The 125118-nt window shown below is 42.1% G+C and overlaps 5 protein-coding genes and 1 long non-coding RNA gene across 9 annotated transcripts in view; 5 read left to right on the forward strand and 1 right to left on the reverse strand.

Annotated features, from left to right (window-relative positions):
- LOC118359771 (von Willebrand factor A domain-containing protein 1-like) overlaps positions 1–6347 on the forward strand; it is a 10605-nt gene extending 4258 nt beyond the window's left edge. Inside the window, exons 3-6 of the mRNA XM_035738490.2 lie at positions 417–749; positions 2806–3081; positions 3251–3532; positions 3994–6347. Coding sequence (XP_035594383.1) covers positions 417–749; positions 2806–3081; positions 3251–3532; positions 3994–4022 — 920 coding nt within the window. The 3' untranslated portion in view covers positions 4023–6347. The remainder of the gene's footprint in view (positions 1–416; positions 750–2805; positions 3082–3250; positions 3533–3993) is intronic.
- A 10688-nt stretch (positions 6348–17035) lies between these two features.
- Positions 17036–18154, forward strand: LOC118359774 (uncharacterized). Its single transcript, XR_004820745.2, has 3 exons — positions 17036–17133; positions 17385–17493; positions 17600–18154. It is a non-coding gene; the product is annotated as an uncharacterized LOC118359774 (long non-coding RNA).
- Positions 18155–18283: 129 nt separating this feature from the next.
- LOC118359773 (OTU domain-containing protein 3-like) lies at positions 18284–24675 on the reverse strand. The gene is made up of 8 exons (XM_035738491.2): positions 24523–24675; positions 23559–23868; positions 20823–20971; positions 20572–20684; positions 20042–20164; positions 19795–19924; positions 19295–19485; positions 18284–19059 (listed from the first exon to the last, which is right to left on the reverse strand). Exons 2-8 carry the CDS (start codon positions 23765–23767, stop codon positions 18895–18897), a joined length of 1080 nt encoding a protein of 359 aa, XP_035594384.1. The 5' UTR covers positions 23768–23868; positions 24523–24675; the 3' UTR covers positions 18284–18894.
- An 18412-nt stretch (positions 24676–43087) lies between these two features.
- Positions 43088–59530, forward strand: tmem240a (transmembrane protein 240a). The gene is made up of 4 exons (XM_035737967.2): positions 43088–43621; positions 44035–44141; positions 49104–49312; positions 58950–59530. Exons 1-4 carry the CDS (start codon positions 43565–43567, stop codon positions 59102–59104), a joined length of 528 nt encoding a protein of 175 aa, XP_035593860.1. The 5' UTR covers positions 43088–43564; the 3' UTR covers positions 59105–59530.
- Positions 59531–66032: 6502 nt separating this feature from the next.
- Positions 66033–81906, forward strand: LOC118359776 (succinate dehydrogenase [ubiquinone] iron-sulfur subunit, mitochondrial). 2 transcript variants are annotated; one of them, XM_035738496.2, is made up of 8 exons: positions 66033–66175; positions 79041–79174; positions 79298–79383; positions 79580–79716; positions 79891–80007; positions 80375–80476; positions 80709–80831; positions 81056–81906. In XM_035738496.2, exons 2-8 carry the CDS (start codon positions 79041–79043, stop codon positions 81140–81142), a joined length of 786 nt encoding a protein of 261 aa, XP_035594389.1. In that variant the 5' UTR covers positions 66033–66175; the 3' UTR covers positions 81143–81906. The 2 variants fall into 2 exon arrangements, with proteins under 2 accessions (XP_035594389.1, XP_035594388.1); XM_035738495.2 differs by lacking the exon at positions 66033–66175 and adding an exon at positions 77751–77912.
- Positions 81907–82379: 473 nt separating this feature from the next.
- Positions 82380–117545, forward strand: atp13a2 (ATPase cation transporting 13A2). 3 transcript variants are annotated; one of them, XM_035738492.2, is made up of 29 exons: positions 82380–82535; positions 88286–88368; positions 88513–88680; positions 88767–88825; positions 89094–89166; positions 89291–89370; positions 89617–89694; positions 89869–89938; positions 90220–90354; positions 90580–90646; positions 90845–90976; positions 91208–91369; positions 93036–93146; positions 93315–93361; positions 93517–93705; positions 93959–94165; positions 94281–94391; positions 95066–95222; positions 95404–95515; positions 95668–95792; positions 98225–98409; positions 101068–101160; positions 101303–101382; positions 101656–101808; positions 101939–102035; positions 103903–104126; positions 111990–112141; positions 112481–112653; positions 116659–117545. In XM_035738492.2, exons 1-29 carry the CDS (start codon positions 82508–82510, stop codon positions 116824–116826), a joined length of 3519 nt encoding a protein of 1172 aa, XP_035594385.1. In that variant the 5' UTR covers positions 82380–82507; the 3' UTR covers positions 116827–117545. The 3 variants fall into 3 exon arrangements, with proteins under 3 accessions (XP_035594385.1, XP_052338106.1, XP_035594386.1); XM_035738493.2 differs by lacking the exon at positions 82380–82535 and adding an exon at positions 87098–87238; XM_052482146.1 differs by lacking the exons at positions 111990–112141; positions 112481–112653; positions 116659–117545 and adding an exon at positions 105751–105790.
- The last annotated feature ends 7573 nt before the right edge of the window (positions 117546–125118 follow it).

Genomic DNA, 125118 nt, shown 5'->3' on the forward strand with positions numbered 1-125118 from the left:
AATACTGGTTTGCTATTTGTTACAGTGGTATCCTCCAGAACTGGTTTGTCTATTTCGAGGGTTTTTATGGTACAAGTTGTGAATGCATTGGAGAACCCACAGTTTGTCTGTCTGAGCTCCTCTCTTACTGGCGTGTCCTCCACAACTCATCCCTTTCCTCCCTCTCTTTTTTGCCATCCTGTTCTGGTTATCCAAGTATGAATGTTTGCCAGTGAGAGAAGGGAATCTGCACACTGTGTTAATATGTTATGGTACCGCCATCGTTTCAATATAAATTTCCATTAATTCCATTCCAGCCATTACAATGAGCACGTCCTCCGATTTAAAGTGATTTAAAGTGAAACGAGTCTCCACTGGAGGTGTATATTGCACCAGTGGTTCAGTCCTTCGGTCTCAGTCTGTTTCTTCACTAACAGAGATTCTCCGGGCTGAACGGCTCCAGGTGCGAGACGTGTCCACAGACAGTGCCATGCTGCAGTGGCGACCGGTTCTGGCCGGTTTGACCGGTTACTATGAGATCCGGTTTGGACCGGCTCCCAGTCTAGGAGTGAGCGAAAGAGAAGCAAGGGGGCCTGGGACCAGCCCCAGTACCAGTGGTAGTCATTACCAACGACTGACCCGGCCAGGGGACTCCAACATGGCAAGGCTGATGGACCTGAAACCAGACACCACATACATGGCCACACTGACTCCCAAGTCCAACCTACAGGTGCTCAACCCCCTCTCTGTCACCTTCACCACTAAGCCAGGTAAGAGGAGGTGGCACGTTTACATTGGACATTTACATTGTTACAATTAACAATGTTGACATGGAGTGTGATGTCTTTAGGGTTGTGTCCAGCATGGGCATCACACTGTATATCGAAAATTCTTGAAGATGGAATCCGCAGTAGGGGAAACAGCACCACTGTCCAATGCACGGCCGTTGTTATTCTTTTTGTTTTGTTGACAAGGTAGAGCTAGGGAAGATTGTGCCTCGTTGTAAAATTAGTACATGTGCTGCTGTTCTATTGCACTTGCAATGATGTCAGATGGGAAAAAACTGTGTTGGTTGTTTGTAGTATCTTCTTTGTTGTAATATCAGAAACGGATGTGGCAGTTCCCCCATTAAGGATTCCAGCTTTCACTTCCACTTTAGAATAAAATCACCTGGTAAATCATCATATTACATATATTTTATTATTACATACAGTTGAAGTCGGAAGTTTACATACACTAAGGTTGGAGTCATTAAAACTCGTTTTTCAAACACTCCACAAAATTCTTGTCAACAAACTATAGTTTTGGCAAGTCAGTTAGGACATCTACTTTGTGCGTGACACAATTAAGTTTTCCAACAATTGTTTACAGACAGATTATTTCACTTATAATTCACTGTATCACAAGTTTACACACACTAAGTTGACTGCCTTTAAACAACTTGGAAAATTCCAGAAAATTATGTCATGGCTTTAGAAGCTTCTGATAGACTAATTGAGTCAATTGGAGGTATACCTGTGGATGTATTTCAAGGCCTACCTTCAAACTTAGTGCCTCTTTGCTTGACATCATGAGAAAATCAAATGGAATCAGCCAAAACCTCAGAAAAACAATTGTAGACCTCCACAAGTCTGGTTCATCCTGGGAGCAATTTCCAAACGCCTGAAGGTACCACGTTCATCTGTTCAAACAATGATACGCTAATATAAACACTATGGGACCATGCAGCTGTCATACCGCTCAGGAAGCAAACACATTCTGTCTCCTCGAGATGAATGTACTTTGGTGCGAAAAGTGCAAATCAATTCCAGAACAAGAGCAAAGGACCTTGTGAAGATGCTGTAGGAAACGGGTACAAAAGTATCTATATCCACAGTAAAAACAAGTCATATATCGACAACCTGAAAGGCTGCTCAGCAAGGAAGAAGCCACTGCTCCAAAGCCACCATAAAAAAAAGCCAGACTACGATTTGCAACTGCACATGGGGACAAAGATCATACTTTTTGGAGAAATGTCCTCTGGTCTGATGAAACAACTGTTTCATAATGACTGTTTGGCCATAATGACCATCATTATGTTTGGAGGATAAATGGGGATGCTTGCAAGCTGAAGATCACCATCCCAACCGTGAAGCACGGGGGTTGTATCATCATGTTGTGGGGAGCTTTGCTGCAGGAGGGACTGGTGCACCTCACAAAATAGATGGCATCAGAGGAAGGAAAATTATGTGGATATATTGAAGCAACACTTCAAGATATCAGTCAGGAATTTAAAGCTTGGTCTCAAATGGGTCTTCCAAATGGACAATGACCCCAAGCATACTTCCAAAGTTGTGTCAAAATGGCTTAAGGACAATAAAGTCAAGGTATTGGAGTGGCCATCACAAAGCCCTGACCTCAATCCCATACAAAATGTGTGGGCAGAACTGAAAAGGCGTGTGTGCAAGGAGGCCGACATACCTGACTCAGTTAAACCAGCTCTGTCAGGAGGAATGGCCCAAAATTCCCCCAACTTATTGTGGGAAGCTTGTGGAAGGCTACCCTAAACGTTTGACCCAAGTTAAACAATTTGAAGGCAATGCTACCAAATACTAATTGAGTGTATGTAAACTTCTGACCCACTGGGAATGTGATGAATGAAATAAAAGCTGAAATAAATCATTCTCTCTCCTATTATTCTGACATTTCACATGATTAAAATAAAGTGGTGATCCTAACTGACCTTTACTAGGATTAAATGTCAGGAATTTAGAAACTGAGTTTAAATGTAGTTGGCTAAGGTGTATATAAACTTCTGACTTCAACTGTATCACTTTGTCTCCTCAGAGGTGTTGAGCCCGACTATGGTGACGGTATCTGACTCCGGGGCCAATGGTGTGAGGGTGAGCTGGGGTCCTCTGCAGCCGGAGTCTGTCCAGAGCTTCCAGGTGGAGTACATGGCCCTGCCGGGGGGGAAGCTCCACATGACTACTGTGGGCCAAGGGCAGAACTCCACCCTGCTGACTAACCTCCAGCCAGACACCCAGTACCTGGTCACCGTGAGCGCACGGCACTCCTCCGGCCGGGAGAGGGCCATGTCTGTCAAAGTGTGCACTGAGGAGGGTAAGGAGCATTGAGCATTGAGGATATATTCTTAGGTATGAATGGTATTAGCCTTAAAGCTTAAACTGAAGTATTAAAAGGGGGAAATGCAAAATTGACTATTATACTTCACATAGAACTGTATAAATACAGCACATAGGCCTTATTCCCCCCCTCCCTCCCTTCTCAGTGAGACCGGCTCTTGCAGACCTGCAGCTGACCACGGTGGGCAGTGACTCTGTGCAGGTGGACTGGAAAGCCAGCGTGGACGGCCTCAGGGGCTACTGGCTCACCTGGGAGGGTCAGGGCATCCACGGCTCTACCCCCGCCCCGCGCTCCTCCCTCTACTTGCCTTCCAACTCACTGTCCACGCGCCTCACACACCTGCCCCCCGCCACCCGAGTGTGTGTGTCACCCGTCTACCGGACGGCACGCGGGGAGGGCCTCTGCTGCATGGCCCAGTTTCATTCAGGTGAGAGGACAGCATGCTGCCATTTTGAATAAGGAAGTGAACCCTTTCAGCACTGCTGGTTGGGGTCAGTTAATTTCAGTTGTTGAGTTGGTCAATTGGAGCGGGCATGGAATTTTTTGGGGAATTTCTAATTGGATCCTAGAATTTGCACTTTTAAATGCACCCAAGCCATCTCTCTGTTTGGATAAGGATGAGTTTTGAATAGCATTTTGAATCTGAAGAGGAGCAGTAGGCTATTTTTTGCCTACATTTCAACAATGATCCACTTATATAGTGTGTCACCAAAACTTCTGATAATTTTTGGGAAACAACTGTCTGACCCCAAAGTAACCACACCAAAAATGTGTGGTTGTGGTTGTGCCAACTGGGGTTTCCATAACAACTAGCTAACACTCTTGGCTTGCTACTGGGAATGTCTGGTATGAGATTTTCATGTGTGTCTGTTTCCTTCTTCCTTTCAGATGCATCGGTTTGGGGCCACAGATCATAACATTGCTGAGCTCAACAGGCACTATGCCAAGGATGGAGGGATGAAGGAGAAGAAGAGATAGAAGAACAATGCATCTGAACTTGCATCCCTCCTTCAGTTCATTTTCTCCTTTCTGGACAAGACATAAGGCCTTTGGCTTACAAAGCACAGTCTAATAGATACTGATACGATAGATAGATTGATAGATAGATAGGCTTGCTGTACTATAAAGATCTTGCTCTATTAGTAAGCACCCTAACTGAGTTGGGTTGCTATCTCCAGCGATATAGACATCTTGATTTTCACATTTACTTTACATTGCCTAAAACCTGTAATCACACTGTAAACATGTTTGTTTTAGATATAAGATGTAGAGAGTGGCCAAGCATATCAGTGTAGATCAAGGTCATTCTGCTTGATGGTATTTTGCATAATGTAGTTTTAATCAACAAGACCCACTGGGCACAGACATGGTGATTTACTAACTTGAATTCAACAGAAAATGTCACCAAGTTGTTGGATTTAGGTTAAAAGTTGGGTGGGGAAAAACATGAAATTCCCTTACATTGATAACTTTTAGCAAATCCAATCAGTTTTCCACGTTGATTCAATATCATCTCATACATTTTTGATGTTGTTGAAATGACATGGAAACAACATTGATTCAACCAGTTTTTACCCAGTGGGGAGGAATGTATTTTAACAAAATTGTCTGGCTTCTACAATACACAAGGAGCAACCATGTTTGCAAAATAATCTGAATATTTCCCAAAGCACCCACTCGTAATATTTTAGTAACACTTTTTACATGTGTGTGCCAACTCACTTTAATTGAAGGGCAAATGGACACAGAATCCTTAATAACAGAGGAACCCATCTAAACCAATGAAATCTGATTCTCTACATGGCTGCACTGATAAAACCACAGACAAGATGTTCTACCAGTGAGATGTTGCAGATGATTTTTCGATAAAGGATCAATCTGATATTTTCCAGGATTGTTTTGACACATCACTACCAAGACTTATACATGCAGGACTTACATTGGATGATGTTGTATATTCAGTGATACAGGTTGGCCATTTACCAACGGTGCATAGATCTGCAGAGGAAATAGAAGAATTCTTCTACCAAATTCCTTGGACCGTATTCATACTGTAGGTGTAATGTTTCGACATCATTTCAACTTCAAAAAAGCTAAGCGATGTCGTTCAATCAATGTGGAAAACTGATTGGATTTGCAAAAAGTCATCAACGTAAGGAAATTCTGTCTCTTTTTCACCCAACTTTTAACTTAAATCCAATTGACATGGTGACATTTTATGTTGATTTCACATTGACTTCATGTTAGATGACAACTCAACCAAATGTAAATCAAAAATAGACGTTGAACTGACGTCTGTGCAGTGCGGTGGGTCTGTTATCAGCTGGTTTCTGCTGCCTCCCTGTGGAAGTTGTACTGATGCGTTTTAGATCCTTTTTAGATGGTTTCAGTGTTGGTTTGTTCATATTCATTACATTGAGAGTTGTTCATCACTATATTAAATGACCTAGTTTTACAACATAGCAGATTTTCTTTGAGAATTATCATGCATATCCAAAGTGATTACAGGTGTAATACAATGTATTTGTTTGGTCATTTTTATTTTCACTCCTAACTAACTGCATCACATTTTTTTGCATTAACATTAACTGCATTAACTTCCAGAACTGTCTCATAGTGCCTAGTATTGATGGATGCTGTTGGGTTGTTGCAGTCACCTCTCACAGTGGTACATCAGTTAAAGCACAGGGACTGAATGACTGACCATTTATTGAGGATCAGGATGCTAATTAGAGGAATTAATTGAGGAAGGGTTGATATCAAAATGGATTTTAGAAATGATGATGAATATGAAACATTCATATCTGATTTGTGAGGAAAAGCTGGAAATAGAGGTTGTCAAAGGGTGAGTCTTATTTCATGGCCTTCCCCTGTAAGACATTCTATGCATCTCTAACTCTCATTCTAATTTTCTCATCTCCTCACTCTTCTTTGCCATTTTTATCTCTGGCCTTAGTTATCTTTGTTTTCGTTATTATTTTGGTTAGGTCAGGGTGTGACATGGGGGATTTATGTGTTTTTCCGTTCTAGGTAGTTTTGTATGTCTATGGTTGCCTAGATTGGTTCTCAATTAGAGGCAGCTGTCTGTCGTTGTCTCTGATTGGGAACCATATTTAGGCAGCCATGTTCTTTGGGTATTTTGTGGGTGATTGTCTTCTGTCTTTGTGTCATTGCACCAGATAGGACTGTTTCGGTTTTCACATTTGTTGTTTTCGGTCTAAATTAAACATGTTGAACACTAACCACGCTGCATTTTGGTCCTCCTCTCCTTCAACGGAAGAAAGCCGTTACAATCATGCTCATTTTCTTTTAATTGTCGCCTCCTCTGCCTTCTCATCCTCGTCGTTCAATTGTTTTTTTCTCCTCCTCAGCTCTATTTTTTAGCATTTTGCATCTCTTTTTCTCCCTCTTCTCCTGCTTATTTTTCCCTTTCCCCTCTGTCCTTTCATTCTCTTCCATTTTCTAAAACTATCGTTCATTCTCTGTAGCTCCCAATGCTTTTTCTCCCAATTCTTTCTTTTGCCTTTTCTCCTCTGCCTCCTGTTCTGCTTTTGCCATCCTGCTGCAATTTCTTGAAGATCTGCTATTTGTTCTTTAACTCCTGTTCTATGAGTTGTCTTTGTTGTTTAACAGTCTATCCTCCTGTGGGTTGGCAGTTCCTCACTTCTCCTCATCACGATCACTCTCAGGTCTCCTCTTTTTCGCACATTCTTTTAGGTACTCCTTTCCCTTCCTTCTCCCCTCACTCTCAGAGACGGCAACTAGGCTATTACATTCCACTCCTGTCATTTGCTAAAGAGGTCCAGAGCAGGACCAGCCATTGGTGAAAACAGCGGGAGGGGCTTGGTGTGTGTGTGGTACTGGAGGAGGGCAATGAGGGCTTGGGGGTGTCCATTGCAGCGGAGAGCTCCCCGGTCTGTCCAGGGGGAGGTGCAGATGCATGTGGCAAGGGGGACAGTGGGGCATGCGGGGGGCTTGGTGCAGGCTCTGGCTGGGTGTTGGTGGTCTGGTCGGGCCTGAGTGGAAAATACCAGCTCTGCCATGAGGAAGGATCGGCAGAGTTGGTGAGACGGGGCATGATGGAGGATGCTGACCACTGCTTCACCACGCCTCTCTGCGTGGAGACAGATGGACGGACGGACGAAAAGACAGTTCGGAAAGAGGCCAGAGGCCAAAGCTGGTTAAAGATTACATTAGGGGTGATGGTCTGGCCTTACCTCCTCCAATATGCCTCTTAGAGTCTTCAGCTCCTCCCAGATCACATCATCAGAGGCTGACTGGAACAAGAATTCAGCACTGGCAGTTTATCCACACCAGCCCATATCACTCCGGAAACCACCAATACCAACTTTCTTTTTCAATAGAGATGAGTTACATACATCTTTATGTGCACTAACTACTATCATAGGCTAATTCATTTGGGGTTCAACACCTGAGGAAGTGGAAACTCAAAACACAAACTTTGTAGATCTCTAACTAAATATGCCACTGCTAGTAGCCATGTATTCATCCAACAGTAAATTGAATATTGCAGTTGTAGGCTACTACCCATGAGATCTTTAGGCCAATACCCTGGCAATGGCCAGGGCACATTTAACATGTTGCTCCATATCACAAAGCCATATCAAATATCTTGGTTGTAAAATGTTATACGATCAGAACGTATTTCTCTCAAGCGCATGGGGGAGATAGGACTGGCTCACTCATCACAGCAGCAGGCCCCATCGAGGGCAAAGGCACAGGGGCTGATACTTTCATTACAGGCATCATGTTTGACCAAATCATGGTTTTAGTCGTCTAAAAAACAGGACCTTTTGAATGAGGTGACAATGTAGAATATGCTCTTTTTACGTTTACAGGCACCCTTTCCGTTTTTTACGATCCATGATCTTGGCTGTCTAGGAGCAGGTCTCTTTGCTGCTGCCGTGTTAGACTTTGCATGTGAGTTTGTGTGACCCCAGCCCACCCAACGAAAAAAACATTCCAGCCCATCTGGCATTTGCTAGAACTGCCAGATGGCCAATAGGCCATCAGTCCTCCTCCCTCTTCCTGAATAGTGTTCACTCTCTCACACATGTCTTCTGCAGTGGCCATTCCACAGTCCCCTTCCATTTACAGATACTGGATATAACAGAATACATTGTTCTCCCTTTGGCTCTCCTCCTGAATCACGATCACACCATCCTACACCTCCGCCATGTATTTCTTCACAGCCTGGTCTCAGACTAGACGTAACACATGAAATGTAAATCCGGGACACTCAAATTAGTATGATATGGTTACATAAGACAGAAGGTTACTGAATGCAAAAATGAATGTAGGGTTGTTGGTCGGGGTGGATAGACGGACGTATGAAGCGAACATCTAGCAACCCAAAGGTTGCGTGTTCAAATCTCATCTCGCAAATTAGCAACTACTTAGCATGTTAGTTAACCCTTCCCCTAACCTTAACCCCTAACCCTAAACACTAGCCTAGCTGGCATTAGCCATCTAGCTAACATTAACCACAACAAACTGAAATTCGTAACATATCATACACTTTGCAAATTCGTAACAAATTGTATGAATTGCAATTTGGAACATATCATGCAAATTGTACTTTGTAATATATCATATGAAATGGATGATGGACATACAGAAATGAATACATACCATACGAAATGTAACATATCATACTCATTTGAGTGTACCAGATTTACATTTACAATGCTATGTTTACCCCTGAGACCAGGTTGTGCTGCATCTCTGTCTGAAAGACTTGGAAGACACATTTCAGTTGAATGCATTCAGTTGAACAACTGACATGATATGCCCCTTTCTGTCTCCATCTGCAAGGCTTTCACTTTGGTTGTTGTTGTGACTCCATGCTGGAGTCCTGATCATCGCTGTCCATCATCCCCAGACTTTGCCTCAGCTACACCATGTCCCAGGGGACCCTAGCGATCTGGTTGAGCTCTGCCATCTTCTGGTCAAACTCAGAAAGCTTCTGGTTCCTCTCCTGAGCAGGAGAAACCTGTTTCAAGATTCCAGAGGTGAATTTAGACAGATGTTGCAATATAGCTTTGCTGCGTAGCCTTGACATGTCCTCTCTAAAAAGGAAAACTATGCTTTTAGCTTGTGACCAGACTGCTTTGTCAATCAATCAATAAAATGTATTTATAAAGCCCTTCTTACATGAGCTGATGTCACAAAGTACTGTACAGAAACTCAGCCTAAAACCCCAAACAGCAAGCAATGCAGGTGTAGAAGCATGGTGGCTAGGAAAAACTCCCTAGAAAGGCCAGAACCTAGGAAGAAACCTAGAGAAACCAGGCTATGAGGGGAGGTCAGTCCTCTTCTGGCTGTGCCGGTTGGAGAATATAACAGAATATGGCCAAGATGTTCAAATGTTCATAGATGACCAGCGGGGTCAGATGATAATAATCACAGTGGTTTTAGAGGGTGCAACAGGTCAGCAACTCAGGAGTAAATGTCAGTTGGCTTTTCATTGCCGATAATACAGAGTATCTCTACCGGACCTGCTGTCTCTAGGCAGTTGAAAACAGCAGGTCTGGGACAAGGTAGCATGTCCGATGAACAGGTCAGGGTTCCATAGCCGCAGGCAGAACAATTGAAACTGGAGCAGCAGCACGACCAGGTGGACTGGGGACAGCAAGGAGTCATCAGGCCAGGTAGTCCTGAGGCATGGTCCTAGGGCTCAGGTCCTCTGAGTGAGTGAGTAAGTGAGAGAGAATACTTAAATTCACACAGGACACCGGATAAGACAGGAGAAATACTCCAGATAAAACAGACTGACCCTAGCCCCCTGACACAAACTACTGCAGCATAAATACTGGAGGCTGAGACATGAGGGGGTTGGGAGGCCCTGTGGCCCCGTTTGACGATACCCCCGGGCAGGGCCAAACAGGCGGTATTATCTGCCATGACTACAAGATCCGATAGGAATTCTGGGAACTCAGTGAGGAACGCTGTATACGGCCCAGGAGGCCTGTAAAAAGTAGCTATAAAAAGTGATTGAGTAGGCTGCATAGATTTCATGACTAGAAGCTCAAAAGATGAAAACGCAGTCATTTTTTTTTTTTGTAAATTGAAATTTGCTATCATAAATGTTAGCAACACCTCCGCCTCTGCTCCGGGGATATGGTCACTAGTGTAACCAGGAGGAGATTTCTCATTTAACACAGTAAATTCATCAGGTTTAAGCCATGTTTCAGTCAGGCCAATCACATCAAGATTATGATCAGTGATTAGTTAATTGACTATAACTGCATTGGAAGTGAGGGATCTAACATCAAGTAGCCCTATTTTGAGATATTGCAATCTCTTTCAATAATGACAGGAATGGAGGAGGTCTTTATTACAATGAGATTGCTAAGAAGAACACCGCCATGTTAAGTTTGTGGAACTTACACGGCGACACTGGCAAGCTGTGGAGTGTCCTTTTTTTGTCCTCCTATCAAAACACACAAACAGACTCATAACTACAGCCCAGTGCTAATAGCCTTGGATTATTTACCTGGTCTGAGAGAGCTACAGTTATGTCAATAGGATCAGCAGATCGAACTTTCGGGAGCCGTTGGGAATTCAAATCAAATCAAATTGTATTTTTCACATGCGCCGAATACAACAGGTGTAGTAGACCTTACAGTGAAATGCTAACATATCAGCCCTTAAGCAACTATGCAGTTTCAAGAAAATATCAACAAAAAAAGTAAGAGATAAGAAAAACAAATAATTAAAAGAGCAGCAGTAAATAACAATAGCGGGGCTACAGTTGTAGTCAGAAGTTTACATACACCTTAGCCAAATAAATCTAAACTCAGTTTCACAATTCCTGACATTTAATCCTAGTAAAAATTCCCTGTTTTAGGTCAGTTAGGATCACCACTTTATTTTAAGAATGTGAAATGTCAGAATAATAGTAGAGAGAATGATTTATTTCAGCTTTTATTTATTTCATCACATTCCCAGTGGGTCAGAAGTTGACATACACTCAATTAGTAGCACTGCCTTTAAATTGTTCAACTTCGGTCAAATGTTTCGGGTAGCCTTCCATAAGCTTCCCACAATAAGTTGGGTGAATTTTGGCCCATTCCTCCTGACAGAGCTGGTGTAACTGAGTCAGGTTTGTAGACCTCCTTGCTCGCACACACTTTTTCAGTTCTGCCCACAAATGTTCTATAGGATTGAGGTCAGGGCTTTGTGATGGCCACTCCAATGCCTTGACTGTGTTGTCCTTAAGCCATTTTGCCACAACTTTGGAAGTGTGCTTGGGGTCATTGTTCATTTGGAAGACCCATTTGCTACCAAGCTTTAACTTCCTGACTGATGTCTTGAGGTGTTGCTTCAATATATCCACATCATTTCCCTACCTCATGATGCCACCTATTTTGTGAAGTGCACCAGTCCCTCCTTCAGCAAAGCACCCCCACAACATGATGCTGCCACCCCCATGCTTCACGGTTGGGATGGTGTTCTTTGGCTTGCAAGCATCCCCTTTTATCCTCCAAACATAATGATGGTCATTATGGCCAAACAGGTCTATTTTTGTTTCATCAGACCAGGGGACATTTCTCCAACAAGTACAATATTTGTCCCCATGTGCAGTTGCAAACCGTTGTTTGTACAGATGAACATGGAACCTTTAGGCATTTGGAAATTGCTCCCAGGATGAACCAGACTTGTGGAGGTCTACAATTATTTTTCGGAAGTCTTGGCTGATTTCTTTTGATTTTCCCATGATGTCAAGCAAAGAGGCACTGAGTTTGAAGGTAGGCATTGAAATACATCCACAGGTACACCTCCAATTGACTCAAATTATGTGAATTAGCCTATCAGAAGCTTCTAAAGCCATGACATAATTTTCAGGAATTTTCCAAGCTGTTTAAAGGCACAGTCAACTTCGTGTATGTAAACTTCTGACCCACTGGAATTGTGATACAGTGAATTATAAGTGAATTAATCTGTCTGTAAACAATTGTTGGAAAAATTACTTGTGTCATGCACAAAACTTGTTAACAAGAAATTTGTGAAGTGGTTAGAAATCTAGTTTTCATGACTCCAACCTAAGTGTATGTAAACTCCCGACTTCAACTGTATATACAGGGGGTACCAGTACAGAGTCAATGTGTCAATGTTTGGGGGCAACGGTGGAGGTAATTGAGGTAATTATGTACATGCAGGTAGGTTTTTTAAAAGTGGCAATGCATAGATAATAACAGAGAGTAGCAGCAGCTTGGGGGCGGGCAGTTTTTAGGACCTTCCTCTGACACCGCATGGTATAGAGGTCCTGGATGGCAGGAAGCTTGGCCCCGGTGATGTACCGGGCCGTATGCACTACCCTCGGAGGCCAAGCAGTTGCCATACCAGGCAGTGATGCAACCAGACAGGATGCTCTCGATGGTGCAGCTGTAGAACCTTTTGAGGATCTGAGGACAATGCCAAGTCTTTTCAGTCTCCTGAGGGGGAATAGGTTTTGTCATGCCCTCTTCATGACTGTCTTGGTGTGCTTGGACCATGTTAGTTTGTTGGTGATGTGGACATCAAGGTACTTGAAGCTCTCAACCTGCTCCATGACAGCCCCGTCGAAAAGAATCGGGGCGTGCTCGGTCCTCCTTTTCCTGTAGTCCACGATCATCTCCTTTGTCATGATCACGTTGAGGGAGAGGTTGTTGGCTTTGCACCACACTGCCAGGTCTCTGACCTCCCTAAAGGCTGTCTCATCGTTGTCGGTGATCAGGCCTACCACTGTTGTGTCATCAGCAAACTTAATGATGGTGTTGGAGTCGTGCTTGGCCATGCAGTCATGAGTGAGCAGGGAGTACAGGAGGGAACTGAGCGCGCACCCCTGAGGGGCCCCTGTTTTGAGGATCAGCGTGGCGGATGTGTTGTTACCTATCCTTACCACCTGGGAGCGGCCCATCAGGACGTCTAGGATCCATTTGCAGAGGGAGGTGTTTAGTCCCAGAGTCCTTAGCTTAGTGATGAGCTTTGAGGGCGGCGAGATGTTCTTTACCGTTCGGCCATCAGATTTGCCACCAATGCTCCTTACAGGACACATCACTGCGCTCTATACTCCTCTGTAAACTGGTCATCTCTGTATACCCATCGCAAGACCCATTGGTTGATGCTTATTTATAAAAACCCTCTTAGGCCTCACTCCCCCCTATCTGAAATATCTACTGCAGCCCTCACCCTCCACATTCAACACCCGTTCTGCCAGTCACATTCTGTTAAAGGTCCCCAAAGCACACACATCCCTGGGTCACTCGTCTTTTCAGTTCACTGCAGCTAGCGACTGGAACGAGCTGTAACAAACACTCAAACTGGACAGTTTTATCTCAATCTCTTCATTCAAAGACTCAATCATGGATACTTACTGACAGTGGCTGCTTTGCATGATGTATTGTTGTCTCTACCTTCTTGCCCTTTGTGCTGTTTGTGTCCAATAATGTTTGTACCATGTTTTGTGCTGCTACCATAGTGTTGATACCATGTTGTTGTTATGTTGTGGTGATACCATGCTGTGTTGTAATGTGTTGCTGCCTTGCTATGCTGTCTTAGGTCTCTCTTTATGTAGTGTTGTCAAAAATCCAATCAAACTTTATTTGCCACATGCCCCGAATACAACAAGTGTAGACTTTACAGTGAAATGCTTACTCACAAGCCCTTAACCAACAGTGCAGTTCTAGAAGAATAAAATATTTACCAAATAGGCTAAAATAAAAAGTAACAATAACGAGGCTATATACAGGGTTGACCGGTACCGAGTCAATGTACAGGGGTACAGGCTAGTTGAGGGAATCTGTACATGTAGTTGGGAGCGAAGTGACTATGCATAGGTAATTTTCCAGTGGTGATTGTCATGTGTGTTTTGTCCTATATTTATTTTTAATCTCAGGCCCCCGTCGGAGGCCTTTTGATAGGCCATCATTGTAAAAAAAAAAAAAAAGTATTTGTTCTTAACTGACTTGCCTAGATAAATAAAAAATTTAAATAAAATAAAAAAAAATAAAAAAAGGTTCTTCGCACTCTGGGAGGGGAACACCATGTATTTGTCAACTTTGATGGAGAGGTCTTTGATCTGGCAGGTCTTCCTTGGGAGGAAGAGCATCTCCATCTTTTCGAGGTTGAGCTTGAGGTGGTGGAACGACATTCAAGCTGAGATATCTGCCAGACACGCAGAGATGCATGTTACCACCTGGATGTCAGAAGGGGGAAAGGAGAAAAGTAGTAGAGTGTCATCCGCATAGCAATGATAGGAGAGACCATGTGAGTATATAACGGAGCCGAGTGACTTGGAGTATAGAGAGAAGGGGGCCTTGAACTGAACCCTGGAGGACACCAGTCGTGAGAGTACATGGTGCAAACACAGATCGTGCACATTTCGTTTGCGCCAGAGTCCAATGCCGGTAAGCTTTACATCACTCCAGCTGAAGCTTGGCATTGCGCATTAGTGATTTTATGCTTGTGTGCGGCTATGGAAACCCATTTCATGAAGCTCCCGACGAACAGTTCTTGTGCTGACATTGCTTCCAGAAGAAGTTTGGAACTCGGTAGTGAGTGTTATAACTGAGGATAGATGATTTGTTTGTGCTTCAGCACTCGGCGGTCCCGTTTTGTGAGCTTGTGTGGCCTGCCACTTCGAGGCTAAGCCGTTGTTGCACATAGACATTTCCGCTTAACAATAACAGCACTTACTCATGCAGGTCAGAAATTTGATGAACTGACTTGTATGGAAAGGTGGCATCCTATGACGGTGCCATGTTGAAAGTGACTGAGCTATTCAGTAAGGCCATTCTACTGTCAATGTTTGTCTATAGAGATTGCATGGCTGTGTGCTTGATTTTATATACCTGACAGCAACAGGTGTGGCTGAAATAGCCAAATACACAAATTTGAAGGGCTGTCCACATACTTATGTATATATAGCGTAGGATGCAATCCAAGAGTGCGCAGAGCCCGAGACTCCCAGCCCTGAGAGGGTGAAGAGAAGGATCTGCTAGTTCACGGTGTTGAAGTAGCGGGTAGATCTAGGAGGACGAGAACAAAGGAGAAAGAGCAGAGAGCTTCCGTGACACAGAAGAGCAGTCACAGTTGAGTGACCCGTCTTGAAGCCTGATTGATTTGGGTCAAGAATACTGTTCTGAGAGAGACAGAGAGAGTTGGTCAGAGGCCGCATGCTCAAGTGTTTTGGAAAGAAAAGGAAGGGATACCAGTCTGTAGTTTGATGTCAGGAGTCAAGTGTTGGTTTCTTGAGGGGAAGCGACTCCAGCCATTTTCATGTCAGAGGGGATGTAGCCAGTGGTCAGCGATGAGTTGCTGAAGGAAGGGAGGAATGGGAGAAGGTCCCCAAAGATGGTCTGGAGAAGGGAGAAGGGGATGTGGTCGAGCGGGCAGATTGTTGGGCGGCCAGACCTCACGAGACGCAGGATTTCATTTGGAGAGAGAATGGGTCAAGGCGTAGGGTAGTTCTGTGTGAGTGGGACCAGTGAACTCAATAGGCTGAGTGAATGAGAAGCAGATGTCAACCTTCTTTTCAAAGTGGTTGACAAAGTTGTCCGCAGAGAGAGAGGGGAGGATTAAGGAGGGAGGAAAATAGTTTCCTAGGGTTAGAGGGAAGAGAGTAGTGCTGAAGAGCCAGAATCAGGAGACTGGAAAGAGAAGGATTTAGCAGAAGGGAGAGATGATAGGATAGGAGAGAGAGTAGTGAGAAAGAGAGGGAAGATTGTGACGGCACATTACCATCTGGATTTGGGGTTGAGTGGCTTGGGTTGGAGGAGAGGGAGGAAGGAAGGAAGAAAGGGAAACAAAGTAGTGATCAGAGACCTGGAGAGGGGGTATTGCCTGCCATGTGAGTGGGAGGGGACTGGTGAAGGGATAGGTCAAGAGGCAAGGAGGGGAAAGAGTTGGAAAGAAATTAATTGAAGGCAGACGTCAGGAGGTTGAAGTCACCAATTACGAAGAGCGGTGAGCCATCGTCTGGAAATGAGCTTATATTGAGGAACTCTAAGGGGATTTGGTGGTCCATAAATGACAACAACATTATGCTTGAGTGAACTAGTGACAGAATGGAATTCAAATGAAGAAAAGGACAGGTGAGAGAGGGTGTAAAAAGAAAATCTCCACTTAGGAGGAAAGAGTAGCCCTGTGCCACCACCTCAACGACCAGATGCTCTCTGACTATGAGAGAAAACGTAGTCAGGTGAAGAGAGAGCAGCTGGAGTAGCGGTGTTCTCTGGGGTGATTCATGTCTCCATCAGGGCCAAAAAGTCAAGGGACTGAAATGTAGCATAAGCTGACATGAGCGCTTTGTTCTTGACCGCAGATTGGCAGTTCCAATTGCTGCTGGAGACCTGGAATTCCAAATGGGTTATGCGTGTAAGGCTCACTAAATTACCAGGATTACAGCCAAGGGGTGTGGAGCATCTGTAAAGCCTACAGGGAAGGGAGCAAACTGGGATAGAAAACACAGTTGCCAAAGCTACAAAAGAGCAAAATGAGATGATCTATAAATAACTAGGTAGGATACTCAAGTGAGAGAGTAGTGTGGAGCCTTCCTCTCTTTCCTTCCTTCCTTCCTTCCTTCCTTCCTTCCTTCCTTCCTTCCTTCCTTCCTTCCTTCCTTCCTTCCTTCCTTGAATAACTCGTTAGAACGGTCTTTGCCTCGGCGACGGTCTTACTTTTGCAATCAGACGTCGCTTACAGCTGCCGTTGAGAAAACAGGAGGCACTGAAGTATTAATACTAATTGCCTTGCAAAGGTGAATTGCTGATTGCCTAGGAGAGGAGAAGCCACTCCCCCTCCAATACAGCCACTGATTAAGACAACACCAACAGTCACAAATTGCCCTGCCCCTTAATCCTGGTTGATGTGTCAACAATCATCTGCAATTAATAGCAGTCAGCAGTTCACACAGCAAGTAGGCTACTGGGAAGACAGGCAGCACTTAAAGTAGATGGCCCTAGCTAGCAAAAAGACAGTACTAGACAACAACAGTTGAAGACCAAAATTATACTTACCACTCCTGTAGGTACAGTATCATGATAATGAGAAACTGACTAAACTGCCCTTATTTGCTTTCATGGAATTGATGTATTTCACGATGACATGTGTTCTATCTATTAAGTTGTTTTAATAATTTGCTAGCTGGTCAATTTCAGACTTGCAAGCCAGTATACATTTGTTTAAAGATAATTTGATTTATGCAAGTGAAAATGCATGACAATAATGAAAATACAGTAGGCCTATAGCCTAACAAAATACTGTTTGTCCTCTAGCCTCCTATTCACCTCAGAGCCTAAAACTTTTGATACATTTATGCTCCTCACACACGTTGCTCTCAAGACCTACATGCCGCTAATCTTAACATCTGTCCATCGTGAAGAGGTACTCGCCACCTTCCAGATTCAGAAAATAATTGGTGTATTAACCTCAATCCATAATAATCCATAATGGAGATTTTATAAATGCAACTTGTGTTTTTTGTTTGCAGTGTGGACCACTGATGATGTCATACTATTTCATATGTACCCATGTTGTGACATCACACTACATAGAAAAGGAGAGGAGTCAGTCAGCATCCTGAACATTGATACTGCTCCTATCTACATTATCCACTGTGAAATGATCAATCAGTTTTAAAAACACTTGCAATGATGAGTATTGGCCAAATGTTGCCCAAAATATCAGATAAAATTACATTGCAGCCAACAACAATATACGCTATCTTGTATAATCTATTGAGGACATCTATTGATTCAGTGATATGTAACTTTTTGTGTGACACAAGCAAATTCACAGCGAAATTGAAGTTTTAGAGCTGTCATTCTCATTGAAAGCAAGTCAAAGAAGCACTACATCTGTTCTATGTGCACTATTTATATGCTTCCCGGTCTGAAGTTTTGTTTTTGCATACTTCAATTTTGTACAGCAGCTTCAAACAGCTTGAAAATACAATATTTTTGGTTATGGAAAAGATATTTCATAGCGGTTTAGATGGTACAATGATTCTCTACAATATACTTCTCTACATTAAACTGAAATTACACAAACTATTAGAATTTTTGCAAAGGGGAAATGGTGGAATTGATTTCTGCATAGTGCATCTTTAATCAAATCAAAAACAAACACCACAACCATTTTAGACAAAATATATCAAAAATATGAATAAATCAAATACTGTACATTTTTTCATTTATTGCCTCATTACATATCATACCAGACAGGGTGCATCACAATCATTCATCAGCAAATCTCCCAACTGAATAATTTCTTTAAGCTTGATTAATAATACTGTAACTACCATTAACCAGATAAAATATCAATTATTCACATACTGTATAATAATAATAATATCAACTACATCATTTCAGTATCATTCACAAAACATTTCATTCTGTTTACAATGATGATGTCTCTTCCCGTTCCTTTCTTCTTTGGCTGGAGTCAGAGAAATTCAACTCAAAACAAAAGCAAAGAGGAGCCCAAGATGTACTGCATGATCGTAGTGAAAAGCAGCCCTCATTCACCAGCATATAAAGAGTCTAGACAGTTTCCTCTTTTAGAGACGCACTATGTACACCATCTTGGGTCACTATCAAACACCCTCATAATCAACCACAACCCCGAACACATTCACACATAACCTATCGCAGGCACCATACATTTGCAAAGAAACTAAACAGTTTATGTAAGTCATCCGATGTGATTGAGATTGAAATTGATTCTGTGAGCAAAACATTGTAATCAGCCACCCGGTATAGCTTTATTTGGCCATGCTCTGTCTGTCTATATACTAAGTGTATTTAGAGCTGGCACTAGAGTGACAGGCTCCGAGAGGTTCTGGTTTTGGTCAGGTGTTCCTTTGCTTTGAAGAACCTTCTGTCGATGTCTTTCCTCCTGTCGCTTTTTCTTTTCCAAGCGCTGCTGCTCTTTCCTCTGCTTGTTTGAAGCCTGAGAGGTGTAAAAAAACAGGAGTCAAGATGAAAAGGAGGGACTTAAGTCCCTTCTCAATTGAATAGAGAAATGCAGGTCAATTTAATTTGGAACTTGAATTGAAAGTCACAGACTCAGAATACTTATTCAGAATTGGAATTTGAGTGGAGAGTCATGGTGTAGTGGTTCCTTACTTTCTGAATAAAATGTGTTAAAACACCTTAAAAATATTTATTTAACAATTACAATTTACCTTGGATGTGTGTATGTTGCCTCCATCTGGTGGTGCTTTGTGCTCACTGCACTCTGTCGCTGCCTGTCTACACGCTGAGCATGAACCAGAGGCACACTGGCCGTGACACACTTGGACAGCTAGCTCAGAATCCACCAGCCACTCAGCGTTGATGGTGGCGGCACTCAGCTGAAATAGATTCTCCTCTTCACCTGAGAGACATGGCACACAATACACATGGGGTCAGTTGCAGTGAATCTCCTGCATCAGATGTTCCTGTTGATCATTATCAAATGGTATTTGGATGGTCGCTCCCTCTAAAAGATGTAAATCCCCAAAATAGTCAATAAACATCAGTTGTATTTACTAGCAATGTTTATTATACACGGTAGGTGTAGACTGCAGATGAATGAAAGTTTTATATGAGTTGGGGTTAGAAAAGGACCTAAAACCTGCCCAAAACAGCTAGTAGACACCGATAATCACACTGCACTGGGGGAGAAGACAGAGGGGCCACTCACAGTTTGGGCCCCTGTTCTTCAGGGAACTTAGGATCACATTGTCCTCCTCGGAGGGGGTGGGCGAGGGGGCTTTCCGTCTGTCCCTCTGGCCGTCACCAAACTCACGCTGCCCACTCGAATTATGAAGATTCTGAAACGACACAAGAGAGGTGTAGGGGGAATAAGGAACATTTTATGAATAAGACTAATCCAATAAAATATTGAAATATTTGGGTGTGTTTTTAAATTAACCGCTTTTTTCCCGTACCTCTAAGCGCAGCTGAGCAGGGCTCTCAGAGTTGTCACCGATTGGTCGTACACTGTCGTAATGGTCTCCATAGCGATAGGCAATGTGTAGCTCTCGGCCAACCAGCTTCTCAGAGCCATTTATCTGAATTGAGAAAACATTATGAGTAGGGCTTATCAATAGTGGTATTTCATACGGTCTGTTACAATAGAAGAGGACTTCGGCTTAAAATACAGTACAGTGTGCTACAACGTGGTCTAGTGGTAGGACCACATATACCACCTGGCGACAGGGATTCACGCCTCTCCTCCCCAAATTTATATACTATGCCGTTTTATTATTTTTTTACTACATCCCCATCCACTTTCCCATTCTTTCATTTAAATAAAAATGTTAAACATTTTTGGTGATTCCAATCTCCTTTAAAAACAGATACATAAAATAAGTGTGAATTTCCCCTATTGTGCACTACTTTAGCTTTTATACAGCTATGCGTCTCTTGACAAAAGTAGTAAACTATATGGGCAATAGGGTGTCACTGAGCTTCCTACCTCCCACAGTGGGGTGTTGAGCTGGTGAATGACCACCTTGAGCTGTTGACTACGGGCGAACGCCACGATGGCATCATTGCCAGCAAACGTACCAGGCTGGGAGAGGTTTGACACTGAGAGGAAGAAAACAAAGAGAAATATCAGTGACAAGATCTTTAAAGACACACTCGCCAGGATGACTGGCATACCATCAAACACTTGGGCATCCCACAACATTTTCACATGGAAATAGCATTTGGTTTCTATCTTACAATGCTGGGCGAAGGGCACATCATCCTCCACAAAGGGCTCAAAGTCCTGCCGGTGTGCCATCATGTACTGCACAGTCTCCTGACGCAGGCGCAGGTGTCCTCGAGAGTGTCCCTCCAATTGGTCACCCAGAGCCCGGAACAGGCAGTTACTATAGAATGGACACACAGTATTAGTCAATGTTGTAACAGCCATTTATAAGAGCACTTTGGTTGCATTCCAGGCAGACTACATTTTAGAAGAGGACTTCTAGAAGTCCTCTTCTAGTCGGCTGGCCCTCGCTACATTTTCGTCGCCAGACCCACTGGCTCCAGGTCATCTACAAGTCCATGCTAGGTAAAGCTCCGCCTTATCTCAGTTCACTGGTCACGATGGCAACACCCATCCGTAGCACGCGCTCCAGCAGGTGTATCTCACTGATCATCCCTAAAGCCAACACCTCATTTGGCCGCCTTTCGTTCCAGTACTCTGCTGCCTGTGACTGGAACGAATTGCAAAAATCGCTGAAGTTGGAGACTTTTATCTCCCTCACCAACTTCAAACATCAGCTATCTGAGCAGCTAACCGATCGCTGCAGCTGTACATAGTCTATTGGTAAATAGCCCACACATTTTCACCTACCTCATCCCCATACTGTTTTTATTTATTTACTTTTCTGCTCTTTTGCACACCAATATCTCTACCTGTACATGACCATCTGAACATTTATCACTCCAGTGTTAATCTGCAAAATTGTAATTATTCGCCTACCTGCTCATGCCTTTTGCACACATTGTATATAGACTCCCCTTTTTTTTCTACTGTGTTATTGACTTGTTAATTGTTTACTCCATGTGTAACTCTGTGTTGTCTGTTCACACTGCTATGCTTCATCTTGGCCAGGTCGCAGTTGCAAATGAGAACTTGTTCTCAACTAGCCTACCTGGTTAAATAAAGGTGAAATAAAAATAAAAAAAATAAAAAAAATAAAAGATGTGGCATTGCATCAACCAATGATTGTGTGCCATGTCATAGATTACTCAGTCTGGCATCAGATTGCTAGATCATATAATACAGTGGGGCAAAAAAGTATTTAGTCAGCCACCAATTGTGCAAGTTCTCCCACTTAAAAAGATGAGAGAGGCCTGTAATTTTCATCAGAGGTACACTTCAATTATGACAGACAAAATTAGAAAGAAAAAAAATCCAGAAAATCACATTGTAGGATTTTTAATGAATTTATTTGCAAATTATGGTGGAAAATAAGTATTTGGTCACCTACAAACAAGCAAGATTTCTGGCTCTCACAGACCTGTAACTTCTTCTTTAAGAGGCTCCTCTGTCCTCCACTCGTTACCTGTATTAATGGCACCTGTTTCAACTTGTTATCAGTATAAAAGACACCTGTCCACAACCTCAAACAGTCACACTCCAAACTCCACTATGGCCAAGACCAAAGAGCTGTCAACGGACACCAGAAACAAAATTGTAGACCGGCACCAGGCTGGGAAGACTGAATCTGCAATAGGTAAGCAGCTTGGTTTGAAGAAATCAACTGTGGGAGCAATTATTAGGAAATGGAAGACATACAAGACCACTGATAATCTCCCTCGATCTGGGGCTTCACGCAAGATCTCACACCGTGGGGTCAAAATGATCACAAGACCGGTGAGAAAAAAATCCCAGAACCACACGGGGGGGACCTAGTGAATGACCTGCAGAGAGCTGGGCCCAAAGTAACAAAGCCTACCATCAGTAACACACTACGCCGCCAGGGACTCAAATCCTGCAGTGCCAGACGTGTCCCCCTGCTTAAGCCAGTACATGTCCAGGCCCATCTGAAGTTTGCTAGAGAGCATTTGGATGATCCAGAAGAAGATTGGGAGAATGTCATATGGTCAGATGAAACCAAAATCTAACTTTTTGGTAAACTCAACTCGTCGTGTTTCGAGGACAAAGAATGCTGAGTTGCATCCAAAGAACACCATACCTACTGTGAAGCATGGGGGTGGAAACATCATGCTTTGGGGCTGTTTTTCTGCAAAGGGACCAGGACGACTGATCCGTGTAAAGGAAAGAATGAATGTGCCATGTATCGTGAGATTTTGAGTGAAAACCTCCTTCCAGCAGCAAGGGCATTGAAGATGAAACGTGGCTGGGTCTTTCAGCATGACAATGATCCCAAACACACCGCGAATGGCTTCATAAGAAGCATTTCAAGGTCCTGGAGTGGCCTAGCCAGTCTCCAGATCTCAACCCCATAGAAAATCTTTGGAGGGAGTTGAAAGTCCGTGTTGCCCAGCAACAGCCCCAAAACATCACTGCTCTAGAGGAGATCTGCATGGAGGAATGGGCCAAAATACCAGCAACAGTGTGTGAAAACCTTGTGAAGACTTACAGAAAATGTTTGACCTCTGCCATTGACAACAAAGGGTATATAACAAAGTATTGAGACAAGCTTTTGTTATTGACCAGATACTTATTTTCCACCATAATTTGCAAATAAATTCATTAAAAATCCTACAATGTGATTTTATGGATTTTTTCCCCCCTCATTTTGTCTGTCATAGTTGAAGTGTACCGATGATAAATTACAGGCCTCATCTTTTTAAGTGGGAGAACTTGCACAATTGGTGGCTGACTAAATACTATTTTGCCCCACTGTATGTGGTTAGCTGATATAATAAATACCTATTCAGGCGTTTATAGGTCTGCCAGGTGTCTGCAATGTAGTCAGACCTTCTCTCTCTGAATCTTACCCATCTCCAGGCACCTCTCTCAGTTTGAGCCCCAGCGCTTGGAGCTGGTTGGAGAAGCTGACAAACTCCTCTCCCTCGTCCCCGTCCTGGGGCCGGTTCTTGCGGTCCTTGGCGATTGCCCTGCGAGTGACCCGCTCATCCCGCTTTCGCTCTGCATCACACTTTCTGTTGCTGCCACGCAGTGGCTTTCCTGTCTGCTTCCTAGACATGGCTGCCCTGCCTACAGACACAGATCTCTACAGATGCAAGTAGATCTCTGTCCGTCACTCACTGGCAAATGTAGTTGGGTTACTTCCACACAGGTGGAATCCTGTGTTTCAGAAAGAAGAGGGAAAGAATAGAGATGAGGAGAGTTTGAATGTTACTTAGATGAGCTACACGTGACAACTTAGTTACTTCCACATTTCACTGACACGGATTGGTACAGTAGCCAGCTACAAAAAAAATATGGTTAGGATTAGCTAGTTGTTACACAGTCCGTTTAGTCAGTTGATATACGTGGCACAGCACGCACTTGCAACTCTACATGGGTTAGCTAATTATCTACAATGTGATAAGGACAACCAAAGATATCTACTGACCAGTTGTATTAGCGTGGTGTCTAATGCCGTAGCTGTCATGCGAGCTAGCTAGCTGGTAGATCTGGCATCCTGAATAACAGCAACAGCTGATAGGGTTTGATTTCGACTAGCTAGAGAGAGCCTACTGTACTGGCCAGGTTTGACGTAAGCTAGCTAGCTAATTATATCGGATAAGTAACTCGTTAACTAGCAACTGTTATGCTAGCTGAATATGACTGCTAGTTAGGTTAGCCGACTACTTAGCTAGTTAGCTAACTTTAACGTTAGGTAGTTTACGAAAGTCAGCGGTTAATGCTAATAGCGTTCTCATTGATTTGGAGTTAAACACAACAGTGATTAAATGTCAAGCAACCAGAATATAAGGAACATAACACGTTACTCACATTCTACAGGGTGCATCCAATGATACGCAAACCACGTCCTATACGGCAGTACGTTCTTTCGTTTAAACTAAATAAGATCTGGCTCATGAGTTTGTTTACAATTCATGTTTAGCACTTCCGGGACTCGTCGTAAGAGTACGGAAGCCTGAGAGCATCAGACTTTATACATTACCGTCCAAATGTATAACTGTCAACGAAATACAATACTTACCCTTTTATTAAAAATCCTATCAATTTGTAAAACGTTTAGCTCACCTTAAAACCCCTACTTTCAACTGTCTTGAGAAATGTTCATTACTTGAATTTCACTAAGCAAGAATGGTGTAGCTAATGTTGGGAAAAATAGGGGACAAAGTAGGGCATTTTTACAGGGAAGGATGACCACTGTATAGGCCTAATTCACTATTTTTACGACATTTACATAATAGTCATTGTGCAGACTAGGCCTACTTATTAAAGTTGGTTATGGTAAAGTTCAGAACAAGCTTTCTATGCTATAACAAAGTGTTGCATGTCTATCAACTGAGATATGAAAACAGCTGGTACATGGCGATCAACAGTTATCAAGTTAACAAGCTCTGAATTATGTTAATGTCTGAAATCTGCGTCTTTCAGTGTATGACTCAAGATAAAGTGGGAGGGTGTGTTATGTGTTGTAAAGGGAAAAGACTGCACTTTATTATCACTCTCTTTTCTCCTCTCCTCCATTCTCCTCTTAAAAATCTGTTATATTTTGAAACACCACAATGCAGGCCCTCTTCTCCAATTCGCTCCTCCTTATGACAGAATGCAGTTGGAAAGAGTTGTGTGGAGGAGGAGTGGGTTGAGGAGGACAGAGAGTGTTTGCTATGTAGAATTATATCAGACAGTGTCAAAGAAGTCGCCTCAGGGCCTAAAAATGCATCAGCAGGCATTGAAAGGAAATAAGAATATATAGATCACAAAAACAAGAAAACACAGTCAAGTAAATACTTTCCCAGTTGTAATAAAGATTTACATTAGAAACTACAACGATGTGTTCTGGTTTACATGGTACGAATGTATTTGCTTGTATTTATTTATGCACTGACATCTTGTACATAAAACAGCTATCTGCTTTGTTTAAATTCCCATATGAAGGGACGTCCTATACCTGCTCTACTCATTACCTTAGTCTTATACGAGGAGGTAAGGATCAACAACAAGGTTAACATGATGCCCCTTTGACTAAGTGTAGCCTACATAGTTTATTGTTAATCTACAACTCTCATCTCAACAAATAGTGTACATTACTGAAGTACATTCATTCCAGTACATACAGTCTGAACACACTTTACAGAGAAGTACAATTTATAAATAAAAATAACACCTGCTCTTTACATAGACTGACATGGTGAATCCAGGTGAAAGCTGTGATCACTTATTGATGTCACTTGGAAAATCCAGTTCAATATGTGTAGATGAAGGAGAGGAGGCAGAAAAAATAAGGATTTAGTGTACCATCCAGAGGGTGAAAGGGCAAGACAAAAATGTAAGTGCCTTTGAACAGGGTGCACTAGGTTGTGTAAAGAACTGCAACGCTGGGGTGTTCCTAATGTTTGGTATAATCAAATCAAATCAAATGTTATTTGTCACTTACACATGGTTAGCAGATGTTAATGCGAGTGTAGCGAAATGCTTGTGCTTCTAGTTCCGATAATGCAATAATAACCAACGAGTAATCTAACCTAACAATTTCACAACAACTACCTAAAGGGATGAAGAATATGTACATAAAGATATATGAATGAGTGATGGTACAGAACAGAATAGGCAAGATGCAGTAGATGGTATCGAGTACAGTATATACATATGAGATGAGTAATGTAGTGTATGTAAACATTATATTAAGTGGCATTGTTTAAAAAGTGGCTAGTGATACATGTTTTACATCCATTTTCCATTATTAAAGTGGCTGGAGTTGAGTCACTATGTTGGCACAAGCCACTCAATGTTAGTGGTGGCTGTTTAACAGTCTGATGGCCTTGAGATAGAAGCTGTTTTTCAGTCTCTCGGTCCCTGCTTTGATGCACCTGTACAGACCTCGCCTTCTGGATGATAGTGGGGTGAACAGGCAGTGGCTCGGGTGGTTGTTGTCCTTGATGAACTTAATGGCCTTCCTGTGACATCGGGGGCTGTCGGTGTCCTGGAGGGCAGGTAGTTTGCCCCTGGTGATGCGTTGTGCAGACCTCACTACCCTCTGGAGTGCCTTACGGTTGTGGACGGAGCAATTGCCATACCAGGCTGTGATACAGCCCGACAGGATGCTCTCGATTGTGCATCTGTAAAAGTTTGTGAGTGCTTTTGGTGACAAGCCAAATTTATTCAGCCTCCTGAGGTTGAAGAGGCGCTGCTGCGCCTTCTTCACCACGCTGTATGTGTGGGTCGACCAATTCAGGTTGTCCGTGATGTGTACGCCGAGGGTCTTAAAACGTACTACCCTCTCCACTACTGTCACGTCGATGTGGATAGGGGGTGCTCCCTCTGCTGTTTCCTGAAGTCCACAATCATCTCTTTTGTTTTGTTGACGTTGAGTGTGAGGTTATTTTCCTGACACCACACTCTGAGGGCCCTCACCTCCTCCCTGTAGGCCGTCTCGTCATTGTTGGTAATCAAGCCTACCACTGTAGTGTGGTCTGCAAACTTGATGATTGAGTTGGAGGCGTGCATGGCCACGCAGTCGTGGGTGAAAACAGAGTACAGGCTCATAACGCTCATAACGCACCCTTGTGGGGCCCCAGTGTTGAGGATCAGCGGGGTGGAGATGTTGTTACCTACCCTCACCACCTGGGGGCGTCAGGAAGTCCAGTACACAGTTGCACAGGGCGGGGTCGAGACCCAGGGTCTCGAGCTTGATGACGAGTTTGGAGGGTACTCTGGTGTTGAATGCTGAGCTGTAGTCGATGAACAGCCTTCTCACATAGGTATTCCTCTTGTCCAGATGGGTTAGAGCAGTGTGCAATGTAGTTGCGATTGCTTTGTCTGTGGACCTATTGGTGTGGTAAGCAAATTGGAGTGGGTCTAGGGTGTCAGGTAGTCTCTCAAAGCACTTCATGATGATGGAAGTGAGTGCTACGGGGCGGTAGTCGTTTAGCTCAGTTACCTTAGCTTTCTTGGGAACAGGAACAATGGTGGCCCTCTTGAAGCAGTTGGGAACAGCAGACTGGGATAAGAATTGATTGAATATGTCCATAAACACACCAGCTAGCTGGTCTGACCATGCTCTGAGGACGTGACAGGGGATGCCATCTGGGCCTGCAGCCTTGCGAGGGTTTACACGTCTAAATGTTTTCCTCACGTCGGCTGCAGTGAAGGAGAGTCTGCATGTTTTGGTAGCGGGCCGTGTCAGTGGCACTGTAGTGTCCTCAAAGAGAGCAAAGAAGTTGTTTAGTCTGTCTGGGAGCAAGACATCCTGGTATACTCAGTGTGTGTATGTATATACAGTACCAGTCAAAGGTTTGGACACATCTACTCATTCAAGGGTTTTTATTTATTTTTACTATGCTCTACATTGTAGAATAATAGTGAGACATCAAAATGTTTAAATAGCCACCCTTTGCCATGATGACAGCTTTGCACTCTCTTGGCATTCTCTCAACCAGCTTCATGAGGAATGCTTTTCCAACAGTCTTGAAGGAGTTCCCACATATGCTGAGCACTTGTTGGCTGCTTTTCTTTCACTCTGTGGTCCAACTCATCCCAAACCATCACAATTGGGTTGAGGTCAGGTGATTGCGGAGGCGAGGTTGTCTGATGCCGCACTCCATCACTCTCCTTGGTCAAATAGCCTTTACACAGCCTGGAGGTGTGTTTTGGGTCATTGGCCTGATGAAAAACAAATGATTGTCCCACTAAGCACAAACCAGATGGGATGGCGTATCACTGCAGAATAATGTGGTAGCCATGCTGGTTAAGTGTGCCTTGAATTCTAAATAAATCACAGACAGTGTCACCAGCAAAGCACCACCATACCATCACCCTTCCTCCTCCATACTTCACGGTGGGAACTACACATGCGGAGAGCATCCGTTCACCTATTATGCGTCTCACAAAGTGTTTAGAACCAAAAATCTCAAATTTGGACTCATCAGGCCAAAGGACAGATTTCCACTGGTCTAATGTCCATTGATCGTGTTTCTTGGCCCATGCAAGTCTCTTCTTCTTATTGGTGTCCTTTAGTTGTGGTTTCTTTGCAGCAATTCGACCATAAAGGCATGATTCATGCAATCTCATTTTAACAGTTGATGTCGAGATGTGTCTGTTACTTGAACGCTGTGGAGCATTTATTTGGTCTGCAACCTGAGGTGCAGTTAACTCTAATGAACTTATCCTCTACAGCAGTGGCACCTCTGGGACTTCCTTTCCTGTGGCAGTCCTCATTAGAGCCAGTTCCATCATAGAGCTTGATGGTTTTTGCGACTGCACTTGAAGAAACTTTCAAAGTTCTTGAAATGTTCGTCATTGACTGACCTTCATGTCTTAAAAATGAATGATGGACTGAATGAAACCAAACATTAGGAACATTAGGAACACTGATATATACCACATATGTCATACCACTCATATATACCATGCTGTAACCCCGGATAAAGCGGCGACAGAAGTTGGCAAACCCCAGGAAGCGTTGCAGCTGCACCCTGGAAGTAGGCTGGGGCCAATCCACCACCGCTCTCACCTTCCTGGGATACATTTGCACACGCCCTGTGGCGATGATGAGACCCAGAAATGTGATGGTGGAACGATGGAACTTGCACTTCTCTGCTTTTACAAACAGCTGGTTCTTCAGGAGGCGTTGGAGAACCTGTCGGATATGGAGCACATGTTCTTGGATGGAACAGGTGAAGATGAGGATCGCATTGAAGTAGACGAAGATGAACCGGGTCAACATGTAGTGAGGAACATCATTGACCAGAGCCTGGAACACAGCAGGGGCGTTGGTAAGGCCAAAAGGCATGACCAGATACTCGTAGTGACCGCTGACCATGTTGAAGGCGGTTTTCCACTCGTCCCCTTCCCGTATCCACACCAAGTTGTAGGCGTTCCGTAGATCCAGCTTGGAAAACACAGTGGAGCTGCTCAAAAGCCGAGGAGATGAGTGGCAGCGGGTAGCAGTTCTTCACTGTTATGTCCTTGAGACCCTGGTAGTCGATGTACGAGCGCATCGTATCCTTCTTCTCCACAAAAAAAAAGAACCCTTCGCCAGTGGGAGAAGAAGGACGGATGAATCCTGTAGAAAGGGAGTCCCTGATGTAGGTCCCCATCGCCTTGGTCTCTGGTCCTGACAGAGAGTACAGTCGTCCTCGGGGCGGAGTCGTGCTAGGGAGAAGGTCAATCCTGCTGTCATGAGGTCAGTGCGGCGGGAGCGAAGTAGCCAGCCCTTGCTGAACAATTCCGGCGGTACTGGTACTCTGCGAGAATGGCGGAGAGGTCCAGGGCACCTTCCGAGCCCCCAGGAAGACGTCCCGGGGCAGGTTGTGCTGACATCAGGCAATGGGCATGGCAGAACAGGCTCCAGCCCAAGACGGCACCAGTAGACCAGTTAATTTATAAGAAACATTACTGTGCAGCCGTATTCATTGATCTGGCCAAGGCTTTCGACTCTGTCAATCACCACATCCTCATCGGCAGACTCGACAGCCTTGGTTTCTCAAATGATTGCCTCGCCTGGTTCACTAACTACTTATCTGATAGAGTTCAGTGTGTCAAATTGGAGGGTCTGCTGTCCGGACCTCTGGCAATCTCTATGGGGGTGCCACAGGGTTAAATTCTTGGACCGACACTCTTCTCTGTATACATAAATGATGTCGCTCTTGCTGCTGGTGAGTCTCTGATCCACCTCTACGCAGACAATACCATTCTGTATACTTCTGGCCCTTCTTTGGACACTGTGTTAACAACCCTCCAGGCAAGCTTCAATGCCATACAACTCTCCTTCTGTATCCTCCAATTGCTCTTAAATACAAGTAAAACTAAATGCATGCTCTTCAACCGATCGCTGCCTGCACCTGCCCACCTGTCCAACATCACTACTCTGGACGACTTTGGCTTAGAATAGGTGGACAACTACAAATACCTAGGTGTCTGGTTAGACTGTAAACTCTCCTTCCAGACCCACATCAAACATCTCCAATCCAAAGTTAAATCTAGAATTGGCTTCCTATTTCGCAACAAAGAATCCTTCACTCATGCTGCCAAACATACCCTTGTAAAACTGACCATCCTACCAATCCTCGACTTCGGCGATGTCATTTACAAAATAGCCTCCAATAGCCTACTCAACAAATTGGATGCAGTCTATCACAGTGCAATCCGTTTTGTCACCAAAGCCCCATATACTACCCACCATTGCGACCTGTACGCTCTCGTTGGCTGGCCCTCGCTTCATACTCGTCGCCAAACCCACTGGCTCCATGTCATCTACAAGCCCCTGCTAGGTAAAGTCCCCCCCTTATCTCAGCTCGCTGGTCACCATAGCATCACCCAACTGTAGCACGCGCTCCAGCAGGTATATCTCTCTGGACACCCCCAAAACCAATTCTTTCTTTGGCCGCCTCTCCTTCCAGTTCTCTGTTGCCAATGACTGCAACGAACTACAAAAATCTCTGAAACTGGAAACACTTATCTCCCTCACTAGCTTTAAGCACCAACTGTCAGAGCAGCTCACAGATTACTGCACATGTACATAGCCCACCTATAATTTAGCCCAAACAACCTTTTTCCCTACTGTATTTATTTTATTTATTTATTTATTTATTTGGTCCTTTGCACCCCATTATTTTTATTTCTACTTTGCACATTCTTCCACTGCAAATCTACCATTCCAGTGTTTTACCTGCTATATTATATTTACTTTGCCACCATGGCCTTTTTTTGCCTTTACCTCCCTTATCTCACCTCATTTGCTCACATCGTATATAGACTTGTTTATACTGTATTATTGACTGTATGTTTGTTTTACTCCATGTGTAACTCTGTGTCGTTGTATGTGTCGAACTGCTTTGCTTTATCTTGGCCAGGTCGCAATTGCAAATGAGAACTTGTTCTCAACTTGCCTACCTGGTTAAATAAAGGTGAAATAAATCAAATAAAATAAAAATTTGGGGATTGTGTCGCTAGAGTCAGGAGAATCTCAATACCACAGGAATCTGAGGGGACTTGATGAGCAGGAACTGGATAGCCTCGTTGAGGTTCCCTGACACACATAGAACCTCGGGTTCTCTCGGCAATGAGACTGTCGGAGACTTCAAGGATGACTCGAAGGCAAGGGTAGGATCCCTGGGCGTGCGAGCAAAATCCAATTTCCTCTCCCTCCATTGTTCCCGTAATCGCCCATCCATATGGATGGTCAAAGCGATGAGGTCATCTTTGACTTCCTCCGAGACGCCGGGAAGGAACATATTGAACAGTGCATCTTGATTCCAAGCACTCTCCGCTGCCAACGTGTGGAAATCCACCGCATAATCAGCTACACTGCGGGAGTCCTGCTGAAGCTGGATTAGCTTCTAGGCAGCCTCTCGCCCGGAGAACGGGACATGAAAAACCTGTCCCACTTCTCCCACGAACCCCTCCAGACTACTGCATATGGCCGACTGTTGTTCCCACACCGTAGTAGCCCAGGTGAGAGCACTCCCGGACATCAGAGTGATGAGGTAGGCTATCTTGGAATGATCCAAGGGGAAGGAGGAGAGCTGAAGCTCAAAGACGAGGGCACACTGAGCTAGGAACTCCCGACAGGTGCTCGGCTTTCCATTGAAGTTTTCCGGAGGAGGTAAGCGAGGCTCCCGAGAAGGTGGAGTGACTGATGAGACAGTGCTGCTAGCAGCTGAGTCTCTGAGGATCTGTGGGGTTACCACTGTGGTAGGCGCCCTCCCAGACAACCCGTGGAATTACTCCAGCAAACTGTCCAACGCCCGGTCATGGTATTCAGCCAAAGTTTGGACCCTCTCCACAAGGTCACGAAGCAATTCCTTGTGCCTACCAATGGTGGCTCCCTGGGTGGAGATGACATTGAGCAGCTGGCCCTGGTCTGCAGTCATGGCCAGTTTGTGCTATCAGGTATGAAGGTAAAGCCCAGATGCAGACAACGTCGAATTAACAATAGCTTAATTATCCAACAGGGGCAGGCAATAGACAGGTCAAGGCAGGCAGGGGTCAGAAAACCAGAGGTGGAGAAACGATACCGGATGGCAGGCAGCCTCATGGTCAGGGTAGGCAGAGGTCAATAATCCAGAGGTGGGACAAAGGTTCAGGTCGGCAGGCAGGCTCAGGGTCAGGGGCAGGCAGAGTGGTCAGGCAGACGGGCTCAGAGTCAGGACAGGCAAGGGTCAAAACCATAGACAATCACGAAACAAATCAGTGTATGACATATACAGTTGAAGTCGGAAGTATACACACACTTAGGTTGGAGTCATTAAAACTAGTTTTTCAACCACTCCACAAGTGTCACGTTCTGACCTTAGTTCTTTTATTATGTCTTGGTTTTAGTATGGTCAGTTGGGTCTATTCGGTGCCACCTCCACGCACCAGCCCTCTGGTGGCAGCCCTCCGGACCAGGCTGTCTCTCCGTCTCCTCCCTACAGGTGCTCCCGCCTGTCCAGTGCTGCAAGAGCCTTCCTCCTGCCCAGTGCTGCCAGAGTCTCCCGTCTGTCCTGAGCTGCCAGAGTCGCCCGTCTGTCCTGAGCTGCCAGAGTCGCCCGTCTGTCCTGAGTTGTCATAGTCACCCGTCTATCCTGAACTGCCATAGTTGCCCGTTTGTCCTGAGCTGCCAGAGTCACCCGTCTGTCAGGAGCTGCCAGAGCCGCCAGTCAGCCAGGAGCTGCCAGAGCTGCCAGTCAGCCAGGAGCTGCCAGAGCCGCCAGTCAGCCAAGAGCTGCCAGAGCCGCCAGTCAGCCAGGAGCGGCCAGAGCCGTCAGTCAGCCAGGAGCTGCCGGAATCGTCCTTCACTCCGGTGGTGCCGGAGTCTCCCGCCTGTCCGGTGCTGCCGGAATCTCCCGTCCATTCGTCCGGTGCTGCCGGAATCTCCCGTCTATTCGGGGCCCGTGGCTTGGGTCCCCAGTCCGAGGTCGGCGGCGAGGGTCGCCGCGTTAAAGAGGCCACGGATGCGGGTAGAGAGGCGGAGAAGGACTATGGTGGAATGGGGTTCACGTCCCGCGCCAGAGCCGCCACAGCGGACAGACACCCACCCAGACTCCCCCTATAGGTTTAGGTTTTGCGGCCGGAGTCCGCACCTTTGGGTGGGGGGGATACTGTCACGTTCTGACCTTAGTTATTTTATTATGTCTTGGTTTTAGTATGGTCAGGGTGTGAGTTGGGTGGGTTGTTTATGTCATTTATTCTATTGATTTGGGATTGCTGTGTTCGGCCTGGTATGGTTCTCAATCAGAGGCAGCTGTCAATCATTGTCCCTGATTGAGAAACATACTTAGGGAGCCTGGTTTCACTTTTGAGTTGTGGGTGTTTATTTTCCATGTTAGTGTTGGTGCCACACGGGACTGTTTCGGTTTGATTACTTCACGTTTATTATTTTGTTCAGTGTTCATTACTTTATTAAAACACATGAACACTTACCACGCTGCGCTTTGGTCCTCAACTTCTTCCACCACAGACGATCGTTACAACAAGTTTCTTGTTTAACAAGCTATAGTCTTGGCAAGTCAGTTAGGACATCTACTTTGTGCATGACACAAGTAATTATTCCAACAATTGTTTACAGGCAAATTATTTCACTTAACATTCACTGTATCACAATTCCAGTGGGTCAGAAGTTTACATACACTAAGTTGACTGTGCCTTGAAACAGCTTGGAATATTCCAGAAATTGTGTCATGGCTTTGCTTCTGAAAGGATAATTGACATAATTTCAGTCAATTGGAGGTGTACCTGTGGATGTATTTCAAGGCCTACCTTCAAACTCAGTGCCTCTTTGCTTGACATCATGGGGAAATCAAAAGAAATCAGCCAAGACTAAAGAAAGAAAATTGTAGACCCCCACAAGTCTGGTTCATCCTTGGTAGCAATTTCCAAACGTCTGAAGGTAGCACGTTCATCTGTACAAACAATAGTACGCAAGTATAAACACCATGGGACCATGCAGCCGTCATACCCCTCAGGAAGGAGACGTGTTCTGTCTCCTTGAGATGAACGTACTTTTGTGCGAAAGGTCAAATCAAATCAATCCCAGCAGAGGACATTGTGAAGATGCTGGAGGAAACAGGTACAAAAGTATCAATATCCACAGTAAAACGAGTCCTATATCGACATACCCTGAAAGGCCGCTTAGCAAGAAAGAAGCCACTGCTCCAAAACCGCCATAAAAAAGCCAGACTACGGTTTGCAACTGCACATCGGGACAAACATGGTACATTTTGCAGAAATGTCCACTGGTCTGATGAAACAAAAATAGAACTGTTTGGCTATAATGACCATCATTATTAATTAAAGCTTGGTCGCAAATGGGTCTTCCAAATGGACAATGACCCCAAGCACACTTCCAAAGTTGTGGCAAAATGGTTTAAGGACCACAAAGTCAAGGTATTGGAGTGGCCATCACAAAGCCCTGACCTCAATACCATAGAACATTTGTGGGCAGAACTGAGAAAAGCATGTGAGAGCAAGGAGGCCTACAAACCTGACTCAGTTACACCAGCTCTGTCAGGAGGAATGGGCCAAAAATCACCCAACTTATTGTGGGAAGCTTGTGGAAGGTTACCCAAAATGTTTGACCCAAATTGAACAATTTAAAGGCAATGCTACCAAACACTAATTGAGCGTATGTAAACTTCTGACCCACTGGGAATGTGAAAGGCTGAAATAAATCATTCTCTATACAATTATTCTGACATTTCACATTCTTAGAATAAAGTGGTGATCCTAACTGACCTAAGACAGGACATTTTTACGAGGATTAAATGTCAGGAAATGTGAAAAACTGAGTTTAAATGTATTTGGCTAAGGTGTATGTAAACTTCCAACTCTCTCTCTCTCTCTCTCTCTCTCTCTCTCTCTCTCTTGCTCTCTCTCTTGCTCTCTCTATCGCTCTCTCTCTTGCTCTCTCTCTCTCTCTCTTGCTCTCTCTCTATATATATATATATATATATATATATGTATAAACTCAGCAAAAGAAGAAATGTCGCCTTTTCAGGACCCTGTCTTTCAAAGATAATTCGTAAAAATCCAAGTAACTTGTACACCTGTGGAACGGTCATTAAGACAGTAACAGCTTACAGACGGTAGGCAATTAAGGTCACAGTTATGAAAACTTAGGACACAAAAGAGGCCTTTCTACTGACTCTGAAAAACACCAAAAGAAAGATGCCCAGGGTCCCTGAATCATCTGCGTAAATGTGCCTTAGGCATGCTGCAAGGAGGCATGAGGACTGCAGATGTGGCCAGGGCAAAAGAATTGCAATGTCCGTACTGTGAGACGCCTAAGGTAGAGCTACAGGGAGACAGGACGGACAGCTGATCATCCTCGCAGTGGAAGACCACGTGTAATAACACCTGCACAGTGCATGATGTTCGGTACATCTGAACATCAAACCTGCGGGACAGGTACAGAATGACAACAAAAACTGCCCAAGATACACCAGGAACGCACAATCCCTTCATCAGTGCTCAGACTATCCCGCAAAAGGCTGAGAGAGGCTGGACTGAGGGCTTGCAGGCCTATTGTAAGGCAGGTCCTCACCAGACATCACCGGCAACAATGTCACCTATGGGCACAAACCCACCGTCGCTGGACCAGACAGGACTGACAAAAAGTTATCTTCACTGATGAGTCGTGGTTTTGTCTCACCAGGGATGATGGTCGGATTTGCGTTTATTGTTGAAGGTATGAGCATTACACAGAGGCCTGTACTCTGGAGCGGGATCGAGGTGGATGGTCCTTCATGATCTGGGGCGGTGTGTCACAGCATCATCGGACTGAGCTTGTTGTCATTGCAGGCAATCTCAACGCTGTGCGTTACAGGGAAGACATCCTCCTCCCTCATGTGGTACCCTTCCTGCAGGCTCATCCTGACATGAACCTCCAGCATGACAATGCCACCAGCCATACTGCTCGTTCTGTGCTTGATTTCCTGCAAGACAGGAATGTCAGTGTTCTGCCATGGCCAGCGAAGAATCCCATTGAGCACGCCTGGTACCTGTTGGATCGGAGGGTAAGGGCTAGGGCCATTCCCCGCTGAAATGTCCGGGAACTTGGAGGTGCCTTGGGGGAAGAATGGGGTTACATCTCACAGCAAGAACTGGCAAATCTGGTGCAGTCCATGAGGGGGAGATGAACTGCAGTACATAATGCAGCTGGTGGCCCCACCAGATACTAACTGTTACTATTGATTTTGACCCCCTCATTGTTCAGGGACACATTATTCCATTTATGTTAGTCACATGTCTGTGGGACTTGTTCAGTTTATGTCCCAGTTGTTGAATCTTGTTGTGTACAAATATTTACACATGTTAAGTTCATTGAAAATAAACGCAGTTGACAGTGAGAGGACGTTTCTTTTTTGTTGAGTTTATATATAAACAGTGCATTTGAAAAGTATTCAGACCGCTTGACTTTTTCCACATTTTGTTATATTACAGCCTTATTCTAAAATGTATTACATTGTTTCTTTCCCCTCATTAATCTACACACAATACCTCATGATGACAAAGTAAAACAGGTTTTAAGACATTTTTGCTCATTTCTGAAAATGTAAAATGAAAAATCACATTTAAATAAGTTTTCAGGCCCTTTACTCATTACTTTGTTGAAGCACCTTTGGCAGCGATTACAGCATTGAGTCTTCTTGGGTATGACACTTCAAGCTTGGCACACCTGTATTTGGGGAATTTCTCCCCTTCCCCTCTGCAGATCCTCTCAAGGCCTGTCAGGTTGGATGGGTGTTCAATTAATACAATTCAATTCAATTAATACACTCAGCCCATTTCTAAGGATTTGTAAGATACTTATTTGCATAAAATGGGCAGAGACCAGGCTCAAAAATCAAGCAATAGCGTTTATTCTCGAGAGTACTGAACATGATACAATTTACAACAGGTTATAAACTGAAAATGACGTCATAGGTTTTAAACTGTCCTGTCCCTCTTCCATTCCGATACAATGGCAGTATAGTTCTCAAGCCTTCCTACATCCTCCTCCACCCGTTTAGATAATTTATGACCAGGCCAAGGTCTCCCTGTGTAGATACGCATTCTAGCCAGTCTGACGATAAGCTAGGTAAAGCTCCGCCTTATCTCAGTTCACTGGTCACGATGGCAACACCCATCCGTAGCACGCGCTCCAGCAGGTGTATCTCACTGATCATCCCTAAAGCCAACACCTCATTTGGCCGCCTTTCGTTCCAGTACTCTGCTGCCTGTGACTGGAACGAATTGCAAAAAATCGCTGAAGTTGGAGACTTTTATCTCCCTCACCAACTTCAAACATCAGCTATCCGAGCAGCTAACCGATCGCTGCAGCTGTACATAGTCTATAGGTAAATAGCTCACCCTTTTTCACCTACCTCATTCCCATACTGTTTTTATACTGTTTTTATTTATTTACTTTTCTGCTCTTTTGCACACCAATATCTCTACCTGTACATGCCCATCTGATCATTTATCACTCCAGTGTTAATCTGCAAAATTGTATTATTCGCCTACCTCCTCATGCCTTTTGCACACATTGTATATAGACTGCCCATTTTTTCTACTGTGTTATTGACTTGCTAATTGTTTACTCCATGTGTAACTCTGTGTTGTCTGTTCACACTGCTATGCTTTATCTTGGCCAGGTCGCAGTTGCAAATGAGAACTTGTTCTCAACTAGCCTACCTGGTTAAATAAAGGTGAAATAAAAATAAAAATAAATAAAGTTAATTCGTTTCTACCAAGGAACAGACAGTCTTTGTTCTAATTCTTGATTATAATTACACACATTATATTCAGTACTAGGATTCAAATAAAATTCATACATCTATACAGTAACATAATAGTATTCTGATTAGTCAGTCCTGATTGAAATGTATACATAATTGAGTCATTATTGATTTAAAAAAATCCCTTAACAATGGGGAACATTGCTGCACAGCTATTTTCAGGACTCTCCAGAGATGTTCGATCGGGTTCAGGGCCCTGGCTGGGCCACTCAAGGACATTTAGAGACTTGTCCCGAGCCACTCCTGCGTTGTCTTGGCAGTGTGCTTAGGGTTGTTGTCCTGTTGGAAGGTGAACCTTCGCCCCAGTCTGAGTTCCTGGAGATGGTTTTCATCAAGGATCTCTCTGTACTTTGCTCATTTCATTTTTGCCTTGATCCTGACTAGTCTTCCAATCCCTGCCGCTGAAAAATATCCCCACAGCATAGTGCTTCCACCACCATGCTTCACCGTAGGGATGGTGCCAGGTTTTCTCTAGACCTGACACTTGGCATTCAGGCCAAAGAGTTCAATCTTGGTTTCATCAGACCAGAGAATCTTGCTTTTCATGGTATGAGAGTTTTCAGGTGCCCTTTGGCAAACTCCAAGCGGGGTGTCATGTGGCTTTTACAGAGGAGTGGCTTCCATCTGGCCACTCTACCATAAAGGCCTGTTTGGTGGAGTCCTGCTGGGATGGTTGTCCTTCTGGAAGGTTCTCCCATCTCCACAGAGTAACTCTAGAGCTCTGTCAGAGTGTTTATCGAGTTCTTGGTCACTTCCCTGACCAATTGTCACCTTCTGTGGGTTCTTGTCACCTTCTCCCCCGATTGCTCAGTTTTGCCGGTGGTTCCAAACTTCTTCCATTTAAGAATGATGAGGCCACTGTGTTCTTGGGGACCTTCAATGCTGCAGACATTTTTCTACTCTTCCCCAGATCTGTGGCTCGACACAATCCTGTCTTGGAGCTCTTCCTTCCACCCCATGGATTGTTGTTTGCTCTGACATGCACTGTCAACTGTGAGACCTTGTGTAGACCAGTGTGTGCCTTTCCAAATCTCCAATCAATTGTAGAAACATCACATGGGTGATCAATTGAAACAGGATGCACCTGAGCTCAATTTTGCGTCTCATAGCAAAGGGTCTGAATACATATGTACATTTTTTCTGTTTTTTATTTTGAATAGATTTGCAAAAATGTCTTAAAAACCTGTTTTTTGCAAGGTCATTATGGAGTATTGTGTGTAGATTGATAAGAAAAAATGTGTGTTTAATAAATGTTAGAATAAGGCTGTAACGTAACAAAATGGAGAAAAAGTGAAGGGGTCTGAATACTATCTGAATGCACTGTGTATATATATATATATATATATATATATATATATATATACAAAAGTATGTGGACATCCCTTCATATTAGTGGATTCGGCTATTTCAGACACAGTTGTTGCTGACAGGTGTGTAAAATCAAGCATACCGCCATGCAATCTCCATAGATAAACATTGGCAGAAGAATGGCCTTAATGAAGAGCTCACTTTCAACTCGACACCGTTATAGAATTCCACCTTTCCATCAAGTCAGTTCATCAAATTTTTGCCCTGCTATAACTGCGATGGTCAACTGTCAGTGCTGTTATTGTGAAGTGGAAACATCTAGGAGCAACAATGGTTCAGTCACGAAGTGGTAGGCCGCACAAGCTCACTGAACAGGACTGCTGAAGCACATGCTTTAGCACGTAAAAATAATCTGTCCTCGTTGCAATACTCACTACCGAATTCCAAACTGCCTCTGGAAGCAACGTCAACACAATAACTGTTTGTCGGGAGCTTCATGAAATGGGTTTCCATGGCCGAACAGCCGCACACAAGCCTAAGCTCACCATGCGCAATGCCAAGCGTCAGCTGGAGTGGTGTAAAGCTTGCCGCCATTGGACTCTGGAGCAGTGGAAACGCTTTCTCTGGAGTGATGAATCACGCTTCACCATCTGACAGTCAACAGACAAATCTGGGTTTGGCAGATGCCAGGAGAAAGTTACCTGCCCCAATGTACAGTGCCAACTGTAATATTTGGTGGAGGAAGAATAATGATCTGGGGATGGTTTTCTGGTTCAGGCTAGGCCCCTTAGTTCCAGTGAAGGGAAATAGCAATGTTCCAACATTTAGTGGAAAGCCTTCCTGGAAGAGTGAGGGGGGACCAACTCCATATTAATGCCTATGACTTTGGAATGGGATGTTCAACGAGCAGGTATCCACATACTTTTGGTCACTTTTCTGCAGGTAGCCTATTGGTTAGAGCGTTGGGCCAGAAACTAAAAGGTTTCTAAGTCGAGTCCCCGAGCTGCCAAGGTAAACATCTGTCGTTCTGCCCCTGAACAAGGCAGTTAACCCACTGTTCCTAGGCCATCATTGTAAATAAGAATTTGTTCTTAACTGACTTGCCTAGTTAAATAAAGGTTAAATAAAAATATTAGAAACTCAATCGAGATATCAACTTACTGCTGAGAGTTAGAAAATTAAAATGCACAAAGTGGAATTTAGAAATTTGGTAGTGCATCAACAGTTACCTCTTATGTCAGTTACTCAAATAGCCTATGTCAGCTAAAAAAAATTAAAAAAAGATTTCTAAGTAAGATAGTTTAGCCAGCTTTCTAGACCTTAAACTGCAAGAGTTTCCCACCACCCCCTGGCAAAATGTGTAGAATTGCAGGAAAATAGCTTTAAAAGTACAAAATGTTCTCTGCCCCATGGCAAAATGTGAATAATTGCTGAAACGTTTTGCCCGCGAGGTCAGGAGCCTCGACCGAATCACTAGAGGTGGCATTGCATATCATTGGAAAAGTCTTGAATTGGGTTTTTCTTTTGAAATACATAGGCTATTATTCATTTTTGTTGCCATGGTAGAACAACATGATAAATAAAGTAAATATATTCAAAGACTAGTACATAGTGGTCCTTCTGTAGCTCAGTTGGTAGAGCATGGCGCTTGTAACGCCAGGGTAGTGGGTTCCATTCTCGGGACCACCCATACGTAGAATGTATGCACACATGACTGTAAGTCGCTTTGGATAAAAGCGTCTGCTAAATGGCATATATTATTATTATTATAGTATTTAGGGAGAAAGCCATTGGCAGCATCGATTTCCATGGTCCCGAACTGTGTTGGGAGAAACCCGTTAATAATGGTGCTCTCCATGGTCCTGAACTGATAGCAGCCTAGTAGCACAATTCAAAGGGAGAGTGGCAGGCTAATATCCAAGTTCAGTATGAGACTAGCCTCATAGCTAATTTTGATCGTTGAAGAACGTACAGCTATGACTATTGAAGCTCAAATGTGAGTGTTTCTACTTTGTGTAAATAAAGTTGATCTTCTAACAGGTAACGGGACGTCCTAGAGATTTAGTCCAGAATCGAACAATGTTTGATTGTTTGATTTTCAATTGCTTTGACGTTTACGCTATAAAAGTAGCCTGTTATGTAGTGCTAAAGACATTTGGGATTTAGCCTAAATATTGTGACATTTGTCCTCGGGTTGTGTTACACATTTAGTGGATTTCGGTTGGGTCTGAATGAATGGAGCTCCTGGGAAGTGAATGAGAGTTATTTTAAGGACATCTGTCTTGCTTTTAACGGGGAAAGTGCGCTCATCCACAACAGCCTTTGCTATTAGGAAATGCAATTCGTATTGATTTCAACTAATACATCAATAGATCTAGTGAATGGCTAATACAATACGAGTATATATGCGTAGAGTCCAATAATGTACCATAGCACATACAGTGCCAGCCAGAAATTCAGCCCGGCGAAATGGCGTAGAATCAGAAAATGAACTGCACCGATGGAGGGGGTAGAGACTAGAGAGACCGTGGTAGATCGAAGGGGAGGGGGTGATCAGTAAAGCTGGTGACGCCTCTGGAGGAACGGTATAGAGGTTAAACCATCGCGAATATTCTTGGAATTATTTGCTTGAATGTCGCTGAGTGTTTCACAGAGTAAAATGCAATAGGGGGCACAGAATCTCCCTCTTTCTCTCCTTCCTTCCTTCCTTCCTTCCTTCCTTCCTTCCTTCCTTCCTCCCTTCTGTCCATCCTTCCGTCATTCTCCCCCTCTATCTACCTCTCTCTCTCTCTCTCTCTCTCTCACACACACACACACACACACACACACACACACACACACACACACACACACACACACACACACACACACACACACACACACACACACACACACACACACACACACACACACACACGCTTGCAAAGGGATGGTGGTGGATGCTCCTGACTGCGATAGCTAAAACAAGATGGGATAATCATGCGTGTCTGGCCCCTGGCGTTGATGCAGCTGCCGTTGCCTGATCTTTACTGGACTGAGGGTAGGGTGGGTCTGGTTCCGACTTGATCTACATCTCGATTTGGCTTGACATCGATGTTATCAAGCCATTTCCATGGTAGAAGACAACGACTGTAGCCCAAAACGCGCAATCGCAATAAAAATGAATAATCTGAGTGATAGATTAATTAAATGCTCCCATCGACTGAGAACCGTATGTATCGATAATTAATAAACTAACTAATTGATAAGAAAGACGGGAATAACCTGCTGTCTTGGACGAAAGGTGGTGGTGGTGGTGGTGAGAGGGAGGGGGGGCAGTAGCCAGGGACATCCCCATGAGGCGACCGGATCACCCTTTCTCCTGTTTGCTGAGATTTTTTTGAATGAGAACGGTACCTGGCCTTCCGGGAAAAGAACATCATTGCATTTGTAGTCAGGCTAGGACACCCTCTCCACCAGCACCCTATTTTCGCCGTTCCCGCCACAGCAACAGCGGCACCGACCAGTCCACGACCCGGTTCGCGTCATCGAATCGACGCACCACTGGTTGGGGTGTAGACTGTGAAGACCGTGAGTGCGTGTGTCAAATGGGGTACTGAGGGAGACTGGGCGATCTCATCCCCTGTGCACTGGTTAATTGCACTCCAACCTGGCGAGTTTGGAGGGACGGAGAGTCAGGTGCAGTAAGGGCGCCTCAATGACCGTCTCCTCCCGGGACAGAGCGCCTAAAGCCCAGCGTTTGCAGTGCGGTGGGTAGAGAAGGCTAGAGAACAGCGGCGAGTTTGGAAGTTTTGATGCATATGATCACAACCACCATGATTTTTATGATTCTTGGCGCTTCAGTTGTAATGGTAAGAGATCCACTTTTTATTGTACCCCGCATGTGTGTTTAACGCCTACAGCAATGATATATATGTTTTTACTTGTGTAGCCTATATAATGTAGTTATAGGCTAGATATTACAACTACAGAGCACATTTTATATAAGGACACTGAAAATAATTATGGTTAAATGCATATAGACTTGAGGAAGTAGGCTACACATAGTCTGCCAACAATTACATGGCTATCATGAATAAATCATATAAATACCATTTAATAAGAGCAAGGGAGTTTTCCCTCGCAAATGATTGCAAGGTGGGTTTCCAAATTGATTTTTCTATTTTCTCTTATATGGACTTTAGCTTAATGCAAGTCATATAATGGTGCTGCTGTGTTGGGAATAGTTATTGTGTCCCAGTTGACTCTTTTGGTTCTTTTGCAGGCGATAGCCTGTTTAATGGACATGAACGCACTACTGGATCGCTTTCACAACTACATCTTACCGCATTTACGAGGGGAAGACCGCGTCTGTCATTGCAACTGTGGAAGGTAAAAAACAGTATTAAACATTGATTCATTTGGATAGATACAATGTGCTGCATCTGCAATGAAAGGGTCGCCTAACAGAGTCAAGAAGGCTGCTATTTTTCTCGTCTAATCATAATCCCTCAATAGGCCTCTCGAATGATTTCTCCGGCAGAACTGTTGGTTTTAATAAGCATCCCAACCTGCTCCATGCATAATCTCTTGAAAATGTGCCTAATTGATGTCGACTGTGGTTTTATTCGAGGTATATGTGTGTCTGATGGTAGGCTACAGCCTCGTGTTTGTGATGCCTAGGTTGTGACGGTGTTTTCAAGCCTATATTTAGTGATTTGTATTTTACTGCATACGAAGGTGGTTGAGCCATAAAGAAAGTATGTTATGATTTATGAGAAATGGGCTAAGGAATCATTTTAAACGAAGACAGCTCTCAATGATCGTTCTCGTGCTGTTTTGCATTTGCAATATTACCATATTTTTAGGAGGAAATGTTTTTGGAGAGAGGACATTAGGCCTACCTATATTGAATCAGTTGTGAGAATTATAATATAGTGATCTATTATTGATAACCCATGTTATGAAGGCTGAAAATGGAATGAAACATAAAATAACTATAGTTGAATGGTGATTAGGCCAGGTATCATATTGCTGTTGTGATTAGACCTGTAAAAGTTATATGTGGCCTCACATTTTCACAATTGCTGGTAGAGACTCCTTGCAACACTGCAAAATCTTTCTAAATTCAAGTTCTACTCAAATATTTTGAGGAAAACGATCACCTAAAATAAATATTGTTAAGAAACTTAAATAGCTGAAGTGAGCAGTACTATGAGAAATACAATAAAGCATGCATTTATTTTTAGTAAGGTATACTTAAATTGAATGCCCCCACTAAGCCACGCCTCCAATAATTTCCAAGTGTTCCTTTTCGATTAAATTGTAGCGTAACCAACCATGACTGTATTTGTTGGTGACATGGGGTTGTTGAATTAGTTCATTTTCAGTCCTATGACCTTAACAAAGTAAGTTCCTAGGCAAGTATGCCAAGAGTGTGTAAATCTGTCATCAAGGCAAAGGGTGGCTACTTGAAAGAATAAAATATATATTTTGATTTGTTTAACACTTTTTTGGTTACTACATGATTCCATGTGTTATTTCATAGTTTTGATGTCTTCAATATTATTCTACAATTTTGAAAATAGAAAAAATAAAGAAAAACCCTTGAATGAGTAGGTGTGTTCAAACTTTTGACTGGTACTGTAATTCATTAGAATATTAAGCCATGGATAAAGGCAAGTTTAAGCCTGAATCTGAACAACTACAGTGGCTTGCGAAAGTATTCACCCCCCTTGGCATTTTTCCTATTTTGTTGCCTTACAACCTGGAATTAAAATTAATTTTTTGGGGGGAGGTTGGGTTGTATCATTTGACTTACAACATGCCTACCACTTTGAAGATGCGAAACATTTTTATTGTGAAACAAACAAGAAACAAGACAAAATAAACAGAAAACTTGAGCATGCATAACTATCCCCCCCACCACCACCACCCAAAGTCTATACTTTGTAGAACCACCTTTTGCAGCAATTACAGTTGCAAGTCTCTTGGGGTATGTCTCTATATGCTTGGCACATCTAGCCACTGGGATTTTTGCCCATTCTTCAAGGCAAAACTACTCCAGCTCCTACAAGTTGGATGGGTTCCGCAATCTTTAAGTCACACCACAGATTCTCAATTGGACTGAGGTCTGGGCTTTGACTAGGCCCTTCCAAGACATTTAAATGTTTCCCCTTAAACCACTCAAGTGTTGCTTTAGCAGTATGCTTAGGGTCATTGTCCTGCTGGAAGGTGAACCTCCGTCCCAGTCTCAAATCTCTTGAAGACTGAAACATGTTTCTCTCAGGAATTCCCTGTATTTAGCGCCATCCATAATTTCTTCAATTCTGACCAGTTTCCTTGTCCCTGAAGATTTAAAACATACCCACAGCATGATGCTGCCACCACCATGCTTTACTATGGGCATGGTGTTCTCGGGGTGATAAGAGGTGTTGGGTTTGCACCAGACATAGCATTTTCCTTGATGGCTAAAAAGCTCAAATTTAGTCTCATCTAACCAGAGTACTTTCTTCCATATGTTTGGGGAGTCTCCCACATGGCTTTTGGCAAACACCAAATGGGTTTGCCTATTTTTGTCTTTAAGCAATGGCTGTTTTCTGGCCACTCTTCCAGAAAGTCCAGCTCTGTGGAGTGTACGGCTTAAAGTGGTCCTATGGACAGATACTCCAATCACCGCTGTGGAGTATCTTTGGTCTCTTTGTTGCCTCTCTGATTAATGCCCTCCTTGCCTGGGCTGTGAGTTTTGGTGGGCGGCCCTCTCTTGGCAGGTTTGTTGTGGTGCCATATTCTTTCCATTTTTAAAATAATGGATTTAATGGTTCTCCGTGGGATGTTCAAAGTTTATGATATTTTTTTATAACCCAACCCTGATCTGTACTTCTCCACAACTTTGTCTCTGACCTGTTTGGAGAGCTCCTTGGTCTTCGTGGTGCCGCTTGCTTAGTGTTGTTGCAGACTCTGGGGCCTTTCAGAATAGGTGTATATATACTGAGATCATGTGACAGATCATGTGACACTTAGATTGCACACAGGTGGACTTTATTTAACTAATTAAGTGACTTCTGAAGGTAATTGGTTGCACCAGATCTTATTTAGCGGCTTCATAGCAAGGGGTGTGAATACATGTGCACGCACCACTTTTCAGTTTTATTTATTTATTTATTTATTGAAACAAGTTATTTTTTAAATTTAATTTCACCAATTTGGACTATTTTGTGTATGTCGATTACATGAAATCCAAATAAAATACATTTAAATTACAGGTTCTAATGCAACAAAACGCCAAGGGGGTGAATACTTTTGCAAGGCACTGTATATATTGTAGTTTTATGTACGTGTTGGGTCATTGTTGTTCAGTGCAGAATCTGAAACAAATTGTTCACTTAACTAACATTCACAGAAGAGAAGAAAATCTGCTCTTGGCCCTGTATGAATACTGCTCCTTTGTTTTGACTGCCTACAGTCTAACAACCTGAGAAATGGGTCATGAAGTGTTAGTAAGATTAGTAATGGGTCATGAAGTGTTACTAAGATCATCATACAATAATATTGGCCAAACTTTTGAGAGGGCCTCTCTCTCACTCCCTCTCATTTCAAGATTTCCTCATAGTTAATGTTCAGTAATGTGCTATATTAGGCCTGTATGCCTTCAGACCAACATTTTTTGGCACATTTTTTAAAAATTATACAAAATTATAAACGCAACATGGAAGTGCTGTTCCCATGTTTCATGTGCTGAAATAAAAGATCTCACAAAAAAAAAACGTTTTACTCAAAATTTGTGCACAAATTAGTTTACATCCCTGTCAGTGAGCATTCCTCCCTTTGCAAAGATAATCCATCCACCTGATAGGCATGTCAAGAAACTGATTACTTTGTGATGGGGACAATAAAAGGCCACTCTAAAATGGGCAGTTTTGTCGCACAACACAATGCCACAGATGGCTCAAGTTTTTAGGGCGTGTGCAATTGGCATGCTGACTGCAAGAATGCCTACCAGAGCTGTTCACAGAGAATTTAATGTGAATTTCTCTACCATAAGCCACCTCCAACGTTGTTTTAGAGAATTTGGCAGTACTTCCACCTGGCCTCACAACCACAGACCACGTGTAACCACGCCAGCCCAGGACCTCCACATCTGGCTTCTTCACCTGCGGGATTGTCTGAGACCAGCCACCAGGACAGATGATGAAATTAAGGAGTATTTCTGTCTGTAATTAAGCCCTTTCGGGGAAAAATGTATTCTGATTGGCTGGGCCTGGCTCCCAAGTGGGTGGGCCTATGCCCTCCCAGGCATGGTTGCGCCCCTGCCCAGTCATGTGAAATCCATAGATTAGGGCCTAATTAATTAATTTAAATGGATTGATTTCCTTATATGAACTGTAAATCAGTAAAATTGTTGAAATTATTGCATGTTGCGTTAATATTTTTTTCAGTGAACATTTTCGCTGTCTATCTGATAGCAGCATTTTTTTGTGGTTTATTTTAAGTCATTTTAAAATATTGATAAAACCTCTGATACTCAATATTCAATGTGCAATGCTCACAATATTCCTTGCTTTGAATTAATTATATATTTTCATACTTGTGCTTGTTACCTTCCTGTTCCTGGGGAAATACAGTACATATAGTCCTAAACTAGATCCCAACAATTGCATACAACACTGGTTGTCATTGCCTTTAATTAAGCCAATTGAAAGCGAGTGACACAGTGTCTGCTTCCAGGCTCTGGTCAAAAGTAGTGCACTATGTAGGGAAAAGGGTGCCATTTGGCACACAGCCACTTTGTCTTTTAGTGACCTGAAAATGCGAAGAGCATTTAAGAGTTACTAATTTTACCTAAGATGTCTATCCTCTCAGTATAAACATTTCATGGAATAGATAGTCACATGAGAGGCCACCTGATCTTGAAAGCCTACTTTTAGTGCATGTGGTGTTGATGCGTCATCCTGGCGATGATACACACCTAGTCAGGCCTGAGGCCACATCCACTGTCATTCCTTTACTGCTTGTAAACCTCAGGTTGTCATTTTATGAGATGTACCTTTGAGGGGCATGTTAGGTAGATGGTTATATTAGGCTTGGATAACACTCTGTGACAAAAGTAATGGTAATCATTTACAGAAGACAGGCTACACACCTTTCTGGAAATTATTATTCACCAGCACTGTACTGTGTAAATTCAGCATGTATTCCATGCCTTTGCATTCTCCCATTTGTACCAAATCAGTGTTGAGAATTCAATTTCATCACCTACACCCCCTAATTTGTCCTCCCTTGCCCTATCCCCTCTTTTCCTTGTTCTTTCCTCCACCACTAACACTTTCTAACCTCCGGCTTTGTCTCTTCCAGGCATCATGTCCACTACGTGATCCCGTACAATGGGGACCATTCTCTGGTGGACTCGTCGGAGAACTACTTTGTGAGTGACAGCGTGACCAAGCAGGAGATGGACCTGATGCTGGGGCTGCTGCTGGGATTCTGTATCAGTTGGCTCCTGCTGTGGCTGGACGGAGTGCTGCACTGTGCTGTCAGGGCATGGAGAGCCAGTCGCTACTATGGTGAGTCAACCAGAGACTTGGTCTGTTTGACTTGGAAAAGTTCTATATGCACTGACTGGAACGTCAATAAGGTTGACAAAATGTGCAGCAGAATGAGAAAAACATTTCTCAATCATCTGATGACAGAAGTATTGTTTGGTTGATTCCCACGTCTGCGAAAAGAGAGATGCTGAGTGAAGTAGTGTATGTGTTAATATTTCGACTGCCATATTGATCAGTGTTTCTCCTACATATTTTCTTGAGGATGTAACGTGGGTGTGCAAATGCCCAGAATTGACATACAGGCTGCTATTGACCACTGTACCATTCATTGAAACCAATTGAAACCAGGCTTTCTTGGGTGGGCGCAACACACCTGGCTATAAGTGATGGTTATGGGAAAATTTACAGAACTTGAGTACATAAGGGCTCAGTTGTTTACTCAAAGAAGCATTCATAGGGAAAAAGTATCTTCCAGACAAAATGTATTGTCTCACAGGATATTTACTGTACAGTACTGTATACAGTGTGTTATGGTCATGAATTAGAATTAAGACATTATACAGGTAATTACTACTGTATAACTGGCAGAAGGAATTTGGAAAAAGATTACTTTGTGTCCGTTGAGGGGGATAGTTATGTTTGTAAAGTAGGCATAGTGAAACTGTAATGGTAATTATGCTGTGGAAATATTGCTGCCCTCAGATGTCATACGTTCAGTACATACTGATTCACTGAAACAAAGATTCCTTACCCGTAGCACAGAGGGCATGTGTCTGTACACCAGGAAGACATACAATTATTAACTGTCTCAATTCTTACCAATGTTAGTCTAGCAAGCCAGACCTCACTAGGGGAGAGTGTATGCCAATGTGAACATATTACATATTAGAGGACTTCTTGTCCATACTTCTTCTCCTGATTCAATAACTTGTCCAGTCCCACTGGGCACAGACGTCAGCTCAACGTCTAGTTTTGATTTACATTTGGTTGAGTTGTCAACTAAGGTGAATTTTTTTTTCACCATGTCATTGGATTTAGGTTAAAAATTCAGTGAAAAAAAGACTAAATTCTCTTACGTTGATGACTTTTTCCAAATCCAATCAGTTTTCCACATTGATTGAACGTCGTCATTTTTGGTTGAAATGACAAGGAAACATTGTGGATTTGCCCAATGGAGTGTTCTTATAATGTGTTGGAATAATCCAATTGCTTCAGCTACACATTATCTTGTGCAGCTCTCAATGTCAAAACAGGTCTATATTTTGTAGCTGGCCTGGATCCTTTACATATAAGACATTGCTGAAGTAGGTGATGTGTAGGTGATATTTCAATTGCTGTTACGGTCAGAAAATAGAGGGGCATAATGTCTAGTGAGTATACAGTGGCTTGCAAAAGTATTCACCCCCTTGGCATTTTTCCTATTGTGTTGGCTTACAACCTGGAATTAAAATGGATTTTTTTGGGGCTTTGTATAATTTGATTTACCCAACATGTCTCCCACCTTGAAGATGCAAAATATTTTTTATTGTGAAACAAACAAGAAACAAGACAAAAAAACAGAAAGCTTGAGCGTGCATAACTATTCACCCCCCCCCAAAGTCAATATTTTGTAGAAACAGCTTTTGCAGCAATTACAGCTGCAAGTCTCTTGGGGTATGGCTCTATATGCTTGCACATCTACTAGCCACTGGGATTTTTGCCCATTCTTCAAGGCAAAACTGCTCCAGCTCCTTCAAATTGGATGGGTTCCGCTGGTGTACAGCAATCTTTAAGTCACACCACAGATTCTCAATTGGACTGAGGTCTGGGCTTTGACTAGGCCCTTCCAAGACATTTAAATGTTTCCCCTTAAACCACTCGAGTGTTGCTTTAGCAGTATGCTTAGGGTCATTGTCCTGCTGGAAGGTGAACCTCCGTCCCAGTCTCAAATCTCTTTAAGACAAACAGGTTTCCCTCAAGAATTTCCCTGTATTTAGCACCAATCCATCGTTCGTTCAATTCTGACAAGTTTCGCAGTCCCTGCAGATGAAAAACATACCCACATCTTGATGCTGCCACCACCATGCTTCACTGTGGGGATGGTGTTCTCTGGGTGATGAGAAGTGTTGGGTTTGCGCCAGGCATTTTCATTGATGGCCAAAAAGCTCAAATTTAGTCTCATCTAACCAGAGTACCTTCTTCCATATGTTTGGGGAGTCTCCCACATGGCTTTTGGCGAACACCAAATGGGTTTGCTTATTTTTTTCTTTAAGCAATGGCTTTTTTTCTGGCCACTCTAGCATAAAGCCCAGCTCTGTGGAGTGCTTAAAGTGGTCCTATGGACAGATTCTCCAATCTCCGCTGTGGAGCTTTGCAGCTCCTTCAGGGTTATCTTTGGTCTCTTTGTTGTCTCTCGGATGAATGCCCTCCTTGCCTGGTCCGTTTAATTTTGGTGGTCGGCCCTCTCTTGGCAGGTTTGTTGTGGTGCCATATTCTTTAAATGTTTTAATATGGATGTAATGGTGCTCCGTGGGATGTTCAAAATTTCAGCATTTTTTTATAACCCGACCCTGATCTGTACTTCTCCACAACTTTTCCTCTGACTTGTTTGGAGCGCTCCTTGGTCTTCATGGTGCCGCTTGCTTGGTGGTGCCCCTTGCTTAGTGGTGTTGCAGACTCTGGGGCCTTTCAGAACAGGTGTATGTATAATAAGATCATGTGACAGATCATGTGACACTTAGATTGTACACAGGTGGACTTTATTTAACTAATTATGTGACTTCTGAAGGTAATTGGTTGCACCAGATCTTATTTAGGGGCTTCATAGCAAAGGGTGTGAATGCATATGCACGCCCCACTTCCGTTTTTTAATTTTTTAGAATTCTTTGAATCAAGTTATTTTTAAAATTTCATTTCACCAATTTGGACTATTTTGTTTATGTCCATTACATGAAATCCAAATAAAAATAATTTTAAATTACAGGTTGTAATTTGCAACAAAAATAGGAAAAACGCCTAGGAGGATGAATACTTTTTGCAAGGCACTGTAAAAGTAGGAGATGGCCAATTAATCACCTCTGATTAATATGAAACCACCACACAAAGATGGGGTACTAAATAACCCTATTATTTTATGTCTTGAAAAGACTACATTAAAAAGTAGGGATGCCATACTCTTTTGATGCGTCTTATTATTTATTTATAATAAACAAGAATTTGGAAATGTGAAGCATACAAATATTGCCAGACTTAGATTCTGTGATTCTAGTCAAGATAAAACTGCTTCATATTTGCAGCACAGAATCAACCCATCTGCTATTCAGTGCATAACATCCACATCAAAAAATACACCCAGATTTTACATTCAAATGTTTCCCTCAAGGTAGAGGGGTGGCTCAAGGCTTTTCTTGTGCTGGAATCCTTGTGAATGGAGGGAATGCCCCTTCACTGGTGTGTTTGGCTGTGACATTGATTGTGGGTCAGATTTGTTTAGCCTCCCCGAGATGGGGAGTGAAGGTGAGGCTGATGAAGCGGGAAGGTAGGGGGGTGTGGATATACTGTCACCCCCCCCCACACACACACACACACCATTGCTCTCTCCTAGGGAGCTATAAATAGAGTGAGAGCAGCTGGAATGGCGGGTGAGGAAGGAACATGCACACCACACTGACACAGACTGCATTGAGGTGCACACTGATTCCTTTAGCTTTTTCTAATTCCATCTGTAGACCCTGAGTCTCCTGCTCTCCATTCAGTTATTGAATCTCCTTATATCCATTTTCTTTAAAAGGCATCCTTTTGGTGACCTTACTGTCTATTTCTCATGAATAACTGATTCATATTCTTTGGCACCATCAGTGATGAAACCATCAGTGGAAAGACATTTTATTTAACAAAATAAAGAAAATATGATAACAAAAGAGGTAAATTATGATTTGGATAACAATGACCCCCCCTTCCCTCCCTCCGTAAAAAGACATTTCTACCCCCACCCCATTTTCCGCATTATATTACCATTTACATTTTTCCCCTGACTCCATCTCCATCTCTCCATCCTTTTATTCAAATGAGAAGAACCTGTATCGTTCTCTCTTTTCCTTTGGATACCCTTCTGAACTGTCCTTGTGGATTGCATACCCATTCACAGCTATAAATAACTCACTCCTCCCTCCCAGCCAGCAACCCCCACTTCCCACCACCTGCCTCCCCGTACTCCCCCCTCTCCCCTGCCTCTAGCAGGGCCATGTGCTAGTGGGTGTGCTGCCTTGGGATTTCCGTCTTCTTTCTCTGCCGTCTCAGCGGGACTCACCTCGCCAACTAAGCCTGACAGAGACAAATTCCTGCACTTCCATTTCTACAAATTCTACCTCACACACATATACTTTGTGAAAGAAATCCTAAATCATTTTTAAAAAATCACTATTTAATCATGCATATCAGGATATAGAAACTGAAACATACACAAACATGACCAAAAGTATGTGGACACCTACTCGTCGAACGTCTCATTCCAAAATCATAGGCATTAATATGGTGTGGTTGATGTGGTTGAGGTCAGGGCTCTGTGCAGGCCAGTCAAGTTCTTCCACACCAAAGAGTCTACCCCAAACAGTTGCCACAAAGTTGGAAGCCCAGAATCGTACAGAATGTCATTATATGCTGTAGCGTTTAGATTTCCCTTCACTGGAACTAAGGGGCCGAGCCCGAACCATGAAAAACAGCCCCAGACCATTATTCCTCCTCTACCAAACTTTACAGTTGGCACTATGAATTGGGGCAGGTAACATTTTCCTGGCATCTGCCAAACCCAGATTCGTCTGTCGGACTGCCAGATGGTGAAGCTTAATTCATCACTCCAAAGAACCCTTTTCCACTGTGTCCAATGGCGGCGAGCTTTACTTCACTCCATCCAACGCTTGGCACTGCGCATGGTGATATTTGGCCTGTGTGAGGCTGCTCGGCCATGGAAATTTATTCCATGAAGCTCCTGACAAACAGTTCTTGTGCTGACGTTGCTTCCAGAGGAAATTTGTAACTCGGTAGTGAGTGTTGCAACCAAGGACAGACCATTTATGGAGGGGGCGCTACGTGCTTCAGAACATTCTGTGATCCAGTGTGGCCTGCCAGCTCGAGGATGAGCTGTTCTTGCTTCTAGACGTTTCCACTTCACAATAACAGTACTTACAGCTCATTTTGTTAGGGGGTGGATCAGCTTTAATATTGGGGATAGATTGTTGCTTCCATCAATGTAATATATATACTGAATATATATATATATACACACACACACATAAACATTCATACATATACACATATATACATACAGTTGAAGTCGGAAGTTTACATACACTTAGGTTGGAGTCATTAAAACTAGTTTTCAACCACTCCACAAATTTCTTGGTAACAAACTATAGTTTTGTCAAGTCAGTTAGGACATCTACTTTGTGCGTGACACAAGTAATTTTTCCAATAGTTCTTTACAGACAGAAATTGTAGACCTCCACAAGTCTGGTTCATCAGAAGTTTACATACACCTTAGCCAAATACATTTAAACTCCGTTTTTCACAATTCCTGACATTTAATAATAGTAAAAATTCCCTGTCTTAGGTCAGTTAGGATCACCACTTTATTTTAAGAATGTGAAATGTCAGAATAATAGTAGAGAGAATTATTGATTTCAGCTTTTATTTCTTTCATCACATTCCCAGTGGGTCAGAAGTTTACATACACCCAATTAGTATTTGGAAGCATTGCCTTTAAATTGTTTAACTTTGGTCACACATTTTGGGTAGCCTTCCACAACCTTCCCACAATAAGTTGGGTGAATTTTGGCCCATTCCTTGAGACAGAGCTGGTGTAACTGAGTCAGGTCTGTAGGCCTCCTTGCTCACACATGCTTTTTCAGTTCTGCCCACAAATTTTATATAGGATTGAGGTCAGGGCTTTGTTATGGCCACTCCAATACCTTGACTTAGTTGTCCTTAAGCCATTTTGCCATAACTTTGGAAGTATGCTTGGGGTCAATGTCCATTTGGAAGACCCATTTGCAACCAAGCTTTAACTTCCTGACTGATGTCTTTAAATGTTGTTTCAATATCTCCACATAATTTTCTTTCCTCATGATGCCATCTATTTTGTGAAGTACACCAGTCCCTCCTGCAGCAAAGCACCCCCACAACATGATGCTGCCACCCCCGTGCTTCACAGTTGGGATGGTGTTCTTCGGCTTGCAAGCCTTCCCCTTTTTCCTCCAAACATAATGATGGTCATTATGGCCAAACAGTTCTATTTTTGTTTCATCAGACCAGAGGACATTTCTCCAAAAACTACGATCTTTGTCCCCATGTGCAGTTGCAAACCGTAGTCTGGCTTTTTTATGCCGGCTTTGGAGCAGTGGCTTCTTCCGTGCTGAGCAGCCTTTCAGGTTATGTCGACATAGGACTCGTTTTTACTGTGGATATAGGTACTTTTGTACCTGTTTCCTCCAGCATCTTTCCAAGGTCCTTTACTGTTGTTCTGAGATTGATTTGCACTTTTCGCCCGAAAGTACGTTCATCTCTAGGAGACAGAACATGTCTCCTTCCTGAGCGATATGAGGGCTGCGTGGTCCCATGGTGTTTATACGTGCCTACTATTGTTTGTACAGATAAATGTGGTACCTTCAGGTGTTTGTAAATTACTCCCAAGGATGAACCAGACTTGTGGAGGTCAACAATTTTTCCTGAGGTCTTGGCTGATTTCTTTTGATTTTCCCATGTCAAGCAAAGAGGCACTGAGTTTGAAGGTAGGACTTGAAATACATCCACAAGTATACCTCCAATTGACTGAAATTATGTCAATTAGCCTATCAGAAGCTATGAAAGCCATGGCATCATTTTCTGGAATTTACCAAGCTGTTTTAAGGCACAGTATAACTTAGGGTATGTAAACTTCTGACCCACTAGAATTGTGATACAATGAATTATAAGTGAAATAATCTGCCTGTAAACAATTGTTGGGAGAATTACCTGTCATGCACAAAGTAGAGGTCCTAACTGACTTGCATAACTATAGGTTGTCAGCAATACATTTGTGGAGTGGTTGAAAAACAAGTTTTAATGACTACAACCTAAGTGTATGTAAACTTCCGACTGTAGTACACTTATCATAATTTGTTTTTAATCCAGAGAGGTTAGCAAAAGTATTTAGATCCTTTATGAGGCTGTGGAGGGATTCTAATTGTGGTTTTAAAAGAAAACATGAATCATCAGCGTACAGTGACACTTTTGTTTTTAATCCATGGGTTTCTAACTCCTAATACTATTGTTGGATCTAATTTTAACATAATAATATTAAATAGATATCCCGATAGTGGACAACCTTGTTTTATTCCTCTTGACAGTTGACTTTCTGATATGTAGCCATTATTTACAATTTTAAACATAACTTTAACCCATTTTACAAGAGATTCTTCAAAATTGAAATATTCTATACATTTATCCAGTCGTACTTTATCAAAAGCCTTTTCAAATTCAGCTATGAAAACCAGGCCTGGTTTCCCCGATATGTAATAGTATTCTATTGTTTCCGGTACTTGTCTTACATTATCTCCAATATATTGTCCATGTAAAAAACCTGTCAGATTAGGATGAATAATATCTGACAATACCCTTTTAATTCTATGCGCCAAGCATCACAACACTGAAGTGTAAGAGGCCTCCAATTTTTTTATGGGCTGGATCTTTATATATAACACTTGGATCCTATTTCAGTAATAATGAAATCAGACCTTCTTGTTGCGTGTCTGATAATCTACCATTTATATAGGAGTGGTTCAAATATGATACCTTTTTTTTGGTATACTTCCCCTGGTATGCCATCCAGCCCTGGAATTTTCCTGGACTTAAAGGCTTTAATTGCATCAAGAAGTTCCTCCTCTGCAATTTGGCCTTCACGTGAGTCTTTCTGTACAGATGTTAATTTTACATTATTAATAGGAAAGTTAGTGGAGATGGAGGAGACTGAAACGAAAACATAGTCTTTAATTATTTATTTATTTTACCCCCTTTTTCATGGTATCCAATTGTTGTTAGTAGCTACTATCTTGTCTCATCGCTACAACTCCCGTACGGGCTTGGGAGAGACGAAGGTTGAAGGTCATGCATCCTCCGATACATAACCCAACGAAGCCGCACTGCTTCTTAACACAGCGCGCATCCAACCCAGAAGCCAGCCGCACCAATGTGTCGGAGGAAACACTGTGCCCGCCCCGCCACAGGAGCCGCTAGTGCGCAATGAGACAACCCTCCCTAACGACGCTATGCCAATTGTGCGTCGCCCGACGGCCCTCCCGGTCGCGGCCGGTTACAACAGAGCCTGGGCGCGAACACAGGGTCTCGCAGTACAGCACCCTTAACCCCTGTGCCACCCGGGAGGCCGAAAACATATTCTTAAAGTACTTTACTTCCTCTTTCAAAATATAATTCAGTGAATCATGCGTGACTCCATCATTTGTAACAGGTTTCAATACATATTTTTGTTAGCATTTCTATGTGGATGATTGAAAATTAATTTGGTGCATTTTTCCCCATATTCCATACACATGGAAATTCTGTAAGAGTACTATATATACCAATTATGATCCGACTGCATTCTGTCCCCATCAACATTTCTTTAACTTTTGGTGCCAGAGAGAATGACATAAGAAAGTAATCAAGATGACTAGCTTGAAAGCTTCCGCCATGTATATCTCACTGGTTCAGGGTATTTAAGCCTTCATATATCCCCTAATTCCAATATATCCGAGACATTCATGATTTCCTTAAGGGTGATAGTTTGCTATGTGATTTCCTATACACTTACAGTTGACTGGGGCAGCTCTAGCAGGGCAGAAATTTGACGAAATGACCTGTTGGAAAGTTGGCATTCTAACATGGTGCCACGTTGAAAGTCACTGAGCTCTTCTGTAAGGCCGTTCCTCCACTGCTCATAGCATGGAACTGAGAAAAATGGCTTTTATTTACCTTGGTTTCACACTAACCTTATGCAGTTACTTCTAACATGACCCCTATTTTCTCCAAAACACAACACAATAGACTAGAGGCAGGATACTTGTCCACATGATTAAGCATGTATTTAATGTAGCAAAAATGACATTAACTCCTTTTAGACCACATGAGCAGCTACTGCCTTTTTGCTTGGTAGGGCAGAATAGTAATGTAACATTTTATATTTGGCATATGAATGTGTGGGTGTAACAGTATTGCAACCGTCCCATTTTGGGCTTGAACCAGGGACGCTCTGCACACATCGACGACCATAACGCTCAAGGCATCGTTACCTAGCTCTCCACAAAAGAGCTAGTGCAAGGGAAACAACTCCTTCAAGGTCTCAGAGTGAGCGACAACACCAATTGAAACGCTACTAGTGCGCATTGCTAACTAGCTAGCTATTTTACACCGGTTACATGGGCAACACATGAGTATGTAGGATTGATGTATTGTACTACCAACAATTAGGTTGGTGGGAGCATCAAGGATGTTTTGGACATACAGTATTGGGCATCTAATATACCTAACCAAATGCACTACCATTCTCTTATTAACCCCACAATGAGATAAATGTTCTAATCATGTATCTTTCTTCTCTAGTTTCTACCCTCCTATAACAACCTCCCTCTCTCCTCTTGTCCACCAGACACCCCTTCTTGGTCATGGCTCCCCTCATTCTGCAACCTTCGAGATCTGCGTCGACGAGCCCAGCTCAGACAGCTGGAGGACTCCAGTGGCAACATGGTCCACATCAAGCAGAAGCTCTACCACAACGGCCACCCCAGCCCACGCCACCTCTGACTCTAAAACAAGAATCCCCATCCCAGCCACCCCAAACTGTCCCATGGCCAACTGCTGCCTCAGAGACCCTGGAAGACTGCCCTCTCACTGTTCATAACACCCCTGTCACTGAGACTTTCTTATGACAACCCCAACACAAGTCAGCACCAACCAATCCAAACTCGAGCAGAAGAAGAAGATAGTCGCTACTGAAATCTTGTCTATGTCCACATTTTCTGTGTTCATTGTTGAAACTTGGCATGGGTACGATGCGGGCAGTGTCCAGAAAGTGGGGGGAGTACGATGGGGTGCCACAGTGTGGGTTTTTCTCTATGGGGAGGGTCTTTCTCTAAAGTGGGAGGGAGGTAAATGGAAAGGGGTGTTTTTCAAGATTTTGTGATGGGAAGATTAGATTGCTGCTTCTGTAAATACTAATAAATATGGGGAAGTGGGAACACAGGGTATGGGGGGGGTTTGTTTGTGAGTGTGATGAGTCAAGTGTTACGAGTAGAGCTGATGGACTGTATGGGAGGATAAACGGAGGGTAGGGAAGATGAGGATGACAGCCATCTGGGGTTGAAGAGTGTGATTTCTGCTAAAAACACAGATTAATTAGCTTTGTTACTTTGTGAATTAAATGAATGTATTAATTTACATGTAAATATAAGAAGGGGAGGGGAGCATACATTTGTGGTCAGGGTTCTCTGCGCTGTGTTATTATTTATGAGAAGGTAGAAAATAAATTGATGCCAGCCCAGATAAGACGGAGAGACAGTTCAGTGCTTCCCTTGTCTTCCCAATACTGTGTCCAATAGCACTTCCCAATTTGCTACATCCAATTGCCTCATACTTATCAGGAGCAACCAGCCTAGCAGCAGCGGGAACCTTCACCTAGTCCCCCTCCCCTCTCTGTCCAGACATTGCTGTTGTGAGGATAAAATGTCTGTTTTATTAAAAGTGCCATTGAAAAACAACAGTGACCCCTAATGTTTGAATGTGTCATTGCCTCAACATCAGCAGATATACTGTTCAATAGATACGCTTCCATACACAATTATTTAGTAGTGAAGTTAAATCTTTTAAATTGGTTCTATACTCCAGCATTTTGAATTTGAGATCAAATGTTTTATATGAGGTGACAGTACAGAATGACACCTTTTATTTGAGGGTATTTTCATACACATGTTTTGCCGTTTATAAACTCAAGCACTTAATGTATCTGGTATCTGTATCCCCCATTTGAAGGTGTCATAAGTATTTGGACAATTCTCTTAGTTCAATTTAGTCAAAAGTTTAGTACTTGGTCTCATATTCCTAGCATACAATGACTAAATCAAGGTTGTGACTCTACAAACTTGTTGGATGCATTTGCATTTTGTTTTGGTTGTGTTTCAGATTATTTTGTGCCCAATAGAAATGCATGGTAAATAATGTATTGTGTCGTTTTGGAGTCACTTTTATTGTAAATTAAAATAGAATATGTTTCTGAACACTTCTACATTCATTACGGATAATCATGAATGAATCATGAATAGTGATGAGTGAGAAAGTTACAGATGCACAAAGATCATGTCCCCAAAACATGTTAACCTTGCATTATTACCAATAACAAGGGAGGTTAGCATTATTTGGGGGGTATGAAATTTACACCTCTGTAACTTTTGACTAAATGTAATAAAACTATAAGTTAATTTGTCAAAAATACTTATGACACCTTCAAATGGTGGAACTAGATACATAAAATGTTTTAATTTCTAAACGGTAAATTATATTTATAAAAATACCCTCAAATAAAAGGTGACATACTGTATTGGTGCCTCATATAAAACATTCAATCAGTGCAAAATCCTGAGTATAGAGACAATTCAGCAAAATGTAAAGCTTCACTAAATAATTACATAGGGGAGTGTATGTATGGGGAAAAAGCATTCCCAGGAACCTTACTATTCAGCATCCATCCCTTCACCCATCCCTGTTAACTAGGATAGGATATAAAAAAGGTACATTTGTAAGAATTGTTTATTATAACTGTATCATAAACAATGCATGCATTTATTATGACTGCTTATTGTTCACATACACTGAGCATACTCTTTCCATGATAGACTGACCAGTGAATCTATGAAAGCTATGAGCCCTTATTGAGGTCACTTGTTAAAACCACTTCAATCAGGGTAGTTGAAGGGGAGGAGACAGGTTAATTAAAGAAGGATATTTAAGCCTTGAGACAATTGAAACATGGATTGTGTATGTGTGCAATTCAGAGGGTGAATGGGCAAGATGAAAGATTTAAGTGCCTTTCAAACGGGTTATGGTAGTATGTGCCAGGCACATCGGTTTGTGTCAAGAACTGCAAATCTGCTGTTTTTTTTCACGCTCAACAGTTTCCTGTGTGTATCAAGAATGGTCCACCACCCAAATACATCCAGCCAACTTGATACAACAGCATTTCTAAGTTTTATAGAAAAAAAAATCAAGTGAAAAAGTTCTACCTGATGACATCATCAAAAGTTAAAACATTTTAAAAACAGTGATTTTGCAAACACTAGGATGTGGGGAGCAAGACAAATACCCTCCCTCTAGCTAGAAAGTTGTTGCAGGTTTTGAAAATCACAGTTTTTCTTCATTTTAATCCTACCTTGTGATGTCGACAAAACAAAATACGTTGGTAAAATGTATTATGCGAGAAATGGTGGTGGAAGCGCTTTTATGATAACCATTAAAACGAAGTGAATTTGGAGTCACGTGATGACATGTTGCGTGATCCTGTCACTACGACTCGTCAGGAAAGGTTGCAGTTTATTAGGCTACAGATGAAATTAGTGATGATGAACTTCACAGGGTGGTAAAAGTGCAAGGTGATGAGTTTTATGCTGCTTTCCAATAAATATCAATTGTCTTATTCTGGTGACATGATCATCGATGCTTGACTGCCTTTTGACAAATAAAAATAATCTCGCTCTTTTGTCCATAATAATATATACATGTAAATATTCCCGCACTGTATCAGCGAGCTGTTGGCTAGAGCGCACATGCCAACAATACCATAGTGAGCACACTTCCTGTATAACACAATTGTTTTTGTGAGAAAACCATCAGTAGAATAAAATGCAATGGAAACACATTTAAATTGTATTTTTTATTCGGTACATAGAAATGAAACTGCAAAAGTTATTTTTTATATGCAATACGTCATCACACAGCCTTTTATCTACACAATTGCACAATTTTTCCCCTCAAAGCTATTTTGTGGAATAATTCAGACATAACTGTAAGGAATAAGTCATTGTTCTACCCCAGCTGGCATGAGAGAAATATTGACTTTGTTCTTGATATTTTCGACAACAAGGGTAATATTCTCACATATGAACAATTTATAACATTGAAAGAGTTTCCAATACCTTTCAGAGAGTTTATTTCTGTGATCAAAGCCGTTCCCAGTGGTATAACTACACTTATGAAAAGTCATCTTAATTTTGGGAATGATCACTTGAGAAATCTTGTTGTAATAAATACACTGCTGAAAAAAAGGGAACACTAAAATAACACATCCTAGATCTGAATGAATGAAATATTCTTATTGTCTTTACATAGTTGAATGTGCTGACAACAAAATCACACAAAAATGATCAATGGAAATCAAATTTATCAACCCATGGAGGTCTGGATTTGGAGTCACACTCAAAATTAAAGTGGAAAACCACACTACAGGCTGATCTAACTTTGATGTAATGTCCTTAAAACAAGTCAAAATGAGGCTCAGTAGTGTGTGTGGCCTCCACGTTCCTGTATGACCTCCCTACAATGCCTGGGCATGCTCCTGATGAGGTGGCGGATGGTCTCCTGAGGGCCCCCCAAAGAAATGCCACTCCACACCATGACTGACCCACCGCCAAACCGGTCATGCTGGAGGATGTTGCAGGCAGCAGGACGTTCTCCGCAGCATCTCCAGACTCTGTCACATGTGCTCAGTGTTTACCTGCTTTCATCTGTGAAGAGCACAGGGCGCCAGTGGCGAATTTGCCAATCTTGGTGTTCTCTGGCAAATGCCAAACGTCCTGCACGGTGTTCGGCTGTAAGCACAACCCCCACCTGTGGACGTCGGGCCCTCATACCACCCTCATGGAGACTGTTTCTGACCGTTTGAGCAGACACATGCACATTTGTGGCCTGCTGGATGTCATTTTGCAGGCCCCTGGCAGTGCTCCTCTTGCTCCTCCTTGCACAAAGGCGGAGGTAGCGGTCCTGCTGCTGGGTTGCTGCCCTCCTACGACCTCCTCCACGTCTCCTGGTGTACTGGCCTGTCTCCTGGTAGCGCCTCCATGCTCTGGACACTACGCTGACAGACACAGCAAACCTTCTTGCCACAGCTCGCATTGATGTGCCATCCTGATGAGCTGCACTACCTGAGCCACTTGTGTGAGTTGTAGACTCCGTCTCATGCTACCACTAGAGTGAAAGCACCGCCAGCATTCAAAAGTGACCAAAACATCAGCCAGGAAGCATAGGAACTGAGAAGTGGTCTGTGGTCACCACCTGCAGAACCACTCCTTTATTGGGGGTGTCTTGCTAATTGCCTATAATTTCCACCTGTTGTCTATTCCATTTGCACAACAGCATGTGAACTTTATTGTCAATCAGTGTTGCTTCCTAAGTGGACAGTTTGATTTCACAGAAGTGTGTTTGACTTGGAGTTACATTGTGTTGTTTAAGTGTTCCCTTTATTTTTTTGAGGAGTGTATATAAGACAAATTCTTAATTCAAAAAACCAACTTACACCGAGAGGAAAGTTTTTCTGGAACATGCTTATTCCTGACATTGTCTGGAAAAATGCATGGTTAAGACCTTACAAATACTGTATACCAAACAAAGTTAAGGAAGTGCACTTCAACATTTAGCATAAGATATATCCATGTAATTCTATGATGTCCAAATTTGTGGCTATTGATATCTGTGTTTTCTGTGAAAAAGAAGGTGAGAATCTGTCTCACTTGTTCTTTGAATGTAAATTTGTGTTTGCAAAGTACTTATTTACCATTATGAACACTGCCTATAATTTTAACATAAAGTATATAATATGTTACTATTGCAATGACAATAATGAATGGTGTAGAAAAGTGGTGGTATTGTAATAGGGCGCTCCATCCCAGTCCATTTGATGTTGAGATGTATACAGGTCCGATCTGTTGTCATTTTCTTATGGCGTCCACTCTAAAAGTGCAATAAGACACCATTATTAACCAGTTTTAATCCAACCATTTAATGCAGCTGAATTACCTGATGCATTTCAAAAAAACTCACGACAGGTTTTATGCAAACAGATCATTTGAATGATGTCGGTGACATGATGATCGTTGATCGGCTGTCAATTATCAAATAATCTGTCTTTTATCCGCATCTCATCATATCTTTTATCCGCATCTCAACTGTCTAGACCAGAGCATACGCCAAAACCAGATTGGGCATATTTTCTATAATATTGCAACAATTTATGTGACAAAACCATCAGTAAAATCTAAAATGTAATGGAAACCCATTTAACTTGGGCAATTAAAGAACAACTGCCCCTAAAAAGCAACTTCTCGTTTTGAAAACTTTATGTGGCATTGATAAGAGTAAGAAACATTTATTATTGTGTGAAAACTGTAAATGGGATCATTTTGGTCATAAAGTCAGTCTCATACAAAACTGAGATTTGCGAGATAATATGGAAAAAGGGCATGTCACGGAATGAAGGGTATAGTAATCATTTTCCTTGGGCTGGGTTTATTTCCACATACCCACAGCTGGCAGCACCCAAGTAATCATCAGTTCAGAGCTCAGCTGGATGTGACCCGACTGCAATGCCCATGGTCAATTTAGGTTAACAGTTGATATCCCTATGGGGGCTAGTTAGGGACCATCAGTAAATTACACAATATACATGGGGCAAAATTTTAAAAGGTCAATAGCTCCAAATTTCAATGACTTAAAACCACAGAACCAACAATAAATTGTAGAAATTCATATACAAATATTGAAAGCATTTAAATGGAAATGTCAAAAATGTTCTACTTCATATTCATTATCTCCAGCATCACCCCAACATCAACATAAGCGAAAATGCAAATTTCTATGTCTTGTAGTAAAAAAAGATAAGTGTTTCCAATGACATCAACCAGTTAGTCGACAATTAGTAGGCAGACCCTACTCACAATTGGTCAATAACACTGATGATGTCATTGGAAACACTTATCTTCCTTTACTACAAAACATCACATATGTTGATTGTTGAATTATTTTATGTAACCTTTATTTTGAGAGGGAGTCAAAGCTGAGACCAAAGTCTGTTTTCCAGATGACCCCTGTACAGAACCACAAAACACATCAAAATACAATAAACACATTCAAATACATGTTATTATACACAACAATACACAAAAAGCAAAACACAATCATAAAAACAGACACATTCTTCAGTAAAATGGTCCCCTAACAACTGTCTGAAATGACCTAGAGGCAACAATTCCTCCAATTTTAATTTTACAATTGTATTGTAGATCATTCCACTCGTAAGGTGCAAGGAAATGAAAGGCTGATTTACCTAACTCTCTAGACACCCAAGGAGTCTCCAGAGTTAACAAACCTTGTGACGGGGTTTGATAACTTGTCATTTTAAATCATGACAGTGATAAATAAGTAAGTCGAAAGTTTGAGGAGCAGAGCTTTGTAAACAAAAAGAGTATAATGATATGATCTACATGACTTCAAAGGGGTCCAGCCAACCTTTTGGTAAATAATACATTGATGAGTAATAAAACAGTCTCCTGTGATAAAACAAATATGGTGAATATGAAGTTAAAAAATTGTGAAGATTCCCTTTATCGAGTACTCAAAGGTGTGCAACATGAAAATATTCTCCCATTTACATTGTGTAATTTATTAACGGTCCCTAACTAGCCCCAGCTATAGGCAATCCAATGTCAAAACTACTTTGCCATGGTTGCACACCAGCTGGCTGAAGCTAATTGGCGAAAGAAGCCAGCTAGCACTAGCTAGCCTAGGCGACTTCAAGACAAGACCTGGTTAGGCTGTTTCAAGTTATCTAGAAGGGTGAGTGATGTACTGTGTACCGTTTTGGCAGACAATGTACAAACACTTGCCTTATGCAAGCACACACAAGCACGACACCCACATTAAACCACCCCACCAAGACAACTCTTGTTTGGCTTCAGTCTTGGCCACTGCATTTTTTAATGGTCAAGCCAGAATTGAGACCAAATCAGGAAGTTCAGCCCTCCTTCAATTGCAAAAGTGGTTGTGGTTTTTATGTGCACTACATCATCACACAGCCTTTTATCCTCAACAAGTCAGTTTGATGGAAACATCCCTCTGGGGGAAAAATTTACATTTTTTTATGTGGATTTTAGAATATTTGCATGAAAATCTGTTGGCAATTGGAAGGAAATGTAGCTACTGAGACAGAATAATCAATAGCCGTTTAATCGCATGACAAAACTTCATATTTTTTGCTTCAACATATTTCATATTGCTCCCTACCAATGTGTTTCAGTAGCTTCACTATCATTTTTTTAGGAGGGTCTTTTGGTTTGGTTGGGTCGTCACATTCCTGGTCCTTTGCTAGAGGTGTTTCAACTTTACTAGCATCTGCCTCCAGAGTGCCAGAGGTTTCCGTTGCACCACTGTGGAAACTGTAATTTCAGTCGCCTCAGAATCCTTGCCACAGCAGTTGCAAGGATCTCAGCTGCAGTTTCTATGTCAACCTTTGCTATAGTGGCCTCTGTCTCCTTGGCTACATGGGTTGCTGCGGCCTCAGTCACCCGGGCAGCGGGGGTTGCTGCAGCCTCAATCTCTGAGGCAGCGGGGGTTGCTGGGGCCTCAGTCTCCGGGGCAACGGGAGTTGCTGCGGCCTCAGTCTCCAGGGCAACAGGGGTTGCTGTAGCCTCAGTTTTCTTGGCAACAGAGGTTGCTTTGGACTTACAGGGGTTGCTGTGGCCTCTGTTTCTGCAACAACAGGGTTTGCTGCTGCCTCTGTTTTTGTGACAACAGGGGTTGCTGGCTTCTGTCTCCGTGGCAAGGAGGGTTTCTACTGCCTCTTTTTCCATGACAACAGGGGTTGCTGCCATCTCTGTCTCCACAACAATGTAGATCTCCTGGACAATGTAGGTTGCTGCGGCCTCACTCTCCTGGGCAATGGGAACTGCTGTGGCCTTGGTCTCCTTGGCAACAGTGGGTGCTGTGGCCTCTGAGTCTCAAGCAGTAGTCTCCTCAGTAACAACCTCTACAAGGGCTTCTGACTCCGGGGCTGCCTCTGCCTCCTGCACAACGACTGTAGGTTCAGATTCCTGGGTAATCACGTTTGATGTGACTTCTGCTTCCTTGGCAACAGCAGTTGCTGTGGCCTCTGACTCTACTGTAATGGCTTCTGACTCCTTGACTGCTTCTGTGGCTTCCAACTCTTGGGTGGTTTTAGTTGGAGCTGGTTCTTTTTTAAAGATAGGGGCTCTATCTGCAAGTACCTCAGCTTCTGTCTCCTGGGTGCAGACACATCAACCTCCTTTACCTCAGGCACTGCTACAGTCTCTGGAACAACAAATGCTGCAGCCTCTTCTGGTACATTCTTGATGATCTCTACCTTCGGCACCAATGAGATAGCAGTCTCAGTTTCCACACAAACCTCCACCACTTCTGCCTCTGAGGGCTGGAGCTGCAACTGCAACTATCTCAGTGACCATGGGGGTAGCAGCCTCTGCCTCCTTAACTAGGGTAACTGCCTCCTCGATAATGGCAGCTGCCTCTTCAACATTCACTAGCTCAGCTGCGGCCGGAGTGTTGGAGATGATGGCCTCTACGGCAGGGATGGGGGTAGCAGCCCCCACTTGGATGGTGGGGGCTGAATCCAGGGCCTGTGGTAGAGCCTCCTGCACCACTGTGAATCCTCTTGCACTCGCTGCTGCCACCTCCTTTGGCTTCACCACCCTGTGCATCGATCATAGCAGCAGCCTGACGTGGTATATGGATTGAACATCATCTTGTATCCTGTCCTGTTATTTAGACACAACTCAACCAACTAAATGGTTTGGATTAACTGAACAGGTCACATGTACTCACCAAACATGCCACACCCAGTTTAGAGATCTCACACCCCGACATGCCTGCTGCACGAATTGCAATGTCTGAACACTTTCTGGCCATAGTCAAACTGGGCCAATTAATTTTCCTGCAGGGGGATATAGGTTTGTGAAATAAACCTTCAACTCAACACGGTATTGTTTCATCAGAGCAATCATTCATCGAAAATAGATCTAGCTCATAAATATCACGTTGCACATTTGTAGTCATTACCAGAATCATTATGCCACTTATAGATAATGGAATTCTAGTACAAGTGGAGAATGGTTCACTCACTGTCTCCCTATGGTGGTGGGCTCCAGTACTAATCTGTAAACACTGGCATAAACCTGGGAAGAGAGAGATGGTATTATTCAAACATCTTTTTAGTCAAGTCAAGCTTTTCATACTCTTCCTCAAAACTAAAATATAATCACCATTGTAACTTGCTAGTGTAAAATCACTTGAAAGGAATACATTTTTACATGACAAAATGATTTTGGTTGGTACCAAATTGTTGCTGCTCTTTCTCTCCAGTGCGGTCAAGGAATGCGTTAAGGATGGCTCAGAGGTCCTCACTGATTTTCTCATGTAACACAAAGTAATCGACGTGATAAAATCAGCTGACATGTTAACTCTTGAAAGCATAATGTGCTTACCGTTTACTGGACTCACTGTGGATCTCTTGCGTAGGAATGCTTATGTTTCATCTACAAAGAGCAGGACGCTACAGATGAGACAACAGAATAGATTAGCAATTATAATTGCTTTATAAGAAACATTTGTGAAGTTATGTATTTATTATTATATTTGGGAGTAGGGGCTTGTTGATGGAATTTACATGTTTAAATGAATGATTACAATATTCCACCCTAAAATAAAAGTATTTAGTCAGCCACCAATTGAGCAAGTTCTCCCACTTAAAAAGATGAGAGGCCTGTAATTTTCATCATAGGTACACTTCAACTATGACAGGCAAAATGAGAAAAGAAATCCAGAAAATCACATTGTAGGATTTTTAATGAATTAATTAGCAAATTATGGTGGAAAATAAGTATTTGGTCAATAACAAAAGTTTATCTCAATACTTTTATATACCCTTTGTTGGCAATGACAGAGGTCAAACGTTTTCTGTAAGTCTTCACAAGGTTTTCACACACTGTTGCTGGTATTTTGGCTCATTCCTCCATGCAGATCTCCTCTAGAGCAGTGATGTTTTGGGGCTGTTGCTGGGCAACACAGACTTTCAACTCCCTCCAAAGATTTTCTATGGGGTTGAGATCTGGAGACTGGCTAGGCCACTCCAGGACCTTGAAATGCTTCTTACGAAGCCACTCCTTCGTTGCCCGGGTGGTGTGTTTGGGATCATTGTCATGCTGAAAGACCCAGCCATGTTTCATCTTCAATGCCCTTGCTGATGGTAGGCTTTGTTACTTTGGTCCCAGCTCTCTGCAGGTCATTCACTAAGTCCCCCCGTGTGGTTCTGGGATTTTTTTCTCACCGTTCTTGTGATCATTTTGACCCCACGGGGTGAGATCTCGCATGGAGCCCCAGATCGAGGGAGATTATCAGTGGTCTTGTATTTCTTCCATTTCCTAATAATTGCTCCCACAGTTGATTTCTTCAAACCAAGCTGCTTACCTATTGCAGATTCAGTCTTCCCAGCCTGGTGCAGGTCTACAATTTTGTTTCTGGTGTCCTTTGACAGCTCTTTGGTCTTGGCCATAATGGAGTTTGGAATGTGACTGTTTGAGGTTGTGGACAGGTGTCTTTTATACTGATAACAAGTTCAAACAGGTGCCATTAATACAGGTAACGAGTGGAGGACAGAGGAGCCTCTTAAATAAGAAGTTACAGGTCTGTGAGAGCCAGAAATCTTGCTTGTTTGTAGGTGACCAAATACTTATTTTCCACCATAATTTGCAAATACATTAATTAAAAATCCTACAATGTGATTTTCTGGATTATTTTTCCCTCATTTTGTCTGTCATAGTTGCAGTGTACCTATGATGAAAATTACAGGCCTCTCTCACAATTGGTGGCTGACTAAATACTTTTTTGCCCCACTGTAATTGTATGAAATTGATTAGAATCATAAAATTATTATTAATGATATGTGTAGTTTTAGTCAGAATTGAGGTAAAGCAATAGATCTGTACAATATGTCTTTACAGTATCTTAAACACAGGCTGTCTTACCAGAATCCGGTGCCGACCTGGCTAGGGGCCTCTGAGAGATTGGGGAAAGGACGGGAAGTACTTCCCACGGTCTCCCTATATTGAGGGAGGACGGGGAGGGATTCTCACGGCCTCCCCTAATCTTTATCGGATGGGTAGTGGGACAGTATGTGCGTAGGATACCTTCTGTTTGGGTGTGCAAAAGTTTGTGCGTAAGGAGCTAGTATAAAATGAATGGTTTTGTACAACGAACCAGCTTTCTCGCGAATAAACATTTTGACTATTTAGCTGGGCCTCTGTCTGTTTCATTCAACTAGTATCTTACAAATTCTGGGTTGCAGACCGAGTAGTTTAATTGAATTGGGTTGTGAACATTGAGAACATAATTCTCGTGACAGGGCTTTAAAGGGATATTTAAAAAATGTTCAACTTCATATTCATTATCTCCACCCAAACATCAACATGAGTGAAAATGGTGTGTTTCTATGATTTGTAGTAAAAAAGATAGAGGAAGATAACTGTTTCCAATAACATTATCAACCAATTAGTAGGCACTGCCTACTCATAATTGGTTAAAATCACACCGTTGATGTCATTGGAAACACTTATCTTCCTCTATCTTCTTTACTACAAAACATATAAATGCACAATTTTCAAATATGTTGATGTTGGGGTGGTGCTGGAGATGATGAATATGAAGTTGAAAAATTGTGACATTTCCCTTTAATATTGCAGCTAGATTGTGGGTTCTATCAATTGAATTGTCTGCATCATTTCACACCCATAGATCTTTACATATGGCTCTGATTTGACATGAACACCAATATGATTTGTGTCAATGAGTATCTGTAGATTTAACTTTTGACATTTAACATGACATAGTGCTAAGTGGATGAATGTCCTACCAAGCCGGCTTGTGCTGGTCAAGTCAAAGACCTTGTGCATGGCCGTGGCCCTGTCACAGCCTTTGGGGGCTACGTCTCCACCTGTCATGGTGGCGTAATCCATCCCAGAATGGAGGGCCAATTTCTGAAGGGCAACTTAACGTAACAGACCATCGGTCAGTATTCATAGTGGATGTAGAAAGTGTGACCCTGTTGACAATAGACCGCTCTTGTGGTGACTGTACTGTATGTTGCCGTGAAGTTAATATCCTGCACCTAACCAATACCATTTAAGAATGTTAAACCATTTTTCATTATTCTAGTAAAGCACATATTAAACTATACTAACAGGTTTATACTAAATGTCATTCAAAAGCATTATAAAGCATATAAATAGGTCTATGTCTGGATTTGATTAGAGCTTTGATTAAAAATGCAAGCATGATGATACCTGAGCCGGGTAAGCCATTAAATACATGAAATACATTTTATGAGCCCTACATGAAATACATTTAATGAGCCCATGCCCACAAAAGTCTAAATGATTGTGCCGTTATCCAATACACATATGATATAGACTACTGCACATTAAGCACAGAAAAACTCAGTCTCTATTTTACGAAATTTACTTGTACAAAGATTTCTGATTGAAAGGCCGTTTTTTCTGCCTTGAGCTGCTCGTAAACTGTAGCCTACACCTTTCTGTAACTACAGTTGGAGCTCGCCGAGTCATGAGCGTCTGTCTGCGCACAAGGCCATCTACTCGAGCGCAGTTGCGCACTGAAGGCCAGGAGCGGAGAAGCGGTTGCCAGATGGAAAAACCTGATGCACAACGTCTACTGGTCGCTGCGCAACTGTGCTAAAATACCTCTAAAAACCGGCATTGTGTATATGTTACTATGCCTGCTCTTTACGCAATGCCACCCTAGATTAAATAGGCTGAATGATCAATGGGTGAGTGAATTGTCTTTGCTTTATGCCCCCTTGGTATTTCTCTTTGCGTTTGGGCAACTGAGATATATTGTTATGTTTTTATTGTTGATCTCTTGTAATGTGCGACCAAACCCTGGGCCGGTGGATACCATGCAATCTCTACCGACTCCCTACGATTTTAAAAACAGAGCAGGTTTTTGGCCTCTTGTATATTTTTTGGGAAAATAGACTTCTGACATTAACATACATGTTTAGAATATCGGCCAATACGACAAATGCAGACCTAATGGTTTTATCAGAAACTTGGCTAAAGAAATGTGGGGGACGATGGCGCACACGCGCAGCCGGTTTGGGTTCCGTAAAGGCAATAGACACTAAAAAGTCTGCAGTTCCAGACAACCTGTATCCCCACCTCTTAAAGATAGCAGCTGGTATTATTACAAACTCCCTATCCTGGCCAAGGTCTATGAATCCCTAGTGAACTTCTTCATTGAAAAGAACATACTGAGCGTGGTTCAGTCTGGCTTTAGATCGGGGCACAGCACCACAACTGCAAATATGGCAGTGGCAAATGCACTTGATAAAAAGCAACGTTGTGCTGCTCTGTTTGTTAAATGTATCAAATGCATTTGATTCAGTTGACCATGAATTATTGCTAGCTAGACTCAGTAACATTTGTTTCAGTGAAGGGGCAGTAAATTGGTTTAGGAACTATCTTTCTGACAGAACACAATATACTGACGATCACAAATCTAGCTTTCTTGAGATTAATAGAGGTGTGCCCCAGGGTTCCATTTTATCTCCTGTGTTCTCAATTTGTATTAATGAGTTGGGAAATGGGATACAACCAGCAAAGTTACATCTCTATGCAGAGGATAGTCATATATTCATGTGCTCCTTCTCTGGTTCAGGCTGTTGAAGAGCTCCAGACTGCATTTCTGTCACTCCAGGCCTTCCTTTATGGTTTCTAACTGGTCTTGAATGTACAAAAACATCATACAAATACCTAGCTATATGGTTGGATGACAAGTTGTCCTTTAAAGTTCATATGGATAATCTTGTGAAGAAGCTTAAATTGAAATTGGGTTTTTATTTTCCTAATAAGGCTTGCTTAGGGAAAGAAAGAAGCTTGTTCAGGCCACTTTTCCCTCTAATTGATTACGTTGACTTGATATATATGCATGCAACCTCCTCCGTCTTACAGGGACTGGACTCTGTTTATCATGCATCCTTGCGCTTTATTACAAATGCCAAGTCACTCACCCACCATTGCACCTTGACCCAAATAGTAGGTTGGCCCTCACTTTATATGCACAGTAAGTTACATTTGTATGTGTTCATCTACAAAGCCCTTTTGGGTAAACTCCCTCTGTAGTCTGGTCTCCTTCACCACGAGCAGTAACTATACCCGGTCTACTAGGTGGTTTCTACCTTACTTAAAGTCCCCAAGACATTCACAGTATTAGTTAAGACTGCCTTCTGTTCTTGTGCACTAGAGGCATGGAATAGTCTACAATCCATGCTTCATCTAGATATGTTAGTGCCACTGAATGAATTTAAAATATTGATTGGAGACTCTTATGGAGTTGATGGCGAGATAAAGCCTGCGAGAGAGCGCTCTCGCGTGCACAGATAGGCCGCTTTAAAACAATGCGGCTGCAATTTAAAAATGTATTCTTTTTTACAATTAAATAGTGACTCCAAAAGACAGATGGAGATGGGTAAATTAGATGAGCATTCTGTCTTTATATTACTGTAGCATAGACTATGCTGCACCAAATGTTGGCCTACCTGTCACAAGAAAAAAAAGTTCCCATGAGATGATGGTTCTACATGCCTGTCTCCACCCTGAGCGTTGCTGATTCATTATGGAGAGGATGTATAGAAGCCAGACATTGCATATAATTTATCAGATTCATTTTATGCCAAACTTTATCAAAATAAAGTTGCTACTCAATATATGCTCCCAACAATTTGATGGATAAACCTAACAACTGCTCTCGCATGCTTGCCAGATCAAGTGCCTCTTTCGCATGGCCTATAGAGTTGAGGTGGAAACATGATTAAGACACTTCTCTTTCAGTTTGTAACTTGATACTACGAGTTTGGCTGTGCCTTTGGGGAACAACATTAATTATTTAGCTTCAAGATTTATGACAAAATTTTTGCCATTAATTCACAAACAATACCACTTTCTGTAATGAGTCGCAAGCTTTGGACATCTATTCCTCAAAAGTACTGATTAATGTACACTAGTCTCATTAGCTGGGGGACAAGGTTAATGTACACAGGATGACCGTATGTGCCAAACTGACATTTATTGGCTTAATATACACCCCCATACTGTATATGCAACAGCATGCCATAGGTCTAGATCATGGATGGGCAATAGCTCAATCAGCTGGGGTCTCAACTTTACTGTTGCACGAGGTGCAATTTTGAAATTTGGGTGTGCATCAGCAGTTTTTCTCTTTATGTTAGTCACTGACAGTCACTCAATTAGCCCATGTCAGCTATTTTTTTTAAAATTGGTAAATGTGTCTAGCGGCCTGCTACCTAAACTTAATCATGGTAGTAATCAAGGAGGAATTACTGACCGGAGGGTCCCTATTGATTTTGTTAGTCACTCTTACTCAGATATCATATTCAAAACTTCAAACATTTCTCTCCACCCTATGACAAAATGTGTAGAATAGCAAGAAATTAGCTTTGAAATAGTTATTTTTTTCCTCTACATTCCATTGCAAAATGTGTAGAATTGCAGGAAATGTACTTTCAACCTAAACATTTCTCTGGCTGCTGTCAAGAGAGGGACCACTAAAATGTTTTGCTTATTGGGGTACGCAGTCCCTCAAGCCTATGCGGCCACTCAGTGGTCTAGATGCAGGTCACACATGCTCTTTGAACACATTGACAGGAATGTGTCTTGAACAAGTGGAAGGACAGACAACATCCCCATGAAGAACACCTTTGTTCTTTCAATCACTGACACGCCCACCAAAGCCTGTCGCAGATAGTATGTTGATCCAGTCGACTCTAGTTCATGCCATACTGTATAGTATATAGTTGATTGACGTTAAATGTATATTTGTTGAGGTAGTCAGTTGTTTCATTGTTCATATTCTGCAACGATATCGCAATGGTATATTTGCGTATTATAGAGCTCACAAGCTTGTAGTCCTAAAACAATTAAATTATTTACCTCTAGTTCATTCAGCCATTCATATGGGCAAAATTAATGGAGAAAGAATAGGGTTTGGGAATAAACACAGGCTTATGACATGTTATAACTTTTTGTTCTATGAGATATCAGTCAGTTAACATGACCTTTATGAATTATTAAAAATTTGTGTGTGATTACATATCCTCAAATTCAGCTGATTTTAAGATTATCATAGAACTAAACGTTTAAGATTTCCGAAAACTGTTTACCACAGACCTTATATTCAGCGTTTATCCAAAAACTACATTTTCCAATAAGCTTTGTTCAACGAACCATAGCGGAGTTAGTGCCTACAAAAAGATGCCATTACTATTGCTCTTTCTGTATCTTTGCCCTTTCTGTATCTTTGCCCTTCATTGAGACTGTACCCTACACTGTGACGTGGTAAGGTTGGACCAAGGTGCAGAGAAGAGACCAGATGAGGAATCAGTGGTTAAGGATAAACATAATACTTTACTAAGATTTGGTAGCCGCCGGATCACAGTAGACTTTAAAAAACAGCAAACACTAAGTCTCAAACTCACTCAGGAAATGAACGCACACAGTAAACAATTCAAGCTTCTGCAAAGGACCACAAAAAGCACACTTATTTTAACAGGGACACAATCATGAAATATGGTTTCAGGAGGAACCATGACATACACACTGTTCACTGTGTTCATGCTTATCTCTGGTGGTGTGTGGCAATGGCTCTCTCCAGACCAGCCAGAGTGTAATGGGTATCTTTTAAGTAGGCTCTGTTGACAATGGTATGCCATGGGGTTTGGGCACAGCATGCCCATGCAATGAGATGGATAGATGGTTGTTATGCAACCGCATGTAATACAACTAAGTTCATCCCAATGAAAATATTATAATAAGGCACATATTACATTGTCAACCATTTAGGCACATTGGGCTGGGGAAGTGGAATAGGTCTACCTTCTTGAGGAGAGATTATGAAATTGTCTGAGCACAGCAACACACATGAAGTGATGGTGGTGACCACCAATATAATACAATAAATAAGAATTAGGGGATATATAGATTTTAGGATGTCCATAATCGCAGACTCTTTAAACATCCACGATAACCTGAATATGTACAGTACCAGTCAAAAGTTTAGTTATTTTTACTATTCTCTACATTGTAGAATAACAGTGAAGACATCAAAACTATGAAATAACACATGGACTCATGTAGTAACCAAAGAAGTGTAAAGCAAATCAAAATATATTTTATATTTGAGATTATTCAAAGTAGCCACCCTTTGCCTTGCTGACAGCTTTGCGTACTTTTGGCTTTCTCTCAACCAGCTTCACTTTGAATGCTTTTCCAACAGTCTTGAAGGAATTTCCACATATGCTGAGCATTTGTTGGCTGCTTTTCCTTCACACTGCGGTCAAACTCATCCCAAACTCATCCCAAACTATCTCAATTGGGTTGAGGTCGGGTGATTGTGGAGGCCAGGTCATCTGATGCAGCACTCCGTCCCTCTCCTTCTTGATCAAATTGCCCTTATACAGCCTGGGGGTGAGTTGGGTCATTGTCCTGTTGAAAAACAAATGGTAGTCCCATTAAGTGCAAACCAGATGGGATGGCATATCGCTGCAGAATGCTGTGGTAGCCATGCTGGGCCTTCCGAGTGGCGCAGTGGTCTTAGAATTGCATTGGTATACATTTTATATGCATGTGTAGGCTATATGCTTAAAGCACAACACAAGAGTGCAACAAAGTTACCAATGCAATATATTTTCATTACCCTTGATTAAATTGTGTGATTTCAAATTTGACAAAGAATGCAGCTAGCAATACATATATATTATATCTGACAATAATAACCTTCTACAGTGAGCTCAAGGTATTAGGACAGACACATTTTTGTTGTTTTGGCACTGTTCTCCAGCACTTTGGATTTGAAATTATACAATGACTAGGAGGTTAAAGTGCAGACTGTCATCTTTTTAATTTGAACAGTTTAGAAATTATAGCAAGTTACAGATGCACAAATATCATACCCCCAAGACATGCCATTTCAGAATGTCCCCAGTGAAAGTTGTGACCCTGGGTTTTTATTTTATTTTTACAGTTCATCCAATATGGATGAAAATAGCCTCATATTAAAGCTGACAGTCTGCACTTTAACCTCACAGTTATTGTATCATTTCAAATGGAATGTGCTGGAGTACAGAGCCAAAACAACAACAACAAAATGTGTTACTGTCCCAATACTTTTGGAGCTCACTGTATATAACCGACACCCCGTCTAAGCAATGAGAGTTGTAAAAGAGTCTGACATAATAACCTGCAGTGCACGCATAGCTTTCAGTAAGTAGGCTACTCCTGAGTCTTGACATAAACTGACGTCATGCTTGGGGCGGGACAGCGACAAGATACATAAACTGGAACAGGCACCGCGCTGTATCGGTTAGAATATTCAACCTGAAAATATAAGCATGTCGGTCGTGTGCACCTCTTTAGCCCGAAACGCCGTGGCATTACGGAACACTGGGGCGATGGTGGTAAGTAAAGGAGAAAAATAATGAAGTTGGGGAATGGAAAGAAAAGACCTATGACTGGGATAGGTAGACCGCCTGCCTGCCTGGCCATGAAACGTGTTTTTACTAGCTGTCAATAGGTCCATGTCTGGTTTATCGCATGGCTTCAAATAGTATGCTGTTGTTCATATGGTTTACTAGACAGTTCCTCTAAAAAGAACTCACAAACTGTTGTCAATTGGAGGTTTACCTTACATCAGAGTAAAGCACGGTAGAAAAATCAAATAAGCTATTCTTTAATTTGAGTAACTTTGTTAAAGTAAATAATAATATATTCAGTTACGAAATATGATTTGCCTAATCGATTTTGAAATAGAGCATGTTTCAGTTAGGTTTATAGGCCTATGCATCTTTTGTGAACGACTGTTGCGCAAATTGTGTTTCAGATTAGAGATTTTTTTCATATAATTGTTCAATTGTTTTTCATAAATTCGTTTTTATTTTTAAGAACAGCGTTACTCTTAACCTAAGGTTTATTTATCCTTATCGAACGTATTGTGGACAAAATGTTAGTTATGAAACTTGAAATTGAGGGTGATATAACAACTCAGAGCAGTACATATGTCCTACCGCCAGAGGGAAATGTCTACCTTGTTATGAAAGTAGATATTTTCCTTTAGCGTAAAACCCCCATATGAATATACAACTGTCTTTTTGACATACGGTAGATATTTTTTATTTCCGACTGAAATCCATTTTAATTTCAGTTGATCTATTGTGTAAATCTGGTGTAGTATATGTTCACTCACCCCATGTCTTGCCTATCTATTGACATCAAAGCAAAGCCCATAAACAGCTGTATGAATCAAATTCAAATCAAATTTTATTTGTCAGATGCTTCGTAGACTAACAGTGAAATGCTTACAGGACCTTTTCCAACAATGCAGAGTTAAAGACAATATTAAAAAATATAATAAAACATGTAAATTGTGAATAACAAATAAAAATAACATGTACAAATAACATGGCTATATATAGGGAATAGTATTAGTTACTAAAACCAGCATTTAACACCAAAAACACTAATGTAAGCCTAATTTAAAAATGTAATTCCTCCTACATTGATACATGTTGTCTATGTCTCGTCTCCAGATGGTGCGCTATGCACAGACCGCAGCCGCCCCGGCATCTGAGCCCAGGATCAAGAAGTTCCAGATCTACCGCTGGGACCCAGACACAATGGGGGATAAGCCACGCATGCAGACATATGAAATTGACCTCAAGAAGTAAGTACAACGACAGAAAGGGTCTTCAGTTGTTTAAAACCAGCGTATAGTCTGCATTGATGGAATCCATCTCATTGATTTAATATCTGCATTGTTAACAAATCCTTCTCCCTACTATTACAGCTGTGGCCCCATGGTTTTAGATGCCCTCATTAAAATCAAGAATGAGATGGACCCCACGCTCACATTCAGACGCTCCTGCAGAGAGGGTAAGGCATGAAGAGCAATTTACAGAGTGGAGAGAAAAGTCGGTGTCATCACTATAGGTAGAAAGTAGAAATCATAAAATATAGACCTATAGATATGTATCCTATTCTACAATGACAGAGCGTCATGAAATATGAAATGAGCGTTGGTGTGGAGTTGTCCTTTTCAGTAGTGTGATATACATGCATCTTGCTTTAGGTATCTGCGGCTCATGTGCCATGAACATCAACGGAGGCAACACACTGGCCTGCTTAAATAAAATAGACATCAATACCAGCAAACCAATCAAAATTTACCCACTCCCACACATGTACGTTGTCAAAGATCTGGTGCCGGTGAGTATTATGGTTACATTTAGAAGTAAATGAATACTGATGATTATAGCTGCATCAAAAAAGTAACAAATCTAAAATACAAACACTGAATAAAACAATGCAATGTTTAGTCACCATGTGGTAGCCTATATTTTGTTGACTAAGGGTGTACATGTATTGTGTGTGCCTCTACAGGACATGAGTAATTTCTATGCCCAGTACAAGTCCATTGAGCCCTTCCTGAAGAAGAAAGATGAGTCTCAGGAGGGCAAGGAGCAGTACCACCAGACTGTGGAAGACAGGCAAAAGCTGGTACATATTTCATCCCCTGGCCATTGGCAGCAGATTTCAGTAGCTATACTATCAATGCATCATATGCAATTTCCATGTCTAGTCTGAAACACAAGTACATATACCCATTTGATTAGGCTATCAGAAAGGGACAATGTACTATTTTGTAGGGTTGACGTAATCTAGTCACTTGAACCAATTTAATTTGCTGCATTGAAACCTTGTCTCGCCCTTGAAGGAAATCATTTTATACACGTGAACCAATTTGCCACACCTTTCTGGCATTTCAACTTACCACTTTGTATATTTGAACATATGTTATATTGTTAGAGCGCAAGGAGTTTTCTTGACAAAATAAATGTGATCTCTGATTGTCCTCCTCTCCCAGGACGGTCTGTATGAGTGCATTCTCTGTGCCTGCTGTAGCACCAGCTGCCCTAGTTACTGGTGGAATGGAGATAAGTATCTGGGCCCTGCTGTCCTCATGCAGGTATGTATTGGGTTTTTAGTCAATATAGGAATCTGTTTTTTTATGCTTTTACTTTTTTGACAGGGAGAACCAATGTCTGTCTGAAAACAAAGTAAAGCTGACGTGTGAATGCATTTTCAACAGGCATATAATTGGATGATTGATTCACCTAATGAGTTTGTCTGGCATCTCCATCCCAGGGATTAGCATTTTATGTCAATTAATCTGATTAATGTGTTTCCTTCCTCAACAGGCCTATCGTTGGATGATTGATTCACGTGATGAGTTCACAGAGGAACGACTGTCGAAGCTCCAGGACCCCTTCTCTCTCTACCGCTGTCACACAATCATGAACTGCACTAAGACATGCCCCAAGGTACACTCAACATCTGAATAGACTGCATCTGGTTTAGCCTTCATTTGCTAAACCAAACCACCATTTCTAAATACAGTAATAAGACTAGTGTAGAGTTCAGCACAGTGGACTTCAGACCATTTATACAACTCATGCAGTGTAAAGGTAGTTATCGCCGATCCCTTTCTGTCATGTTACTCATCTTTCCATCTTTATTTACCTTTTATTTTGTATTAATTCCACAGGGACTCAATCCAGGAAAGGCTATTGCTGAGATCAAGAAAATGATGGCAACATATAAAGAGAAAGTCATTAGCCCTGTGAACATTTGATAACCACCAGACTTGAAATCCACTAGTAATGACTCTAATGCTGAATTTTCGATTAAACATTAGCCCTTCAACAGTGTCTGTCCCTTTCATTAGGCTTCGCACATGAAAAAAGATACAGGCAGCCTAGAAGATACTGCTGATTTTATATATATATGTGAGAGTGGAATAACTGCTCCTCCTAGAAATGTTTTTTTCTTCTTCTAAAAATACATACAAAAGTAATGTTTGATGTGGTGATAGAGCTTATTACTCAGTGTGTGTGTAGATTGTACAGCAGAGGTTGGCACCAGGTACTGGCCTACAAGTATTTAAGATTTGGGGGGGGATTTTAGTTTTTGGAGAAAAAAATCCTAAAACCACCAGGAATTCAGCAAAAAATGTGTTTCGTTTAGGAAATCTGTTCAAGTATTCCCATTAATAAAAAAATATGTGATCGTGTCTCAATGTAATCAGGGTCTGAAAATATTGCTATTTCAAATACAATCTCTTTTGGTGCTTAGTTGTGGTCAATTTGCAGTGTATAAATTATTTTTAATTCTGTTCCGGCACCCCCGACTATCCACTTCTACAAAAATCAGCCAACAGCTGATTCTAGTTGCCTACCCATGTTGTGCAGCCTTATAACCACATTATGGGATGATGAGCTCTGGACCACAATTTGATGTTTGTTCATTGGATATACTGTATGTATATACATAATATTTTAAGGAAAACGAGTTAAATGTTATTTTAAATGCTTATCAATAAAGGAAGTAGAATTAAAACAGGCTTTGGAGATGTCTTAATTTACCATTAACACATTGATAGGTTTCATGAACGAAACTGAAATGGTTTAGTTGATTTTTAAAAGGATTGATACTTAATCTGGTTAATGGCTGTTAGAATAGTTTTTGGGCCAAAGATCTACTCGGAATGCAAGTATGTTTTCGAAACTATGATTTATCATTGTCTCATGGGGAATGGAGTTGGGAAAAATGTATGTTACATCTCGTAAATATTGTATGGCGAAATTTGATTTCATGTCTAGGTGTGGGGCTCTATTTTGGTGGCAACGCCCCCGAAAAGATCTCCCCTGTCATTTTCAGATTATATACACTATGCTTACTGATCAAAATAAACAAAAACAAACCACATTGCATACCAACCCCTATTTATTAACTTTTTGTTGTTGAATGAACTCTTGTTTTATTATTGTTAAACTATTCGTGGGCTTCCGTAGAAATGCGTTTGGTGTCACATGACGGGATAGAGAGTCAAAACGGAAGATAACGGTTTCGCTAGTATCGGGTACTTGTTGTGATAGTCAAAGACATTTTGCCAGTTCTATGACTGGCAACTAATTATGGTATCGATTACTAAATTATCATGACTAAAGGAAGGATGGACACGCTTGGTGAGTTTTGCAGTATGGCCGTTACGCCACCCCCTGACAATCCTGCTTGGGGAATGAACATAGGATCTAACGTTAATGTATGTAGCTACCAAATTTAGCTGATTAAACTCAACGATTTATGTTGGAGTTGAGCGGTACCTAGCGTGGGCGGACTGAAGTGCAGACGTCACATAAAATGCATTTTAAAAATATTTATTTGATTTCAGCACCCCAAAAATAGCCCGAAATTACACATGACATTGTTCTGGGTGCTGAAAGTAGTTTCAGATAGAAACGGAATTGTATGACGTCAGAGTTCCGCCCACACCAGTCGCCGCTCAACTCCAACATACATCGTTGAGCTGAGTCGGCTAGGAACTAGCAAACTCTTGTGTTACTTTCACCAACAGAAGTGGTGGTGAAGTCACATTTAGAATTAGAAGCTAGGTACTAACGTTAACTAGAATGCTAGATACTGTATGCTAGCTAGCTAAAGTAGTGACGTGTACTAGCTAACCTAGCTCGTGTGTACTAGCTAGCTGCAATAGCAACCGTGGTTAATATAACGCCCTGGACCAGATCTAGTGCCTAGCACACTGACACCACAGAGTTTCTAAACCCTGAGCGCATCTGTTTTGAGGTTCGCAGACCACACGGAGTTGGCACCTATAATCTGCAGCTGAATGCTTCTCTGCAGTATTTGTATTGGAAAACTGTTGTTGAGCTACAAACTAATCCAACATTTTGCTTTTGGGAAATGTGCAAAGTCGGTGTTGACCAGCTGTAGCAACCGTAGCTGAACCATTTATTGTGAACAACAGTTGTAGCTAACTGACACTGCAGGTTGTTTACCTCTTGTGTTTAGCTATGGGAGTTGCCGGTTTAAAACTCTCTCACAACTCACCTGTCAAGGCACAATCAGTTTTATAATAATTAATTTGGAATGAATAGGATTTAGCTCAACAAAATTGAACTATGATTATGATTGAATTATGATTATTTTTAAAACTGCATGCACAACTAAATCTTTCTCTCATGATTAAATGATCATGATACATGGTCTACAACAGCACAAGCTGAATTTGCTAACATGTGACAACTCCAGCCATGCCTCTCCAGTAAGGGCTGAATCATGATCTAGTCCTGATTCCTTGAACCCTCTCAGTGTAGTGATTGTGGGAACAGCCTGTGCCAATTAGCCTAAGCCTGGGCCTCTTGGCAGAAGTAGTAGCACACATGCAGGGAAGTTACTGACCAACACTTTGACAGGTCTCCGTGTGGCAATCAATATTTGTTTGCTTTTGACCTACTGTAAGGCACGTGCACAAGACAAGTACATTATGTATTTTATTTATTTACTTCACCTTTATTTAACCAGGTAGGCAAGTTGAGAACAAGTTCTCATTTACAATTGCAACCTGGCCAAGATAAAGCAAAGCAGTTCGACACATACAACATAGTTACACATGGAGTAAAACAAACATACAGTCAATAATACAGTAGAAAATAAGTCTATACAATGTGAGCAAATGAGGTGAGATAATGGAGGTAAAGGCCAAAAAAAGGCTATGGTGGTGAAGTAAATACAATATAGCAAGTAAAACACTGGAATGGTAGATTTGCAGTGGAAGAACTTGCAAATAAGAGAGATAAATAATGGGGTGCAAAGAAGCAAAATAAATACAGTTGGGGGAGAGGTAGTTGTTTGGGCTAAATTATACATGGGCTATGTACAGGTGCAGTAATATGTGAGCTGCTCTGACAGCTGGTGCTTAAAGCTAGTGAGGGAGATAAGGGTTTCCAGTTTGAGATTTTTGTAATTCGTTCCAGTCATTGGCAGCAGAGAACTGGAAGGAGAGGCGGCCATCTTCTGACATAAAACCCAGTCTCTTCCACTCCTTATATTCTATGCTTCTGATCTATCAATTATTTAATCTCAATGTTCAAAGTTTATCCCAAATCCAACAATATGTTTGGGGACTCTTCCAAATGCATTTTGGTGAACACCAAACGGCCACTCTTCTGGCCACTCTTCCATAAAGCCCAACTCTGTGGAGTGTACGGCTTAAAGTGGTCCTATGGACAGATACTCCAATCTCCGCTGTAGAGCTTTGCAGCTCCCTCAGGGTTATCTTTGGTCTCTTTGTTGCCTCTCTGATTAATGCCATCCTTGCCTGGTCCATGAGTTTCAGTGGGTGGCCCTCTCTTGGCAGGTTAGTTGTGGTGCCATATTATTTCAATTTTTTAATACTGGATTTAATGGTGCTCTGTGGGATGTTCAAAGTTTTCAATATTTTTTTATAACCCAACCCTGATCTGTACTTCTCCACAACTTTGTCCCTGACCTGTTTGGAGAGCTCCTTGGTCTTCATGTGCCGCTCGCTTGGTGGTGCCCCTTGCTTGGTGATGTTGCAGACTCTGGGGCCTTTCAGAACAGGCGTACATGTAGTGAGATCATGTGACACTTAGATTGCACACAGGTGGACTTTATTTAACTAATTATGTGACTTCTGAAGGGAATTGGTTGCCCCAGATCTTATTTAGGGGCTTCATAGCAAAGGGGGTGAATACATATGCACGCACCATGTTTTCTGTGTTTTTTTCATTTTTTAAAATTTAATTTCACCAATTTGGACTATTACACTATTACATGTCCATTACATGAAATCCAAATACAAATCGATTTAAATTACAGGTTGTAGCACAACCAAATATGAAAAACGCCAAGGGGAATGAATACTTTTGCAAGGCACTGTACTCTTATATTCTCCACTCGTCAAAGCCAGAAGAGGACTGGCCACCCCTCAGAGCCTGGTTCCTCTCTAGATTTCTTTGCTGGGTTCCTGCCTTTCTAGGGAGTTATTCCTAGCCACCGTGCTTCTACATCTGCATTGCTTGCTGCTTTGGGGTTTTAGACTGGGTTTCTGTAAAAAGGGCTTTATAAATACATTTGATTGATTGAAATTTCAATTTCATTTTATGTCCAACAATGAAAATTCAACAACAAAACAACTTGAGGCGGCAAATAAAACCACCCTCAGCAGTTGGGCCTAGTCTTATGCAAGGAGCATTTTTTTCTCTTACCCTGGATTTACGAGTTCCTGGGTGTGGGAGATAGAGATGGTATCAGATTTAACATTTGCTGAGGGCTTTGGAGGAATGACTGGTTTTACCTCTCAGTATTCGTAGGTCTCGTGAGCTCAGATTTCTGCCCAGTGCTGTCACTTTTAGCACTATAATTTCCTGTGTCTTCAACTGGAAATGAACATATTAGGTTTTACTGAAGAAGTGGAACTTAGGGGCATTCATTATGAGCTACTTAGTGTGAACATTTTATTGAAGAAAAGATGAGCAATGGTAAGATAAAATATAACGAAATATCAAACTTTTAATTGGTTCAGTCAATGGTGTGGAGGAACAGGATTATGTTAACATTGACCTAGATGACACACACTATAATAAACTTAACAGAATAGCCTAGTTCCTCTTTGCGTTAGCCCTGAAACTACTGTAGGCAGCATGATCCAGATGTTTAGGATTCTTGTGCAATGTCAATTGAATAGCTACTTGAAGCCAGGAGAACTCTAATTTATAGGGACTGGTTTGGGCTTCATATGTTTTGAATGAAACTAATATTACTACATTAGCCTACACTGGCACCAAGAGGCCTATTGCTTTATGTCAGTCAGCCCGTTGAGTTGCAGTTTCCACCCTGTAAAATCCTTAAAGGAATGTGGTTTTATAAGAAAATACTACTACGCTGTGGTTTCATCAGCTCTAAGAGCACCACCACAGGCCTTTTTATTTTAGTTGACTGAGAACACATTCCAGCAAAAACCTGCAGAATAGTTACAGGGGATGAATGTCCCAATTGTAAACTGGGGATGATTAGGTGACCTTATGAGGGCCAGACTGGGAATTTAGCCAGGACACTGGGGTTAACACCACTACTCTTACAATAAGTGCCATGGGATTTTTCAGTGACCGCAAAGAGTCAGGACACCTGACCCTACACAGGGAAATGGGATATTTTTTAAGACCAGTGCCTCCTACTGGCCCTCCAACACCACTTCCAGCAGCATCTGGTCTCCCATCCAGGGACTAACCAGGACCAACCCTGCTTAGCTTCCAAAGCAAGCCAGCAGTGGGATGCAGGGTGGTATGCTCCTTTCAGGTTCCCTATAAACAAGTTTGGGAGCTAGCCAAAAGTGGTGTGTATGGAAACAAAGTGGTCATTGTGAAGGCGATACCAGATATTGGCAGTATTAATTTGATGACAAATGTATATTAGCCCACACATAGTGACTTTGTTTCTATATAAAAGCAATGTAGCCCAATAATGCAATATCATTCCATAAATCTTTCTCAAAGGAATCAATCAGATGACAATTAATTCAATACTTTCCCAGACAGGCTAATACCCATGTGTGTGGCACCTGATAGGACCTCAGAAGTTGAAGCCACTACTGTGTGCCAGTATTACAAATCAAATCATTTTAAATGAACGAGGGAAATACAGTATGCGTAGGCCTACGTGTTATTATTAGTGTGTCGGCCATAATGAATGGTAGCGGAACTCGACAGTGAAACTGGACAGACATGCGTATCGGAGCATTGCTACGTAGACAGGTAAACACAGGTGCGCTTTTGACACGCGACGCAAAAATAGCATTGCCAACTACTCTAATCACAGTTTCGGATATAATTATGAGCAGATAAATAAGGTAAGTACTACTTTCGTTGATATTTCAAATAAATAGAAAGCCAACATCTGTGATGATATTTACATCGTAACTAAAACAGGTTACTGATACGTGTATACCCGGAAGCCAAAACATCTTCAAGATTGTCAACATTTCTGTTAATATATTGTTTATTTCGATAGGATATTCGAGTCGATGAAATTAGTTTTACCCTCACCTCGACCGCACGTATGGTGATCTATTCAGACGGGTCTCTTTTTCATCGTTTACCTGTCGTAGCTGGTGAAGTGAGATAGAGGGGACAGGGGTCTTGTCTTTCCAAGGGAATAATATATCTGTTGTCAGATGACTTTTTCTGGTATAAACAGGTAATAATGATAATATCTAGGCTAGTGTTGGCTTATCAAATATCCTATTTTCGCTGTGTATAGACCTTAACATTGTGCAGGCAAGCACGAGTTGGATAGATTTAACTCATTTTAGGCTATCCACTGTAACTGTATAGTTTATTAACTGAATATTTGCCCCCCAAAAATGTCTGTTCTATAACCTGAATAAGTATTGTAACCCCTTGGTCTTCCTTGTTTTATTACAAAAGCTTTATTTTGAAAAATTGATGAGTTTGTTAACTTGTAGAACCAAATAGATAAACCCTACTGTATTTGAAACTAGGCATGGAACAACACCCTCTTATTTGTTTGAGTATCTAGGCCACAACAATCATATGCCCACCTGTGTCAATTAATGTGTAAATGAAGGATTACACCGATATATAATAATTTTTCTATTAATTAATTTTGTTTACATTCACCTACTTGAGCTGAATGAAAAGTGGAATGGACCCCCTACACTGATTCCCAATTGGTTCATTCATTCATACTGCTAGTGTAATACATTTGCCTTTCTTTCATGTGAGCTGTGTGTGACATTGGTGACTTTTACAGCTTATGTGTGCCTTGTTAATGTTAACATAATGGGTGTGTACATGCAGTGCAGTGTTATGTTGTGTTTGCAGCGGCGTCACTTTGTTGACTGTGTCTGTTGACTAACCTCAAGCCTGTTCCACAGGTTGTCCGGAGGAGGAGCCACCGGGAGGGTTCTGCTCCCCTAGTCCAAGGAGTGAACCCCACTGCAAACCCGAAACACACATGGTAGGAGCCTTTAATTTTGTGCTGCAAGCTAAACAATGGGTTCCATATCAACTTGTCTGCAATGAAAAATGACAGCTGGAAATCAATGTGCTGCTTTTGAATGAATGACATCTAATCTGATTGCTCTCTCTGTCTGTGTGTCAGGATGTCCAGGGGTTCAGATGGGTGTGCTGGCGTGTCTGGCTGTGTCACATTGGGTCCGTGTTGTCCCTGGGTCTGTTGCTGGTGCTGTTTCGCTGGCGCCCTCGTCTAGGGCTCCTTGCTCGCTGCAACTCCTGTCCCCTGGCCTTCGCCAATATTCTGCTTCTGAGGGTAATGTCATTGTCATGATTCAGTGTTTTTTGGTAGTTTGGGAAGCAGCACTTGAGTTAATGGTTTTATTCTTGATCTTCTCTCAGGACAGTTTCGGACAGCAGTATGTCGTGGAGGTCCTCACAGAAGAGCTGGAGGAGGGCAGGTTAGATATACGTCTTTATCATCAGACCATCTGTCGTATGTTGACATGGAAGATTTTCCATATTATTAGCCATAATAGAATTGCTCTGTCAGTGCTACCATAAAAAAACACTGCCATTTTCAAATGTTCAGTGTTTGGATATTGGTCAGCTGGAATGCACTGACTCCTGTACAATGACTCCTGTATGTAGTTGAATCTGTTGCTCTGTAACAACTCATGTTGCTCGTCCTGACTTCTGATGTAGTGTTTCTCCTTGTGTTCACGGTAGTTTGGAGTCGGCAGGGAGTGAGGCGGAGGACAGTTCAGACTGGAGAGATACTGTCCAGCTACACAAAGAGGAGGTAAGGAAGGGGTAGTAAAGTTGTATGAACAAAGTTGAATTGAATTCAATTGTATTGAAGGTGCAGCTAGAGAGCCAATGGCTAGAGAAGTCTGCAGCTTTTATGCATCCTGAATGGCTTTCAGGTACCGCTGCTGCATTACTACCTGTTTGAGGGGCTGCGCTACGTATGGATGGCCAGGAAGGGAGCCTTCTGTCGTGTTAGGTACTGTATGGGGGTGTAAACAGGTGTGGGCTCGAGTCAGTGGCAATTATTTATTTATATCTATATATATATACATTTTATGTTTATGTATATATATATATATATAATATATATAATATATATTATATATATATATATATAATATATTTATATATATAATATATAATATATATTATATATATATTATATATATATATGCATAAACATAACATGTTGATGTAAAGACAGTTGCCTCTTCCTCCACAGTGTCCTCAATGAGGACTGGACATGTGCCGACATTTATCGTTTCCGGGAGGGCCTGAGTCGCCTAGAGCAGAACACCAGGTACACTGCTCCACATTATGGTATCACACCCTTTCCTCAAGGGTCCTCTCTTGGACCTAGCTCTTTTTGAAGGCTTACCTCAAACGCTTACGTCAAACATACTTTAATTTCCACACACTTCACCCCCCTTGCTGCCTCATCCAGTGTCTGACTCCAGTTCTCTCCATCTTTCAGGAGGAAGGTCTATGGGACCAATCTCATCGATGTGCCTGTGAAGTCCTTCATGCGACTACTGATTGAGGAGGTGATTGGCTTGAACAGCGATTTACGTTTTCTCATTGATTTACATGTACAGGACTAGATTTACTGACCATTTGCAGTGGTGCACTTGTTTATATTCATAAAGGAAATATACATTCACAAAAGCCAAATCATGAAACTTAGGCTTAAGGTCTCATTGTTGCACGTAAACTTTAATCTACCAACAGTTACATACAATAATACAGGTTTAAGGCCTGCTCACTCTGTACCCCTCTCTCTCTTTCTCCATCCATCCCTCTATTCTCCCTCCCTCCATCTCTGTAGGTGCTCAACCCATTCTACGTGTTCCAGGTGTTCAGCATTGCTTTGTGGCTGACTGATAGTTACTACTACTATGCTGCTTGCATCGTCATCATCTCCCTTATCTCCATATGTGTGTCTCTCTACGAGATCCGCAAGGTGAGTGACACCAGGAGGCTCCTCCCATGTCTTCTGTGCTCCCATGAAAGCTTTCAGATAAATGTACAAATAGGTATTTTTGAGATTATGGTTCTGTTATAGTGGGTGATACATTATGCAACACTCCTTTTTATATTAATATTTTCCTATTACCTGTTATAGGGCAGACTATCATCTAGCTGTCTACATGTTCACCACTGAATTGTCGATTCTGTGGTTCCACAGCAAAGCAACACGATCCGTAGCATGGCTCAGCAGATAACCAATGTTACCGTGCGCAGAAGCTCCGGGGGTGAGCTTTCCCTCCATTTTTGACTTCCACAGCCAGCGTACACATTTTAAGCAGATGTTATCGTGGGTTTAGCGAAATGCTTATGTTCCTATCTCCAACAGTGCAGTAATACCAAACAATACACGCAAATCCCCAAAACAAAAGTCTGCATCCTCTGCTGTAGTAGGAGCCAATTGATGCCCTGGCCCTGTCTTTCAGAGGAGGACAGTTTGAGCTCTGTGGAGCTGGTCCCGGGGGACTGTGTGCTGATCCCTCAGGAGGGGCTGCTGCTGCCCTGCGACGCTGCTCTGCTGGCCGGGGAGTGCATGGTCAACGAGAGTATGCTAACCGGTGAGGCCAAACAGAACTCGATCACAAAATGACTTCAGTCATGAACTACACTGAGGTCTGGCTGAAATGTGCATTAAGTTGAAACTTTCTCAACTCTCGTCACAAAATGTCTAGTTGAACTTGCCAATGATCAACTCGTTAAATGTCTCCTCCGTTGATTGTTGAACCTTTTGAAGCTCTTAGTAGTGAGCAATGTGAATCCATTGTAACAGCCACCTGCCTTACCTCTAGGTGAGAGTGTCCCTGTGATGAAGACCCCGCTGCCGGCTGCTGGGGGGCGTTACAGCCCTGAGACCCAGCGCAGACACACCCTCTTCTGCGGCACGCAGTGCATCCAGGCCAAAGGGGGCCGGCCAGGAAGGGGCGGGGCCATTGCCGTGGTCACAAGCACAGGTGAGACGGATACTTTTACACTACCAATATGAAAGGTCAAACAACAGACAATTAAATCATGCATACAGTGTATGTATGTATGTATGTACAGTACCAGTCAAAAGTTTGGACACAACTACTCATTCAAGGGTTTTTCTTTATTTTTACTATTTTCTATGTTGTAAAATAATAGTGAAGACATCAAAACTATGAAATAACACATATGGCATTATGAAGTAACCAAAAATGTTTAAACAAATGTAGATATATTTGAGATTCTTCGAAGTAGCCACCCTTTGCCTTGATGACTGAGTGGCGATCCTGAGTGGAGCAACTTTCTAAGGCACTGCATCACAGTGCTAGATGTGTCACTACAGACCCGGGTTCGATCCCGGGCTGCATCACAACCGATCTGGAGTCCCATAGGGCGGCGCAGAATTGGCACAATGTCGTCTGGGTATGGGAGGGGTTTGGCTGGGGTAGGCCGTCATTGTAAATAAGAATTTGTTCTTAACTGACTCGCCTAGTTAAATTAAGGTTTAAAAATAATCCTGGAATGCTTTTCCAACAGTCTTGAACAAGTTCCCACATGTGCTGAGCACTTGATGGCTGCTTTTCCTTTACTCTGCACTCCAACTCGTCCCAACCATTTCAATTGGGTTGAGGTTGGGTGATTGTGGAGGCCAGGTCATCTGATGCAGCACTCCATCACTCTCCTTCTTGGTCAAATAGCCCTTACACAGCCTGGAGGTGAGTTGGGTCATTGTCCTGTTGAAAAACAAATGATAGTCCCACTAAGTGCAAACCAGATGGGAAGGCGTATCGCTGCAGAATGCTGTGGTAGCCATAGTGGTTAAGTGTGCCTTAAATTCTAAATAAATCCCTGACAGTGTCACCAGCAAAGCACCATCACACCTCCTCCATGCTTCCTGGTGGGACCATCACATGCAGAGTAGCCACCCTTTGCCTTGATGACTGGGTGGCGATCAGTTAACACTTTTTTGGTTACTACATGATTCCATATGTGTCATTTCATAGTTTTTATGTCTTCACTATTATTCTAGTAGAAAATAGTAAAAATGAAGAAAAATCCTTGAATGAGTATGAGTGTGTCTGAACTTTTGACTGGCACTGTATGTACAGTGGGGCAAACAAGTATTTAGTCAGCCACCAATTGTGCAAGTTCTCCCACTTAAAAAGATGAGGCCTGTAATTTTCATCATAGGTACACTTCAACTATGACAGACAAAATTAGAAAAATCCAGAAAATCACATTGTAGGATTTTTTATGAATTTATTTGCAAATTATGGTGGAAAATAAGTATTTGGTCACTGCACCCAAGTTCCAGACATCTTGCTTGTTTGTAGGTGACCAAATACTTATTTTCCACCATAATTTGCAAATAAATTCATAAAAAATCCTACAATGTGATTTTTCTGGATTTTTTTTCTTCTCATTTTATCTGTCATAGTTGAAGTGTACCTATGATGAAAATGACAGGCCTCTCATCTTTTTAAGTGGGAGAACTTGCACAATTGGTGGCTGACTAAATACTTTTTTGCCCCACTGTACATGCATAATAAAGTGCATGTGTATTTTGTATGTACATAATTAGACCACACCATATTACATTATACATGGACTGTGTTTGTCCTCCACTCAATGTTGTTGGTTTTTGTCCCTCAGGGTTCTTCACAGCCAAGGGAGACCTGGTCAGCTCCATCCTCTACCCCCAACCTATCAACTTCCGCTTCTACCAAGACGCTATTAAGTTCTTGCTTTTCCTGGGGGGTGTAGGTAAGCCCCGACACACTGTAGAGTTGCACGTCGTAAAATAACTAACTTTTGAATTATTTTAAATGGGTGCTAGACAAGTTTTGAGAAGTATAAAAGTATTACCAATTAGCCCCTTGTATTGTGTAAACATGTAATTTCAGCATGAACCAATATTTAATTGTGTTTCAGCATTGTGTGGCACAGTATACAGCATCGTGATCCTAAGCAGAACCAACGTAAGTATTTGCCATACCAACCTTATTAATACCATGAGTTCATTTCCACCCTAATTGATTAGATAAACAAACAACAATGTGGTGATTTTGGACCTGGGCAAAAATATTTGACCCTCTGAGGATTATTTCTTAATAAAATGTAATTGTGTCTCTAGACCACGTGGTGGGAGCTGGTGATTCGGGCTCTGGATATTGTGACCATTGTGGTGCCCCCTGCCCTCCCTGCTGCTATCACCACCGGTACCATTTACGCCCAGAGTCGTCTGAAGAGAGAAGGGGTCTTCTGCATAAGCCCCCCACGCATCAACATCTCTGGGAAGGTCTCGCTCTTTTGCTTTGACAAGGTGAGGCCCCAAACCAGTATGCCCTAGTGTGTGTGTGTGTGTTTTGGGGTGGACGCAGCTAGGAGGACTGACAGCAGTTGAAATCATATCTTGGTCGTGTTCTGTAAGCACACAACAGGAGAAAACATTTTGAAACGGAGCTACTACCCGAGTTTTTGTTTTTCTTTGCAAAACGCTCTGCTGAACATGACCCTGGTGAAGAACTATTTTGAAGAAGGAAGTGTGTCTCCACTCTCTATTCCTCTCTATTCAGACAGGTACTCTGACTGAGGAGGGACTGGATGTGTGGGGGGTGATGGAGGGTAGTGGAGCTGGGTTCTCTGAGCTGGTCCCTGACCCTCGCCTCCTGCCCCAGGGACCCATGCTCTCTGCAATGGCCTGCTGCCACTCTGTGGCCTTGCTGGGGGGACAACCCCTGGGAGACCCTCTAGAGCTCAAGATGATCGAGTCCACTGGCTGGGTAAGACTGAGAAACCAATAACCATATTTATGGAGTGTTTGTACTAGGTGCAAAGTCAGTTCTTCAATAGGGGATGAGTATTTCATCTATGTGACTTACTGACTTTTCCTGCCAGGAGCTGGAGGAGCCTGCAGGAGATGACAAAACGTTAGACTCAGAGTTCGGAGGTCACAGGGTTCTGGCAGTGATGCGACCCCCTGCCTGTCCTCTCCAATCTGAGAGTGTAGTGAGTATCCCACGTGGTCATGGCCCCTGAGGTGTTCACAGATCTGAAAGAATTGAATAAGTGAATTCAATCAATGTGGTGGAAGAAGCTCTTAGCTTTTATTGTTGGCCCAGATCTGTGGACACCAAAGGGGTTAGCACTATGAAAAAGTTAGCCCTAGGCCTAGATAGTGCTATGTGGGCCTGTTTCCATAGTGACAGACTTCGAGTCTGGCTCACAAGGTTAATAGTGCCCTACCTAGCCTTCCCCATCTACTGACAAGGTTTTCTTTGTTCTTGGGTTCTTCTCAGATTATTAATTCATTATTCATAGGAACTCTGCAATGTTTGTGTCAATGGGTACACTTGAATCCCTTTACCCAGATCAGCTTTTCCCAAACTCGGTCCTGGGGACTCCAAGGGGTGCACATTTTAGTTTTTGCCCTATCACTACACAGTTGATTCAAATAATCAAAGCTTGATGAGTTGATTATTTGAATCAGCTGTGTAGTGCTGGGGCAAAAAACCTAAATGTGCACCCCTTGGGGTAGCCTGGACTGTGTTTGGGAAACACTGACCTACAGTAGATAGTGGCATCATGACATCTGTGAAATGGCTTTAACACTGTTGTGAAAGCCTTATGGTGAAGGATTGAAGCCAGGGAGTTTATGCTTTTCTTCTCTCCTGTCCCATCAGTCCATCCACGAGGCGGTGGCCCTCGTGCAGCGTTTCCCTTTCTCCTCGTCCCTCCAGCGGATGAGTGTGGTGACGGTGAATCCTGAGGGACAGTCGTCCCTCGCCTTTATCAAAGGGGCCCCAGAGATGGTGGCCAGCCTCTGCCTGAGAGAAAGTGGTATGGAAGAGAGAGGGAGACAGAGTGAAGAGAGCTATGAATTGAAATAGATATTTCACAGAAAGAATAAGTTGCTGTAAGATTAGCATTGGCACTGGTTTGTGATGTGATTGTGTTTTAAGTCTGTCTTTTTTTGGTTATTGTTTACTTCTACTGTCTTTCTTTAACCCGTGACTTGCAGTGCCTGCACAATTCTCAAACACCCTGCGTAATTTCGCAAGTGACGGCTTCAGGGTGCTAGCTCTCGGCTACAAAACACTGTATGGGCAGACTGACTTGAGCACCATTGAACGGTAGGACATTTTTATGAAGAACATCAAATGCGGTTATGTCCCTTCTAGCTACTACCCAAGTCCTCAATGAATTCTTCTAAACCTGTGCCTATGGCTCCGCTGGTGAACTATCACGTCAGTAGGTGTTGATGGAGCTGTGTTGGTGTCCACAGGGGAGAGGTAGAGCGAGACATGCAGTTCCTGGGTCTGCTGGTGATGAAGAATCTGGTCAAGCCGGAGAGTGCGGAGGTCATCACTACCCTCAGATTGGCACATCTTCGTACCGTCATGGTCACTGGTATGAATAGCATATCTCTTTTCTGTCTTTGTAACCCAAACATAATTTGACTATTATAAATATCAGTCATGGCCATAGAGGACCGCAGTGTACAGGATTTTTTCCCCCCAGACGGGGTTAGTGCTGGTGTCATGACGTTGTATTAGTTAATGTAACGACTGTTGTTCATCGAATGATTACAAGTTTCTAATTGTGTGATTATCTGAATCAAGCAATTATTAACTCATTAACCTGGGGTATCATGGGAAAACTAGTTTTTATTGAGTTTCTATTTCCCAGATTAACTCAAAGAATATCAGAATATCGATTTTACAACAGCCGCTAATTAACCAGTTACCTCTACCAATCTCGTTCTGAACGTCGTATAGCCCGTGAATCTGCACGGACCCGGGTCTCACCAATGAGTTTGCACCACACCAATCTTAGTGTAATATTTATTTACAAAAAATCTAAAATGATGATAAAAGATACACATAGACAAAACACATTATATGCTATTGGTTAGAACTTAGTATAACGGGCCAACACACTATGCCGCGTGTTACCCAAAATGGGGATTTCAAAGAGAGAGAGAGAAAAAAAGAAAGTACACGAGAGAAATATACATTTGGGTGAATTTGTCAGCTATGCTTATTCTAACCTGTTAGGGTTACGTAAATTCAAATCTGGTATCAGGATAAATATAACAATGAGTCACCGATTTTATACTATGTATTTTTTATTAGCTAAGTAATAAATGGCAAATGCAACTTTCGTATATACGGGCTCACTGTAATACCACGCAGGGCAGAACAGAGAACTGACAAGACGTATGTAAAACAGTATTCTTTATACTGTGATAGGCCAACAGACGTGTTGGAACCGTCTATCACAGTAGAGACTGGGCGTGGTTTAAACTTGCTCAGCCTATTGCAGGCGCTCAGGCGGGTCCCCGCCTCTTGGCGCTTCTGAGGATAGATGTGAAGAACATCCAGGCTCTCATGCTCCATACCGTTATCTTGCACCTGGCTCCTGTTATCTAACAAAAGACCACTTGTTCTCGCAACACCACGCTCTGAATGTGCCACCCCTAACTCATTGCACAGTTCCTGTCTTTTTTCCATCATGAGAAAGGCCCATGGCCCTGAAGCTTTTAACAATGTTTCAAGTCAGCTATGTTGCATAACACATACATACATCCACACAAGCCAACAGCAGATAATATTCAATCATATATATGGTAATGGCTATAATGTAAAACACAGGATCCAACGAACCCTAGCCTTGCCCCAAACTGTCGCTCTTATGGGTCAGAATATAATGATGTAATTACGTGTGGTAGACCTCCGAGGATGCTCTGCGTGGACCGTTAAGGGGACCGTTCAGCTGCTCAATGACGCACTTCTACTGCGCACCTCTCTGATCGTCCTCCCGATGTCAGTGTCCTTTTGGCTTAGGAGTCTGTTCCCTCACCCTTGCTATGGAAGGGGTCTTCTGAGGACAGACGGCTCTGTAGCTCAGAGCTCACAGCATAGGAATGAAACCTTTTAGATACCACGATTCGATGGGAGATGGAGTCTAGGTGGTTTGACTTGAATTCACCCGCTTAGACACAGCTACTCATCCGTAGCTTGGGTAGAAAAGGATATCTTTGTCTTCAAACTTGTTGCGTTCTGGGTTCGTTGACTTTTTAGACCTTGGCTGCAGCTTGTGTCACGTAGTCTTCTCTGTGAATTCTTTACTCACATGTTTTTTACCCTTGGGTCAGAAGTGGGCGTAACCGTCTTTAGGGCAATTCTCTGGGCGTACCAAGTTAATGAGGGCAAGTTCTAGATTTCACTCAAATCCAATTTTAGACAAATAACTTAACATTTCATCTTTACCAAAACATTCCCTTTTATATGGACATTTTCCACACAACGTACGATGTTTAAACATCAAACATATACTAGGAAAACTCTTCACGTTTCAAAGTTTTCGTAATAACGTCATCTATTAACCTTTAATAACAAAAATGACATACATTTTCATATTCCATCTATCGTCATGACCACCATTGTGGCTGACGGAAACCATTGTTCCAAAGTCCCTTTATTTCATGTTTAATGTTCTGAGGCTGGTTCTCCATAGTAACAGGACAAAGGAATTAGTCTGTGGCCTGAGATTTACCATGGGTGTGAGGGGTCATAAACCCCCCCCACATCTTCAGACCCCTAGATCTCTCCTCCTCTGTTGGGGTTGAGAGATAATCTGTAGGTTTGTGGTCTCCTGTAACCTGAGCTGATCAGGACAGTCATGACACTGGGCTAGAACAAAACATGCACATGCTATGGCCCTCCAGAGCAACCCACTCTAAGGCATACACTCTTAAGTCCAATCCTCTCACTCAAAAATATTACAGTATGTCCCACAGCAGGCCATCTAGTCTAAGTATTTCCTTTCCTACTTCACAGGTGACAACGTTCTGACTGCAGTCAATGTGGCTCGAACCTGTGGGATGTTGGGCTCAAACGAGAGGGTGATTTTTGTTCACGCCACCCCCCAGACCGCCCAGTCTCTGCCCTCACTGCGCTTCCACCTGGGGGAAGGAGGGACGGAGGACACAGCTACACAGAGCTCCATAGACATGTACACTCAGGTTTGTCTTTACCTCATACTAGGGCGATTCGTAACTTCCACTTAAGTCAAAATTTCACTTGGTCATTCATAAGGCTGTTACGGTGACCGTATTACCGTCACACCGGCGGTCACGAGTCATGATGACATTCAAATTCCATTTGACCGCTGAGTCACGATAATTAGGCTTCTGATAGTCATTAGTAGCCTACCAAACTTTCTAACTGCCTGGTACTCAGCACTTTATTGTCCCTTTAATCACTCTGACATCAATACAAATGTAATCAAAAACTTATTGAGAGCCCATGAGCTCTTGTTGTGCAACATTTCTGTAGGCTATGCAATTGCATGAGAAAATGTGATAGCCTCTTAAAAATAGGAGGATCCCATAAGCTTTCTATAGGTTAGGCCTACTATATTTATTTCTAAACTTTCCTAATATTAAGCACATTGCTTAGGCTATACTCCTGTTGTAAAGATATCTGGCTGGCATAAAAATTAACCACGGGGAAAGCATCCTCCATTTGCTATTTAAGTGCATAGATGACATGTATTTTTTGCCCCTGTTTTGAGACAGGCGCATGATAATCGTCCATTCGAAATCAAAATGAATTTCACACACATTATTTAGTATGTGTAAAGATGAGATAAAATCAGAAATAATCTAATGGGTAACAATATTGGCCTATCACAATATATATATATATATATATATATATATATATATATATATATATATATATATATATATATATATATATATTATCACTTGGGAAATATGCTCAGTTTAAGGCAAGAAACAGGCATAACTATTTTTTGGATTTTTACAAATCATCGTTGCACACCTCATGTTGCCTGGCCTATACGTTTTGATTAGGTTTGTATCACAACTAAAGTGGCCAAATAACTTCTTAAAATGAAACACATTAATCTGCTTTACAACGTGTGTAGAGCCTTAACTGGCATGCATACGCAGCATGTGAGTTTCAAGTTTGGGGAAGATTATTTTCACAATAAAAATGCACTACCTAATTGAACATTTGCGCTTATAGCCTACTGCCGTGTCCACATTGCTGTGCTTATAATGTGAAGAAATGGCCTAATAGTTTATCAACATTTTGAGCTAAACGTTCTGAATTGTTGTGTCAGGCTCATTGCTTAAAACAGTTTTTTTTATGCTCGTGGTTGTCCCAGACTATGTTTGGAATATTTATTTCTCGCACTGAATAGAATTGGTCAACTTTTGTACAATGGAGGATAGTAGATTGACATAGGCTAATGCTTTTGCTGTTCGTTAGGCCTACTCATCTTGTGGGCTGACAAAAAGTAAATGTGGACAGTTCTTCCAATATCTTCAATATGCACCTCGGAATTGGATAGGTTTTCTTCCCGATGTGTCAGGCTTCACTTGTAGCCTGTGAGAAAGATCCAATCATGTGAGTTAGAGGTGCTTCGGCACACAGTCGGGAGAAGGGAATTATTATATTCAGCCCAAGGGCACAATGGCCACTGGCCGTAGAAGGCATGGCTTTTCTTAGTGGGCATTACTGCCACACAATTATATATATATATTTTTACCTCTATTTAACTAGGCAAGTCAGTTAAGAACAAATTCTTATTTAGAATGACAGCCTACCCTGGCCAAACCTTAACCTGGATGACGCTGGGCCAATTGTGCACCGCCCTATAAGACTCCCAATCATGGCTGGTTGTGATACAGGGTCTGTAGTGATAACTCTAGCACTGAGATGCAGTGTCTTAGACCGCTGCGCCACTCGGGAGCCCAAAGGGGATGCAGACGGGAAATTCGAGGCATTATCAAGTGCTTTTAAAATTGTGAATGAGAGACTGATGAAGTGTGTACAGCCTGCGCATAAACAAAAGGCAGAGCTCCTGCCTTTTATGCAACTTTCGTCAAATCATCATTAGTCGCATCATGCAGCCTTAGAATGTATTAAAAAAATCATAACATATAGGACAATATTTGTATCACAACTAAAGTTACATAAATAACTAAATTAAGCATATAGGAGTGCCTGTTTCTCTCCCTCAAATCGTTTGAAGAATATCCTTTCTATTTTATTCAGCTATGTTCAGTTGTTTTCTTCGTACTATAAAATAATGTCACGGAATTCTAAGCAAATCGTGTCTGCTAAAGGAACCAGTGTAGCCATAGCCAAATCAGGGCTTAACATAAGGACAACTTAGAGTATGATATTCTGTTCTTCTGAAATAGACTACATTTTCTTCATAACATGTTTCTTTAGACCTGTTAAAATAAGTAATGGATTCATTGTGATGGTGTAGGCTGTATTACATGGATTTATTAGACTTTTTAAAATGTAAATGTTCCAAACGTCTGCATCGGTGGCTTGTAGGCTATGCGTGGAAGCCAGGAGATGCTAAATGTTTTTATGTTAATTAACGGTCAATTACAGTGAGACCGGCAGTTATTTGCTTGACATTCACTGGCTGACAATTTAATGACCGCCACAAGTCTAGTCATGCATTGATGTCAATGGGAGACTAAGTGAAACATTTTAGGAAGTGGAAGTTAGGATCCACCCCACTGTTCTTTCATGTTATAATTTTATTTTGAGACAAACCTATGCCTTGTGCCATACCTATTACGAAAGGTACTGTTTGTAATACTCCAGTTCACCGCCTCTTGCTTTCTCAGGGTCTGTACCAGGGTGTTATCAACTATCACCTGGCCATCAATGGAAAGTCCTTCTCCGCTCTGTGTGACCACTTCCCTGAGTATCTGCCAAAGGTGAGACCACCTTCCCATTGTCCACTCAACTCAACAGCCACCCAGTTAGCTGAATAGTTTTAACACATACTGGGGAAATGGTTCTGAGTGGTCAGTTATTGTGTAGAATAGACAATGCATTATGAGTGTGTTGTGTTTTCAGGTGTTGATGCGGGGAACGGTCTACGCACGGATGGCCCCTGAACAGAAGACTCAGCTGGTCACAGAGCTGCAGAAACTGAAGTAAGAGAGGGGGAACAGAGGTGGAAAGAACAGAGGAAACCAGTCAGGGAAGAAGAGACCAGCCTAGAATGAGAGAGATGGAGGGTAGAGTCATGCATAGGGAAAAGGAGGAAGACACAAAGGAACTCTGTAGCAAATTAAGGTACATGAAAGGATAGATGGACAGACAGGCAGATTCTTCCATTGATTGGCTCTCTTCGGCACAGCTCGGTAGTGTGAAAAGGGAATAGTCCTAAGTTCTCACCCATTCACCCTCTCTCCTTCAATGTGTAGCTACCGTGTGGGCATGTGCGGAGACGGGGCCAACGACTGCGGAGCCCTAAGGGCCGCAGACGTAGGCGTGTCTCTGTCAGAGGCAGAGGCATCCGTGGCCTCTCCCTTCACCTCCAAGTCAGACAACATCAGCTGTGTGCCTCTACTCATCCGGTAAGGACACCACACTCTGTTCAAGAGTAGCCTGACATCAAATAGTAATGAGTACTGTAATGTCAAAGGAAAAATAATATGTGCCGTTGTCATTCTTTTTAACAAGGGTGATTCTTCCTCTGTCTCACAGGGAGGGCCGGTGTTCTCTGGTGACATCATTCAGTCTCTTCAAGTACATGGCCTTGTACAGTCTCATCCAGTTCTCCTCTGTACTCATCCTCTACACTGTGAGTTCTGCCAAGCTTATAGTGTTTCTTTACCCCTGGAAAGAAAGACAGGAGATATGCCAGATAATGTGTGCAGTAGTTTGGAGGGGTTCATTGTGCATACTTTCTCATGTTTCATCGCTTTAGAAAAAACATGCTATAGTCTTTAAACTTAATTATTGTATGTACAGTTGAAGTCAGAAGTTTACATACACTTAGGTTGGAGTCATTAAAACTTGTATTTCAACCACTCCACAAATTTCTTGTTAATTAACAAACTATAGTTTTGGCAAGTCGGTTAGGACATCTACTTTGTGCATGACACAAGTCGTTTTTCCAACAATTATATACAGACAGGTTATTTCACTTATAATTCACTGTATCACAATTTCAGGGGGTCAGAAGTTTACATACACTAAGCTGACTGTGCCTTTAAACAGCTTGGAATATTCCAGCTTCTGATAGGCTAATTGACATAATTTGAGTCAATTGGAGGTGTACCTGTGGATGAATTTCAAGGCCTACCTTCAAACTCGGTGCTTTGCTTGACATCATGGGAAAATCTAAAGAAATCAGCCAAGACCTCAGAAAAAAATGCGTAGACCTCCACAAGTCTGGTTCATCCTTGGGAACAATTTCCAAACGCCTGAAGGTACCACGTTCATCTGTACAAACAATAGTACGCGAGTATAAACACCATGGGACCATGCAGCTGTCATACCGCTCAGGAAGGAGACACATTCTGTCTCCTAGAGATGAACGTACTTTGGTGCAAAAAGTGCAAATCAATCCCAGAACAACAACAAAGGACCATGCTGAAGTACAGAAGTACCTATATCCACAGTAAAATGAGTCCTATGTTGACATAACCTGAAAGGACGCTCAGCAAGGAAGAAGCCACTGCTCTAAAACTGCTATAAAAAATCCAGACTACTGTTTGCAACTGCACATGGGAACATAGATCATACTTTTTGGAGAAATGTCCTCTGGTCTGATGAAACAAAAATAGAACTGTTTGGCCATAATGACCATCGTTATGTTTGTAGGAAAAAGGGGGATGCTTGCAAGCCGAAGAACACCATCCCAACCGTGAAGCACTGGGGTGGCAGCATCATGTTGTGGGGGTGCTTTGCTACAGAAGGGACTGGTACACTTCACAAAACAGATGGCATCTTGGGGAAATAAAATTATGTGGATATATTGAAGCATCATCTCAAGACATTAGTCAGGAAGTTAAAGCTTGGTCACAAATGGGTCTTCCAAATGGACAATGACCCCAAGCATACTTCCAAAGTTGTGGCAAAATGGCTTAAGGACAACAAAGTCAAGGTATTGGAGTGGCCATCACAAAGCCCTGACCTCAATCCCATAGAAAATTTGTGGGCAGAACTGAAAAAGCATGTGCGAACAAGGAGGCCTTACAACTCTGACTCATTTACACCAGCTCTGTCAGGAGGAATGGGCCAAAATTCACCCAACTTATTGTGGGAAACTTGTGGAAGGCTACCTGAAACGTTTGACCAACAATTTAAAGGCAATGCTACCAAATACTAATTGAGTGTATGTAAACTTCTGACCCACTGGGGATGTGATGAAAGAAATAAAAGCTGAAATAAATCATTCTCTCTACTATTTTTCTGACATTTCACATTCTTAAAATAAAGTGGTGATCCTAATAAAGTGGTGATCCAAATTTTTACTCTGATTAAATGTCAGGAATTGTGAGAAACTGAGTTTAATGTATTTGGCTAAGGTGTATGTAAACGTCTGACTTCAACTGTATCTAACAGGCACAACATTTGTCTGGATCTGTAGAATGCCTTGGAATGTTATTTTACCCTCCCCCACCTATAGCATGTGTTGATTCTATTTTGTGTACCCCATTCAGGAGAAGACTAACCTGGGCGACCTGCAGTTCCTGTTCTTTGACATGGTCCTGGTGACGCTGCTGGCTATCGTCATGGGGAAAGGGGGCCCAAGCACAGAGCTGCACCCCCAGAGGCCCCCAGCCAGCTTGCTGGCGCTGCCAGTCCTGGCTAGCCTGACGCTGCACACCCTGCTTCTCATCCTGGGCCAGGTGTCTGCTCTGCTGATCACCACCTCCCAGGACTGGTAAGAACCATTTATGAATAGTGATTATGATCAGCTAGATTTGTATAGCACCTTTTAATACTGTATAATATTTAGGGCTGTCCCCGACAAAAAAAAACCCGACCGAGAGCCATCTGTTCGATTGGTCGACATTTTAAAACGTGTATTTTTCCATATTTAGACACAGCCTATGTTTGAATTAATCAACTATATGTAGGTTACTGAGCTTGTTAAGACACAAATTACTAAAGAGGGTACCAGAGATCAATATAGCCTAACCAGAAGACAAATAACCTGTTCCCGGCCATCCTCCCACGCTGCAGATTTTGCTGTTATGCTCCTGAAGTTGCCGGTAATAGGCTACACCAGCAGACGGCAACCTTTTGCATTTGGAGTGCCAAGTTATCGTACCAGTTCTACTGATCTGTGTGCCAGTTATGATTTTCATATGCACATTTCCATGGAACAGTTTAATTTATAAAGTTTTCATATTTCAAAATCAATGTCATGTGGTTCATTACAATTCTATCTAAATGAAAATTATACCAATGTAAAAGTAACTTCTATTGCCAATATGTGAAAATAGCCTACATAAAGCCAACTAATAAAAAAACTTGCAGCCCGCAGGTAGAAAATATTCGGATAAATATCCTATAAATCACATTGGCTACGCATGGCCTGTCTGCAAGAAACCTAAAACATTGTATCAACTATTGTATTAACTTGGTCTGGTGGGAAGCTTGTGCTAGCAAACTTGCAACATTGTAGAAAATATTCTGGGCCCTCAGTTTCCAGCGCCAGTGAGCTCCGGACAGACAGTGCAGTAGGCTATTTAGCGCAAGGGATACGAAGTAATCCGGTATGCCTATTTTATGACATTTCCACCAGATCACAGCACAACTTTTTTCCCCCTTTCATGCTGAGTGGTATTCGAAAGGGAGAGTTGGAAAGATTTTTCAAATAGGCGATGTTGAGGAACTATTGTCAACAGGGCCGGCAAAAATCTGCCACCCCCCCAATAGGTTTGGCGTTGGGCCAATTTATTTCTCAGCTAAAAGTCGGAGGAACAGAAAATAAAGGCAGACCAATTAATAGGCCTATGCTACAAATTAAACAAAAATTTTAACACTTCTGGTTAGTAGGCTATACAATCAGTTCAATGTCAATAACATAGCCTAATATCTTCAATCTGATTACATTGATAAAATCACCAAAAATAACTACATCTTAGACATCCCTATGAATCTAAGCATGGCACCTTTCTACCCAGACAGAGGCTGTACTGACACAGAAAACTGTAAGATTCAACTGCTGGCTACTAGTGTTTTGGGGTTATACAACAGACAAGTGCTTCCCTTAAAGCTGCCTGGGTTTAAACAAACATCTTCTCTTTCCAGAAAGAGAAAAGCTCAATTAATAGGGACAGAATAGCAAAGTCAATTTTATTTTTCTTGTCTCCTCGATTATTATAGGCTGCAGTTTTAGCTTCAGATTGTCATAGAGAGGAATCAATATATCCCCATATGCATCAGTCACATCTTTCGCGGGCATTTTAGAGCTTGTTTCTACCATAAGGCATCTCCGAGTTAAGCATAGCTATAGAACGCTTGAAATAATCTGGATACGTTTTATTTTATTTCCACAGTATTTGGCTATACAGACATCTATGAAGGATCTATCTAGGATAATTGTGTCTGTCAAACAGGTAGGCTTACCACTTATTTTTTGGAAGATGAAGAAATAGGCTCCAATTATATATGCAATTCTATGTTATGCCCATAAAAATGTTTGGTGCACGCGTGCATATATAGGAGGTCCCTTACCAGGCAGAAGATAATTTTACTTTAACCTCTGCATTGGGGAGTTACAATGTTGCTATCACTATGCAACCTACTACCTATAGTAGGAAACCGAGTTTCTTAATAATAATATCCCACCTGTTATCTTGGCACGACCCCATAATTGTTACAATTACAATAAAAAATAACACTTTTATATAACATATTTAACATACAGTTGAAGTTGGAAGTTTACATACACCTTAGCCAAGTACATTTAAACTCAGTTTTTCACAATTCCTGACATTTAATCCTAGTAAACATTCCCTGTTTTAGGTCAGTTAGGATCACCACTTTATTGTAAGAATGTGAAATGTCAGAATAATAGTAGAGATAATGACTTATTTCAGCTTTTATTTATTTCATCACATTCCCAGTGGGTCAGAAGTTGACATACATTCAATTAGTATTTGGTAGCATTGCCTTTAATTTTTTTTTTTACTTGGGTCAAATGTTTAGGGTAGCCTTCCAAAACCTTCCCACAATGAGTTGGGTGCATTTTGGCCCATTCCTCCTGACAGAGCTGGTGTAACTGAGTCAGGTTTGTAGGCCTCCTTGCTCGCACACGCTCTTTCAGTTCTGCTTTTCTATAGGATTGAGGTCAGGGCTTTCCATCTATTTTGTGAAGTGCACCAGTCCCTCCTGCAGCAAAGCACCCCCACAACATGATGCTGCCACCCCAGTGCTTCACGGTTGGGATGGTGTTCTATGATCTTTGTCCCTATGTGCAGTTGCAAACCGTAGTCTGGCTTTTTAATGGCGTTTTTGGAGCAGTGGCTTCTTCCTTGCTGAGTGGCCTTTCAGGTTGCGTCGAAATAGGACTCATTTTACTGTGGATATAGATACTTTTGTACCTGTTTCCTCCAGCCTCCTCACAAGGTCCTGTTGTTCTTGGATTGATTTGCAATTTTCGCATCGAAGTACTTTCATCTCTAGGAGACAGAACGCGTCTCCTTCCTGAGCAGCATGATGGTTGCGTGGTCCCATGGTGTTTATAGTTGCGTACTATTGTTCGTACAGATGAATGTGGTACCTTCAGGCGTTTGGAAATTGCTCCCAAAGATGAACCAGACTTGTGGAGGTCTACAATATTTTTGATTTTCCAATGATGTCAAGCAAAGAGGCACTGATTTTGAAGGTAGGCCTTGAAATACATCCACAGGTACACCTCCAATTGACTCAAATTATGTCAATTAGTCTATCAGAAGCTTCTAAAGACATGACATTTTCTGGAATTTTCCAAACTTTTTTTTAAAGGCACAGTCAACTTAGTGTATGTTAACTTCTGACCCACTGGAATTGTGATACAGTGAGTTATAAGTGAAATAATCTGTCTGTAAACAGCTGTTGGAAAAACGACTTGTGTCATGCACAAAGTAGATGTCCTAAGTGACATGCCAAAACTATAGTTTGTTAACAAGAAATGTGTGGAGTGATTGAAAAACAAGTTTTAATGACTCCAACCTAAGTATATGTAATCTTCCGACTTCAACAGTACATATTTTAATATTCCTGTAGAACTGTACAACAGAGTAAGATCATTTGAGCTTTGGAAAGAAGTGCTTTCATAAATGCATGGTGGGCGTTATTTCGCTGGAGCAGGGTAATATAAGCTTTATGTCATTGACCCAGCCTTAACGAATTTAGTTTATTTACATATCGAATTTGATTGTCCAACATCAGTTTCAGCATTTTTTATTAGCATTTATTAGCATTTATTTTGGCTCCGCTTATATTGGCCTCTTTCCTCTGCTGTGGTGCTGCATTGCAGTCAGTGATGTTTTTTCTCATTAGCTGTCCATGGTCCTGAAGTCAAATCATCAGAGTTTGCTTAGACACCAGCCTGATCTCCTGCTCCTTCTACCTCTAGAAACTATCTAGGTGGTCATGCACACCAGCGAATTTCTTTGGTTTAGAGATTGTGCCTCTTCTCATTTTTTATTTTATTTGAAATATTTGCTTCCTGATAGTTTTTGTCTCTTAGATATGGTAGCAAATAATTTAAAATCTCTATAGATTACTTTTAGCTAAAATTACATCCACTAGTAGTAGCTAGCTAACGTTAACAGGCTAGGTTATGCTTCTGCCTTAATCACTAATTGTTTGTCACACACAACACCCCCCAAAAAATACAATCATTTAATTGGCAGATTCATTTTTAATATTTCACAATTGGATAATCCCATATAAACATACACATCACCATAGCTACCAATGATAGTGGGAGTGAACTTCTGGAGAAGTGGGAATGGGGCGGTGACGGGAACTGCAGCAACGCTATGTTGGTGGCTGGGGTGCCGCGGGAGGTGTAGCAGCCGATCAGGGGCGCCGGAGGGTGGCAGCCAATTGTCAAAATTCCACCCCAAATACAAGTGCCGCCATAGGTGGCCGCCTAATGGGAGGGCCGGCCCTGATTGTCATTATCAATGGATGTAAAAACAGACTTTGTTTACTTGCTGTTTGATGCAAAGAGAAAAATACTTTGAGAAGCTCCACAGTGATGGTGAGTTAAGAAAATCAGAAATAGTATCAGATCCCCAAATGGGTACATTTTATAGGCCTACATTTGCACTCAGGCCAGGTAGACTAGTCCTACTTCTATATGCGTAATCAGTTGCGTGTCCTTACTCAAGATTGACAAGAGCACCCCAAACAAAAGTCAATGAATAAATTCACAAATGGAATGAAATAAACAAACTTTTCTCACAAGTGTAGCCAAGGTTGTGCACTCTGCAAACAACGTACCCACTCCGACAATGGCAACGGTAAGACTGTAATAATAATATATTGAATGCATTAACAGAAATAAACCAAACAAACATTGTAGATTAGGAATTAATGGTAAATGTTCTACTGGTGATACTGGTGTGCCATCACCGCAGCCTCCGCAATAGATTCTGACAGGCGTGAATCAGACAGTTGTTGTCTCGTATGCCATAATTGTTTTTATAAACATTTGCCACTACTCGACTGAAAACAATCTTTATCGACCAACAACCTATCAATTAAACAATCAACCAGTCGACTAAATGTGGTCAGCCCTAATAATATTAGTAATCCTTCTCTTCTCCCCCCAAAAAAGATTTAGATGCAAGTGGCTGTTCCACTGGATGTCATAAGGTGTATGCACCAATTTGTAAGTCGCTCTGGATAAGAGCGTCTGCTAAATTACTTAAATGTAATGTAAATGTAGTGTTGGGGGATCAAAACAGTATCTCAATGTAATTTTTGCCGATTTAAAAAAATTAAAATATGATACTGACTCCACTTATCGATTCTAAAAATAAAATATTTGTTTTAATAATTGGTAGTTAACGTTAGCTACCTCTAGTTTAGTCGGCTGTACCTGCTCCAAAACTCATCCAATAGCTTGTTCTCTATGTTATTATTAAATGGTGAGCCAACATGTTTTTAGCACTTATTTCCATGGCTGGAAATATTTTTAAACAATTTTTTTCATGGCTCTCTCTTGTCCATCTGAAGCAGACATAGTGTGCAGCATTCGCGTGAAACTGAAAGCGCGAACCACTGCTTTTAATCAGGGCAAGGTGACTGGAAACATGACCGAATATAAACAGTGTAACTATTCCCTCCGCAAGGCAATCAAACAAGCTAAGCGTCAGTTTTGAGACAAAGAAGAATCTCAATTCAACGGCTCAGACACAAGAGGTATGTGGCAGGGTCTACAGTCAATCACGGATTACAAAAAGAAAACCAGCCCCGTCACGGACTAGGATGTCTTGCTCCCAGGCAGACTAAATCACTTTTTTGCCCGCTTTGAGGACAATACAGTGCCACTGACACGGCCCAAACTAAAACATGCAGACTCTCCTTCACTGCAGCCGACGTGAGGAAAACATTTAAACGTGTCAACCCTCGCATGCTGCAGGCCCAGACGGCATCCCCAGCCGCGCCCTCAGAGCATGCGCAGACCAGCTGGCTGGTGTGTTTACGGACATATTCAATCAATCCCTATCCCAGTCTGTTGTTCCCACATGCTTCAAGGGGGCCACCATTGTTCCTGTTCCCAAGAAAGCTAAGGTAACTGAGCTAAACGACTACCGCCACGTAGCACTCACTTCCGACATCATGAAGTGCTTTGAGAGACTAGTCGAGGACCATATCACCTCCACCCTACCTGACACCCTAGACCCACTCCAATTTGCTTACCGCCCAAATAGGTCCACAGACGATGCAATCTCAACCACACTGCACACTGCCCTAACCCATCTGGACAAGAGGAATACCTATGTGAGAATGCTGTTCATCGACTACAGCTCGGCATTTAACACCATAGTGCCCTCCAAGCTCGTCATCAAGCTCGAGACCCTGGGTCTCGACCCCGCCCTGTGCAACTGGGTACTGGACTTCCTAACGGGCCGCCCCCAGGTGGTGAGGGTAGGCAACAACATCTCCACCCCGCTGATCCTCAACACTGGGGCCCCACAAGGGTGCGTTCTGAGCCCTCTCCTGTACTCCCTGTTCGCCCACAACTGCGTGGCCACGCACGCCTACAACTCAATCATCAAGTTTGCGGACGACACAACAGTGGTAGGCTTGATTACCAACAACAACGAGATGGCCTACAGGGAGGAGGTCAGGGCCCTCGGAGTGTGGTGTCAGGAAAATAACCTCACACTCAACGTCAATAAAACTAGGGAGATGATTGTGGACTTCAGGTGTTGGGGGATCAAAACAGTATATCAATGTAATTTTTGCCGATTTAAAAAAATCAAAATATGATACTGACTCCACTTATCGATTATAAAAATAAAATATTTGTTTTAATAATTGGTAGGTAGTTAACGTTAGCTACCTCTAGTTTAACCTCAGGAGGCTGAAGAAATTTGGCTTGTCACCAAAAGCACTCACAAACTTCTACAGATGCACAATCGAGAGCATCCTGTCGGGCTGTATCACCGCCTGGTACGGCAACTGCTCCGCCCACAACCGTAAGGCTCTCCAGAGGGTAGTGAGGTCTGCACAACGCATCACCGGGGGCAAACTACCTGCCCTCCAGGACACCTACACCACCCGATGTCACAGGAAGGCCATAAAGATCATCAAGGACAACAACCACCCGAGCCACTGCCTGTTCACCCCGCTATCATCCAGAAGGCGAGGTCAGTACAGGTGCATCAAAGCTGGGACCGAGAGACTGAAAAACAGCTTCTATCTCAAGGCCATCAGACTGTTAAATAGCCACCACTAACATTGAGTGGCTGCTGCCAACACACTGACTCAACTCCAGCCACTTTAATAATGGGAATTGATGGGAAATTATGTAAATATATCACTAGCCACTTTAAACAATGCTACCTAATATAATGTTTACATACCCTACATTATTCATCTCATATGTATACGTATATACTGTACTCTATCATCTACTGCATCCTTATGTAATACTTGTATCACAAGCCACTTTAACTATGCCGCTTTGTTTACATACTCATCTCATATGTATATACTGCACTCAATACCATCTACTGTATCTTGCCTATGCCGCTCTGTACCATCACTCATTTGTATATCTTTATGTACATATTCTTTATCCCCTTACACTTGTAAGGTAGTAGTTTTGGAATTGTTAGCTAGATTACTTGTTGGTTATTACTGCATTGTCGGAACTAGAAGCACAAGCATTTCGCTACACTCGCATTAACATCTGCTAACCATATGTATGTGACAAATAAAATTTGATTTGATATGTTTGGAACAGAATCCCAATAAAATCCTAATACATATTGCATCAGCACCGAAGTATTGTGATGTCCCTGACAATTCCCAGCCCTATTCTTAATGACACAGAATAATGTTCTGATGTTTTGAGGAGGGGGAAGTAAGGAGTTCTCATTGGAATAGATCCTTGAGAAGGACCAAAGGAATAATAAGAAGGGTTTTGGGTGTGACTCAGTCACATTGAGGTTTAAAATTATGTATCAAAAACACAGCAGCTCAATGACTTTCAACAAATGCAGTGCATTGTGGGGGAATGTCTAGGTAAATTAATATGAATTATTCCTCTCTTCATCCATGCTTTCAGGTTTGTTCCTCTCAATTCAACAATGTCAGGAGCAGCGAACCTGCCCAATCTTGAGGACACCAGTGTGTTTGACCTGTCGGGGTACCAGTACATCATCATGGCGGTGGTGGTGACTAAAGGATACCCCTACAAGAGACCTCTGTACTACAACGGTGAGGCACCAACCAAGGTGCTCCAGACATATCACCTCATTCTTTGTGGGGTTCGGTAATGTTGTATGAACGTGCCTTGCAAATCAAAGCCACAAAAAAAGCACCTGTTGCTGGGTCTCCTTTCCCCTCCTTGACGTTCATTCAGTGTGCTGTAACGGATTGTTTACTTGATTGGTCAATTTAAAAAGTGGTTTTAAATCCACTTAACCAATGTTGAGGTACTTAACCATCTGACACTTAGATTTGAGTGAACTATCCCTTTAAGCAGTAAACTCTGATAATCACAGTAGCTGCCAAGGTCTCTTACATGATGCCCATCTTTTCCCTCTCTCCTAACAGTGGTTTTTGTGTGTGTGCTGCTGGTCTTGCTCGCTCTGATGAGTTGGCTGGTGCTAGCTCCCGTGCCTTTCCTGCGCACGCTGCTGAAGCTTTACTACATCCCTGATATGAACTTCAAAATCCTGCTGGTGGCCCTGGCCGCACTCAACTTTGTCTTCTGCTTCCTTTTGGAGGTAAAAATTGTCCTTCCTTCCTTGAGGTAATCTCATGTTAGTATTCAGCGCTTAGTGAGTGTGGTTACATGCACACAATAATGTGATTTATTGTGGATCATCAGATTAATATAATAGTTTGATTAAAACATTTACGAACGATTTCCCCAAAAATCCTGTTTACATGGACACATCTGAAATCAGGCTACTTGATGGCACTCTGATAAATTCAGTGAAATCGGCAATCAAAATAAACTTCCTACCACAGCGACCATGTTATTTTTCGGAAGCAATTTTATTTTTGAGTTTGGACATAAAATGTGTATGTGAAAACTACTTCAAAGAGGCATACATTCAGTTGTTCCGAACTCACTTCACTTGTGCAAAAGTGGGAGACTCACTCGGCTGGAGCTAGCACATGCGCAGACCAAATACACTGCAGCAAGACCGATTTTTAAGGTGTTTACTAGTCCTAATAATTAGACATTTGCTTAGAAAACCAGGGACCTCATTTATCAATATTGCGTAGAAACTATTCTAAAATACTACTTAAGAACAGAATAGAGAATATTCATAACATAGGAAAAAGTGTGATGTGGTTTTGGAATTTTCGCAGTCTTTCAACAATGGTTTCATTTTCACACGTGCCTCTAATTGAACAAATTACTGTACTTTAGATGGATTATTATTAGGGCTGTCCAACAAACAAACAAATATTGGTTCACCGGAAAGGCATTCTTTTGAACATTTGATTGTTTAAAAAAAATATATATATATATATATTTTTTTTTTATAGAATCAACTATATATGCATTGAGCTTGTCTGATGCTTTAAGCATACTGTTTGATGAAGTAAGACGCAAATGACCCAGCAACATTAAGGAAGTTATATACAATTTAAAATACGACATGACATTACATTTTTGTATTTATTCGGGATCCCCATTAGCTACTCTTCCAGGGGTCCAAACACATTAAGACACATCATATAACATTATTACACCACTACATATCTACAATGTATGTGTGTGTAGAGTGTGTGCTTGTGTGCGTATGCGTCTGTCCGTACCTGTGTGTATCTTCACAGTCCCCGTTGTTCCATAAGGTGTATTTTTACCTGTTTAAAAAATATAATAATCTGATTCTACTGCTTGCATCAGTTACCTGATGTGGAATAGAGTTCCATGTAGCCATGGCTCTATGTAGTACTGTGTGCCCCCCATAGTCTGTTCTTGGGGTTTGTGAAGAGACCTCTGGTGGCATGTCTTGTGTGGTGTATGGGTGTCCGAGCTGTGTGGTAGTAGTTTAAACAAACAGCTCGGTACATTCAGCTTGTCAACACATCTTACAAAAATAAGTAGTGACGAAGTCAATCTCTCTTCCACTTTGATTCATGATAGATTGACATGCGTATTATTAATGTTAGCTCCCTGTGTACTTTTCCTAAGTCCCTCTTTGTGGCACCTGACCACACTACTAAACAGTAGTCCAGGTTTGACAAAATTAGGGCCTGTAGGACCTGCCTTGTTTATAGTGTTGTTAAGAAGGCAGAGCAGCGCTTTATTATGGACAGACTTCTCCACATCTTAGCTACTGTTGTATCAATATGTTTTGACCATGACAGTTTACAATCCAGGGTTACTCCAAGCAGTTTAGTCACCTCAACTTCCTAAATTACCACATGTATTATAAGATTTAGGTTTTAGTGAATGATTTGTCCCAAATACAATGCTTTTAGTTGGAAATATTTAGGAAAAATGTATTCCTTGCCACCCATTCTGAAACTAACTGCAGCTTTTTGTTAAATGTTGCCGTGATTTCACTCTGTAGTAGCTGACGTGTATAGTGTTGAGTCAACCGCATACATAGACACACTGGCTTTACTCAAGGCCAGTTGCATGTCATTAGTAAAGATTGAAAAAAGTAAGGGGCCTGATTCTACCAGGATTATGTTGGAGATGCTTCCATTAAAGAATGCCCTCTGTGTTCTGTTAGACTCTTTATCCACAATATAGCAGGGGGTGTAAAGCCATAAAACATATGCTTTTCCATCAGCAGACTATGATCGATAATGTCAAAAGACGCAAAAAAGCTCCCTCAATCTTTCTCTCAGCCAATCATCAGTCATTTGTGTAAGCGCTGTGCTTGTTGAGTGTCCTCCCTATAAGCATGCTGAAAGTCTGTTGTCAATTTGTTTACAGTAAAATAGTATTGTGTCTGGTCAAACACAATTTTTTCCAAAAGTTTATTAAGGGTTGGTAAAAGGCTTATTGGTCACCTATTTGAGACAGTAAAGGGGGCTTTACTATTCATGGTTATCGGAATTACTTTTGCTCCCCTCCAGGCCTAAGGACACACTTTCTTATAGGCTTAGATTGAAGATATGGCGAATAGGAGTGGCAATATCAGCCGCTATTATCCTCAGTAATTTCCCATCCAAGTTGTTAGATCCCGGTGGCTTGTCGTTGTTGATAGATAAATTATTGTTTAACTTCTTTCACACTCACTTTATGGAGTTCAAAATTACAATGCTTGTCTTTTTCATAATATGATCAGTTATACTTGGCCCCCCCCCAAAAAATGAAATGCTAATTTGGCTATCATAAAGAACTACAAATGCCATGTTGGTCTGGACGAGACTGCCGAATCGAGGAAAATGTAAGAATCTCTGGATTAATTATCTAATGTTACCTAAATGTAGTAATGAATCAATTGGCTAAATGTCTTTAAATGGACAATTCTGTGAATGGTCTTGTGCAAGTTATGTATTTTTGTTTACTTTGATGCTCATTAGCATTTTCGAATCAATGTAAATAGAGCCAAATATATTGACATGATTCGATAGACACTGCCACGGCAGCCTACACTGCCCTTATTTGAAGTCTTTCTAAAAATCCTCTATGGGGGGAAAAAACAATTAGAACCATTTCCCTGTTTGACAGCTAGGCTTTATGCGTATTATGACACACACCTCCACTGTGGGGCTCTATAGGCTAAACAAGGAGTCAGCAAAGTTTTTTCTCATGTGAAATGTCAATTTCTCTTGCCAGTTATGGTTTTCATATGCACAGTTTAATTTAAATGTATAATGTCTTCGCATCTTAAAATCATTGTCATGTGGTTATCCAAATCTAAATGAAAATGATAAACCTAAAAAGTAACTTATATTGCCAACTATGTAAAAATTGCCTATAAAGCAAACAAATACGATCATTGCAGCCCTGCATTGACATGATTGGTTGTTGGTAGGTGTGGTGCGGGAGGTCCTGTATGAACACAAACTCACTTCTTTGACAATAGCTCTACTCTGCGATGTGCAAAATGTATGTTTGCTTAGATTTCTGCAGAGGCCTCATCACAGTAAATGCTGTACGGCCACTGCAGATGTCAAATTGACCATGCAGAGCCTTTGTCTCAGTCTCCGCTATGGATTAGTTCACTAAGATGGGCGCAAATAAGACAGGTCTCCCATGTGCCATGAAAAAAAAAAGATTTGCTTGGTCGACTGACAAGTCGACTATTTGGGTTCAGCCCTAATTATTATCGTAGCAAATCCACTGTGGTCAAATTATGTGATATAGCCTGACCAGATACAGTATGTTGCATGAATTCACAATGAAAATGCAATGAAGTAGAAAAAATGTATATTATTACTCACAATTTCACACATTTTCCCCATTCTACGCTTGACAAATAGTTCCCTTATTCCACCACTTGGCACTGTGCCTACGCATGGCTGTGCGTGAAATGTATGCACTCAAGCAAATGTTCATATTGATAAATCACATTTTGTGTGGAAATTATTCTAGACATGGTTTACGCAGATTTGTGCCAACGCATGATTGATAAGAGGCCCCATATGCTTACTTTAAACTTGACCTTAAGCCAATTAAGATAAGCAGAGTAAGGTGTTTACGACTATTGCATAATCTGCATACTGCCATAATCAGTTTAATATAAAATTATTCCTATGCATTTAAACGTACTCAATGACTGTGTGACTATATCCTACTGGCTCTCCTGTAGATGCTGATAGACCGAGGTATGCTGAACTGCCTGCGTCTGCTCCGAGGGAGGCGCCAGTCCAAGAAGCAGTACAAGCGCCTAGACGTCCTCCTGTCAGACTCTCCCTCCTGGCCCCCCCTGGACCAACCACTAGTCCCGCCCCAGTGCACAGTCATTGGCCTGAGCTAGCATCAGCCTCTCCTCCCATTGCACAATATTGAGAGATTTGATTATCTGGCCCAGGTTGCCTTGGTGGGAGGAGTCTAAACCGATAGCATTAGTTTTGGAACCCTGCTGCCTCCTGGGGATGAGTCAGCCAAGTGCCCAACTCTGTCCGATGGCGAAGTCGGCTCTAAACAAAAGTGATGTAGGTGAAGTAATGAGTAGGATTCTGTGTTCACATGTAAAAGTGATTGCTTTAGATTAACGCTTTCTGTCTTCCCAATGAAAGTTAGACCGGTGAACCGTGGTTCATTTTAATCAAACTCTCTCAATATTTCCCCAGCCAAAGAGTGCCTAGGATCTGAGCCACATCCACAATGTCGCAGTGAGGACAGTGAACAAACCTCTGAAGTCTGTTTCACACATTTTTCCTTTTCAACAGCAGTGTGAAGTACAATACTGTGCCACTGGGCTGCCGAGTGGCGCAAGGCACTGCATCTCAGTGTTAGGTGTCACTACAGACCCTGGTTTGATTCCAGGCTGTATCACAACTGTCCGTGATTGGGAGTCCCATAGGGCGGCGCACAATTGGCCCAGCGTTGTCCGGGGTAAGCCATCATTGTAAATTAGAATTTGCTCTTAACTGATTTGCCAAGTTAAATCAAATAAATACCAGCCAGTGATATAAGATTATGAAAAGCTCAAATGTTCAATAGTATTAGGAATAAAACTATTTTTTAAATGTTCTTGTCAGGTTGTATTAATGTTTCTCAGAGGTAGGTGGTTGTAACACTTTAGAGAAAAGTGAAATGTTTACAAGAGAGCTAATTTGATCCCATCAATGTGTTCAATACGGGACACCAATGGACAACACATGTGGATGTTATACAGTGGGGCAAAAAAGTATTTAGTCAGCCACCAATTGTGCAAGTTCTCCCACTTAAAAAGATGAGAGGCCTGTAATTTATCATAGGTACACTTCAACTATGACAGACATAATGAGAAAAGAAATCCAGAAAATCACATTGTGTTATTTTTAATGAATTTATTTGCAAATTATGGTGGAAAATAAGTATTTGGTCAATAACAAAAGTTTATCTCAATACTTTGTTATATACCCTTTGTTGGCAATGACAGAGGTCAAATGTTTTCTGTAAGTCTTCACAAGGTTTTTACACACTGTTGCTGGTATTTTGGCCCATTCCTCCATGCAGATCTCCTCTAGAGCAGTGATGTTTTGGGGCTGTTGCTGGGCAACATGGACTTTCAACTCCCTCCAAAGATTTTCTACAAGGTTGAGATCTGGAGACTGGCTAGGCCACTCCAGGACATTGAAATGCTTCTTACGAAGCCACTCCTTCGTTGCCCGGGCAGTGTGTTTGGGATCATTGTCATGCTGAAAGACCAAGCCACATTTCATCTTCAATGCCCTTGCTGATGGAAGGAGGTTTTCACTCAAAATCTCACGATACATGGCCCCATTCATTCTTTCCTTTACACGGATCAGTCGTCCTGGTCCCTTTGCAGAAAAACAGCCTCAAAGCATGATATTTCCACCCCCATGCTTCACAGTAGGTATGGTGTTCTTTGGATGCAACTCAGCATTCTTTGTCCTCCAAACATGACGAGTTGAGTTTTTACCAAAAAGTTATATTTTGGTTTCATCTGACCATATGACATTCTCCCAATCTTCTTCTGGATCATCCAAATGCTCTCTAGCAAACTTCAGACGGGCCTGGACATGTACTGGCTTAAGCAGGGGGACACGTCTGGCACTGCAGGATTTGAGTCCCTGGCAGCGTAGTGTGTTACTGATGGTAGGCTTTGTTACTTTGGTCCCAGCTCTCTGCAGGTCATTCACTAGGTCCCCCTGTGTGGTTCTGGTATTTTTGCTCACCGTTCTTGTGATCAGTTTGACCCCACGGGGTGAGATATTGCGTGGAGCCCCAGATCGAGGGAGATTATCAGTGGTCTTGTATGTCTTCCATTTCCTAATAATTGCTCCCACAGTTGATTTCTTCAAACCAAGCTGCTTACCTATTGCAGATTCAGTCTTCCCAGCCTGGTGCAGGTCTACAATTTTGTTTCTGGTGTCCTTTGACAGCTCTTTGGTCTTGGCCATAGTGGAGTTTGGAGTGTGACTGTTTGAGGTTGTGGACAGGTGTCTTTTATACTGATAACCAGTTCAAACAGGTGCCATTAATACAGGTAACGAGTGGAGGACAGACGAGCCTCTTAAAGAAGAAGTTACAGGTCTGTGAGAGCCAGAAATCTTGCTTGTTTGTAGGTGACCAAATACTTATTTTCCACCATAATTTGCAAATACATTAATTAAAAATCCTACAATGTGATTTTCTGGATTTGTTTTTCTTATTTTGTCTGTCATAGTTGAAGTGTACCTATGATGGAAATTACAGGCCTCTCATCTTTTTAAGTGGGAGAACTTGCACAATTGGTGGCTGACTAAATACCTTTTTGCCCCACTGTACGTATCATTTCTGTGGTGATATCAATATCACTCTAAACTGACATGGCCATTTTGAGATATAAAAGAAACGCAGTAGATTGTTTTATAAATACAGTACTATGAAAAAGTACTTTCCCCTTTAATTTGAAAGGGGGCAAATACTTTTTCACATTTCTATCTGAAGCAGTAATGTGGCTGCTAAAGAGGCAACTGGACTCACCTGAGTTCTTTGGAATAGTGTGCTGATATTCCACCCATTCAAATATCATCTTGGCATACTGAAGAGGCCAGAGGCTGACCACATGACAGACATGGGCTGACGCTCATGGATTCCTTTCATTCCAAACATACATTAGTTTAACATTTGGGCACACTTTCAGATATCGGTGTAGCATTAAGTTTAAAGTAGGTGCTCACTAAAGCTTTTATGGACGTCAGTTTTTTTGCACTCGATCCCTCCCCAAAATACAGTCTGACATTGCACCCAAGTTCCTACTTCAGTGATGTACATTAGAAGAAATGAACGCAGTTGACAGTGTGTGTGTGTGTATATATATATGATTCATCGATACGTATGCTACGATGCTGGTAAAGTTGTATCGCACCTAACGTTACAGTGCTGGTCATAAAAAAAGCAAGCTAGCTCATGGATGCAAACGATGTAGTTCTTCCCCAGAAACATAGCAAAACAACTATCTGTTTCAGGCTATAATTAGCATCTAAAAATAGCCCTAATTTACAAGACAGTTCTTATTTGATTAATGGTGGTCGGACCCATCTGAAGCTAGCCACAATAGTGGACTTTCCGGTTATCCTTCAACATAAGTATGGCATAAGTCGTATTCGTATTCATTTGCATCACTGTCAATTACACGTATTTTGAATGCAAACAGCAAATTCCACTATTGTGTCTATCTTCATAACCCGGTCCGGTCGAGCCTCTAGCCAGATGAAGCTAGCTGGCTGCTTATAACGTTATCTTTTGGCAACAGGGTTCAGTAGCTGCCTATGTATTTTCATGAACTGAAGTTCAGTTTCAATAGGCGAACAACAAGTGGCTACCTAGCTAATACTTACAAGGATTCCTAAATCATTGCAAAGAGTAATGAAAATAACTGCAGTTTCTACTGGTCATTGTTTTCAGTCTGGTTGTATTGGTGCTAGCTTGGTACCAAGCTAAAGCTAGCTATCCCACAAGTTGCGGTCGAACAAATTAAGCTTTATTACCAACGCGGTATTGTAAACACATCGTTTGTGGCCGGTGTTTGCAGACTTTTTTAATACAGCTTTGACAGTGCTACTGTATTTTTGACACATAAAAGACCCAAACGGAGTTCCATAGTATGTATGTCGTGAAGCTAATTGCAGTGACGCAATTACTGTGCAACTCCGGTAGGGCAACATCTGAAAAATAGCCACTTGGTAGTGTGTACCAGTGCTCGACCAGTTGGCAAAAGCCAACATCACCCATGACGGTGAACGGTTGATTGTCAAGGGCAATGAATTCCATTATCGTGGCTTTAATGGATTTCGCCTTGGAGTTGTCTCGCTGAAATTCTTACACTTTCAAATGACTGTTCAATTTATTGACTGCTCGCTCGATCCACAGCAGACATTGTGGGCTATGTTAGGAATGCTGTGTTGCACGTGTAGCGCCAAATTTTACGTGCCATCATAATGTCATGCACCTACGTTTATATAGGTATATGCACGGTAGTAGCGTTCACATCAGTTTTAACATTGGCATTAAACTAGACATCGGGCTGATACCGATGTTGGCATTTTTAGCTAATGGCCCGTTACGATATGTGCACCCCTAGTCCTGAGCTGCAGGCAGTTAGATTTGAGTATGTAATTTTAGGTGAACATTGAGAAAGGGTTGGATCGTTAACATGTTTAGTCGTATGTTTTTTAAATGATTGACCTCAATCCATATACTAAGGTATTTGTATGCAGGGACTCGTTCGATTATAGAACCATCCGACAATCGTATGAAGACTTAAACAACATGTATCTAGTTTTGCCCATATAAAGTATGAGTTTTAAGTCAAAGGGCTTCCTGCAAAACGGGAAAATCTGATTGTAGCTTTGTCACAGCAGTCGGGGAAATTGCATACATAATAGTATAATCCACTTATAGATGAAGTTTAGAATTAACATATTGACCAATAAAATGTATATAAATAGTGAAAAGAAAGGTCTTAGTATTGATCCCTGCGGAACACCTTTATGTACTTCAAGAAATTCAGACTTAACCCCATCAATCACGAGGGCCTGAGTTTTGTCACTAAGATAATCATGAAACCATGAACAGGCCTGAGCCCTGATGCCTATCAAGGACAACTTATTCAATAAAATAGTGTAACAGTATAATTTTAAACCGTCCCCTCGCCCATGCCCGGGCGCGAACCAGGGACCTTCTGCACACATCAACAACAGTCACCCACGAAGCATCGTTACCCATCGCTCCACAAAAGCCACGGCCCTTGCAGAGCAAGGGGAACTACTACTTCAAGGTCTCAGAGCAAGTGACTTAACCGATTGAAACGCTATTTAGCGCACACCGCTAAGCTAGCCGTTTCACATCCGTTACACTAGCATGGTCAACAGTATCAAAAGCTATTGACAGGTCCACAAACAAAGCAGCACATTTCATTTTAGTGTCTAAAGCATTGACAAGAACATTAACAACTAAAGTGGTTGCTGTAATAGTGATGTGCCCAGGCCTAACCCCTGATTGGTTTACATTCAAAATTCATTTCTCAGATAAAGAGCAAAGTTGTAAATTTACCAAGGATCCAAGAAAGAAAGCCAAGGAAGCCTTGAAATGGGGCAAGAACGCAATCCAGACCAAACACAGGAAAAGAACCAGAGTCGCACAGCAGGCCTATTATAGGTTATTTGACTATGAGTATTTGATGAAATACAGCATCATAACTTTATCTCTGAAACATTGAGTATAGCAGCACATTTATGAGCACATCTTATGCAGATTAGTGGAGACGGGGCTATACCAGGGTTATAGGCTACCGAATAGCAAAAGTAATATGAAGATCGGGACACAACTGAAGCTTCATTATATAGATTATTTAACATTAGCATTTTTGTACAATAAAGAAATTGTACAAAAAGTGTTTTACATTTGGCAATCTGAAACCAACCAGACCAGATGAAAAAAATACAATGTAACAAATAACCGAACTACACCCCAAAACTGTGTGAAAACGCCCTAAGTCAAATGTCTTCCACACATCTGACTTCCCCTTTCCCTCCCGAGCAAACATTTCGAGTTTCTTTTTCACGTCCTCCGCATCCATTATGCTGTCACGTGTTATGGTGTTGGAGCCTGTAAAAACCAATTTAGTGCTGTGATTATGCTATAGGCCAGGCCCTTTTGGTCACGTGCATGCGATGCATACGTGTCACGTAAAGAGAGCAAGGGTTGAGGGAATAGGGAATGTTTTTTCTAAACAAATGAGGGATTTTGGTAACAGAACCTTTCAGTCAGAGAAACAGCAAGTAAGAAACTAGAAATGGATGAAATTATGTTGTAGCTTTAGCACCACAGACAGCGCAATAAACACTGTTGCTGTGCTGTGGTGCCTGGTTACTCCAGCAGGGAGGCGAGAAAGACAACGTGCGCTAGTCACAGGCACTCGCTGTGTTTAATTTTTTTTAACAGAGCGCTAAGTCTGAGCCCGATCCGGTCCAAATCAATTGCCATCGAGCTCCCGCTGGGCTGCCCTCTGTGTCATTGTGTCTTAATTATTTAATTAAACAGTGAGCTTAAAGCATGAGACAAGCTCAATAGTTAGTGTTGATTTTATTAATACACATAGGGTGTTTTTATATAGGGAAAAATAGAAGTCAAACAATTTCAACCAATCGATTGACTCAGTTGACCAATATTTTATTATTTTCAGGGACAGCCCTACACATGTTTATATAGATTGGTATCGATTAAGTGAGTAGCATTTAGGCAACTGGTCAGTAGTTCAATCAGATTTCAACCAAAAAACAGATATCAACCAAAATGTAATTTGCTTATAAGATGTCCCGACCAGATTTCAACCATAAAAAATGTATTTATCATGTTGTATAGATGTTTTGGTTGTTTGGCAACAAAACCACTGTGTGCAACTATGGGGCAAAACAGACATATGTCCAGAATCGCGCACATGTTGATTTTTGTGCTCCACACCAGATGTGATCAGGACACGCAGGTTTAATATCAAAATGAACTCTAAACTAACTAAACTCAGCAACAACAAAAAAAACGTAAATTTTTCAGGACAGTCTTTCAAAGATAGTTCGTAAAAATCCAAATAACTTCACAAATCTTAATTGTAAAGGGTTTAAACACTGTTTCCCATGCTTGTTCAATTAGCCATAAACAATTAATGAACATGCACCTGTGGAATAACCTGCTGTTAGTGAACAGCTTACAGACTGTAGGCAATTAAGGTCACAGTTATGAAAACGTAGGACACTAAAGAGCCCTTTCTACTGACTCTGAAAAACACCAAAAGAAAGATGCCCAGGGTCCCTGCTCATCTCCGTGAACGTGCCTTAGGCATGCTGCAAGGAAGCATGAGGACTGCAGATGTGGAGAAGGGGCAATAAATTGCAATGTCTGTATTGTGAGACGCCTAAGACAGAGTCACAGGGAGTGCTCAGACAGGATGGCAACAACATCTGCCCGAGTTCCACCAGGAAACACACATTTCCTCCATCAGTGCTGAGACTGTCCTCAATAAGTAGAGAGGGGCTGGACTGAGGGCTTGTCGGCATGTTGTAAAACAGGCCATCACCAGACATTACCGGCAACAATGTCACCTATGGGCACAAACCCACTGTTGCTGGACCAGACAGAACTGACAAAAAGTGCTCTTCACTGACGAATCGCGGTTTTGTCTCACCAGGGGTGATGGTCGGATTCGCGTTTATTGTCAAAGGAATGAGCGTTACACTGACGCCTGTACTCTAGAGCGGGATCGATTTGGAAGTGGAGGGTCCGTCATGGTCTGGGGCGGTGTGTCAGCATCATCAGACTGAGCCTGTTGTCACTGCAGGCAATCTCAACGCTGTGCGTTTACAGGGAATACATCATCCTCCCTCATGTGGTACCCTTCCTGCAGGCTCATCCTGACATGACCCTCCAGCATGACAATGCCACCAAACACACTGCTCATTCTGTGCGTGATTTCCTGCAAGACAGGAATGTCAGTGTTCTGCCATAGCCCACGAAGAGCCCGGATCTCAATCCCATTGAGCACGTCTGGGACCTGTTGGATCGGAAGGTGAGGGCTAGGGCCATTCCCCTCAGAAATGTCTGGGAACTTGCAGGTGCCTTGGTGGAAGAGTGGGGTAACATCTCACAGCAAGAACTGGCAAATCTGGTGCAGTCCATGAGGAGAAGATGCACTGCAGTACTTAATGCAGCTGGTGGCCACACCAGATACTGACTGTTACTTTTGATTTTGACACCCCTTTGTTCAGGGACACATTATTCCATTTCTGTTCGTCACATGTCTGTGGAACTTGTTCAGTTTATGTCTCACTTGTTGAATCTTATGCTCATGCAAATATTTACATATACGTTTGCTGAAAATAAACGCAGTTGACAGTGAGGATGTTTATTTTTTGCTGACTTTATATTGAGTTGAGGACAGGTCGAAACACATGAAACTCTCATGGACATTTAGCTAGCTAGCTTGCTGTTGTTAGCTAATTTGTCCAGGGATATAAACTTTGGGTTGTTATTTTATCTGAAATGCACAAGATCCTTTTTTCTGGATCTTTGTATAATTTTTACCCATTTTGAGTCACAAAATTGTGTGTTCTCTCCTCAG

This window comes from Oncorhynchus keta, chromosome 27 (assembly GCF_023373465.1).
Source record: "Oncorhynchus keta strain PuntledgeMale-10-30-2019 chromosome 27, Oket_V2, whole genome shotgun sequence".
NCBI classification, from domain to species: Eukaryota; Metazoa; Chordata; class Actinopteri; order Salmoniformes; family Salmonidae; genus Oncorhynchus; species Oncorhynchus keta.

What these genes read in the sequence shown, in the direction of transcription:
- LOC118359773 (XM_035738491.2), bottom strand. Translation starts at nt 23,767, where the DNA reads ATGTCTAGGAAGCAGACAGGAAAGCCACTGCGTGGCAGCAACAGAAAG. An exon ending in TGTGCCCTTCGCCCAGCATT is followed by an intron (nt 20,685 to 20,822) that starts GTAAGATAGAAA and finishes TCTTCCTCTCAG; the next exon opens with TGTCAAACCTCTCCCAGCCT. An exon ending in GAAGAACAGGGGCCCAAACT is followed by an intron (nt 19,486 to 19,794) that starts GTGAGTGGCCCC and finishes CATGTCTCTCAG; the next exon opens with GTGAAGAGGAGAATCTATTT.
- tmem240a (XM_035737967.2), top strand. Translation starts at nt 43,565, where the DNA reads ATGCATATGATCACAACCACCATGATTTTTATGATTCTTGGCGCTTCA. An exon ending in TGTCATTGCAACTGTGGAAG is followed by an intron (nt 44,142 to 49,103) that starts GTAAAAAACAGT and finishes TGTCTCTTCCAG; the next exon opens with GCATCATGTCCACTACGTGA. An exon ending in GAGAGCCAGTCGCTACTATG is followed by an intron (nt 49,313 to 58,949) that starts GTGAGTCAACCA and finishes CTTGTCCACCAG; the next exon opens with ACACCCCTTCTTGGTCATGG.
- LOC118359776 (XM_035738495.2), top strand. Translation starts at nt 77,847, where the DNA reads ATGTCGGTCGTGTGCACCTCTTTAGCCCGAAACGCCGTGGCATTACGG. An exon ending in GCCCTGCTGTCCTCATGCAG is followed by an intron (nt 80,477 to 80,708) that starts GTATGTATTGGG and finishes CTTCCTCAACAG; the next exon opens with GCCTATCGTTGGATGATTGA. An exon ending in GCACTAAGACATGCCCCAAG is followed by an intron (nt 80,832 to 81,055) that starts GTACACTCAACA and finishes TTAATTCCACAG; the next exon opens with GGACTCAATCCAGGAAAGGC.
- atp13a2 (XM_035738492.2), top strand. Translation starts at nt 82,508, where the DNA reads ATGACTAAAGGAAGGATGGACACGCTTG. An exon ending in GCAAACCCGAAACACACATG is followed by an intron (nt 88,369 to 88,512) that starts GTAGGAGCCTTT and finishes TCTGTGTGTCAG; the next exon opens with GATGTCCAGGGGTTCAGATG. An exon ending in TGCGACTACTGATTGAGGAG is followed by an intron (nt 89,939 to 90,219) that starts GTGATTGGCTTG and finishes CCATCTCTGTAG; the next exon opens with GTGCTCAACCCATTCTACGT.